This window comes from Trichomycterus rosablanca, chromosome 7 (genome assembly GCF_030014385.1).
Source record: "Trichomycterus rosablanca isolate fTriRos1 chromosome 7, fTriRos1.hap1, whole genome shotgun sequence".
Classification (NCBI taxonomy): domain Eukaryota; kingdom Metazoa; phylum Chordata; class Actinopteri; order Siluriformes; family Trichomycteridae; genus Trichomycterus; species Trichomycterus rosablanca.
The window spans coordinates 15018834-15163012 of record NC_085994.1 but is presented as its reverse complement, the minus strand read 5'-3'; the positions used below and the strand labels follow the sequence as shown (position 1 = coordinate 15163012).

The window sequence follows — 144179 nt, the reverse complement described above, 5'->3', positions numbered from 1 at the left end:
TAATGGAAAAACAATACACGCAGGTTTGCATTTAAAATAATGAAATGCTGAATTAGTGTCAGTACTGAATACAAATCATATTGAAATGCAATCCACTCGCAGATGTATTATGTTTCATTGTCCGGTGCTGTAAATGTGCCAAAAGATAACATAGCGCATTCATTGTATTTCAGTCCCAAGCAGTGCTGTATTTGTGCCACAATGAAAGTAATCACTGTCCATTCACAATTCTTTAACAATTCATGTAGGATTAAGAAATGCTGCTGGATTTATCGACATAAGATGATGTGCTTTCTGTTTCTTCAAAGTCATAAGAGCCTCTCTCAACAAATCTGACATTTCTCTAGCTATTCTGCATGATAAAACAGCTAAAGAATGGGCATCTCAGTGCAGTTGAACTTTGCTTGTACTATGTGTTTTAGTATGTGCACACTACTAACCCACACCAACACACTATATACACACACACCCACACACAACTAACACACACCCACACACTACATACACACACCTACACACTACATACACACAGGCACACCACACTAACACACACTAACACAATAAGGAGAAATCGATTGAAATACGTGTGACCACAGTGCTACTGTATCCACAATTTTTTGGCTCACATATAATACCATAGCAAATCATAAAAAATTGAAATGTTCATGGAGAAATTGTAGCATTGTAGTTTTGCCCAGGAGCAAAGAGGAAAGTACTTTTGACCGGAAAGGACACTGTTGATGAAGTTAAGGTGTAGGTTTGCTTTATTTAACTACATTCTGAGCAAATACAAGGTTGAACAAAACTTGGCATAACATTATGAGGCATAACATTATGAACACTGCAGTGCTGGTCTTTCAAAGAGGGGAAGCTTATTGTCGGCTTACATCATAAAATTTGTCAATTTATTAATACATAAATTCTGCCCTCCATTCCTTTTCAAGAAAATGGCCTGAAATGGGTTGCAGTTTGTCTTTCGACTTCACTCGCAAAATCTGCTGTGGGACTGAAGCTCCCAGTGATTAAGTGAAGGTATAGATCTCAAAATAGCTGTAAATCAAAACGGGATTCAGCCCTTTGACTGATCCTCCAATCATCTTGCAGAAGCTCAGCGTCCAGACCCGCCCACAGCTCCATTCACCGCCAGAGACGCTCAGCGTCCGGGGGCGGGACAAAATCGTGGTATTTATCCAATGACCCGCGAGTTTCGAAGCAATGAAAAAAACTTTTCCATGCAGTCCCATTGAAGTGAATAGACGCTCAGCTTCTACGGGCAAATGCATTTGTAGGCAATGAAATGTTAACACAACTGTACATATTTAACCATTTAATTTTTGACATTTTAGGGGAAGCCACTGGAGCACTGACAGGTGAAGTGAATAACACTGATTATCTCTTCATCACGACACCTGTTAGTGGGTGGGATATATTAGGCAGCAAGTGAACATTTTATCCCCAAAGTTGGAAAAATGGGCAAGCGTAAGGATTTGAGCAAGCTTGACAAGGGCTAAATTGTGATGGCTAGAAGACTGCTTGGTGTGGATTTAAACACTGGTTAAAATAAAAGTGCATATGTTTCATGAATAGCATAAAGAAAATGCAAATTATTTGATATAGCCTTAATATTTTTACATACTACATACACACACCGACACATCACTAACACACACCTACACACTACATACACACACCGGCACATCACTAACAGACATTAACACAATAAAGACTGAGAAACAGGAGAAATCTGCAAACCCAGTTAGAATTAACCAAATTACACAAACATTTAGAACGAAGTATCTGAGTTATTGGGAAACTGAAACTAAAGTCCAGAGTTAAAGGCAGTGTTATTTCACCCTAAATAACATTACATTACAGTGCAGCAGATTATCCGAGGACAGTATCTGACCCTAACTAAGAAACACCTTGATGATATATAGAGTGTGCATGACCTGGCCATGGAGACAGGGTGACACACACGGCCCTGGCTGCCTCGAGAGGAAAGACTGTGCCAGCACTGCACTCTCAGTACAGTGTAAACTGAGCTGCACTTCCTCACCCAATGCACCAAATATCATATCCCTATATGTTGTAGCCTAGTGGTTAAGGTACTGGACTAGTAATCCAAAGGTTGCTGGTTCAAGCTTCACCACTACCTTGAGCAAGGCCCTTAACCCTCAATTGCTTAGACAATATACTGTCACAGTACTGTAAGTCGCTTTGGATAAAAGCGTCTGCTAAATGCTGAAAATGTAAATGTAAATTTGGACCCAATTCTTCCCCCAATTTAACACCCTCATCCCAAACTTCAACTCCCTTTCAGAACCTGACAAACTCCCCCACCTACTGGGGAGAGAGCTGTACACTAGCTGCACTATACACACCTGCCACCAGGTGAGGGACAGTGGGTGACCATGTCTCACACACACACACACACACAAACACACACACACACACACACACACACACATCTTCTCTTCTTTTTTTTAATTCTTTTCCTAAAGCTTTGGCAATACAGATGTCCTTATTTGTCATGCCAATAAAGCTACCTTTGAATTTAATTGAAATAAACTGAATAGCAATATGTGATAGATTAGGATTGATTTTTGTCTGTACAGCCCCATTAACCACACCCCAAATTCAACACATGATTGTGATTGGACAGCATTACTTTTAATTTGGGCACAAACACTGCACTGCTTGGGACTGAAATACAATGAATGCACTGCATTTTCTTCTGACACATTGAAAGCACCTCACAGTGAAATGCAGCACAGCTGTGAATTGATTGTATTTCAAGCTGATATGTATTCAATACTAAAATGAATTTAACATTTCATTCTTTCAAATGCAAACCTACATGTATTGTTTTTCCGTTATGAGGTCGAGTGACAGTAAATCAATGCAATAGTTACTTTTGTTTTTTGCACATTGTAACACATGCACGGTAGAAAGCAATAAAGCTGCACCTTGATTTAATTTCATAGTCTATACAGAATTGTTTTTACAATTCGAACACAAATTCAACATTTTGTTTTTTAAGTGCAAATCCTTGTGTATTAGTTTTGAGTAAAGAGGTCAAGTGATGTGAAAACACTGTAATAGAGGTTTTGCTTTAAATCTGGGCACATACACTGATCAGCCATAACATTAAAACCACCTCCTTGTTTCTACACTCATTGTCCATTTTATCAGCTCCACTTACCATATTAGTAGTCTACAGTCACTGACTGTAGTCCATATGTTTCTTTGCATGTTTTGTTAGCCCCCTTTCATGCTGTTCTTCAATGGTCAGGACTCTCCCAGGACCACTACAGAGCAGGTATTATTTGGGTGGTGGATCATTCTCAGCACTGCAGTGACACTGACATGGTGGTGGTGTGTTAGTGTGTGTTGTGCTGGTATTATGAGTTGTTAAGACACAGCAGCACTGATGGAGTTTTTAAACACCTCACTGTCACTGCTGGACTGAGAATAGTCCACCAACCAACAATATCCAGCCAACAGCGCCCCGTGGGCAGCGTCCTGTGTCCACTGATGAAGGTCTAGAAGATGACCAACTCAAACAGCAGCAATAGATGAGCGATCGTCTCTGACTTTACATCTACAAGGTGGAGCAACTAGGTAGGAGTGTCTAATAGAGTGGACAGTGAGTGGACACAGTATTTAAACACAGCACCACCATGTCATTGTCACTGCAGTGCTGAGAATGATCCACCACCTAAATAATACCTGATCTGTGGTCGTCGTGTGGGGGGTCCTGACCATTGAAAAACAGGGTGAAAGCATGTTGAGAAACTGATGGACTACAGTCAGTAATTGTAGAACTACAAAGTGCTTCTATATGGTAAGTGGAGCTGATCAAATGGACAGTGAGTGTAGAAACAAGGAGGTGGTTGTATTGTTATGGCTGGTCAGTGTATTCTGCATGTTACTATGAGAAAGCAATGATATATGTATTGCATTTCACATTTCCACTGTAACGATGGCATCTCTGTTTGGCACTAATTCTTTTCCATACATTGACGCATACACATGTTCCATGTGATGACACACGATTAATTTATAATGAGTTCTCCCTTCTTTTCCTCTCCACCTCTCACGGTGCTCTGGGATTTTTTTTTTCTTTTTTGAATAATAAATATTCTGTCATTTCAGATATTTCAGCCAGCTTACTTTGTGACTATGAGAGTGTTTGTGTATGTCAGTGTGTGTACTGAATATATACATTTTCTTCTTTGCCAGACTGACTGAACTTCACTGCTAGCTGATGCTCTCAGATGAAGATAAGTGTATTTGACCAGGAGGCAGAAGAGCCCTTCACTAGCATCTGTCATAAGAGAATAATTTAGGGTCACAGCACTGCATGCCTCAGCATCTGTTTGTGTATTTACCATATATTTAGTTTAGAAAGTAGGAGAATAAAATATATTTATGGAAGGAAACAGAATCTTTTTCATTAGGTGTATAAACAGGTTAAAGAGTTTTAGCTTTGATCTACAACCCCAAATCAGAAAAAGTAGGGACAGAATGGAAATTGCAAATAAAATAAAAATGCAGTGTTCCTTACATTTACAGTACTTTGACTTTTATTTGATTGCAGACAGGATGAACCTGAGATATTTCATGTTTTATCTCCATTCCTGCATTTCAGGCCTGCAACACATTCCAAAAAAAGTTTGGATGGGGGCAATTTAGGGCTAGTAATGAGGTGAAAAAACTAAATAATGATGTGATTCCAAACAGGTGATTGTAATCATGGTTTGGTACAAAAGCAGCATCCAGGAAAGGCCGAGTCTTTGATGAGCAAAGATGATCAGAGGATCTCCAGTTTGTCAACAAATGTGTAAGAAAATAATTGAAATGTTTAAAAACAATGAACCTCAAAGAAAGATTGGAAGGGATTTACATATTTCCAAATTGCACTTAGCCACCGTGCCACCCACCTCATAACTAAGTGAATTATGACCTCTGAGTCGAGGTATAATGCTGATCAGGGTGTGGCTCTCCATGCACAAAGCTGATCGGCATATAAACTCGCCTCGTGCAGGTGAAAAGATGCAGTCGGCTACTGCACACGTGTCGGAGGGGGCGTGTGACTGTCTTACTCTCCTCAGTCGGAGCAGGGGTCAGCATAACACAATTGGGTAAAAATTGGACGCACTAAAATTGGAAGAAAAAGGGAGAAAAATGCATTAAAAAAACTGTAATTTTTTTTAGCATGGTTATACATGTTTAAATCATTAGTCAGGTGGTATGAACCCAGGAAAACCCATAAAATGTTGTAATGAAATATTATAACAAAAAGCTCACAGAAACCTCACTAAAATTAAGGACAAACACTTGTGTTTGTATATCATTCAATACTTTATTACTTTTGCATTTTGAAATAATTATTGCACAACATCATAAGGAAATTTACATTTTCATGTTCATTTACATTTTCAGCATTTAGCAGACGCCTTTATCCAAAGCGACTTACATTACAGTTACAGTCTGAGCAATTGAGGGTTAAGGGTCTTGCTTAAAGCCCAACAGCAGCAACCTGGCAGTAGTGGGGCTTGAACCAGTGACCTTCTGATTACTAGTCCATTTCCTTAACCACTAGGCTACGGCTTGCCCTATGTTTAATGTTTAATCCTGTTAAAAAAAAAAAACACAATATATGACATAAATAACTAGAGATGCATGAGTACCGATACTGGTATCGGGTATTTGCCTGATACCGCGCTCATTAACTTGTACTCGTACTCGCAAATGAGGCTCCGATACTAAACATCCGATACCGTGTGCCTACTGCACGTTGCTGCGTTATGCCTAGTTCACACTACACGATTTTTGCCCTGATTTTCGCTTGGCGACTGGTCGGCGCTAGATTTGCCGGCTCGGGAGCAACTCGGCGTTCGCCGAGTAGGTATTGGTATCGGTATCGGCAAGTATAAATAGTAAAAATACATGTACCTGTACTTGTACTCGGTTGGGAAAAAATGGTATTGATGCATCCCTATAAATAACAATTTTAGTTGCTATTGAGCTTGCGTACTTTAAAAGATTTATTTGACGTACACAAGAATTTGATTTTGAACTGCCAAATTAATTTTTGAACTCAGGCTAAAATGCTAAGTAACAGCTAAATTGCTGACTGCACCTAATTCAAAGACATTTTACCCTGCCAGGCTCTTGTCTTGGCTACTATTCATGGAAATTCATGTTTCAAGTGCAGTTTAAGTTGTGTCCACCTATTAGCATATTAACCTTTTCTTATACCATGTAATCAACATAAACCCTTCTTTCTTGAAGCACTTAGCTAAGCTAACAAATGCGATGAATACCTAATCAGGAGATAGCACCGAGAGTGTGAACTATTGATTTATATTCAACCAGCATTCGGTATAAGCAATTCAGCTGCAGGTGTGCGTTAGTGCTACAGAGTTCACGGGGATGTGTCATAACTTCAGCTCCATGCTGAGAGAAGCAGGGAGTGAGGTGTTCACATGCCAATTAATGTGCCTTAATTTATCTCAAAAAGCTTTCAGTTAGTCAAGTTTAATTTCTCTAATGTATGCTGTAACTTTTTCATTCAGTCAACTAGAATTTCTTAGATTTTTCTTTGTCAGTTTTTATTACTTTCCAGCAAAGAGCAAAACACTTTTTTTATAAAAACAAATTAGTCAATGAATAATCATAGAAGTAGCTTTTCAGGTCAGCCGAGTCAGTTCCAGCCTTAAACGCCACTCTGCACATGTAACATGCATGTGGAGGCACACAAAAGGGAAAAAAACAGGGTTTAAATAAGCAAGCTAATTAGCATCTAGGTATATGTGTAACCACTAATTAATCCTTAAATTCATCCCGCAATCTATTCTGTCCTGTTGCAGCCCTGAGCAAAATCCCACCTTACCTGTCACATATACATATAAACAGTTCAAACAGTATATATACACTGATCAGCCATGACATTAAACCGCCCCCCCCCCCCCCTTGTTTCTACACTCACTGTCCATTTTATCAGCTCCACTTACCATATAAAAGCACTTTGTAGTTCTACACTTACTGACTGTAGTCCATCTATTTCTTTACATACTGTTTTAACCTGCTTTCACCCTGTTCTTCAATGGTCAGGACCACCAGAGGACCACCACAGAGCAGGTATTATTTGGGTGGTGGATCATTCTCAGCACTGCAGTGACAATGACATGGTGGTGGTGTGTTAGTGTGTGTTGTGCTGCTATGAGTGGATCAGACACAGCAGCGCTGCTGGAGTTTTTAAATACTGTGTCCACTCACTGTCCACTCTATTAGACACTCCTACCTAGTTGGTCCACCTTGTAGATGTAAAGTCAGAGACGATCACTCATCTGTTGCTGCTGTTTGAGTTGGTCATCTTCTAGATCTTCATCAGTGATCACAGGACGATGCCAACTGGGCGCTGCTGGCTGGATAGTTTTGGTTGGTGGACTATTCTTAGTCCAGCAGTGACAGTGAGGTGTTTAAAAACTCCAGCAGCACTGCTGTGTCTAATCCACTCATACCAGCACAACACACACTATCACACCATCACCATGTCAATGTCACTGCAGTGCTGAGAATGATCCACCACCCAAATGATACCTGCTCTGTAGTGGTCCTAACCATTGAAAAACAGCATCAAAGGGGGCTAACAAAGCATGCAGAGAAACAGATGGACTACAGTCAGTAATTGTAGGACTACAAAGTTCTTCTATAATTCTCTTCTTTCCACTTTTGTCAGTTGAATAAAGATTCAAAAGATTTCCAGCATTTGTACCAACTTCATTGTATTTTACAAATAGATTTACAGTTTGAATCTGATGCCTGCAACACACTCCAAAAAGTTGGGACATAGTCAAAATGAGAGTGAAATATTTATAGCATATTGTAATGAAGTTACACTAAATAGAATAGAATAGAACCTTAATTGCCATTATACTTTTTTACAACAAAAGTGTGCCACTCTCCAAAGTAGTGATGGGAATTATGGCTTCTTGAAGGGAGCCGGATCTTTTTTTTTTTTTTTTTTTTTTTTTTACCCCTTTTTCTCCCCTTTTAGCGCATCCAATTGTTCAATTAGCATCGTGCTTCCTCTCTGTCTATGCCGAACCCTGCCCTGACGGAGGTGATTGAAGCTAACCCGTATCCCCTCCGAAACACGAGCAGCAGCCAGATGCATCTTTGCCACCCACACATTGACGAGTTTGGCGCCACCTAGCGTTGCATGCGGAGAGACACACCCTAAGGGCACCTTCTCCCATCTCTGTGTAAGCGCCTCCAATCAGCCGGCAGAGAACGCAATCGCATTCTGACATAGAGAGACCCACATCCGGTTCTTTGTCCCACCCCCCACATGAGCAACCGGCCAATCGTTGCTCATATAGCCACTCAGCTTCGAACCGGTAAAGCAAGGCTGGATTCGATACCACGCTTCTCAGAATCCAGCCCTGGTTGCAGCGCGTTTCTTTTTACCGCTGCGCCACCTGAGCGGCAGGGAGCCGGATCTTTTGGCTCTGTTTCTTTTAAAGAGCCGTTCAAAAAAATGGGTAAACTATAAGACAGCCCCGATATTATTATCAATGATGAACTGATCATGAAAATTTTGCTACCTTGCCTTAAAAAAAATTTCTCAAATTTTTTTAATCAACAATAAACAGCTCTTATTATGACTGATTAAATCTCTCTACTGATGGAAGCGGAATGGGTGGATTACAGCCAATAAGAACTGCAGAAAAATAAAAATATATATAACGGCTCCCAGAGGCGCGACTCGGTTCCTTTCGTTCATTTCAAAGAGCCGTACAATAGAATTGGATCTTTCGCGAATGACCCATCACTAGACGAGACATAACAGATTGTCCTGTAGCAGTTTAACGCTTTCAACTTTGTGACAATAATTTGAGGAAAGATGCTTCCTGCTCCAGTTTGACTGTTCCCCTGTACACAAAGTGAGGTTAGTAAAGACATGGATTAATGAAACAGGTAGAAGGGTAGGAAGGCAGTGAGAGGTGAAACACTTAATGTGGGCTTCATGACTGGTAAAGGGAGAGAGCTAGTTGATATGATTGAGAGTGGAAAGGTTGATATACTAGGTGTACAAGACACCAAGTGGATGGTGTGTAAGCATAGGAGCATTAAAGGTGGGGTCAAACTGTTCTCTCATGGTCTAGATGGCAGAAAAATGGGGTAGATGTAGTGGAGGTGAAAAGAAGAGTCTGATAAAGATGGAAATGGCTGTAAAGAACATGGGCATGAATGACCCCGGCAGGGTGGCCAGGGTCCTTTCACTGAGAAGTACATGCAGTCAGCCTGATGTTATTAATGGTTAATATTTGAATCCTCAATCATCTTCTTACAGTTCTGCTTCTGTGATTACAGTGTACATGTTGAACAGGAATGGTGACAGAATGCAGACTTGTCAAACTATCTGCCAATGTTAAACCAGTCTGTTTGTCCATCACATGAATTAGAAATGCCCATTTATACATGTACTCAGTTTGCTTCAGCTAAAATGATCTTAATTCAATTAACTCGTAATAAAACATTGGTGTTTGGGAGAAGTTGCTGAATACATTTTGATCCTTAATGACCATACATTTACAACGTGCATTTGCTTTCCTTCCTTCATATTCAGCTATACCAGCTTCGATTTCCACAAGATTTTGAAGTGTGTCTGTGGAAATTTGTGTTTGCTTCATCAAAAGAGCATTTGTAAGATAAGAAACTGATGTTGGACGAGGATGCCTGCCGTCCGATTCTGTCCAAATGTGTTTAACACAGTTGAGATCAGGGCTCTGTGTCGACCAGTAAAGTTTCCTCTTAACAAACCATGTCTTTATGGAGCTTAATTTACTTCATGCACAGGGACACAATATAACTGATTGCCTATCATATTGAAGTCATAATAATCATTGTAGATATTATTATTATTATTATTATTATTATTATTATTATTTAATATTATTTAATTATTTAAATCTTAAAATGTGTCTGTGAGAATTTGTGTCTGTTTCACCAAGAGAACATTTGTAAGATAAAACACTGACGTTGAATGAGGACACCTGCCTTGCAGTCAACATTCCAATTCAGTCCAAATGTGTTTAATACAGTTGAGATCAGGGCTCTGTGTCAGCCAATACAATTAACTCACAAGAATGCATGTCTTTATGGGGCTTAATTTACTTTATGCACAGGGACACAATCAATTGATTAGCAGAAATTGAAATAATATTAATTATTTTAGATATTATTATCATTATTGTTATTATTATTATTTATAATTATTATTATTATTGTTATTATTATTATTTATAATAATAATAATAATTATTATTATTATTATTATAAAGTTATTAAAGTTATTTTAAAGTTTTATTTTAAAAATTAATGAACAAAACTCAGTATACAGAAGAACAGAAATGTTCTTAATCTTGTGTTTATACATATTTTAATACTTATGTGATAAACACGCTCCTCAAATAAATAACTGTAGTAAATAATGAGCTGTTTGGTCTGACTGCAGTGGATGAAGGTGCTGATGCTGCAAACCCGTTTAAACGTGGCTGATTATTTGATTTCTTTATAAGAATAAATTTACTGTAATAAATTGCTGAAATAAAAGAAGCTTAAAGATAGTGTTGAGAGCATTTAAATGAAAGTAGCAGTTTTGATTCATTCTACAACGCGGATGACGTGTGAGTAAGAAACTATTGCGGTGATGACGTCACAATCGCGGCTCGTCTGAAGGTTCTATTAATGATCCGCTTTCATCTCACACTCATCAGTAGGATTTACACTCAGCACGGATGAGTTCTACACAGCAACAGGTCATGTTATTTTCACTTCTATTCAGCTTTATTAGCTTTATTTCTGAATACAAATAAGTACCAAATGAAATTATACCAAATACAAATTAAATTCTGTAGAAAAAAAGTGTTAGGCATTTTATATTTTATAAAATAGATAAAAAAACTATTTCACTGTAAGAATGATGTATCAGCAATTAATATATGAGGAAGGAAAATCTAAAACATCACTACAAATTATTTTTAAAATATTAAAACAAACATACTGTAGTAAAAAAATCATAATTTTTTCATTTAATTAAGCTGTTTCGAGATATCTATTAAAGTAACTTTTTAGTGTTTTAATGCCCAAAAACAATGAACCAGGTTTAGAAGAGCTCGACTTCCTCTCCAGAATATCCATAAAATTCAATTCAAATTAAACATGCCTTTACATCATCCTTCCATCCCATAATATTAGGGTGGTCCAATCACTTAACAAAGAGAGCACATGTTTCACCATTTGAACTGTATAATATAGTATGTATAAATAGGCCTCAGGCTTCTTAAATGTGTACTTTCAAATGTTTCAAATCTAAACTCTGCTTATATTTTTCTGTTGCAGGATTATTACGCCGCCAACATGGCTGCCTATAATGTCCAGTGGGTGGGATCCTCTTACCCGACATACCCGAAATATACATACCACTCTTCCTCATCAATGATGATGGTACCACAGCCTCTGGGCCGTGACTATTACATCCCTTATGGCCAGGTACTTTTTGCCGTATACAGTTCTAATCTAGTATACATCTAGTAGAGTATTTATCTATTGGGGTTATGTATACTGTATATGTGTGTGTGTAAGAGTGTGTGTGTGTGTACAGTAAAGTAGATATTTTGCTTTCTTTTTATTGTAGTACTGCTCACTGTACAACCCGCATGTGCAGCAATATCAGTACACAGTGGCCACAGCACTAGAGGGATCTTATTATGGAGACAGTTCTGCTTATGGATCTGTGTATGGTAAGTAGATCTTCACTGGCAGAAATTGGGTTTGGTTTCTTCATCCAGCTCTAAAGAGTGAATCTTTCCTTCACACATCTAAAACAGACAAACCTCCTGTTAACAAGATTCTTTTGTGATAAACTGTCTACATACTGTACATTTGACCATGTAGTGTATTTCTGATTTGAGACATAACATGAGGGTTTATGTGCTGATCTTCTTTGTTTTTATCTACAGGGTACTATACTCAGTACCAGCCTTCTGTGGCATCTTGTATGATGGAGCCTTTCCAGCAGCATCAGGCATCATTTGCTCAATGGCAAGCCACGTCCACTCTGCCCAAAAGAGCTCGCAAACAGGTAATACATCTCTTTTTTTTCTTACTTATGCTGTCTACTGCCAAATTTTAATGTTAATGTGACTGTAGTTAGTAATGCTAACTTGATTTTCGTACAGATTACAATCCGAGACCCAAACCAGGGAGGACGTGACGTCACGCAGGAGATCATGTCTGGATCAAGTATGGAAAATCTGCATGACAAGCTACTATAAACAGTACAATATTATTATATGTGAATATTATTCTACGGCTCATTATATTCATGCTTTATTTCTATAGACCCTGAGACCAAACCTGTCCAGGATCTCCAGTCAATCCCAGTCGCTTCTGCTCCTTCAGTGGAAAGTCAGGATGGCATCTTGGTTAGGACCTCATCCCCAGCTCCAGCTTCTTCCTCACCTGCTGCTCTGCCTGCATTGAGTAGCAGTGTGGAAGTTCCGGTGGCAGAAGAAAACAAAGGCTGCAATGATTTAAATGAAGCAGAGCCAAAGGATCCTCAATCAAATGATTTGGTCTCTGTTATTGACTCCTCCCTTAAAAAAATACCCAAAGTGGAGTCTGAATCTAAAGTCTTTCTAAAAGGTTCTCCATCTTCATTTTCAGAAATGGCCGCACTGTCTGAATTGAACGGCAGCGTTGGTGTTCCCATGGAATCTGAAAAGGAGGTGGAAACCAACAATGAACCTGTAGAAATGATTGAGATCCGTACATCTGATAACATGGAATCTGTTTCTAACTCCACCGCTAATGAACAGCTCAGTGAGAATGCTTCCTCTGCCATTGGAAAGACCGATGATGTGGTCAAACCAAATCTGGTGCCCTCAGCCCCAAACCAATCTGGTACAGAGCAGCTGCAGGGATGCGTGAGCAAGGACGACGAGGAGAAAGTCAAAGCGATCATCGACATCACTGTGGAAAGAGCCACATTAGAACCAAACTCTGCAGTGATGTATGCAAACTTTTGCTGTGAACTTAAGGAGGTGAATGAGGTCTCTGCACATCCAAACTTAATCAATTTTTTATATCTAAAACCATGCTGAATTCCATAAAGCAAATAGAGGAACTGAAGAAAGAGTCTGACTATAGTAAAGGAAAAAAATAAGTACAAGAGCTTCATGAAATGTACAATATAAGTTGTTGTTTTTTAATGTGATTCTCAGACATGAACAAATAAAGAATTATAAAACTAGAATATAAAATAATATAACTAATATCTATATGTGTGAAGTACCGGAAACTGAAAGTGCCCAACTTGGAGAAGATGCTGCTCAGTCGCTGCCAGATGGAACTAAAGAAGGAGAGACAGAATGACAGAGTTCTCACGAAGAAGCAGAAAGAGATGAATCAAGCCACAGAGGTTTCTTTTTTTAAGTGTAGTCATTAGTTGAAAGCAGAGTTAAAAGAAAAATGAACTGTGGAATTTGGGATATATCTACATATTGTAATTGAAAGAAAGAAATTCATTCATTTTTATGATATCTAATTACTAACATTCCCTGTAGAGAGTACAGCAGCGCTTGAAGAAAGATCTAGAGAAAGAGAAGATCTGCTCTTTCCAACAATCCCTCAACAACATGGAATTCACTGCAGAGCTTTTTAAACTGAAACTGCTTCCAAAGCGGTTCATAAACACCTGGATTGAACAGAAGCTTGTAGTAAACCCCAGCGAGGAGAACCTGGAATGTCTCTGCAGGCTGCTCTCCCTCACCGGCAAGGACCTGCATAGTGAAAAGGACAAGGTAGGAAGCGTATTTGTTCTCTTTGTTCACCAGTTGCTTTGTAGTAATCGAGAGAAAGTAAAAACTCTTTATTGTAGATCGTGTGTTGGTGATTCTTGTGTTGACGACGTTCATTTTTGTTTGTGTAGTACTTGATGAGCCTCTACTTCTCGGCAATCAACAAAATCATCCAGCAGAAGAAAACCTCAGCTAGGATCTGCTGCATGCTACAGGATATTGTGGATCTGAGACTGGTAACTATCATTCTCAGCTCGTCTTTAATATTTGCTGTGGGTTTATATCAGCTTTTGTGAAACTGCTGCCCCTCTTATTAATTCTCCTGGTAAAGAAGCACTGATCCCATCTCTAGTCACACCAACAACAAGCCAACACAGATCTGTGCAACTTCTTGTATTTTGAGTACTTTTGTACTTTTTAATTCCTCTTCTGTGTAAAACAGAATAACTGGGAACCCAAGAGCAACAATCAGGACACCAAAAACAACAATATGGTCCACAATGATGCCAAACAAGAAGACATGAAGGTGCCATCCAGAAAAGACATCAATCCAGAAAGAGAGACCCGAGAAGTCCAGAGACAGGACAACAGTTTGATCCTGGTGACCTTTAGAAACCAATCCGTCAATACATCCCACCAAAGCAAGAACAACAAGGTACAAACCAGTGTGAGGAATCACTTCTTATCCAGTGGCTCATGGTTTAAAACTGAGGTCATGTGACCATGAAGTTCAATTCATTTCACCATGTCTCCTGTTTTCTATTTAATTTAATTTATAGACTACTACCTGGAACCACCACCAGCTTGATGCCCCTAAAAAAGCATGCTCATGGGAGAATCGGGGCAAAGGAAGCATCAAATCAAAACTCAGTGCTGAAGCTGAAAAATGTGCTTATTCTAGGTAAGACATCTTAATTCACTTATGATTTCATTTAGTGATTTCATGGGATTTTTTATTGTTACATTAGAATCAAGCTAACAGTAGTACACTATTCCTTACTAGTTTACTAGCATACTTACGTACGCTCTAGCTTTCATTCCATTAATAGTTTCTCGTCTTTCCTCTTGCACAGAAGGAACTACAGCAGAAATGAGCACTGTACCCGAGACCAGGATCTTTTTGAGCACTGGGACAGACAGGACAGGAGATATAGAGGACCGGACATGCGTCCTCGTCACTCCGTCTAGAAACATCAGACAGATCAGGTACAACAAGGAGTTTCTACTTTCCTAATAAAATGATCTTGTCTGTACTGAGCTTTAACAATATATTTCTATATTTGTAGTGAAAACAAGCTGGAGCGTTTTAAAATAACGCCACACAGAACAGCAGCCTCCAGAATGAACAACCATCAAGAACCATGAGCAATAACAAGCAAGAAAAGTTTAAACCTTGTGCATTTTAATGTGTTTATATTGGGTTTTATTTCTCCATCTGTACATGACATTTGATTGAACGTGTTACAGCTACAGTCTTACCCGGCTCTCAGACCACATGCACTTTTGTTTATTGATTGTTCCATGCCTCCCTTGTCTCCTCCTCTACCTCTTGATTTGCTCTCACCTTCATTAAGATCACCTGTTGCTTGTTGTTTAATCAGTGTCCTGTGTATAAGTTACCCATAGGCCCATGTCCATGTAGAGGGCTGTTGGAGCAAAATAGTACAGCTTAGTGTGGTAAGGAAAAATAACCTTGTGTAGGAACCATGTGTAGCAATGCAAATACCAAAGACACACCCAGAGGTGGAAAATAACGAATTACATTTACTCGCGTTACTGTAATTGAGTAGTTTTTTTGTGTACTTGTACTTTTTAAAGTAGATTTTACAACCTGTAATTTTACTTTTACTTAAGTATGTTTTGTATTAGAAATTGTTATTCGCTACATTTTAAATAGCATCCGTTACTGAGTAAAATAAACGCTAAAAAAATCGCGTCTGTGAAACTGCTGCAGTGAATTCTGCGATGGGGAGTCGGATCTTTTGGGTCAGTTTCTTTTAAAGAGCCGTTCAAAAAAATGGCTCTTCATTCTTTTGTTCAGGCAGGGACTCCCAAAGGCACGACTCGGTTCCTTTCGTTCATTTTAAAGAGCCGTTCAATAGAATCGGATCGTTCACGAACGAGCCATCACCAGTGGTTATACAGTTTGAAAAAGTTTTATGGGATGGTCTGTACTTTAATGACACATTACACATCCCTAAATCTTTTAAATGTTGTATCAACATGTTTTTTCTATTATATTTGAATATTTGAATAAAAAACAACTATTGATTTATATCCACTTGTCACCCTCTCCTGTTAAAAAAGTAACTAAGTAACATTTACTATGAGTACATTTTAAATGAGTTACTTTTTACTTGAGTAGATTTTTAGACTAGTAACTTTACTCGTACTTAAGTAAAAATTCATTAAAGTAATAGTACTTTTACTTGAGTACAATATTTTAGTACTCTTTCCACCTCTGCACACACCTAAAAGTAGTCAAGGGTAGACAGCATAGATGTTAATCTTGAGCAACAATAAGGAAAAAAAGCAAATGTGTCTAGGTCCACGCTTCCCATAACAAGGCACGTCATCTACCAGAACAAAGAGTGAATACAAACATACATACCTACAACTGTCCACTAGCCCACAATCCAGCCATAGGCCCAGACATCCACTGCCAATGTCCACGAGGACAGAAGATGTCCACGAGTATTGCCAGCAGAAGCAATCACCCAGACAGCACATTCCCTAACAACATTAGGTCAATCCTATTCATAACTGCTAGCAAAATGAAATAAGTTGAAACAATATACTTAATTGGGACAGAGAAGCTGTACTGAAACACATACACCAATCAGCCATAACATTAAAACCACCTCCTTGTTTCTACACTCACTGTCCATTTTATCAGCTCCACTTACCATATAGAAGCACTTTGTAGTTCTACAATTACTGACTGTAGTTCATCTGTTTCTCTACATACTTTTTTAGCCTGCTTTCACTCTGTTCTTCAATGGTCAGGACCCCCAAAGGACCACTACAGAGCAAGTGTTATTTAGGTGGTGATTTATTCTCTGCACTGCAGTGACACTGACATGGTGGTGATGTGTTAGTGTGTGTTGTGCTGGTATGAGTGGATAAGACACAGCAGCACTGATGGAGTTTTTAAACACCTCGCTGTCACTGCTGGACTAAAAATAGTCCACCAACCAAAAACATTCAGCCAACAGCGCCCCATGGGCAGCGTCCTGTGACCACTGATGAAGGTCTAGAAGATGACCAACTCAAACAGCAGCAATAGTAGAGCGATCGTCTCTGACTTTACATCTACAAGGTAAACCAACTAGGTAGGAGTGTCTAATAGAGTGGACAGTGAGTGGACACGGTATTTAAAAACTCCAGCAGCGCTGCTGTGTCTGATCCACTCATACCAGCACAACACACACTAACACATAATACCTGCTCTGTGGTGGTCCTGTGGGGGTCCTGACCATTGAAAAACAGGAAGCTGGCTAAAAAGGTATGTAGAGAAACAGATGGACTACCGTCAGTAATTGTAGAACTACAAAGTGCTTCTATATGGTAAGTGGAGCTGATAAAATGGACAGTGTGTGTAGAAACAAGAAGGTGGTTTTAATGTTATGGCTGATCGATGTACATGGTTCAAAGTCTAAATCAGTGTCGCTCTCCATTTCTGACCTGTGGACTGCAACATCTTCACCTGCTGCTAGCTCTAGGCTCCATGTCTCTGGTGACTTGGGTACTGGAAGATTGTCATCACATTGCAATAGCTCATAGCTGAAGGCAGGTCAAGGATGATCAATGGAGTTTATATTTTTAGTAAAGAAACCGAAGAAATTGGTAAGACAGAAGTAACAGTCTGTCACATGATTCTCCTGTTCTTGCCATATCATCAGGACAGCAAACAGCATTGATTGGGCTTTGAGCCCAGGTATTGTCTTGATCACCAACCTTACAACCCGAAGTACAGCTCATAGGCTTTCAACATATGCTTAACAACACTGCTCGTACTTGCCACAAATGTAACAAAATGTATCACAGCTGTTGTGACACTGATGAGACTAGTGATGGGAATTATGGCTCCTTGAAGGGAGCCGGATCTTTTGGCTCTGTTCCTTTTAAAGGGCCGTTCAAAAAAATGGCTCTTCGTTCTTCGGGAGGCGCTACTGGGTAAACTATAAGACAGCCCCGATATTAATATCAATGATGAACGATCATGAAAATTTTTATTTTAAAAGGAAAGAAACTGCAGGGAAGAGACATACTGTGGTTGCATTGCATTAAGTTTCAGAAAAATCCTCTCTTGTGCAGAGATGTGCCGTGTTTGTTTCTGCTTTAAAACATACGCGCCATGAAATAATCAGATTTAACATAATTAAACAAGTTTATAGTTTATTTCTCAATTATTTGTCATTATACTATAGCTCTCTCTCTCTCTCTCTCTCTCTCTGTGTGTGTGTGTGTGTGTGTGTGTGTGTGTCTCGCCCGCTCGCAGCAATACGGAAAGTGTTTTCGGATTTGAATTTCGACAATAAACAGCTCTTATTATGACTGATTAATTCCCTCTACTGATGGAAGCGGAATGGGTGGATTACAGCCAATAAAAATTGCAAAAAAATTAAAATATATATAACGGCTGCCAGAGGCGCGACTCGGTTCCTTTCGTTCATTTCAAAGAGCCGTTCAATAGAATCGAATCGTTCGCGAACGACCCATCACTACTCCAAAGAAATAAAAGAGAAATATTATGCATTGTGATATTTACAAAAGAAGAAACAGTACACTGTGAAAATCTGTAAAGCTAAAGTAGGAATTGCAAAATAAAATAAATTATGGGCTTTTGTGCATAAAGTGACTATGCACAGGTTATGATATTACAACTTAAGCCAACAGTGTTTGGTAGCCAATCAGAAGTTTTAATTTATGTACTTGGCACTAACAAATCTTATCCCTTAGCAGCTTTTGGCTTTATCTTTACAATTGATATGGACAGTACCTCTTAGTATTCTCTCAGTGTCAGCATGGTTTCCCTTAGGGTGCATTTGTCTTTTCCTACCTACAAACTGAAATGGAGTGATACATTTTCCAGGGTGTTTTCCCACCGTAAGCCCAGTATTTCTCATAAAAGTTCAGGTTCTGGAGGTTACTTAAGTTTGAATGAAGCAAATTAACTAAAATAAGATGTTTTTATCTGAATAATTTGACCCAGCTGTAAAAAAATATCCTGTAAATATTTTTATATCTACAGCTCTCACAGTGTCTGTTTCCCCACAGCAAAACAGATTGAATAGGTGGCTTAATGGAGAAACCATGTTGTTCTACCTTGACTTCTTAGCAGTGCACTCACAGATCTCTCTCTATTTCTCTCTGTGTGTATGTCTGTGTGCTTCCAGCAAGAGAGAAAACATATCACAGAAAACATAAAGCAGTGGCACAGCTGCTAGAGGGAGTGCCGCACTGCAACATGGATCCTAGCCTCCTAACGCTTTCTGTGACATTTGCATGTGTCTCTGTGTACATTTTCTATAAGTATTCTGGTTTCCTTCCACCTTCTAAAAACATACAGAAGGTTAATTGACTACTCGTGATTTTATGTGCTTGTGTGTTGTTCTGCAATGAATTAGCACCCTGTCTAGACTGTATTCCTGCCTTGGACCCAGCGTTTTCAGTAAATTGTGCAAGCCGAGTACCGCTTGTATCCAATTCAGTTCAGGGATGGCAGTTTACATACATTTGCTATCCAATCTGATGGAGTTTGAAATGATCTGCCATGAAGAATGGGATAAACTGCCCAAATCTAGACGTGCAAAGCTTGTAGATATACTGTATATATATATACAGATGATTTGCTGCTGTAATTGCTGCCAGAAATGCTTCTGCAAAGGATTGAATAAAGGGTCAGAATATTTTTCCATTTTTAATTTTTAATTAATTAGTTAATTGGTTTCAGAAGACTCCAAAATCATGTTTTTACTTTGTCATAGTGGTTGATTATGGATTGGTGGGTATTCAAGAACAAAACTACAGCTCAGTATAATTTGCTAAAAGTTAAGGTCTGAATACTTTTTTGAATCCACTCTACAGTATATTTCTTTTAGTACATCTACAACAAATATGTGACAAATACGTATGTTGTAATATACAGCCCGGATTTAGCTTAGGATTCAGATTTGTTGCTGCTTCTATTTGCATCTATTATGTTAATAAAGATTCTAGTTTTCTAGTAGAAAGTGGGTAAAATGAAAGTGTGGTAAAAAGAAAGGAGTAATGTATACAGTTGCTCATTCTTTTTAATTAGAAACCTAAAAACATTTTAATATATAATTAGAAAATATAAAAAAACATGCAATTAGACTAAAAGTGCCCAAACCTTTTTACAGAGCTATAATAACTGTAATACAATTATTGGGAATTTTTACTATGAGCAGCCAGTTGTTAGTGGTATAGCACATACACTTTAAAATACTGTGTTGCAAAACTAGCTATTTCGTATTAAAAATGGAGGAGTTTTGCAGAGCAGAACAGTGTAGTAAATATGAAAAGCAATGGCGAAATATGTTGTTTCTTACTGTGAACTAAAGGCAAATCCATAATAAAGTAGGCTGCAGGAATATACAAAATCCATGTAGCTACTAAAATATAGAAAATCTTACAAACATTTTAAATATTAAAACTAAGCAGAAACAGAAACCAATAAATAATATAGTGCTTTTACAGGGGAGAAAATAAAATAATAATAATAATAAAAATACTGGTGTATGTCTTTTAATAAAGAAGTTCACCTTATATTGGGCCATTATACGAGGTTTCTAGGTGGAAGATGGTTGTATATAAGTTACAGGACTGAAAGTAACAGGACTACGTTTTTAACATAGAATTAGTACATACATGAAAAATAGCAGCATGGAGTTAATGCAAAAAAATTATTTTAAAAATAAACACATAACAACTAAGAAAAAAATTTAGGTAACAGGAATGAACACTGAGATTAAGCCTCTCAGTAGGAATTACAATATTATGCCGCTCAGGTGGTGCAGCGGTAAAAAGACACGCTGGAACCAGAGCTGGGATCTCAAATACATTGTATCGAGTCTCAGCTCTGCCTGCCGGCTGGGCTGAGCAGCCACATGAACAACGATTATTGTTCAGATAGGGGTGGGACATTAAAAAGCCGGATGGGGTCTCTCTGTCATAACTAATGCAATTACGACCTCTGCTGGCTGATTGATGGTGCCTGCACAGAGATGAGAAAAGAGTGCTCTCAGGGTGTGTCTCTCCGTACACAGAGCTGATCCGCATTGCACTCGTCAAAGTGTAGGTGACAAGATGCCTACAGCTGCTGCCCACGTGTCGGAGGGGGGCGTGGGTTAGCTTCATTCTCCTTAATCAGAGCAGGGATCGGCATTGTTGGAGAGGAAGCATGACGCAATCGGGCAATTGGACGCGCTAAAAGGGAGAAAAATGCATAAAAAAGTCAATGTTATCAAACATACAGGGGGAAAAGGGAGAACTCAGCTTTGGTCTTCCCATGATCTTCAGTAGATACAGATAATATAAATTTTTTGTTTAAAATGTGACGTATAATATCTCCAAATATTTCAGAAGGGTAACATGTTAGGGTAACATGAAACCTGGGGACATGACTAAAACATGTATTTTCACCACATTATTATAAATTTCTTATGGGAAATAAATGTTAAAAACACAGATATGGAGTCACCAAACAATGCAATGCAATGCAAAAATACTATATGTTTTTTATTAACGTTGTAAATTATATATCCTACATTTGCAATTTTATCAATGTGCAGGACAGTTTGCTCAATTAGAAAAATGCATTTAAAAGTTAATGTATAATATACATTTATACATATAATGTCCTGGGAATGGAAATGGCACCAATTCAGTGGAATGGCCCTGTTAAATCAGTTCATAGAAAGGTAGTTTGCTTGTAAGGAGGAACATTGTTTAGAAATTCTTTAAAGGAGTGAATTAACTGGAAAATCCCAATGAATTGTAGCACTGCACCACTGTTCCACAAATGTTTGGGGATTGGTTTGTCTTTGTCTTTAATTTTTATTAACAAATTTAATGCTTTCTCTGTATTAACCCATATACTGTATGTTTACAATGCCAAAAGCTTAGTAACTGTAAAAAGGCAAGGTATTTAAATATTGCAGGAATAAAAGGGCTATTGTTAAAAGTAGTTTGGATACATTTGCCATGCTGTTTGTCTTGTCATTGTGTTCTATTTTGTCTCCATGTTTGACTGTGTCCCCATCTCACCTCTCTCAGTGATTGTATGCTTTTATATGGTGTTTTCACACTTGCAATATTTCATAGACACAAACCTTTTTACACCAAGAAGGCAATACATGTATGTGTGAAAGCTGTCCAACTAATTGGTAGTTTTCCTCATTTGAACATTTGAGGACTATATTGTATGTGAAAGCAGTACGCTTTGGTGGATGTAATTAATGTAATTTGTTTGCTCATTGCTGTACTTCTATTTTAAAGTTTCATGACTCTGGAAACACTAAATGCCCAAGGACAAAATGTCCTACTAAATAATAGTGTGAAGAAGGCTTTCAAACACAAGCTGCTGCTCATAAACAATTATTATCTGTGCATGCAGTTGAGCAATTGAAAGTCTTCACTTCTGAGAACAGTAATTAAATAAAGAATACATTAAATAATTTAACATTAAGATCAATGAAGGGAACTGCTTTATAACCAGTGTAATTTTGTGCATTGCTGATGTCGCAGATGTGCCCATTTGAGACGAGTTTAGAAGAAATTTGGCAGTGCGGAAACACACCTGCCTCACCAAAACAAGCCCAAAAATCAGCATGAGTGTTCAAAACAAATGTTAAAATGGCCATCATTTTGTTTGTGTGCACCATTTACCCCTGGAAGAGATGGCACCAGGATGCACTTGGACGATCCACCTTGCATCATACTAAATTTTATGATGTCTCTTAATGTCTCAGCGGGTCAGGGTTGATTTGACAGCATTCTAAGCATTACTCTTTATAGTTTCTAAACAGACTTAAATGTAAGCTCTAAAATTTTGGACACCATTGGTATTAATAAAATGTGCTTTGTACATCTGGCAATAGAAGGTAAATCTAGAAGGGCTTTGTGAGACAGTCATTGTCATTGGACAATAAGTCATGGCTTGCAATAATTAATTCATTCATTCTGTATTTAACCACTGCTTTATCCTGTTCTGGGTCACAGTGGGTCCGATTAATTGGGAAACATGTAGGACAGTGTTTCAATTAGTTCCAAAAATTCCAGGTCATTAGACTTTCTTCAAACCAAACTTGTCAAACCATGTCTTAATGGACCTCACTAAAGGTATTATTTTGGGTTTACCAATGTTCCAAATCTAAAATAATATATACATTTATCTATGCTGGAGAAGTGTAAGCAGCCTGGAGTTTTAAATATGCAGATGAAAAATTAGTGAATTTTGCCAATGACTATAAAATATTGGTTTGGCTTGGTTAGTTTTTAATATGTACAGTGTATCACAAAAGTGAGTACACCCCTCACATTTCTGCAAATATTTTATTATATCTTTTCATGGGACAACACTATAGATATAAAACTTGGATATAACTTAGAGTAGTCAGTGTACAACTTGTATAGCAGTGTAGATTTACTGTCTTCTGAAAATAACTCAACACACAGCCATTAATGTCTAAATGGCTGGCAACATAAGTGAGTACACCCCACAGTGAACATGTCCAAATTGTGCCCAAAGTGTCAATATTTTAACCCTCCTGGGCATGGAATTCACCAGAGCTGCACAGGTTGCTACTGGAATCCTCTTCCACTCCTCCATGATGACATCACGGAGCTGGTGGATGTTAGACACCTTGAACTCCTCCACCTTCCACTTGAGGATGTGCCACAGGTGCTCAATTGGGTTTAGTCCATCACCTTTACCTTCAGCTTCCTCAGCAAGGCAGTTGTCATCTTGGAGGTTGTGTTTGGGGTCGTTATCCTGTTGGAAAACTGCCATGAGGCCCAGTTTTCGAAGGGAGGGGATCATGCTCTGTTTCAGAATGTCACAGTACATGTTGGAATTCATGTTTCCCTCAATGAACTGCAGCTCCCCAGTGCCAGAAACACTCATGCAGCCCAAGACCATGATGCTACCACCACCATGCTTGACTGTAGGCAAGATACAGTTGTCTTGGTACTTCTCACCAGGGCGCCGCCACACATGCTGGACACCATCTGAGCCAAACAAGTTTATCTTGGTCTCGTCAGACCACAGGGCATTCCAGTAATCCATGTTCTTGGACTGATTGTCTTCAGCAAACTGTTTGCGGGCTTTCTTGTGCGTCAGCTTCCTTCTGGGATGACGACCATGCAGACCGAGTTGATGCAGTGTGCGGCGTATGGTCTGAGCACTGACAGGCTGACCTCCCACGTCTTCAACCTCTGCAGCAATGCTGGCAGCACTCATGTGTCTATTTTTTAAAGCCAACCTCTGGATATGACGCCGAACACGTGGACTCAACTTCTTTGGTCGACCCTGGCGAAGCCTGTTCCGAGTGGAACCTGTCCTGGAAAACCGCTGTATGACCTTGGCCACCATGCTGTAGCTCAGTTTCAGGGTGTTAGCAATCTTCTTATAGCCCAGGCCCTCTTTGTGGAGAGCAACAATTCTATTTCTCACATCCTCAGAGAGTTCTTTGCCATGAGGTGCCATGTTGAATATCCAGTGGCCAGTATGAGAGAATTGTACCCAAAACACCAAATTTAACAGCCCTGCTCCCCATTTACACCTGGGACCTTGACACATGACACCAGGGAGGGACAACGACACATTTGGGCACAATTTGGCATGTTCACTGTGGGGTGTACTCACTTATGTTGAGTTATTTTTAGAAGACAGTAAATCTACACTGCTATACAAGTTGTACACTGACTACTCTAAGTTATATCCAAGCTTCATGTCTATAGTGTTGTCCCATGAAAAGATATAATGAAATATTTGCAGAAATGTGAGGGGTGTACTCACTTTTGTGATACACTGTATGTTTATAGAGGTAAGACTTAATTCCAACTTTTAAGTATAAAGGAGAATCTGTGATGTTTTGGAGCTGTTTTTTCCTTTAAATACCATTTGACCCTGGTTAGAATACAATGAATAATAGGCTACCAGAATAAAGTTCCAGAAAATCTTGACTGCTTTTGTGAATAAACTAAAACTGGTTTATGGTTGGATATTCCATATAAATTCAGACAGAAAATTGTCTGATGATCAGAAAACCAAGCTTTTGTCACAATCCCAGGCTATAAAGTTTGTTTATTAGGATTTTAACGTAATGTTTTACACTCTTTGGTTACATTCATGACAGACACACGGTAGTTACTCGTTACACAAGATTCATCACTTCTCAAGGTTATATCGAACACAGTCATGGTCAATTTTGTATCGCCAATTCACCTCACTTGCATGTCTTTGGACTGTGGGAGGAAACCGGAGCACCCGGAGTAAACCCACGCAGACACGGGGAGAACATGCAAACTCCACACAGAAAGGACCCGGACCGCCCCACCTGGGGTTCGAACCCAGGACCTTCTTGCTGTGAGGCGACAGTGCTACCCACTTAGCCACCGTGCCGCCCAGGCTATAAAGTAAGTTGAAAAGGGAAAACCACAAGACAGAACCTAGGAACCTTAACAATCTTGAGAGCTTTTAGATTCCTTGCTCTAAAATGCCAATTTTATTTACTTCAAATGAACACAAACGTTTGTTATAAATTTAGTATAACATTAATTAAATAACCACAAAGACATTTTACATGTACTTTTCACCCATCATTATCTTGGGTTCCAATAAATCAGCAGCTGGAAACATCTGAGACATCTTTTTTCTTTAGACCTCATCATGTTCTAATACAAAATACGTAAGATCCCAGAAGAATAAAATCATTTCACAAGCTATAACCTTCCTGCTTTCTAGGATATAAATAGAACAGCTTTAGCATATTTTCCTTCATGAATATGCTTTGTTTTATTCAGATATGCATCAAGCTGACACAAATCTAGGTACGTCTACATTTCCACACCCAAAATCAGATATGTAAGCTAGCTGGTTGAAAATAAATTTGCAATCCCAGTCCTCTGACCTAAACCTTATTGTAAAGACTGTAGAGTAAGCTGAAAATGGGAGGCACAAAACAGAACCTGGGAATCTAAACAAATTCCACAGCTTTTAGATTCCCTGCTCTAAAATGGCAATCTTATTATTTCAAATAGATGCAAAAGTTTGTTATAAATTTAGTATAACATCATCTTTACCATGAATGCCAATAAATCAGCAGCTGGAAACATCTGATACACCTTTTTTCTTTAGACCTCATCGTGTTCCAATACTAAAACAGATTCCAGAAGAATAAAATCATTTCACAAGCTATAACCTTCCTGCTTTCTAGGATATAAATAGAACAGCTTTAGCATATTTTCCTTCATGAATATGCTTTGTTTTATTCAGAGATGCATCAAGCTGACACAAATCTAGGTACGTCTACATTTCCACACCCAAAATCAGATATGTAAGCTAGCTGGCTAAAAATATATTTGCAATCCCAGTCCTCTGACCTAAACCTTATTGTAAAGACTGTAGAGTAAGCTGAAAAGGGGAGGCACAAAACAAAACCTGGGTATATAAACAAATTCCACTGCTTTTAGATTCCTTGCTCTGAAATGCCAATCTTATTTCCTTCAAATAAACAAAGAAGTTTGTCATAAATTTAGTATAACATCAATCAAATAACCATAAAGACATTTTACATGTCCTTTTCACCCATCTTTACCATTAGTGTCAATAAATCAGCAGCTGGAAACATCTGAGACGCCTTTTTTCTTTAGACCTCATCATGTTCCAATACAAAATACGTAGATCCCAGAAGAATAAAATCATTTCACAAGCTATAACCTTTCTGCTTTCTAGGATATAAATAGAACAGCTTTAACATATTTTCCTTCATGAATATGCTTTGTTTTATTCAGAGATGCATCAAGCTGACACAAATCTAACTACATCTACATTTCCACACCCAAAATCAGATATGTAAGCTAGATGGCCAACAATAAATTATACAAGACTGGAAATGGCCTTAGTTTTAAGGAGGACCAGACTCTAGTGTAAATGTTTTGGTTAAAATGTTCTCATGTTTATTCATATGTAAAATGGTTTCAGAAATTATTCAGAAATATGCATGTGCAAGGATTTGTGCAGTAGATTGGACAGTGTGTCCCATTTAAGCACTGACGCACTAAATGCACTAGCACTTTGTACTTGGCAAAGGGCACTGACTAAAAGCCCAGCAGGTGTATGTGTGTATCGCTGCGGAGTACAGACCTGTTCAATAGGGCACATTTGACCCAGAGGTAAAAGTGCAAGAGGCAATAATGAATTTATTTGAATGTAAAAAAGTTTATTTCTATTTTTATATTTGTTCAACCATTTGTTGGTTTGCTGGCACAGACTGACTTCACAACACTACACATTCTCCATCGGGCTGAGAGATCAATACCTTGTGTAGGCTATTCCAAACCCTTACTGTTGGCCAGATTTGGCTATCCTAGAACCAAATTTCAAGTGTGTTCTTGTTCATTGACCTGTGTGACAATGAACAGCTGCAGCCAAGACACCACCTCTTGACTAGTGCTTAGAGACTGTGCAGAGAAATCCATTTGTTCTCTTTTCCTATTCTCTATTGTAATTCTTCTGCCACTAGCAGCCCTCCCCCATCCTTTGGCTGCAGAGAGCCGCAGACTTCCACTCGTGTCCTCTGATATGTGTGCAGTTACCGGTTGCTTCTTTTCATCAACCTGTGGCAGGTTCCCCACACAGAATCATATTGCGGCGAGTACAAGGTTTAGAATAGTCTCTATGTAAATAACACCCCCACACTTGTGCTGGCATCTTAGCTAGGCCTCATGATGACATTTGGCAGCAGCAGCACAGAAAAAAACCCTCTTTTAGACACAGCCAATTATGTCTGTAGGATGCCTGGCCAGATTAGTAACCATCCTGAAAGATGAGAGCCTGAACACTTTGCTCTGCATTGAAATGTTGAGGTAACATTTTTTTTATTATCTTTTGTCATTATACCAGTAGCGAATCGTGACTTTTAAATCTCAGCCCTCTGACCAACAGGTCTGAAAAAACAACCTAATTTACTGTGTTTTAGGGCCACTGTAATTTTTTCTATTTTTTATTTTACACAAGGTTGTAATATTTTGAGAATAAACTCTAGATTTCACGAATAAAGTTATATTTTGTGAATAAAGCCATAATACTTTATAACCACAGTTTCCTACAAAGCTGTTTTAGCATTTTTATACTTACAGACTGATGCTGATGTGCCAGGTGATTAAGTTTTTTTTTTTCATTTTCGTCCTGTTTCAAAGCCTTTCAACTTTATTTTGAGTTTATTCTAAAAATATTTTGACTTTATACTTGAAATTGTACAACTTTATTCTTAAAATCAAACATGAAAAAATTAACAATGGCCCTAAAACAAGACAAACAAACAAAAATTAAGATGCTAGAGTTTTAGGTTGCATTTCTCGATGCAGTGGTAGACTGTGTTGAGTGACAATAGTTTTCTGAAATACTCCCAAGCCCACATGGCTATATTTATGACAGTAGCATGATGGTTTCTGATGCAATATCATTGAAAAGCTCAAAGGTCACTCACGGTCAACAGTGGTTTTTGGCTTTGCCCTACATGGACTGAGATCTCTCCAGATTTCCTGAATCTTTTCACAATATTATGAACAGTAGATGGAGAAATTACTTGCAATATTGCATTGAGAAATGTTCTTTTTGATCTGATAGGCAATTCTCTCTAAAGGTTTGGCAAAAAGTGGTAAGCCATGACCCATCATTGCTTGTAAAGTCCTTGTAATGTAAACTTTTCACTCTTATTTTGCGTCTGTCCCATTTTTGGAGCGTTTTGCAGGCATCAAATTCTAAATGAGTAAATACAATGCAGTTGGTCAGTGAAAACATTGGAAGTCTTTTGTATGTTTTTTTACCCCTGTATTATATATATATATTTTTTTTTTTTTTTTTTTTTTTTTTTTTGGAAAAAGCTTAATAGAATAAATAAACATATTTCAGAAAAATGTGTCTCTGTGATGGAAAAAGAACAGACACAACCCCACAAAGGTTACGTGCAGGTAGGTAGGTGCAGGTATATGTTGGAATCTAACTGTACAGCCATAAGGTTAAACTACCAAATCAAATAAAGATGACATTACCTGATAGATAATAAAAATAAATGAATCTATGCATGTCCTCTAAATGGTTATGAGAGAAAACAGGCTAGTCTGAGATGATAAGAGAGGGAAACAGGATTGCCTGTGGATATTATCATGCTCTACAGTGTGTGCTGCCACATGGTCCCTGAACTGTTTTACATGATAATGGAACATGCCAAGACATCAGTGAGCTGGAACCTGAGGGGTAAATCCTACAGACTTAAATCCTTATGTTCTGCCAATGCACAAGCAGAACAGTACTCTTCATAACGGGATGTAACTAAAGCTGATAAACTCATAACCACTACAAGACTTCCTGCAGAGTGAAACAAAGGGATTTTAATTAACAGTCACCTGTTGTTTATCTTTTGCTTCTGATACTGTGTAAAAAAATAGGTATGTGTCTATACCACTAGTCACTATGTATATCTTGTATCACTGTGTGTTCAAAGAAATGTGTAATCACAGAGCCTATTTAATCATAAATTACAATGTTTTTCTGTGTTATATAAAGTGCTAAGGAAATTACACTCTCACTCACTCACTTTCTTAACCGCTTATCCAATAAGGGTCGGTGGGGCTGTGCTGGAGCCTATCCCAGCTTTTCAATGGGCGCAAGGCACACAGTAACACCCTGGAAGGGGTGCCAGTCCATCGCAGGGCAAGCACACATACACACACACATACACACATCCATTCACCTATAGAGCAATTCAGTGTCTCCCATTAACCTGACTGCATGTTTTTGGACTGTGGGAGAAAAACCGAGCTCCCAGAGGAAACCCACGCAGACACGGGGAGAACATGCAAACTCCACACAGAAAGGACCCGAATTGCCACGCCTGTGGATCAAACCCAGGGCCTTCTTGCTGTGAGGTGACAGTGCTACCCACTGAGCCACCGTGCCGCCCTAAGGAAATTACAGATCTTGCTTAAACATATATGTGTGAAAACTGTTAGAAAGTTATGAGAGGCCGTGTAGGCCATAATTCTGAGTTGAATTCTCTCACACACACCATCATACTCTCTCACACACACCATCATACTCTCTCACACACACTATCATACTCTCTCACACACACCATCATACTCTCTCACACACTATCATACTCTCTCACACACACTATCATACTCTCTCACACACACTATCAAACTCTCTCACACACACCATCATACTCTCTCACACACACCATCATACTCTCACACACACCATCATACTCTCTCACACACTATCATACTCTCTCACACACACTATCATACTCTCTCACACACACCATCATACTCTCTCACACACCATCAAACTGTCTCACACACTATCATACTCTCTCACACACACCATCATACTCTCTCACACACTATCATACTCTCTCACACACTATCATACTCTCTCACACACACGATCATACAGTACTCTCTCACACACACCATCAAACTCTCTCACACACTATCATACTCTCTCACACACACTATCATACTCTCTCACACACACCATCATACTCTCTCACACACTATCATACTCTCTCACACACACCATCATACTCTCTCACACACACCATCATACTCTCTCACACACCATCAAGGTGTTCAAAGGAGGACAGGAAGGAGGACAGGAAGTCAGATTACCTGATTGGCTTACAGCTGTAAGAACAGAGCCTGCACATAAATTGGTCTACAAAAAACATTTAAATCTGGCAGCAGACCTTTTAACAATGACTTTACACTTTTGTTGAGCTAGCCATGATATTTCTACTTTCTACCTTTTTTTTACAAGGTCACTTTGGTTTGTGGAAATAAATGGTAATGAGGAGGACATGTTTTACTATTTTTGTCTATCACAATGAGATGCATTTAGAACATTGAAAGGAAAACTGACAGCATGGGACATACCAGCATGATTGTGGAAATATTATTTTGTGAGCTTAATGGATAAGCACTGACAACTTTTTACTTTCTTTTAATTAGCCAGCAGTTAGAAGGAGGTGACAGTCAATGAAGTTTGGGTGCACTGGAGGCACTTTATGCATGTTTTTGTTCCCTAAAAAATTCATATGAAAACTCAAGATCAGTAGAAATTAGACATAGGGATATATTTACTCCAAGAGTACCTCCAACAATCAGAACTGGTAATCCTGGTTGCCATCAGTACAATATACTACATAAACAAATTACCTTCGGTTTGTCTCTTGAAATTCGTTGCTAAAGAATAGCTGTATGCTTTGAAATCATCAGGAGGAAATTATACAGGCACAGACAGCAACTTCAAATTGGTTAACTGACGTATACAGCAATGACTGATGCGGCTTTGGCTGACATTGTTAATAAGATTCTTCAAACCACCCCAAATGCAGATGAAAGGTACGTGCTAGGAGGACTACAGTCTTGCAACATCAGAAAACAGCGCTGGCATGCGCTGCAAGTGCTTGACCCAAATGGACATGCCTTCCGTCACGGGCGTGCAACTGGCCAAAGAATTTACAATGTTCAAATTCCCAATTAGTTATGGTTATTAGAGTTATTTGTGATAGTAATTAAACTTCATAAAGTATTTCTGATAAATGAAACAATGCAGTAATGTAAAAAAAATGAGGACACCCCATATAATATTTAGATATTTATTATCAAGTTATGGACAGGTCAGGAAATCACTATTAGACTGGTTAACAAAGATCTTGTCCCAGGCAAACAAATGTTTCTTATTTATTGTTGCATGCAGAAACCAAATATTTCAGAACAGTCTCAACAGCAAATAATCTGTCACTCAGGTGGATTAAGGTATCCTTAGCCCTTGTAGTCATACAATGACTGGTGTGGTACTTCTGTGGTCAGTAGATGCTGTTGTCGTGTCAACCTCCACACCACTGTCTTCTAAATCTGTGGTGACAAACTAAAAAACAAAACAAACACACACAATGCATTTAGAAAATGTTGGGGGGGGAGGGGGGCTACAAATTACTTATTATTAATATGCAATATAAACATACTGCTTACATTATTTTTAAATAACTTACCGTAAATGTGTAATGGTCTACTGTACACTGCCTTTGATGTAAATGTATTGTGAATCATGAAGCCATTTAGTTTCTGGCCCTCGTGCAACTTTGGTGAAACCAGCTTGTTTCCACATGCCATCAAAAGTTCACTACTGAAAACACAAAAATTGAATTTAGTTTCAAAACCAGTCTATAGCAATTCACCCAATACAACAAATATTTAGAGAACAGTTACTCAAAAGAGCTTGGTCTCAATCTATAATGAATTACATAACATTTCTGTAATAAAAGAAATATAACAAACTTCAATAGTACAAGTGACTAAGTTAGAATGACCACTGAGACAGATTTTGAAATGTTAGACTGTAAGTCTGTAGCTTTCCATGTGCAGCAGCTTGTTTATGATTGTGTATATAAAATGAATCTATATTTTATTTTACTTATCAAGATAACCTACATAGGGAAGAGTCCAAAAGTTCCATGTAATTCGACTTAAAAAACCATTCTAATGTAGTGACACATTAATGTGGAGCAACTATAGCCATTAAAACGATAAAGTAAATTTATTTATTGTTCTTTAAGAAAGCTTCCAAGACAGAGTTTCTTATAAATGTGCTTTATGAGAACTCACTTACTTAGTTTGGCATTAATAAAACGTTTAAAACGTGTAATTTGCAGACGGTCCCTTACAAAGAGGAATATTCATTAAATATCCCAATCTAAACCAGATCTATCAGAAGCTAAATGAAGAGTTGAATGATATGTAGTGAACTCACCTGTCCCCTGACTCTGGAGCCTCTGCTCTCTGTGGTTGAGGCTGATGTGGAGCTCGCATCACCTGGCTGATGATTCGGATATAAAGCTTAACCGCATCTCTTCCTCCGCGGCCGCGTTTAGACTCCTGTCGGGCTGTCCACATTAAATCCACATTTCTGACATGGATGTGGCAGCGGTGGAAAAGTTTAAAATGTTGTTAACAGGCCGATGCTCCATTGATCCTCTCTCGGTCCACTATCCTCTCCTATCAGTAATAATGAGGAAGGCGGGACATGTCTGTGAAATCCCGTGTCTTCTACCAATCAGGTACTGAGAATTTAATATTACTTCCGTTTCAATCAAACTCGTTTCCGTTTCAATCAAACTCTCTCACACATACAACTATTCTTATTCACATTCACTATCATTCTGTCTTGCATTCACTATCATTCTGTTCCATAAACATGATTATTTGCATTCACATACACTATTTATTATGCTTACCAATGCTATTATTCTGTTTTACATATAATAATATTCTCTTACACATATAGTAGATTTTGTTTTACATACAGTGTTAACGTCCCTTACACAGACTACAAAACTTACATACATATACTACTATTCTCTGTTACACAGATTATCATGAAAGCACATAATGCATGTTTAAGTAGCTATAGTTGTCTGTGCAAGAGAGAATAGTGCTGAGTGTATGAGAGTATGATAGTGTGTGTGAGAGAGTATGATAGTGTGTGTGAGAGAGTATGATGGTGTGTGTGAGAGAGTATGATAGTGTGTGTGTGAGAGAGTATGATGGTGTGTGTATGAGAGTATGATAGTGTGTGTGAGAGAGTATGATAGTGTGTGTGAGAGAGTATGATGGTGTGTGTGAGAGAGTATGATAGTGTGTGTGTGAGTATGATAGTGTGTGTGAGAGAGTATGATGGTGTGTGAGAGAGTATGATAGTGTGTGTGTGAGAGAGTATGATAGTGTGTGTGTGTGAGAGAGTATGATAGTGTGTGTGAGAGAGTATGATAGTGTGTGTGAGAGAGTATGATAGTGTGTGTGAGAGAGTATGATGGTGTGTGTGTGAGAGTATGATAGTGTGTGTGAGAGAGTATGATGGTGTGTGGGAGAGTATGATAGTGTGTGTGAGAGAGTATGATAGTGTGTGTGAGAGAGTATGATAGTGTGTGTGAGAGAATTCATCTCAGAATTATGGCCTACACGGCCTCTCATAGAAAGTCATTCTAAGGCTCTACCACTTCACCAAACCAGGTGGAGACCTGCAATAGACTGTCACCCTGTCCAGACTATTCCTGCTTTGTGCCCATAGTTTCCCAGTGAAAGACCCACTGTGACCCTGACCAGGAAAAAGAAATTGATAATAATAAACAGAATATAAATAAATACTTTAAATTATGTTTTACTTCTGCTTACTTTGTGTAATATGAAATTTGCACACACAAAAACATGGCAACAAATATACAGTCCATGAAGCAATCAGAAATAATACAATTAAATTTTTAACAGTGTACATCAAACTAAAATGTATTTTTAAAACAATTAATCGTGACCAATACAGACGCTTTACCTGCAGATGGTGAATATAGTGCACCATCTTGTGGTGCAGTGGTGCAGTTAATAGCATGTCATACATGGGGATTCTAAGATTAACGAACTTTTCCCACAATTGATACCTGGTTTTGTGGTGTCGCCTTCCAAAACCAAATAAAATCTCATTTCTCCCATTTGTAACCAAATGAACCTTATTTATATTTCTTTTACATCCAGTACTTTATTGTGAATATAGGTAATGAACATAAAAACACAGATAATGTAAACTAAAACCTTAACTAACTATTAAGTTTTTTTTACTCGAGTGAAAACATTTGTCTAGTGATTAAGACAATGTGTGGCAAAAAATAGGAATATAGTATGATCAAACATTCATAATTGTCACTCAAATTTTGTCTTTAAATGTTTTTCACAATTTTCTCCCCAAACAGTATGCTAATCATATTTAGCTAATGCTAACAGTTTAAAAAGGCAACAGCCAATTTCCTTCCCTGTTGTGTTAGCTTAAAGCCACAAACCAAACACACCCACATAACATGACAGTTATTCATATTTTTATCATATTTTTATCAAAATATTTTTTAAACTATTGTTAAAACGTGTTGTAGCATTTACACTCAGACAGTGCTTTCTCAGCTAACAAAATTACGTTCTGAGAACGTTCCCCAAACATTCCACTTTGGTTGTGGGAATGTTGCATTGGAATGTTCCCTCAATGTTATTTTGTCCAGTTTTCTTGATGTTCTCAGAACGTTTTTTTAAAGTTATGAAAACGTTCATAGAACGTTACCTAAACCTCATTTGCAACCATAATTTAACGTTCTGGGAACATTGTCTTGGAATGTTCTAAGAACATTTTAAATAAGGTCCTCTGAACATTCCCGGAACGTTCCATTTTGGTTGTATGAACGTGTTATTAGAACGTTCCTTCAACGTTATTTTGTCAGTTTTTTGTCAGTTTTCTTAATATTCTCAAGACATTTAATACAAGTTAAAGAACTTACCCAAAAACATTTTTAAATGTTTTAAATGTTACTTTAACATACTTTTAACATAATTACAGATAATGTTAATCCGAGACAATGTTAATCCCTGAAGGAGATTGCAGGCAGAGAGAGAATCCGTTTAACTATGCACACACATTCATGCTTCCAACCCATTACATGTGCATTCACTTAGTAATTCTACCGTCATTATCTTATATAGTCATTAAGTATTTACTGCCACCTTCTAACCGTTAACTAACTTACAGTTATATATCACCAAATACAATCCTAATATACTACAGTCTTGAATCCCCCAACCCCCTCAGACATTACCATTAATAAAAAAAATATCTGTATCACTCTGATAACATTTGCTATAATGGTCTAATTCAAACAATTCATGTGATAATCAAGGACGGATTAAGGATAGTCTGGGCCCCTTGGCAAAGAGTTATATATAAATAATATAAAATAATTTAAATTATAAATAATATAAAATATATATAAATTCTAATGTAAATGAATAAATGGAAAATGGGGAAAAAAACAAATAAAGTTAGGTAGTAATTAAGGGCGTCTCTGCATTCTCCACCTGCAAAGTAAACAAAGAGGTTTTTTAAGTATTTCTGCATATTTATCAGTACATGTAAAATATTTTACACTGTAACCAAGTCATTCTGGGCAGCTAAAATACAAAGCTTCCTTGAAGTTATGTTGCAGTCTTTAAATTAATTTAAGTCTTCAATGTGCAAGAGGTGTATGTGGCTCTTTTTTAATGGTTGAATTACTCGTATGTGTGATTTTACAGTGAAAATCATGAAATAGCATTATTTCATGAGGTACATGGCGGTATTTAATATGCCATAAAATAATTAAACAGCCAGCTTGATTAAACAAAATTAAGAAGGGAAATCATACTAGTGTTGTTGATGTTTTAATATTTATTTAAATATTGTTTTTTTTTTTTTATATATTGTTTCTGTTTTTGTATTTTAAATAATCCAACTAATCAATTAATCAAAAACATAATCACCAGATTGATTAGGAAAATAATCATTAGTTGCAACCCTACATGTGAAGTGAAGCATTTTTGTTTTGTGCATACATGTTGGTTTAGGAATATAAACTGTTCAGACAAATATAGGATATACTGTATGTCACATTAAAAAGCTACGGGGGAAAAAACTAATTTAGTGAAAAAAAACTTTTTTTTTACTGAGAATAGTCCACCGGGTAAAAGTGTCAGTATAAGAGTTGTAGTATTTAATGTGGGTTACACTCGATGAAATACAACTTGTTAAAAACTATTGAAATTATTAATATGCTGAATATTTTAAATGCTATTGAAGTTATGAATAAAAATCTGTTTTTTATTATGTAATAAAGGGTAAAAGTGTGAGTTGTAGTATGAAATGTGGGTTACACTTGATAAAATACAACTTGTTTTGGAGCAATTTGATGCATATTTTAAAAACTATTGAAATTATTAATATGCTGAATATTTTAAATGCTATTGAAGTTATGAATAAAAATCTGTTTTTTATTATGTAATAAAGGGTAAAGGTGTCAGTATAAGAGTTGGAGTATGTAATGTGGGTTACACTTGATAAAATACAACTTGTTTTATAGCAATTTGATGCATATTTTAAAAGCTATTGAAGTTATTAATATGCTGAATACTTTAAATGCTGTTGAAGGTAATAAATAAAAATATATTTTTATTATGTAATTAAGGGTAAAAGTGTCAGTATAAGAGTTGTAGTATGTAATGTGGGTTACACTTGCTAAAATACAACTTGTTGTGAAGCAATTTGATGGATATTTTGAAAGCTATTGAACTTATTAATATGCTGAATACTTTAAATGCTATTAAAGTTATGAATAAAACATTTTTTTTATTATGTAATAAAGGGTAAAACTTGCATTACCCTGCCAAATGTTTTTTGTAGACCAATTTATGTGCAGGCTCTGTTCTTACAGCTGTAAGCCAATCAGGTAATCTGACTTCCTGTCCTCCTTCCTGTCCTCCTTTGAACACCTTGTTGGTGTGTGAGAGAGTATGATGGTGTGTGTGAGAGAGTATGATGGTGTGTGTGAGAGAGTATGATGGTGTGTGTGTGAGAGTATGATAGTGTGTGAGAGAGTATGATGGTGTGTGTGAGAGAGTATGATGGTGTGTGTGAGAGAGTATGATGGTGTGTGTGAGAGAGTATGATAGTGTGTGTGAGAGAGTATGATAGTGTGTGAGAGAGTATGAGAGTATGATAGTGTGTGTGAGAGAGTGCCTTGCGCCCATTGAAAACTTGCATTACTACCCTGTTAGTGCAATTACACTAACAGGGTAGTAACATGGTAGAGTGTTTTGTACGGGTGTGAGTGTATCATATGTGGTTGCCATGTTGTGTTATTGCAGAGCTGCTTCAGCCAAACATCATCTGGTCAACAGGGGGTCCTATTAGGCTTTCCTTTGATTTAAAAAATAGACTATAGGAGGGTGACAGTGTTCAAAGCAACAGATGGGCAACAGTCAGTAATTGTATACATACAAAGTACATCTGTATGGTAGGTATGGTCATCTATATGTAGCGTGTAAATTAATCAATGAATGTACATACAAGAATATAAATAAAGAAATAAAATCTCACACAACAAGATGTAAAAGCAGTGCACAGCACACATTACTGACTAATTCAATTACTGCTAACAGATCCACAATAACAAGTTCAAAGATGCTCCTGTGATGGAATAAAAAATCTTTCATGTCTGCATTTACAGCAAATAGTGAATTAAGTGTTTTGTTAATGTTATAACTGACTGTTATATTTCCATTGTTAATAATAAAATTGTTAATAATGCTTTCATTAGCATTGTTAAATAATTCCAGATAGTATGCAGCATGTCCAATTTGTTACTGGCATAGTGGGGTACATTCAACAACAATCAGGTAAATTGCTTACTACTTCCCAGGTTTAAAATGTGTTAAAGGAGAATTTAACTTCTGATCCTGGAACCTTTCAGAGAAATGTAGAAGTCACAACATCCATTGATGAATTGTGGCAGCATGGTATTGTTGGTATTATCATTCATTTATTCATTGTCTGTTTTACCACTGTTTTATCCTGATTAGGGTTACAACACATTATGGGACAGTGGTAGTCTAGTGAGTATGGCTTTGGGCTATCAACTAAAAGGTTAAGAGTTCGAATCTCAGCTCTGCCATGCCGCCACTGTTGGAGCCTTGAGCAAGGCCCTTAACTCCTTCCGCTCCAGGGGCGCCGTACAATGGGTGAAAAAAAAAGCTGGGATATGCGAAGAAAGAATTCCATGGTACTGTACACCTGTTTATGTATATATGACAAATCAAAGCATTCATTCATTCAGTGGGTCTGATTCATTGGGCAAAAGGTAGAAAACTACCCGGGCAGGTTGCCAGCATGGTATAAATGAGTGATAATAATATTTTTGCCAAGTAGCAAACAATACCAAATGACTAAGGAAAGGTGTAATTAAACACATTTTACTGTTACAATGGGGGATGTCATGGCTTTACATTTGAGCTTTTATTCATTATAATCACAGCAACAAATCACATACTGTATAAGTATGACGCTAAACAGACGTGCATAAATTTGGCCTTCATTACGCCACAATTCCTCTGATTCGTGAGTCTATATTATTAGGCCCTAAGTGCAAGGTTACACTGGACGTGGAAAAAAAAAACAGGTGGATTGAGTACTCTTAATTGTACCTGGGTGTGAGTAAGTGATTGAGTAAATATGTGAGTATATATTGACCTGTGATAGAATAGCCATCTCCACGGATAATTTCCTTTGTGCCTGTTGTTTCTAGATGACATTGGATCTAACACCGTGCACTGCCTGTTCATGATAAAGCTGTTAGTAAAAATAAATAAATAAATGAATCCTATTAAAAGGAAAGGTAGCCTCTCTAGAAAAGATTTTTCTTCGACCGTAGCGTGAGGCTGCCCTGTGTAAACACGAGAAAGATCAATAACTGCAATTCTCATTCTCACAGCTCTATTACATTAGAAATATGGATGATGGGGTTAATAGCTTTACCCATGAAGAAAGCAAATGATAGCATTCATATGATAATTCTGTTGTGTTTACTTTTCCTCTAGAGAACATAATGATCTGTAGGGTGTCAGTAAGATGAGTTACTTTATTTGTAACTTGTCAAGCAGGAAAAACACTCCAGCACAGCTATAAACTAATGAACAACTATTTTACATTTTACATTAACATAATATCATTAATAACAAGTACACTACATCGCCAAAACTATGGGGACATGTGATCAGGAACTTGTAAGACATCCCTTTCCAAAACCATAGACATAGACAGAGTTTGTCATTCCTTTGTGACTATAACAACCTCCACTTTTATGGAAAATGGTTATTATAATATTTGAAGGTATCTATTGGAATTCATGCCCATTCAGTCTAAAGAGCATTAGGTACAAAAAAAGGCATTGATGTACAAAAAATTCATCACAGCATTTGAGGTCAGGGCTCTTTGCAGGTCACTGGAGTTCCTTAACACTAAACTTGTCAGACAATGTTTGTTTTATTTAGTTTGTGGTGTGGTCTATTAATTGGTGACTAATTGACTACAGATGGTGACCTCTCTGCTTCTATATAAACATAGCTAATTTGACAGCACCTATATTAAAAGTACCCAAGAGATCAGGACAATGAACCTAATACAGAACATGCATAACATGCATGATGTTCTGCCGAGGCAGAACTTTACTGTGGCTAAAGAGCCATGAAGAATAATAAAGCGTGGCCAAAATAAGAGTAATTAATGAAAGGAACAAAAGGACAAAATAAAATCAGCAGCCCAAAGCAAAGAGGCGATAGACGAGACAGACAACAACATTAGTGGAGAAGGGGATATCTCACTTCACACGCTCACTCAGAAAAGAGATGTTTGCATGTTTGCATCACAGGGACATAAGTCAATGTTGTCCCCAGCCTACATAAGAAAACTCACTTGGCCATGCGCTCATTCTTCTGGAATATTTGGGAAATGTCCCTAGCAAAACATACGACCACAGTTTTCACCTCTATAGTTTCCTACTTTCTTCTGAGTTACCACAACACTAGCTACTCAGTCCACCGGTGCGTGATAACTCACTTTTTTAGAAAAGAAAGATAAAAAACAGGAAAGCTCAGTATACACCTTGCATTAATTAAAAAAGAACGGAGCAGCCACTCCATCACTGACACATCCTGCACCCCTGTAAACGTCTGTGGGGCTTTGGGTCAAAAGAGTGCAGTCACACCAGCTGTGGAGGCAGCTTGCCTGTCCAGGATCATTATTCCATGACAGCCAAAGCCTGTCACAAGTATCAATTGTCCACTCAGTCTAAAGAGCATTAGTAAGGTTATTCTGTACAAAAGATTTATCACAACATTTGAGGTCAGGGCTCTGTGCAGGTCACTGGAGTTCCTTAACACTGAACTTGTAAGACCATGTTTTTTAAGATATATTTCATTTGTGGTGTGGTCTGTTACTTGTTGGTGACTATAATTTACTACTGCTGTTGACTTCTCTGCTTTCACATAAATAGAGCTAGTTTGACTGCACCTATTAAAAGTATTTGAAAGAACAGGACACTTAACTCAATATACATACATACTTAGTATACACCTTGCAGCAATTAAAAATGAGCAGAGCAGCCACTCCACCACTGACGCATCCTACATCCTGCATGGATTTGTCTGTGGGGCTCTGGGTCAAAAGAGTGCAGTCACGCCAGCTGTGGAGGCAGCTTGCCTGTCCAGGATGGTTACTCCATGACAGCCAAAGCCTGTCACAAGCATCATGTTCCAAAAAGCTCAGGCATTTAAAAAAAGAGATACTGGCCTCACAGAGCGTACAGGTGTCACTAAGGCACAATCACCAAACAAACAGATTAACATGATTCTGTAACCTAAGCCTATTAATGATCCTACAGCAGGTGGGCCCAGTATTATTGAGATATTCTAGTACCTTACCTGGGTGGTTCTTCCTTTAAAAAAAAAACTCAAATTGGGCTTAATGAAAGCTATAATATATATGTACAAACCCCATTTCCAGAAAACTTGGGACATTTTGTAAAATGCAGTAATAACCAAAATGTGTGATTTGTTGATTTTTGTAAATATTAACAAATTTTGAAATTGATGTCTGCATGTCTGCCCACATAAAAAAGCTGAAATGGGGCAAAATACAATCTGATCTGAAACACTGAATAATAAGCAGATGAATGAGTTTCAGCTGAGGGAATCATAGCTGAATATAAAGGGAGGATTTACGGAAGGCTTTGTCTTTTCAAGCAATGATGGATCGTGGCTCACCACTTGTGCTAAAAAGAACATTTCTCTATGCTAGCGCACCAGAGTTGGGGGTTCGAATACATCAAATCGAATCTCAGCTCTGCCTTTCCGCCTGGGCTGGGCGGCAGCATGAACAACGATTGGCTGTTGTTCAGGGTTAGAGGGAAGGAAATCGGATCATAGGTCCTCATAACTGGTGCAACTGCGGCCCCTGCTGGCTGACTGATGGCGCTTGCACAGGGCTGAGGAATAATGCTGATGGGGGTGTGGCCCTCCATACACAGTGCCCGTCAAGTGTATGAACTCGACTCTTGCAGGTGAAAAATGCAGTCTGTACTGACTGTACGTGCCGGAGGGGGCGTATGTCAGTTGAGAGGCGTCCTCAGTTAGCGGTGAAGGGTCGAATCAGTATAGAGGACGCAATCAGGGTAATTGGACACGACTAGATTAGGGGTGGGGGGTGGAGGGGGCATTTCTCAGTGCAATATTGCAAATATTTCAGAACTTTCACCATCTACCATACATAATATTAGGAAACAATGCAGGGAATGTAAAGAAATCTCAGTCTGTGTAAGCCCAGACCAGATACAATTGTTTAGTGTGCTTGACCTTTGAGCCCTCAGACAGCATTGCATGAGAAACTATCATGCAACTGTGATAAATACAGCCAAATGGGCTCAGGAGTGCTTCAGAAAACCATCGTCACAAATACAGTCTACTGCTGCATCAAGAAATGCAACCTGGAATGTAACTCATTAAAACAGAAAGCCATGCATATATGAATTCTATGCACAACTGCTGCCGAATTCTCTGGGCCTAAGCTCATCTCAGATTGACTAAAAAACAATAGAAACGTTTGGTATTGATTCATCTTGGTTGTGAAAACAGCTTTAGTTATCCAAGAACTGTACATTCGGTCTTATTTCACTAGGTGGCGCCAGATTGTTAAATAGAGTGTAAATCACATTTGCCCTCCAAAAGTATGTGGATATATGACACACACACACACACACACACACACACATTTGCGGCTGTAACAGACTCCACTCCACTTTGTGAAGGCTTCCAAAGACTTTGAAGTCTGTGTGTTGCCACTGTTGCGGGGCAGGAAGGCCTGGCTTGCAGTTGATGTTTAATTCATTTCTAAAGATTTTTACCATGCCTGAGGCCACTGGAGTTGCTGCTCATAAACTCATAAAGTTTCCACAAAGTTCAAAGCATCAAATTTATATAATTCATTTTATACTCCTGTAAGCAATGTGTGTTGTTGAAACATGTTACAAATCCCACTTCCAGAAAAAGTTGGGACACTTTCTAAAAATGCAATAAAAACAAAAAACTGTAATTTGTCAATCTGCTTGAACTTTTATTTAACTGATACAAAGACAGCATTTCCCATGTTTTTTTTTTTTGATTTTGTAAATAAAAAACAATAGAACATGACACCTGAAACATACTCTGCATAAGACCAAGGTTATTCCAGCAAAACTGTTCTGGAAGGTTCCAAAATTTCACCATCTATAGTCCATAACAATATGAATGCTGAATGTGTGTGATGATCATATCCACATATGCTTGGAAGTACTTTGGAAAATCATTGTCACTTAACACAGTCCACCGCTGCATCAAGAAATGCAACCTGAAACTGTCTTATGCCAAGATGAAGCCATTTATTATTTATTTTGCAGAAAATATATCTGCCTCCCCCACAGAAAAAATAAAGTTTTTTTTTTAATTGAATTGTACAGATTATAGGTCACATTAAGGGTGAAAAAATTCTGAAAATATTCATGGTTGGTTTAATTTTTTTCCATCACAGAACCTGGTATTTTTACCGGCGTGTGCAGACTTTTTATATGCACTCAGCCATAACATTAAAACCACCTCCTTGTTTCTGCACTCACTGTCCATTTTATCAGCTCCACTTACCATATAGGAGCACTTTGTACTTCTACAATTACTGACTGTAGTCCATCTGTTTCTCTGCATGCTTTGTTACCCCCCCTTCATGCTGTTCTTCAATGGTCAGGACTCTCCCAGGACCACCACAGAGTAGGTATTATTTGGGTGGTGGATCATTCTCAGCACTGCAGTGACACTGACATGGTGGTGGTGTGTTAGTGTGTGTTGTGCTGGTATGAGTGGATGACACACAGCAGACGGAGTTTTTAAACACCTCACTGTCACTGCTGGACTGAGAATAGTCCACCAACCAAAAATATGTCCAGCCAACAGTGCCCGGTGGGCAAGGTCTAGACGATGACCAACTCAAACAGCAGCAATAGATGAGCGATCATCTCTGACTTTACATCTACGAGGTGGACCAACTAGGTAGGAGTGTCTAATAGAGTGGACAGTGAGTGGACAGTCTTTAAAAACTCCAGCAGTGCTGCTGTGTCTGATAAAATGGACAGTGAGTCTAGAAACAAGGAGGTGGTTTTAATGTTATAGCTGATCGGTGTATGTACATACGTATACAGTATTAGGATGCTGCACTGTGTCTGTAGGGAGTTTTGCATGCTCTTCCATGTTTCCCTAAAACATGTGGTTTGACTTTATCTGAAATTTCTCTATAGGTGTTAATACGTGTGTAAATGTTGAGTATGTTTCCACTGCTCCAGACAAATAGGTTCGATCCTTTTTTTCTCTCTGTGTTAAAAAAGCATGCTAAAAGTTAAACTGGTTACTAAAACTGCTTCTAGGCGGAAGAGTCAGTGTGTGATGTGTCTGATGCTCAGCATAGGACTGACCCACTGATCCGGGACGGACTCCAGACCCCCCACGACTCTGACCAGGACAAAGGGGTTACGGGAGATGTTTGAATGAATGAGGTGATGAAATTTGTTACAATATAAATAAGGTTTTAAATCAGAATGACATCAAGCCACTGCAGCACAGACAAAGAAGTATGTTCAGGCAGTCTGACATTTAGCCCCGCCCGTCCGGGCCTGAACCGTGCTGCTATTGGACAACGACTGCTAATGGCCGCTCTCCATTGGCTTGCTACTTTGTTACCCAGCACAGTGCGTTTTTCCGCAGGGAATGGTGTACCGTACAGTTCTGAACTGCACACTTCACCGACCTGGATTTATAATATTACTGGGATAAATGAGTCGCTATCGGAACGCATGAAGGTTGGTCAAATTTAACTGTTTAAACTGTAATAAATGTCTGTCCTTGTTTTTTTTTACTGGTGGGACACGAGTCAAAAAGCAAGGTTAAGGATAGACTGAACGGATGAACCTCAACCATTACTGATAATGCAGAGAGGACACATGATATTGGGATACCTGCAATGCTTTACTTACTTACTTAAAATTCATATTTTAGTTCACTTACGGTTTGAATCTAAATTATGTTTGTATAATAAGCTTATTAGACAATGTATCAGTAATGACAGACCACCGCAAACTGTATTATGTGGTGACTATTTAGGGCTTTAAAGCTTGGCGTTACATCCACTACTGTACTACTTAGTATGCCAAAATAGTACGCATTGCAATATGGAGATATACTGCTTAGTACGCTAGTGTGCTAGTTAAAGGCTACCCAGATTTGTTGAGCTTGTAGACCAGTATAGATCAGTAAATACTAGGCAGGCCGTAGCCTAGTGGTTAAGGTACTGGACTAGTAACCAGAAGGTCGCTGGTTTAAGTCACACCACTGCCAGGTTGCTGCTGATGGGCCCTTGAGCAAGGCCCTTAACCCTCAATTGCTCAGACTGTATACTGTAAGTCGCTTTGGATAAAGGCGTCTGCTAAATGCTGAAAATGTAAATGTAAATACTGTAATATTATTAGAATTTGAAATTAAAATTTAGTCAATAAATGTGAAATATTTTAAATAGCCTGCTGTTTTTATAATCTATTTTCAGGATGCAATTGTATTTAGATGTATAAGCACATAAGACAGTAATTTTTATTTATTTACTATTATTATTATTATTATTATTATTATTATTGGGTATCACAGTGGCTAAGTGGGTAGCACTGTCGCCTCACAGCGAGAAGGTCTGCGTGGGTTTCCTCCAGGTGCTCCGGTTTCCTCCCACAGTCCAAAGACATGTCGCTAGGCTAATTGGAGACACTGAATTGTCCCATAGTTACCTGGGAGCCACTGGGATGCACAGACCAGTGCATTGTAGTGCCGGTCACAAGCCCGGATAAATAGGGAGGGTTGTGTCAGGAAGGGCATCCGCCGTAAAACGGGACAAAGGCTGAGGAACAAGAAGATTATTATTAATATTATTTTTTACAAAATATACATTTATTTCCTGCATTTGATAATGATTAAATAAATAATTTAATATGATAATGACTTGCATCCATGTTTGATTTTTGTATCCCCTCCCCACCACTTCCAGAGATATAGCTCTAATAATAAGTGCATGTATTTCCAGATTGCACTGTCACTTTTTAGGCAGGATTCCAATATGCTTTTTTCTTTAATAAAAGGCTTAAAATATTTCGTACACCTTGCGAACTCAAAAATATTTAAATATTAAAGAAATATTTAAATGTACTGCATTTAGCTGAAGCTTTTATCCCAAACAACTTACAATGCAAGCAATTAGGTGTTAAGAGCCTTGCTCAGGGTAGCACTTTAATTAATGTTCATTTATTGATTTTCACTACCCGCTTCATTATGGTCAGTGTAAAGTCTGGTGCCACTTACTAACACCTAAGAAACAGTTTAGAGCTGTCAATCCGCCAATCAAATCGGACAATGAGAGAAACCCAAAGAATCCCACACAGACAAAACATGCCCAACCACAGCATCCTCTTTAAACTGGCCTTGTATATTAACTCATTGTACATACACTTGGACAGTTTAGTGGGTTAGTTATCGAAAGATTGCTGGTTCAAGCCACACCACTGGCAGGTTGCCACTGTTGGGCCCTTGAGCAAAGCCCTTAACCCTCAAAGGCTTAGACTATATACTAGAGATGGACCGATCGGGGTTTTTGGCACCGATTCCGATCTCCTTTCAGGGACATCGGCCGATAGCCGATTCCGATCGGGGGGGGGGGGGGGGGGGGGATTTACAGTAAATAAACTTAAAAAGAGCCTCACAGTAAAGATAAACCGGAGCAGCGCGCGCGTGTGTGTGTGTGTGTGTGTGTGTGTGTGTGTGTGTGTGTGTGTGTGTGTTTGTGCCTTTAGAAGACACGCTTTGTTCACAGTATCGCTATAAGTGATTCATTGATTCATGAGTTGATTCGTTTTTATGTGAAGCGTAAGTTTCTCTTCTCAGTTATCTCTCCGTGTTTACTGTTATTAATTAAATGTCGTGGTTTTAAATAAACACCAGCTACTACAGAACATTCTGTGTGACTCTCTTACATTAAAAAGCTTCATTAAACTGCTATTACCACAGATCTGTAACCGAGTCAGACTCGTTCCGTCTAAGGAGCTAAAAGTTTTCTAAAAGTTTAGCAGATGATCCTGAACTAACGAATTTGGTAATGAATAAACTTTTGCCTCGGATTGGCTCTGTAACGTCTTCTGTTCTCATCTACATCACAAGTAAGAACCGCTTACGATTTACCAAAGTGAACCAGGAGTTTATATAACGTGCTGATAGAATCGACTCAGATGTGACCGGGTTGAATTATCTTTTTAAAGTAAATATTACAATCAGCAAAATTACATCGTAAGAGCTTTCACGATGGTTTCTGTACGATTGTTGATGAATGGTGATGTGATGGTTGGTGCTTCGTAGCTCAAAGTCTGGATCAATCCACTGAGCTGTTAACTTAACATGGTCTTTATATATCACACGATCGGATCGGCTACTTTTAGGAAATATCGCCGATCGCCGATAGCATATTTTGATTAAAAATCGGCCGATACCGATTCGTAGCCGATCGATCGTCCCATCTCTACTGTATACTGTTACAGTACTGTAAGTCGCTTTGGATTAAAGCGTCTGCTAAATGGCGAACATGAAAATGTAAAATGAACTTAGCAATGAGTTTAAATGACTTTAATGAATACACATTGATACAGTGGTTCAAGCTTGAGAGTCTTCCTATCTAGGGATCACAGTTGCACAAGATCACAGTAATAAGTTTAGTGGTTTACAACAGATGTTTTACTTTTACTGTATACAAGTAAGAAATAGTGTAGACTGTTTTCCAGACCTATGTAATGCACTATTTTTAGTGACCAAATGATTCGTAATAACAGTAGGACATTGACTAATAATTAACTGTTATTATAATCATTTAAATAAAATAATTATAAATAATTTTCAAGCTTATATACTTAATTACAAACTTTAGTTATTATTAGGATTATTACATTTGACAGAACCACCCTTGCAAATTTTTTTTTATCTCATCTTATAAGGAGTGCTGATGCCATCTTGTCATGTTCTCTCAAGCGCAAGAATGTGGTGAGTCCTGTATGAGCACTTTTGCTCAGAAGTCACTGTTGTACTGTGTTGTGACAGCCATGTCAAAGTCGTTCATCATCAGCTTGACAGCATTTTTACTTCTTTTGATTCCCACAGTTTTGTGAAAGTAAGTCATTGGACGAATGTTTGTGCGTAGTAGGCTTATTTTCTGGACAGTCTGTACTCTGTACAGATCCTAAAAAGTGTCTGTGAGCATGGAATCTGATGTATCTTCTGTAACTGTGCAGTATTGTTAAGCAGGTAAAGTACTAAGAACTCCAGAAAAATAGAAGCCTAAATGTAGAATATTTCAAAATGTTGTAGCTTCATGAGGAATTTGATTTAAAAAAAAAAAGCTTTACATTTTGTATTTCATTTAGTAAACTTAAATACTAATGGTGGCTACATAAATGTTGCCTACTCAATACTACAAGTAAATTTTGTGTAAGATGAAAAATCTGAAGCATAGCATTTCAGAATAAATAGCTACAGTAATTTTGCTATATTTTAGACAAGCTATTTTAATTTGTAATTATTTTAATTAAAAAGTATGGGATGTATGGGCTGCTCAGGTGTCGCAGCGGTAAAAACACACACTAGTGCACCAGAGCTGGGATTTAGAATACATCGTATTCATGGACAGAGCGGGCACATGAACAGCGATTGGCCTGTTGTTCATATAGGGGTGGGGTATTAAGTCGGATAGGGACTCCTCGTAACTGATGCACTACGACCTCTGCTGGCTGATTGATGGCGCCTGCACAGAGGCGGGGAAAGAGTGCACTCACCTAGTGTGGGTGACAAAATGCATACGGCTGCTGGCCACGTGTCAGAGGGGGCATGGGTTAGCTTAGTTCTCCTCAAATCAGAGCGGGGGTCGGCATTAGTGAAGAGGAAGCGTGACGCAACCGGTCAATTAGACGCGCTAAAAAGTCTGGAGAAAAGGGGAGAAAATGCATTAACAAAATTAAAAAAAGAAGTATGGGATGTACTTACAGTGTATCACAAAAGTGAGTACACCCCTCACATTTCTGCAAATATTTCATTATATCTTTTCATGGGACAACACTATAGACATGAAACTTGGATATAACTTAGAGTAGTCAGTGTACAGCTTGTATAGCAGTGTAGATTTACTGTCTTCTGAAAATAACTCAACACACAGCCATTAATGTCTAAATAGCTGGCAACATAAGTGAGTACACCCCACAGTGAACATGTCCAAATTGTGCCCAAATGTGTCGTTGTCCCTCCCTGGTGTCATGTGTCAAGGTCCCAGGTGTAAATGGGGAGCAGGGCTGTTAAATTTGGTGTTTTGGGTACAATTCTCTCATACTGGCCACTGGATATTCAACATGGCACCTCATGGCAAAGAACTCTCTGAGGATGTGAGAAATAGAATTGTTGCTCTCCACAAAGATGGCCTGGGCTATAAGAAGATTGCTAACACCCTGAAACTGAGCTACAGCATGGTGGCCAAGGTCATACAGCGGTTTTCCAGGACAGGTTCCACTCGGAACAGGCTTCGCCAGGGTCGACCAAAGAAGTCGAGTCCACGTGTTCGGTGTCATATCCAGAGGTTGGCTTTAAAAAATAGACACATGAGTGCTGCCAGCATTGCTGCAGAGGTTGAAGACGTGGGAGGTCAGCCTGTCAGTGCTCAGACCATACGCCGCACACTGCATCAACTCGGTCTGCATGGTCGTCATCCCAGAAGGAAGCTGACGCACAAGAAAGCCCGCAAACAGTTTGCTGAAGACAAGCAGTCCAAGAACATGGATTACTGGAATGCCCTGTGGTCTGACGAGACCAAGATAAACTTGTTTGGCTCAGATGGTGTCCAGCATGTGTGGCGGCGCCCTGGTGAGAAGTACCAAGACAACTGTATCTTGCCTACAGTCAAGCATGGTGGTGGTAGCATCATGGTCTTGGGCTGCATGAGTGTTGCTGGCACTGGGGAGCTGCAGTTCATTGAGGGAAACATGAATTCCAACATGTACTGTGACATTCTGAAACAGAGCATGATCCCCTCCCTTCGAAAACTGGGCCTCATGGCAGTTTTCCAACAGGATAACGACCCCAAACACAACCTCCAAGATGACAACTGCTTTGCTGAGGAAGCTGAAGGTAAAGGTGATGGACTAAACCCAATTGAGCACCTGTGGCGCATCCTCAAGTGGAAGGTGGAGGAGTTCAAGGTGTCTAACATCCACCAGCTCCGTGATGTCATCAAGGAGGAGTGGAAGAGGATTCCAGTAGCAACCTGTGCAGCTCTGGTGAATTCCATGCCCAGGAGGGTTAAGGCAGTGCTGGATAATAATGGTGGTCACACAAAATATTGACACTTTGGGCACAATTTGGACATGTTCACTGTGGGGTGTACTCACATATGTTGCCAGCCATTTAGACATTAATGGCTGTGTGTTGAGTTATTTTCAGAAGACAGTAAATCTACACTGCTATACAAGTTGTACACTGACTACTCTAAGTTATATCCAAGTTTCATGTCTATAGTGTTGTCCCACGAAAAGATATAATGAAATATTTGCAGAAATGTGAGGGGTGTACTCACTTTTGTGATACACTGTATGTCATTCCATAGTTGACCAAAATTGACCAAAATACGGCTTTGATTGGAAAATCTTGTGGATTCCACTCTTTAAAAATGCCATTGGGCTTACTACTGCTTGTTGAAGTGGAGGCTGTGTAACACTTAGTTCTAGTGTAAGTCTCTAAATTCTGATGAGCACAGTTTTGGAGGTCTTTGCCATACACATGCAGCTTCACACAGAATAAAAAACACTTACTGAATGTTACTCATTATTTAAAAAGACATGCCTGCTTTGGAATCTTGTTTTGTACAGGTGATGAATGCTGGTCTTGGTTGAGTGGGTTCATTTAACACGAGTCAGATTTGGTTAATATTTAATATGTCTGCATGAGGGGGTAAATTCCTGAGATTCCTTTAAGTCTCTGTAATCCACATACCTACATGTCCTTGCTTACACCTTGCCAATTTAAGGGTCTTGTTGTCCTGTAATAATATGGTATGCTCTAATACCTGTTCTTGTGCTATTATGTTCCTCATCTACAACATAAAGATTTAGCAGTAGTGGGCTCCCATACTTTACTGCTGTGCCACTTGAGCACAATATTATTTCACACATACACCGATCAGCCATAATATTAAAACCACCTCCTTGTTTCTACACTCACTGTCCATTTTAGTAGCTCCACTCACCATATAGAAGCTTTTTGTAGTACTACAATTACTGACTGCAGTCCATCTGTTTCTCTACATACATTTTAGCCTGCTTTCACTCTGTTCATCAATGGTCAGGACCACCACAGAGCAGGTATTATTTAGGTGTTGGATGATTCTCAGCACTGCAGTGACAATGACATGGTGGTGGTGTGTTGGTATGAGTGGATCAGACACAGCAGCTCTGCTGGAGTTTTTAAATACCGTGTCAACTCACTGTCCACTCTATTAGACACTCCTACCTAGTTGGTCCACCTTGTAGATGTAAAGTCAGAGACGAGCGCTCATCTATTGCTGCTGTTTGAGTTGGTCATCTTCTAGACCTTCATCAGTAGTCACAGGACGCTGCCCATGGAGCGCTGTTGGCTGAATATTTTTGGTTGGTGAACTATTCTCAGTCCAGCAGTGACAGTGAGGTGTTTAAAAACTCCATCAGCGCTGCTGTGTCTCATATCAGCACAACACACACTAACATACCACCATCATGTCAGTGTCACTGCAGTGCTGAGAATGATCCACCACAATAAATAATCCTGGGAGAGTCATGATGACCATTGAAAAACAGCATAAAAGCATTAAGAGAAACAGATGGACTACAGTCAGTAATTGTAGAACTACAAAGTGCTTCTATATGGTAGGTGGAGCTGATAAAATGGACAGTGAGTGTAGAAACAAGGCTATGACTGTTCAGTGTATATCATATGATGCGGCAAATCCAGTAGCCCTGGAAAACTCAAGGTGCAAGGCAGGAATATCCTGGACAGGGTGCCAACCTTTTCTATTTACTACATACAATTTGTATAGCACATCATGGAAGAAAACGCTTTCAATTAATCTGCTGGCTGTGAATCATTTTTCGGAATCTCAACGGTTTTGCCCTTAGGGAGGAACTACAACTTCCTGTAGCATGTGAAGCTGTAATGAATATCATCAATTCCTTCTCAGCTTTTATGTTTTGCTAAGTTACACACATATAATATGCTGCTTACTAATCATGGGATAGTTTGGTATATACATTGTGTCTTTATTTGGTTATTAAATAACACAGATTTGGAACAGAGTGGGATATTTAGTGTGAGTGTGGGTGGGGGGCGGGGACGGTGGTATGGTAGTAATAATCTTAAGTGGTTTGTGGTTTGATCATAAAATAGAGAGCACTTCTCAGGCTGACTTTTACAGTAAGCTTCCTCAGTGATATTTTATTCACATTAACATATGGGTACAAATGACTTTACCAGAATGTCATGTGACTACTTTAGTCTCAGATTATCCAGTGGTGACACACAAGCTCACAGAATGGAACGCTTGCACAGATATAAAAGCGTCCCTGTCCTCACATGCAGCACTCAATACAGAGAACTATCACCATCTGTTAGTTGGATTTGTTGAAGCTTCAAAAATTTGGGTTTCAAGATCAATCAGATGCACACAAACTTCTGATTACCATATATGAAACCAAGCATAGGCGCTCGAGTAGAACAGCCCATTACGCTAGCCCACCACCCCTGAGTTTCGGGTTTGAATCTCAGCTGTGTTATGTATGGCTATGGATGGGGGTGGCTAAAGCCCTGCAATGAATTGGCACCCTGTCCAGGCTATTCTTGCCATGCGCCAAGTATTTTCTTTTTTTTCTTTTGTTTATGCATACTCCCTTTTAGCGCGTCCAATTGCCCGATTGTGTCATGCTTCCTCTCCACCAATGCCGATCCCCGCTCTGACTGAGGAGAACAAAGCTAACCCATGCCCCCTCCGACACGAGGGCGGCAGCCATATGCATTTTGTCACCTACACTTTGACGAGTGCAATGCAGATCAGCACTGTGTACGGAGAGACACACCCTGACAGCACTCTTTTCCAGAGTAATGTATTTGAGATCCCAGCTCTGGTGTTCAGCATGTGTTTTACCGCTGCGCCACCCGAGTGGCCGTGCGCCCTGTATTTTCAAGTGCTTGATGAAAATACAATGGAACAAAACAAGCGAAGTGTTATGCTAAGTTCACACTACACGACTTTCTAGGTGTTCAGGTCGCTACACAGTTCACACTACACGACTTTCTAGGTGTTCAGATCGCTACACAGTTCACACTACGCAATCTTTTGTAATCTTGAGTCTTTCAAGTCATTGTGGTTTTCACAGTACACTACATGATTTTGAGTCGCCGACAGGTCCAGATATTTAGCACACTAAATATGTTTCTTGAGTTGGCAAGATGCTCGGTTCGAGTCGTTGAACAGTTCACACATAGCGATCGAGAGCCGATTGAGAGCCCTGAGCGAACGCCAATTTGCCTCCGAGCTGCCGCATACACCGATCAGGCATAACATTATGACCCACCTCCTTGTTTCTACACTCACTGTTCATTTTATCAGCTCCACTTACCATATATAAGCACTTTGTAGTTCTACAATTACTGACTGTAGTCTATATGTTTCTCTACATACTTTTTTAGCCTGCTTTTACCCTGTTCTTCAATGGTCAGGACCCCCACAGGACCACCAGAGAGCAGGTATTATTTGGGTGGTGGATCATTCTCAGTACTGCAGTGACACCACCAACCAAAAATACCCAGCCAACAGCGCCCCATGGGCAGCGTCCTGTGACCACTGATGAAAAACTAGAAGATGACCAACTCAAACAGAAGCAATAGATGAGCGATCATCTCTGACTTCTCTACATCTACAAGGTGGACCAACTAGGTAGGAGTGTCTAATAGAGTGGACATGGTATTTAAAAACTCCAGCAGTGCTGCTGTGTCTGATCCACTCATACCAGCACAAAACACACAAAACTCACTGCAGTGCTGAGAATCATCCACCACCTAAATAACACCTACTCTTTGGTTTTCCAGGGTGAAAGCAGGCTAAAAAAGGTATGTAGAGAAACAGATGGACTACAGTCAGTAATTGTAGAACTACAAAGTGCTTCTATACGGTAAGTGGAGCTGATAAAATGCACAGTGAGTGTAGAAAACAGGAGGTGGTTTTAATGTTACGGCTGATCTGTGTACAGCGGCGACCTGTCGGCCAACGAAAATCAGGGCAAAAAACATGTAGTGTGAACTAGGCATTAGTTGGCTAGGCATGAACAGCACACTGCCAGTGGATCCCGGAGCAGCTAAACCACTTTTAAAGGAAATGCAATCTGATGAATCTGGATTTCTAGGACGACTGAAGAACTGTACAGAGAATTGTAAGCTTCAAACATTGTGGAAGCACAGTGGGGATTGTTCTTGCTTGTTTTAGCATGGCACCGCCCTGATACACAAAGCAAGATCTATAAAGAAATGCTTTGTCAAGTTTATTGTGGAAGTACAAAGTTTAATTCTTCCACAGAAATGGAAGTTGTTATTTACAGTAGTAAATCTTTATTGCTACCCATGGTTCTAGGTGTTATGTTCAGAGATGTAATGTTTAGCGGTAGCAGTATAATGGTGCCTCTTTTATTACCTGCTTTTGATTACTGTTTGTGGGTTGTTTTACATGCTTCATAAAGGTACTTTGGTTTTCCTTCTACCCTCACAAAACACACATATCCATTAAATTGCCAACAGGTCTGAGTAAATATATGTGCGTGTGTCACACTGTGATGGACTGGCACCCTGTCCAGGTTGTGTTCCTGCCTTGCTCCCACTGTTTCTGGGTGGTGCAGAACCCAGAATGAAGCAGTTAAAGTAATAAAAATATAAATACATGATGTTAGGTGACAACATACTGACTTAGTGTGTATTCCTGATTCAAACTATATGATTCTAAAGAATGACAGGACGATACCGACTCTGGACACTCCTTTATTGTTCCTCTGTATATGAGTCAACATGACTCCTCCTCAGTTTTTTCATGGTGTGAATAACTAGTCAGGTCCACTGAAGATAATTCAGATGTCATCGTTGTGTCAGTGTGGTTAGGTTCGCTGGGGTTGTAGTGGTGATGCAAAGCAGATTCAGAGGTCTAGACATTAAAAAAACTGTGGGGAGGTTTTTTTTTGGCTTAAAGTGCTTGTTTTAAAGGTACAAATTATGAATGTGGTTGAAATGTCATACATTCTTCGCTTAACACTGGAAAAGTCTGACAGCCTCTGAGGTTTAAGTAATTAGTAACCTGAATTAGCAGCTCAAATGTATTTACATAGTTGCACATCATAAATCTGATTATTAACTTTCCCCACATATTTACACACAATCTTAAATATTTAGGCAATTCTAACCTTTTTTAAAGAGTAACAATTAGGCAAACATTTTAAACAATTAATATTATGGACAAAAATGGCTCAAACTCCTTTAAATCATCCTAACAACAAATCATTGTGTGTCTTGAAACAAAGAAATTTAGTGGTAGCCTTGTGGGTAGAGCTTTGGGCTATCAATCGATTGCCAGTTCGAATCCAGGCTCTGCTGATCAGCCGCTGTTGGGCCCTTGAGCAAGGCCCTTAACCCTGTCTGCTCCAGGGCTGCCGTACAATGGTTGACCCTGCGCTTTGACCCCAGCTTCCAAAACAAGCTGTGATATGCGAAAAAATAATTTCATTGTACTGTACAGGTGTATATATTTGTATATATGATAAATAAAAGCATTCTATTGTGTTCTATTCTATTCTATTAAATTCACTTAAATGATGTTCTTGTATGCAATGGAATTGCATTCTGTTTTCATGTTTTACCACTGCTTTATCCTGGTCAGGATTGCCATGGGTTTGGTTTTAGCATAATCCCAGACAGAACGCCAACTCATTACAGGATCATTAACCTGGTCAAGTGTGCAGTAGGTTCGACTTAAAAACACCAAGTGCAATACAGTAACACTCCCTGTAGAGAACACCAATCCATTACAAGGCCTCAGTCCTTCCCCCTTCAGACATAGCCAATCATGTCTGTATGTAGATGCCCAACCGGCTGATAGCACCTCTGGGGATTTAAACTATGGACTCCAGCAGTATTGGGCTAGTGTTAGTAATTTACTGTTGCATCATCTATATGCTTATATATTCATATATGATGTTAGGAATATATATGAGGTGGCTTTCTGAGGAAGTGAAACTTTGAAATGTACATGACTCATTTTCAGATGGTTGCTGGTACAAACCCCACCAGTGTCATGTTGCCACTGTTGGCAAGGCCCTTATTCCACACGTTCCTGCATTGTACTAGTTTACAATAATAAGTCACTATGGATAAAAAAAAAATTCTGCTAAATGCAATAAAAGTAATTAATAATTAATATATAACATGGTCAGTGGTAGCTCAGTGGTTAAAGTTGTGGACTAGTGATCAGAAGGTTTCTGGTTCAAGCCCCATCAACAAGTAACTCTCATTTGCTTGCATTGTGCTAGTATCAAGTGAAAGTCTATTTGGATAAAAGTGTCTGATATATGCCAGAAACATAAATGTAACTAATAAGTATATATAGACAGTCACTCAGAGGAGTAAGTGGTTAACTTTAGTATGAAAGCATCCAAGAGAAATTAAAAATAAACTAAGAATGACTAAAGTTAATTATAAACTAGGTCAGTTTCCTTCTTTCGTGTCAAGACTTTCTTTGTTTATAATGTTGACATGCACGTAATTCCTCATTTTTAGACTCAGCAGCTTCATACTTAAACCTCTAAATTCGGAAAATGGTTTGTTCAGTTCTGGCGTGTTTCACTTCAGTTTTAAGATTTCACTTTTGGTGATCTTGTAGTGATGTCACATGAGGCCTCTACATCTGAGTTTGATTTTTTGGACTGACTAACCCAGACTCCTGCACTCCACATTGTTTTTCTAAACCTCAGTAGGGCATATGGGTCATTTGTAGTCATTAAATATAGTCATTTTGTGGTCATTAAATAAATCATAACTGTGGAAGTGTAGAATGCCAGAACAAATCTGATTTGCTGCATGAGTGCTCATTATTCTAATAATAACAGCTACTAAATGCAATACATGGCCAAAATTATGTAGATACCTAAACGTTTCAGCCATTTGTTTTTTTAATCCAAGAGGATCAGGCACAGAATCGATTCTCTACATAAGTACATAAGCTCATGTGACACTTCTTACATCCTAGTTAATGCCAAGTTCTCACTACACGACTTTCCAAGTCATCGGGTCGCTGTACAGTTCACACTACATGACTGGATCTCTTGTAATCGGGAGTCTTTCAAGTCGGTGTGTATTTCACACTACATGACTGATCGGCGACAGAGGGTTTTACACTACACGATCTATCACCAGCTGGAATCGCAGGCGAGCTTCTCTGGTCTCCCAAACTACGTTCTGTCACGAAAACAAATGCGAGAAGTGACGAGGGGTTTAAAATGCATGTCGACAAGTAGCGAGCGATTAAAGTTTGTGCGGTAATATGCAGCGTGAAATCAAGGAGAAAAAATAAATGAATCTGAGTGGATTTGGCAACGCGACCAGCATGGATTGTTCTGTAGTGAGTTGGAGGTTAATAAATATTTCTGCAATGCAATGTTGGTGTTATGTTTTGTAGAGAACGATAAGGTGACGTGTGTGTGTGCCGATGTATTCTGACATAAACTCTATTATTTCCGTCCCACCTTTTTACACTCCTCCCCTGCGTTTCCCCACACACCGTATCTTACGTTCTCATTGGCTGTTCGACACAGCACTCATTGCCAGTCGGGCAACTCCGATTCAGATATCTGACATGCTAGAAATCTCGCTTCGGTCGGCGAGCGCTCAGCGTTTGCACACTGTGATCCTGGGTTTGTGAGATCAGCTGTGGAAAGTTCATGAAGCTCTGGAAACCAGTTCCCGTTTGGACATTGCTTGTGAACGCTTACTTACAATTGATTGGGTGCATTTCTGCCAGACACACTTTAATTTTTTTTTTTTTTTTTTGATTATTTTAATGACTTTGATGAAAGTTATAGACTTGGCTAACAAAGTTTAATGGATGTACATGTTAAAGCACTGCTAGACCTTCTGTGTTACAGATTATTACTTGTTGAAAATATGAACTGTTAGCAATGGTTAACATTCCTTACTAAACACTACCTTCCTTACTACTATTTCACCACTGCTTCATCCTGGCTGGTCTCCTTAGAATCACTAGATGCAATGCAGCAACACACCCCAGACAGGACGCCAATCCTATTGTGCACCCAACTCCCCCCAGTCCCCCCATTAAACCTGGTTCCCTGTGGTGGTGTGTTTGTGTAATTTACTGCTGTGCCACCCGAGCACCACCCACTATTACTGTGATATTAAATTACATATAATTACATATAATCGGATAGAGGACTGAGGCTGTATCACCCACTATTATTGAAAATGATGGAGTATGATTGAAATGAAAGCTTTTGTATTATTTGACCACAATTTAAAGGCTCTTAATTGTGATGCTGTATATGTTCAGGAAATCAAAAACAAGACTTGATAAGGTATTTACTGTGCATTTGATTTTCTTTTATTGCAGGCAAGCAGGATGAATGTTGATTCTCTAAGTAAGGAGGACCTTTTAATGTTCCTCAGCATACTAGAGGCAGAGCTGGAAGCTCAGGACCATGTCATACACACATTCAGGGTAAGGATGCCAACACACACATTTACAAAGAAACACACCCAAGTAATGCTTTCGAATCTTTTACCAAAGTGCTTGCACCCACAGTCAGTATTAAACTCATATCAATTGCAAAGTGATATGAATTTATCATTCCTGTCCCTGTATAATTTATTGGGTTACACCCAGTTGCATGTTTGTCTTTAAAGTGACAGTGTGACATATATTAGTGCACGACTGATTCTATTTTCGTAACATTAAACTTAAACAAGAAGAAGCAGAGTGTCACTGTTTTGTGGTAAAATGTTGTGGCTTCCTGTGGCACACAAGCACCTGTAAAAACAGAGGCAAGATGATAAAATGCTTAGGATCAAACACACTACAGTGGCTAATGCAAACAAAGGTGTAGGTGTCAACCATGTCTGTTGCACATTGGCACCGCCTGACCGGGTGCACTACTGAGCACCAACATTTATTTTATTTTTAAATATCCTTTTAGTAGTCCTTAAGCTACTCATATTGTTGTGCCACTTTGCCAGTATTTTAAATTGGCTGCCCTAGTGTCCGTCAGCACACCTTATCAGCTTCTATAACATTAGTTCAATACAAACATCTGCCATCCTGATATTTACATGGTAATTTGCCAGGATTTTTGGACTGGTGTGGTGTGCATTTTTATTTTGTTGCTACCTGGGTCCTCACTGGTTAATTAGCAGGCTAAATTGCATGTGTGACTAGGGTATGGGTATATACATATACAAACAATACCAGGTACAAACAGGAGAAATGTGTGTAATTGTGTAATGCAGGAATTTATCAGAGCCAGGAACAATAGCAGGCAGTGCTTTTCCTGTACGGAAATTAACATCAACACTGCTTTTTTATCAGGGTGTGTGAGAGCACTGAGACAGCTGGGTGACCGGTGTTGTTATTGTCCTCTGGAGTTGCTTTATTACCTCAGTTTGGGTAGTCAGTTTCAATATTAGTACAGTGGTACATTGTAACTCAACATCCCCTAAACTCAGAATCTTTGAATTAAAAAAAAAAAGTATTTATTTAATATTAAATTAACAATGAACAGTTGCTTTGTTCAGTGCTCGGCTTGACCATGGGGTAATACGTCATCAAAGTGTGCATATAAAACGAAACTGCATTTATGTGACAGTAAATTCACTCTGAAAGCATCCACATGTATCTGTGTTTAGCTGGATTTTCCTCACTGTTTCACTTTTAAACTTGTGTTACAGCTCGGGGTTCTAAGAAATTGTAAGAATCTGCTTTTTATTTCAGTGTTTTTATATTATATTTGTGTTATTGTCAGTGTATAAGTGTCAATCAACCCTGTTATTTAAATTAGTCTAAAATATACGGGACCATGGAACACATTAACAGGTTTTCCATACATCCTTATGGGACAAAATACCTTGAAACTCAATGCCTTTTAAACTCCGCGCCTGTCCCAGAACCAATTGACGTTGAGTTTCAAGGTACCACTGTACTTTATTTGGGGGAAAAAAAAGAGAAAATAATGAATATTTGGGTAAAGAGTCTAGGTCAGTTTCTTTCATTTGACAGTAGTGCTGGACAATAATTCGATATCGATATATATCGCGATAGAAAATGTTTCAATAACGGTGATATGATTTTTAAACAAATTCGATCGATATGCATACATCAGTGCGTGATGACGTTCGCCACAGGTACGAAGCCAGTGCTCAGCGTTACCGCTCTGATTACACTCCGCTACAACACGGTGGATATTAGCGGCTAAATAAGTTCAACAGCTGTGAGTGAACGAGCATCCACAGTTAAAAAAGAAGCAGTAGAAATAGTTGATAAGAGAGGAAAAACTAGACTCTTTTTTTCTATAGTCTTCAAGCACAACACCTGATATAGCAAATTCTGCAGCAACTACGTATAAGCACTTTTGTTCGAAAATGTTTACATACAAATAATAATCAGTCCATGTTGTGGATTAAAGTTAGTTAAGACCAGAGGTGGAAAGTAACATTTACAGAGGTGGAATTACATTTACCCGCGTTACTGTAATTGAGTAGTTTTTTTTGTGTCCTTGTACTTTTTAAAGTAGATTTTACAGCCTGTAATTTTACTTTTACTTAGGTATGTTTTGTATTAGGAATTGTAATTCGCTACATTTTAAATAACATCCGTTATTGAGTAAAATAAACGCAAAATAAATCGCGTCTGGGAAACTACTGCAGTGAATTCTGCGACGGGGAGTCGAATCTTTTGTCTCGGTTCCTTTTAAAGAGCCGTATACTGTATACTGTATACATAACGACTCCCAGAAGAGTCGGTTCCTTTATTTCAGTTTAAAGAGTCATTCTACGACACATCACTAGTGGTTATACAGTTTGAAAAAGTTTTATGGCATTTGAAATGACACATTACACATCCCTAAATGTTTTAAATGTTGTATCAACATGTTTCTTCTATTATATTTGAATTAAAAACAACTATTGTGAGATTTATATCCACTCGTCCTGTTTGCATTACACAGAAGAGACCCCTCCTCTCCTGTTAATAAAGTAACGAAGTGAAGTTTACTCTGAGTACATTTTAAATGAGTTACCTTTTACTTTTTACTTGAGTAGATTTTTAGACTAGTAACTTTACTCGTACTTAAGTAAAAATACATTAAAGTAATAGTACTTTTACTTGAGTACAATATTTGTACTCTTTCCACCTCTGGTTAAGACATATGTTAATATATTATATTATATAATGTCAAAGCTTATGTTTATTTGAGAATGATGTCGTGTTTTTCTCTGTATACAAATGCTGAATACAAGTAAAAGGTAAAAGCTAATTTATTATTATTATTTCTAAAATATTATGTAGTTGTAAAGGGTGAGATTTCATAGACTTTTGCAGGGTTCAGAGGTTTGCAGGTACAGCCTTTCAATGTTGGTGTTCTTGGCAGTTTTTCTGACATTTGTATTATTCATATCGATATCGGAATTATATCGTGTCGACCGAAATTAGGAGTTATATCGTGATATAAATTTTTGCCATATCGTCCAGCCCTATTTGACAGCATACAAGGGGGTGGAATGGCTACTCTCATTTGCCCCTATGCATAAATGTAAATAAGTAGACTTATTTTAGTGGTTTTAACTCACTGGAGCTGTAGAGCCTTAAAAGTATGTTTAACGGATTGCGACTTTTCTTGTTCAGAGACATTAAAAAAAAAGAATAATAATAATACAATGTGAACGATTAAGAGACATGCACTGGCTGGTGGACAATTACTGAACTACTGGTCTTGGTTTGCTTCTTGCAGGAATTTTAAACAATTGGGCCAGACATTTGGTTTTCCAGATTTTGTCCATTAAATCCGAAATCCATTAAATGGAGGTCCAGGTTTTTTGCCAGGTTTGTGGCAAGGTTGCAAAAACCTAACCCTGTCATGCTTTACCTGTGTGGCCAAAGCCTGCTCCACCCTTTTTATCTGGCATACCCGTCCACATTACCTTGCCTATCAAAGCTTTTCTTCTTCCTTCTTTACCAGACCTACCAAAGCCTACACTTTACCGGTCTTGTTAAAGCTTCCTGTCTCACCTTACCTGTCATGCAGAAGCCTGCCCCCTTCCCCCCCAAACCTGACCAGTCTTTCCTATTTTGCCTGTCCTGCCAAAGTCAAGTCAAATATTTATAATTACGCAAAATACCTCTGTAATTATTATTTAATCATTACCACACCCCTCTGTATAATGAAGTGAGATCAGAGTCTTTCGATGGTGCTTTGAATTTTAATTACACAGAGTTCCCTTGGGACGTTGTAAGGGGTGCAGTGGGAGGGTGAAGGCGGGTTGAGGCAGTAATAATGACAGAGAAGGAGACTCAAAAATCAAAGCTGGCCTCATCAGGGGTTTAACCCTAAGGCACACCCCCTCCTGTGTTACAGCTGCCAGCTTATCAGAAAGAATGGCATGCTGGGATGCCAACAACCCTCATGAGCGCAGTTTAGTTGTTCTGAATGATGCATTTAAGGCTAAACAAAAATATGTATGGTAGAGCTCTGTATTATTGAGGGTTCATATACATAATGGTTGGTAAGTGCAGTGCTATTGTCACACACAGCGCTGTTTGTATGCGTGAAACTAGAAGGTTGCATATTTAAATAATAATAATAATAATAATAATTTGAACCTATAAATAATTTAATATATGTTCATTCATTGTATTATTTAACATATAAATCATGTCCAGTTAAGCATTTTACTAGATTTTTAGTGCATCTGATTTTTAGGAATGTGTATCCATTTGTGAGATCAGGCAGTTCAGTTCTTCTCAAAAGGTGAGGTCAAGGCTTACAGGCCTCTAGGCTCTACAGGCCTCTGGAGTTCCTCCAAACTAAACGTGTCACACCATTTCTGGACCTCACCTACTATAGTGGCACACTTATGCTAAAACAAGAATGGACCTTTCCCCAAACTGTTCCCTAAACACAAAGTTAAAAGCATATCATTGACTATTTGTAGTGTTAGTTGTTAGGAACATAGTCAGCAGTGTACTACCTTTTATATTGAGGCCAAAATATACGTCATATATGCAAAATACTAGCCAGGCTTGGATGTTTTTCTTGCCACCCTACCTCATAGCCTCAGACCTATGAAGAATATTGAAGATTGTGTACATTGTGTCACATGTAGTACACAATCAATACATGGCAGAAATTCCTGCAGCTCCTTTAGTGTTGCGGTAGGCCTCTTGGCAGCCTCTCTGACCAGTTTTTTCTGGTCTTTTCAAAGGGGCGTCCAATCCTTGGTAATGTCACTGTTGTGCCATATTTCAACCACTTGTTGAGGACCGTCTTCACTGTGCTCCATGGTATATGTAATGCCATGGACATTTTTGGTACTCTTCTCCTGACTGATACCTTTCAGTAATGCTTTGTAAGCTTTTTGTAAACCAGGGCTTTTGCTGTAAAATGCAACTAAGTAAATTCTACTAGATGAGCTGTACGTTATATGAGGTTAATCAGAGTCACTTTAATTGACGGCGTACTTTAACAGGTGTCACTGTCTGCTATTTATCAAGAGTTTTAATGTGATTGGTTCATTCTGACTTTTTAAACACTTATGCAACCACATTATTATTATTTTTTTTTTTTATTCTTTTCCACAGAACTAAAAAAATTGATAGAATTTAATTGAATTGCACAGATTTTAGGTCACATTGGAGGTGAAAATAATTATAAAATTATTTATTTTGGTCTGATTTTTTAAGTCATAAGTTATGCTTATTGTTGCTTAAGACATTTCTAAACATGCCATAAAGTTGGACAAATACATAAATATACAATACATTACACAATTACTTCATTTAATTTCACTTTTATGTTTTACCTTTGCGTTATCCTGGTAAGGGCTGTGGTGGGTCCAGTTCCCCAGTATCACTGGGCTAGAGCAGTAACACCCTTGATATAGGAATCAAATCCATTGCAAAACACTTTTACAGATTTCCACAAATTTATTGCTATGACAAAAATGCGTGCTGCAGATAAGACAAATCCACTAAAATATCATGTTTCTTTAATCTTTAATGAGAGCTATTATTAATTATGTCTTTTTAAATGGTTTAGTTAATCTATATTGTCTTTATAGCAGTACAGCTATGGAATGCTTTAATTGGTTGCCTCATATAGTGATACTGTAAAAGCATAATATAAATGTTAATCCTCCAGGCCTCCCAAGGAGGATGAAGGTCCCTGCTGAGTCTGGTTCCTCTCAAGGTTTCTTCTTATAAGTTTTTCCCTTGCCACTGTCGTGCTTGGCTTGCTCATCAGGGGTTTTTGGTCTGTTGGTCCTGGATTCTGTAAAGTTGCTTTGAGACAATGTCCATTGTAAAAAGTGCTATACAATAAATCTGACTTGACCTAAAAATAAAAAGTGTAATTACGTTTTTATGCGAGAAACTTTATACTGTAACCACTTTTCTTTACCAAAATACCACTACTACTATTAATACTACTAATAATAATTATAGTAATAATAATTATAATGTATTAGGCCAATAGATCCAAACCTATTCCAATTCTTGGAAACCTATGTGAAGTTGCCTGTTATGTAAATGTGTGCCCAGATGGTTTTTGCTAGACTATATAAAGTTTGAGACAGGTAAATCAAATGTACGTGATATTAAAACTTCTTGCCGTCACTGCTGTCAGTCCGTGTTCTGTGGAATTTTACAATATTTACATATTTACAGTACCACATTGGGTAAATAGCCCACGGGTAAGTGGAGTTGTGGAAATAATGTGCTGCTAAAATTAGTTAATTGACCAAAAAAAAGGTTGAGAACTCCTGTCCTTGGAAATTAAGATCTTAATGTGTTTGAAAACATGCGTGTAACTGCACCCAGGCTGGAAATATGGCTAGCTTTATGACTGTTTTAATGATTTATTCAGTGCTTGGTAGTAACACTGCAGAAACACTGCCCTTGTGTGTTGGGTTTATGTTCTATTGGAGCTGACGGAGTTGCCTTTAGGCCTCTAGTCACAATGTACTGCTACTGTTTCCCCTTCATGCACACAAAAAGCTTTATTAGTGCAGGCTGGCCGTGAGGGAATGAAGCTCTACCATTACTATTATTCACTGGGCTTTTCTCTGCCCTGAGGCTGCACTTCACCTTCTCTTGGTCCTATTGCCACCCAGCTTCAAGACTTTGTATGTGTGTGGGAGGGAGACAGAAAGAGAGATTGCTGCTCTTTATACTGATTTAGCACTGGTCTAGACCTTAAAGGGCATCTTTCACAGTAGACACATTCAAAAACACAAAGGCTCATGGGACATTCGGTCACTGGCGGAGCACCGCATGAGAGAGTGTTTTAGTGTGCATGTTCACTACTCTCCTGTTTCCTGTTAGGCATGGTTTCCTGCCTCCCTATGTGGCATTCTGGGAATTGTTTTGCCTTTTTTCAAGTGAGCGGAAGGGGCCAGTGTGTGTGACTTGACCTCAGTGCTACAAAGTCCCCAACTAGACCTCGTCTTTCCACCCCACACAGGCAGATTAAGGCCTGGTTTATGCTTGCTTAAAACAGGCTTTCAAAGATGGCTGGTCAGCTACACAATGCTAATCATGACCCCAACCCTAATAGTAGATCCTAGGGGCGAACCTACCTCTGCAGTGATTGGTCAGTAGCGATATGTGAACGAGTGTCTTCGACTTTTCTAACCCACTGAGACGAAATGTTTCAGACATAATGCCCTCCAACATAAAATACTATGTTAAATACAAGGGATCTTCAAAAAGATTCTGCACTTTTATATTTTATTTGGAAACGGTGAGGATGGGAGTAGTAGTAATTGGTCATGTCTGAGACCATGACAGTGTCACTGCTGTGCTGAGAATGATCCACCACCCAAATAATACCTGCTCTGTAGTGGTCCTGTGAGAGCCCTGACCATTGAAGAACAGCATGAAAGGGGGCTAACAAAGCATGCAGAGAAACAGATGGACTACAGTCAGTAACTGTAGAACTACAAAGTACTTCTATATGGTAAGTGGAGCTGATAAAATGGACAATGTGTGTAGAAACAAGGAGGTGGTTTTAATGGTTATGGCTGATCATTGTATATTACATTTCAAATAAAAAAGTACTTGATTTCCTCCACTGTGTCAGATATGAGTAGAACAATTTGATCTGAGCCACTGTTAGCAGCAGTGTGAACATAGCCTTAGAGAATGTATGGCTTTATTGATCCATTATGTCCTATAAACTCAACATCACAACTGACATCACTAGATGCTGGGCAACAAATAAAATGAGCTATTGATATCTGTATATGTGCATCAGTTGTTTGTGTGAAGCATTTGGAACAGAAAAAATGAACATTTATGTAACTTCTTATTATGATTTTGTGACAGTGACATAATGGATGGAATCATGAAGGTCAACCACAATAATCTGAGAATAAAGTGCTTTCACTTCTGCCATTAGAAACCTGAACTGGCACTAGCAATGCCCAAACAAAAGCCTGAGTATTTCCACTGTGACTCATTCATCATTTCTTTATTTATGATCATTAAGTCAGACCTGTCGCAGAATGTGGAATATTATGAGAGATTCATTATTGAAAAGATGCATGTAGGATTGAATCAAAAGGTTAGAAACTGGTTTTGGGTTCTGGTCAGACTCCTAATTGCTGGTATGCTTCCGTTCTATATTTGTAGCAGGAGAAAAGAGAAGAGAATGTAAGCCGGAGAAAAACAGAGAATGATAGCTCAGATAACGACAGGAAGACGGAAACGTTTACTGAACTCCCATGTTTGGTCACGGTTACACTGTATCATTCTTTGTGGCTCTTGGCATTGCATACCTAGAGGGCAAATGGAGCATTTTTTTTTAGCTCTAAAAGGACAGAAATGTATGAGTGTGTTGTGTGTTTGTGAGTTGTGACTGCTTAGTTTTGACTTGGTTCCAGAAACTTGCTGGAAGCCAGTCCGTCTCCTACAGCAACTGAACATCCAGTAATTGCTTGTCCACCAAGAAAACATGTACTGGCAAAAGACTGCACATATTTGTGTGTCTGGCAGAATAAATCGCACTGGAGAAGCTATATATGGACAACTTCAGAATTATTGCCACCCTTGGCAAAGATGGGTAAAAAAGGTCATGACAAAATGATGAAATCAATGTCAATTAGCTTAATCATATCACTATCAAGACAGAAATTTTAATTTAATTAAACTAGATTCATTAATTATTTATCCTTTTAATTTAGAATAGAGCAGAATGCCTTTATTTGTCATATATACACCGATCAGCCATAATATTAAAACCACCTCCTTGTTTTTACACTCACTGTTCATTTTATCAGCTCCACTTACCATATAGAATCACTTTGTAGTTCTACAATTACTGACTGTAGTCCATCTGTTTCTCTACATGCTTTGTTAGCCCCCTTTCATGCTGTTCTTCAATGGTCAGGACTCTCCCAGGACCACTACAGAGCAGGTATTATTTAGATGGTGGATCATTCTCAGCACAGCAGTGACACTGACATGGTGGTGGTGTGTTAGTGTGTGTTGTGCTAATATAAGTGGATAAGACACAGCAGTGCTGCTGGAGTTTTTAAACACCTCACTGTCGCTGCTGGACTGAGAATAGTCCCCCAACCAAAAAATATGTGCATGGGTGGAATAGGGCTTTGTTAAGGACTGCACGTGAGTCGGAGGATGCGTGAGCAGCAAAATACCCTCCTCAACTGCAAGAAATCGGGGATCCCCAGCAGCAGAAGACAAATTGACTACGCTAAATTGGGGGAAAATGGGAGAAGCGCATAATATATATATAAGTTTTTCCATGAATTTCTATAAAGAAACATATCAACCCACACTTGGACTTTTTAAAGATGGAACCTTATATTCAGCCATGATAACAGCCATAGCAGCTGACATGGCGTTAAGAAGCAAACAAACAAACTATTCACTTTGTGGAACACAGTCAAGTTCTGAGGGATGCATTTCTAGCTGACATCATTGTGAAACTAGTCGAGACTTTATTTAGCAGAATTACGAGGTCTCCTGCTGGACCTTTTCCTCCTGACCTCATTTCCCTACTGTAACACTCACACATACACAACACACTCTAGTTTATTCTAGTGATTCACTCAGGAAATTGCACAGCTAAGTTAAGCAAACATCGATGTTTAGCTCTTTAAAAATATAATAAAAAAATAAAACACAGACATTTATGACTGCTGTTTTTTCAGGATTAGTAGCCTGGCTGTAGAACTTGCTGTAAATTCCTTCCATAGTCTGAAAACCTGATAGGGTTGATGGAGTTCCCCAAGGATTACACACATGCATGCCGGATGGGTACCGGTTACAGACAGCTTATTATGATCTTTGTGTGTTTAAATCTGTGGGAAACTATTTTACTCCTTGGTTTAGTGGACGTGTCTGTACTGGCCTCTTCTTCTACCAGTTCACTCATTAGGGCATTCCACCATCACTGTTTGTTTTCTCTTTACTCCTTCTAACTGACTTTTGTAAAGCCAGGTGCAATTTACAATGGGATTTGAAGTGTGGGGAAAGTTATTAATAAACTTGACTATCAACTGTGCCAAGATTGTGAGGGCACACCTACAGCTTTTCTAAAACCAACCCTAATGTTGGAAGTGAATGCTATAGAAATAGGATTAATTTATCTTGAGGAGTTTAGATTCACTGTTGTATACTGTTGTACAATGGATATTTATTTCTAAAGTTTTTACTTATTTTTTTTTTATTATTATTATTATTTTTTTTAATTTGCAAGACTTGACTTTACACTTAACTGACATGATGTATGGTGATTTGAGCTCTAAGGTTGTGTATACATGAGGGTTCTTCAAAAAGTTTCCACCCTTTAGTTTTACTTTATTTATTAAGAATTTTGTAACCAGTGTCAGCAAAAAATGTTTTTGATTGATCGCGTAGCCACTGATGCACCGCTGCTTCCACATCATCATCACATGAAAATCTTCTTCCCCTTAAAGCTTCCTTGAGTGTCCAAAAAGGTGGAAATCAGTTGGGGCTGAATACGGACTAGAAGCTCTCTCTCAGTCTCTCAGACACGACCAATTACGACTCCTCCCACCCTCACTCTTACCAGTGAAAATATAAAAGTGCGGGAATGTTTTGAAGATCCCTCGTATATTATACCAACCAAGAAAGTAATACATTGTTACATTTTAGTCCTTTTTTGCATAGTGTTCACACTGACTAATGTAAAATTCAACCAAAATGAGTAAAAAAAAGTATTATATGATGCATGTATTACTAATTTGCAAGCCATTGGTCAGAACAATGCACCACACTGGGTTTAATGCAGTTATAAGGGTTGTGTATACCTGGTGGTTTTTTCACCAACTGGAAATACAGCAAAAGGTGGCAAAATGGAGAAAGGTGTCAAAACAGCACCAGAAATTCCTCCGCCGCACATTTACCTTAATAATAATGATAATATTAATCATAGTTTTTAATGTACTCTGTTCTCTAATGGCGTGTTTAGTGTTGCCTCTTGCAACATTATTTTACATTATTGGTTTAATTAGATGCCTTTGATTTGTTTTTACGCTCACACCTGAAATAACTCGCACCTGGTAGGTTATCTTCTTGACGTGTTTCATAGATGTAGTAATAGTTGCAGCCAAACTAGTCCTATTTATATGGGCACAGAGAAGTCACCAGCTGAGGTGTTGATTTATTTATTAATCCATAATTTAAATATTTGAATAAACTGATGACATAAACTGATCAACTCTGATTGTCAAGTAAAACTGAGTGACGAATAAAAACAATATCAGGGCTAATATCTGGCAACCCAAACTATTACATAGGTTGCAAGAAGGGCCATTTATAAGCTACTTTTTATTTAACAGCTTACCTACAGGGGTTGGACAAAATAACTGAAACACCTGGTTTTAGACCACAATAATTTATTAGTATGGTGTAGGGCCTCCTTTTGCGGCCAATACAGCGTCAATTCGTCTTGGAAATGACATATACAAGTCCTGCACAGTGGTCAGAGGGATTTTAAGCCATTCTTCTTGCAGGATAGTGGCCAGGTCACTACGTGATGCTGGTGGAGGAAAACGTTTCCTGACTCGCTTCTCCAAAACACCCCAAAGTGGCTCAATAATATTTAGATCTGGTGACTGTGCAGGCCATGGGAGATGTTCAACTTCACTTTCATGTTCATCAAACCAATCTTTCACCAGTCTTGCTGTGTGTATTGGTGCATTGTCATCCTGATACACGGCACCGCCATTGGATGCACATGGTCCTCCAGAATGGTTCGGTAGTCCTTGGCAGTGACGCGCCCATCTAGCACAAGTATTGGGCCAAGGGAATGCCATGATATGGCAGCCCAAACCATCACTGATCCACCCCCATGCTTCACTCTGGGCATGCAACAGTCTGGGTGGTACGCTTCTTTGGGGCTTCTCCACACCGTAACTCTCCCGGATGTGGGGAAAACAGTAAAGGTGGACTCATCAGAGAACAATACATGTTTCACATTGTCCACAGCCCAAGATTTGCGCTCCTTGCACCATTGAAACCGACGTTTGGCATTGGCACGAGTGACCAAAGGTTTGGCTATAGCAGCCCGGCCGTGTATATTGAACCTGTGGAGCTCCCGACGGACAGTTCTGGTGGAAACAGGAGAGTTGAGGTGCACATTTAATTCTGCCGTGATTTGGGCAGCCGTGGTTTGATGTTTTTTGGATACAATCCGGGTTAGCACCCGAACATCCCTTTCAGACAGCTTCCTCTTGCGTCCACAGTTAATCCTGTTGGATGTGGTTTGTCCTTCTTGGTGGTATGCTGACATTACCCTGGATACCGTGGCTCTTGATACATCACAAAGACTTGCTGTCTTGGTCACAGATGCGCCAGCAAGACGTGCACCAACAATTTGTCCTCTTTTGAACTCTGGTATGTCACCCATAATGTTGTGTGCATTGCAATATTTTGAGCAAAACTGTGCTCTTACCCTGCTAATTGAACCTTCACACTCTGCTCTTACTGGTGCAATGTGCAATTAATGAAGATTGGCCACCAGACTGGTCCAATTTAGCCATGAAACCTCCCACACTAAAATGACAGGTGTTTCAGTTATTTTGTCCAACCCCTGTATATTATACTTGTGGGGCTTTTATTTAATGGCTTACCTATATTATAAAACCGGCGCCCCTCGAGTGGCAGCCAGTTACAGCATCTCGTTTTCTATGTGTACTTTTTTTTTTTTTTTACTGTTTTTACTTGATTCATTATTTTTTCAACGTTTAACTAAAAGCCTATCTTATCTTAAGTTACAGAAGCAATACCTCACTCTTACTCTGGAAAAATATGTATGTGTAATATTCTGTTCTGTCAATCGCTGATATTTTTTTTTCATATGGTTTGCGCCATTTCAATTAATATACAGTGATCCACTGAGTGTTCGAGTGGAGGATGAAAATGAGTGCTTTTTAGACACGTCTACTTGCTTTTGGTCATGTATCTGAACCTGGGCTCTATAATAGCATTTTATATATTAAATAACAAAATAAATGACCCTCCCCCGTTTATGGTCCAGGAGTCTCTCTGCTTTTGGTCATGTATCTGAACCTGGGTTCTATAATAGCATTTTATATATTAAATAACAAAATAAATGACCCTCCCCCGTTTATGGTCCAGGAGTCTCTCTGTCTGCAAGCTTATCTGCACTCGCTAAAAATGTAAGGCGTCAGAAGTGGGTCAGACAGAGAAATTTTAAGCATAATTGCTTCATTCTCTGGGGTAAGGGTTTGATCATAACTTGCAGCAGTAATGTGGATTAATGTGGCTTTAGGCTCAGCGAAAGAAAATAAACAATGATCTTCAAGTGGTCAGACTGTAAATCACCACCATCTAGACAGTGACACACCCTGTAAATTCACCCTCCATCATCCACCTGAATCAACATTCTGTAAACTAATGACGTTCTATATGATAAAAATATCATGTTACAAAAGTCTGGGCAACATAATAGACAATATAATGATAATGGTCAAAACTATGTGGACACCTAACCATAAGCTTGGGACAGTAAAAGGGAGTTAGCCACTCACTTTGCATCTGTAACAGTCTTCACTCCTGTGAAAAGGTCTTGTCTTGTGTCTAGGTAATTAGAATCTGAGTACTCTGGTTTCCTTGCATTTCCCCAAAACAACACAGTAGGTGGACTTTAAAGTGAGTGAGTGAGTAAATGTGTGAGTGAATGATGCTTTGGATTGGCACCCTGTACAGGTTGTATTTATGCCTTGCACCCAGCTGTCTTTAATATAAACCTTTAATAAATATAATTAAAAAAGCAGCAGGAGGAGACCTTGTTTCTCTCTCAAACACGGCCAACTGTGTTTGGACTCCTGGCCAGGACAATGGCTTTGCTGTGATTCGAACTCGTGAATTTTGAACACTCCACAGAGGTGTGCTAGCGTGTTGAACATTTATTGTTGAGGGTGAAACATCATTATCCATCTTGTGTAGTACTTGTTACGTTACACTTATTTCTGTACGACTGCAATTTGAGCCTATTTAGTTTAGTAGAAAATTCCTGAAAGCAGGGCCATCCACTTATCCCCATTTGAACCCTGTTTGATTACCTTGGTCCACTGTCTACAAATCAAATTCAGAGATTGAAACTAGTCTTGTATTTAAAAGTAGTATTAATACAGTGGTACCTTGAAACTTGACGAAACTCGAAATCTTCAAAACTCGATGGCCTTTTTTGTACCCTTAAACCCAACGTTTACCACAAACTTGATGTGTGTTTGGTTTTACCACACTGCTCAAGCCAAGAGCTGAACAAAATGGAAGTCAAAGTGCGAATATGAGACAAATCTGCATTTGAGTGCAATAATCGTCAAAACCGTCATTTTACATTAGACTACAATATATGCAGTTTCACGGGACCATGAAACACACTAACAGGTTTCCCATACATCCTTATTAGGGATGTAACGATATACCCTAGCCACGATGCGATTGAAGATACTGGGTTCCTGATACGATTGAAGACAAATTATGACAAAGTTTCCTTTTATTATTTCTCTTTTTAAAAAATTTAATAAAATACTGTATTTGTGCACATCTTTTATTTATCTAAATAATGAATGTCCTTTTATTTCTGAGGTAGGTACAAACTATGCAATGAAATTTTTAAACAAATCCCACACTAAATAAATAAATGAATAATACAAATAAAGAATGTATCCTCACATTAATACATTTTAATGGAAAATTCAGAACCTGGCAACCCTGTAGTGACGTCAACCAGGCAAGGTGAATAGCGCCAGTGCCCTCTGCTGTTTAAAGTGAATATCGATTCATTATACATGTAAACCAATTTGAATCATTACACATGTGAATTGATTTTTAACTGTCTTGTGGTGCATTGTTACATCTTTAATCCTTATAGAAAAAGAATATCTTGAACCTCAACGCCTTTTAAACTCTTTTTACTAAATTTGAGCACATTGTTGAAAGGCTTTGATGCTTTTTTACTGGACATAATACCCACTTATGAGTAGCCTCTCCCATATCCCCTTTACTTCCATATGGGAGCCCACTCATATTATTTCCTTCCTCTGTTCAGTTTCTACTAATCGTCCTCTGTTTATTCCAGTTTAGCTTATGTAACTTCCCCCAGTGTCCAACAATACGATTGTTTCTTCAAGTTCATAGCCATAAAGGTTCAGGTCATTGGTACAGGGTACTCCACCCATACAGTACACACAGTCCAGAGATAGAGATACAGATAATGACAGAAAGGGTAAAGTTTTAACTCTCCTGCTTGCCTGTTGACATCAATCTGTGTAGAGTAAGTTGACAGCAATCTGTGTATACTGTATAAAATATAATACCAGATTACTACTACAAGTGTGACTACAATACAATACTAATTAGTACAGAAGTATGTGATCCATCATGTGTTTATCTGGTCAGAAGCATATTTTTCTTTCAACTCAAGCTTTAAGAAACACTTTTTAGTCACCCCACATTATGTCCATGATTTTTACCATGCCCCAGGCAACACACAATAAAAACAATGCATCTAAACAAAACTACTATGGCTGACTCTGCGCTCTGACCCCAGCTTCCAATTCCATTGTATTGTACAGTGTACACTATACACCTATCAGCCATAACATTAAAACCACCTCCTTGTTTCTACATGCATGTTATCAGCTCCACTTACCATATAGAAGCACTTTGTAGTTTTACAATTACTGACTGTAGTCCATCTATTTCTCTACATACTTTTTTTAACCTCCTTTTACTCTGTTCTTCAATGGTCAGGACCCCCACAGGACCACTACAGAGTAGGTATTATTTGGGTGGTGGATCATTCTGAGCACTGCAGTGACACTGACATGGTGGTGGTGTGTTAGTGTGTGTTGTGCTGGTATGAGTGTCTCAGACACAGCAGCGCTGCTGGAGTTTTTAAACATCTCACTGTCACTGCTGGACTGAGAATAGTCCACCAACCAAAAATATCCAGCCAACAACGCCCCGTGGGCAGCGTCCTGTGACCACTGATGAAGGTCTAGAAGATGACCAACTCAAACAGCAGCAATATATGAAAGATTGTCTCTGACTTTACATCTACAAGGTGGACCAACTAGGTATGAGTGTCTAATAGAGTGGACAGTGAGTCGACACGGTATTTAAAATGTTAGCAGCGCTGCTGTGTCTGATCCACTCATACCAGCACAACACACACTAACACACCACCACCATGTCAGTGTCACTGCAGTGCTAAGAATGACCCACCACCCAAATAATACCTACTCTGTAGTGGTCCTGTGGGGGTCCTGACCATTATAGAACAGAGTAAAAGGAAGTTAAAAAGCATGCAGAGAAACAGATGGACTACAGTCAGTAGTTGTAGAACTACAAAGTGCTTCTATATGATAAGTTGAGCTGATAAAATGGACAGTGAGTGTAAAAACGAGGAGGTGGTTTTAATGTTATGGCTGATCAGTGTATGTGTATATATGACAAATAAAGGCATTATATTCTATCTGTCTGATTGTGAGGGTTAAAGCTGCCTGACTTTGGCTCTTTGCAGATTTAGGACAAATTCGGGTGAATTTGAACCTCATTTGCAAGCCATACCTCGTCCAATATAATTGCCTAACCTCAAATATGCTACGTTATTTAAATGGGCGCATTCACAGAAGATTAAAGGCTGTAATAGCTAACTTTATATTAATACTCATGTTTTTCTAAATTGGATTCCTGGAAGGTTATAGTTAGGTTGTCATATGTTCAGCCAAATAGATTAGATCTGTGTATGTAACAGTGAAATGCTACCTGGTTTCTGGTTTATTCCACAACTATGGGTATGAATGTGAAAGTTTGTTATCAAACATCATGTTGACATCTTTGCTGCATGCCTTCCATGCCTTTTGTGTCATGAGCTGGTGATTTTGATCTGCCAGGTTTACTGATTATACTTCTCTGAATGACTCATCATTCCAGTTAGGTAGGTGATTTAGCTGGAGTAGGACCAGTAAAATAACAAACTATCTATAAAAACTTAAACGCCCACTGTTGTGAGGGTTGGTTATTTTTGTGTATGTGTGTGTGTGTGTGATATTTATAAGGATGATGTTGGTAAGCCTGGCATGATTAGTCAAATAAGGACAAAAGCCCGGCCTTGTAAAGCTAGTTTAAATATCACTCACACACCCTTTTTGAGTATGTTTTGTTATCTTATCACTAAAGACTATGTTCTACAAAAAAATGAAAAAAGTTTCATTTACCTTATCAAACAGACACTTTCAAACTGTCTCAAACACTGAAGACAGAAAATCTAATTCAACAGTTTATACAGCTGTGGATTTGTTTAAGAAATGTGTGTATTCACCAAGATCTAAACAACATCTAATGCTGATTGTACCTCCTTACTCTTTTGTTTACTCTTTCTAGTCTAGACTAAGCACATCTACAACAAACTCAGTGTTGCATATAGGTTTACATTTTCAGCATTAGCAGACGCTCTTATCCAGAGTAACTTACAGAAGTGCTTCCATAGTAAACATTACCTTACTCTAGTTTAAGTAGACACAGTGGTCTAGTTGAAGTAGGTCGCAGTGGTTGACAGGACCAGCTCTTAAAACAAGATTTTAGATTCTTTTTCTGTCTGTTTAGCTGAAACCGGTTGGTCCAACAGCAAGTGGATTGTTGCAATCAATTTAAAAGTCCATTAAACCTAGGGTTAAGATTAGGGTTATGATTGGACAGCATCTAGACATAACCAGAAGTATTTATTACAAACAAGAGGACAGAAATGTGTTTTTAGGCAATTTAGGGTGTATTTGCATAAAAGATGATTTGTTATCATTGGCATTAGTTATGCGACTCAAGTGTAATTCATGCCAGTTGCCAGTTTGAGTTTAAATAATTTTTTATTCCTATCATAAAAAGTTGGTAAAATGAAGTTGTCATGACAACTTTTGTAGCCCCTAAAATTATTAATGTTTTAAGACCTTGGAGTTCAATTCATAACACAAAATAGACAGTGTCTACACTTTAGTATGTGGCCTAGCACTAGCGCAAATCCTAGTGTTCATATTTTCATTATAGTGAATGCCAATTGCTTTAGCGTAGATTGTACTACATACAGTGCCTTGCAAAAGTATTCAGCCCCCTTGAACTTTTCAACCTTTTGCCACATTTCAGGCTTCAAACATAACGATATGAAATTGTAATTTTTTGTGAAGAATCAACAACAAGTGGGACACAATCGTGAAGTGGAACGAAATTTATTGGATATTTTAAACTTTTTTTAGAAATAAAAAACTGAAAAGTGGGGCGTGCAATATTATTCAGCCCCCTTGCGTTAATACTTTGTAGCGCCACCTTTTGCTGCGATTACAGCTGCAAGTCGCTTGGGGTATGTCTCTATCAGTTTTGCACATCGAGAGACAGAAATTTTTGCCCATTCTTCCTTGCAAAACAGCTCGAGCTCAGTGAGGTTGGATGGAGAGCGTTTGTGAACAGCAGTTTTCAGCTCTTTCCACAGATTCTCGATGGGATTCAGGTCTGGACTTTGACTTGGCCATTCTAACACCTGGATACGTTTATTTGTGAACCATTCCATTGTAGATTTTGCTTTATGTTTTGGATCATTGTCTTGTTGGAAGATAAATCTCCGTCCCAGTCTCAGGTCTTTTGCAGACTGCAACAGGTTTTCTTCCAGAATGGTCCTGTATTTGGCTCCATCCATCTTCCCATCAATTTTAACCATCTTCCCTGTCTCTGCTGAAGAAAAGCAGGCCCAAACCATGATGCTGCCACCACCATGTTTGACAGTGGGGATGGTGTGTTCAGGGTGATGAGCTGTGTTGCTTTTACGCCAAACATAACGTTTTGCATTGTGGCCAAAAAGTTCGATTTTGGTTTCATCTGACCAGATCACCTTCTTCCACATGTTTGGTGTGTCTCCCAGGTGACTTTTTATAGATATCTTTGAGAAATGGCTTTCTTCTTGCCACTCTTCCATAAAGGCCAGATTTGTGCAGTGTACGACTGATTGTGTCCTATGGACAGAGTCTCCCACCTCAGCTGTAGATCTCTGCAGTTCATTCAGAGTGATCATGGGCCTCTTGGCTGCATCTCTGATCAGTCTTCTCCTTGTTTGAGCTGAAAGTTTAGAGGGACGGCCGGGTCTTGGTAGATTTGCAGTGGTCTGATACTCCTTCCATTTCAATATGATCGCTTGCACAGTGCTCCTTGAGATGTTTAAAGCTTGGGAAATCTTTTTGTATCCAAATCCGGCTTTAAACTTCTCCACAACAGTATCTCGGACCTGCCTGGTGTGTTCCTTGGTCTTCATGATGCTCTCTGCGCTTTAAACAGAACTCTGAGACTGTCACAGAGCAGGTGCATTTATACGGAGACTTGATTACACACAGGTGGATTCTATTTATCACCATCAGTCATTTAGGTCAACATTGGATCATTCAGAGATCCTCACTGAACTTCTGGAGTGAGTTTGCTGCACTGAAAGTAAAGGGGCTGAATAATATTGCACGCCCCACTTTTTAGTTTTTTATTTCTAAAAAAAAGTTTATAATATCCAATAAATTTCGTTCTACTTCACGATTGTGTCCCACTTGTTGTTGATTCTTCACAAAAAATTACAATTTCATATCGTTATGTTTGAAGCCTGAAATGTGGCAAAAGGTTGAAAAGTTCAAGGGGGCTGAATACTTTTGCAAGGCACTGTACTACTACATACTCTTATGCACATAATCTCATTTGCACACTTATACATATGCCTGTTTATATGTCAAATGTAGCATTGCACCTTGCATACTTCCCCACTGGACTGATCGTATATAGCATTGCACCTTGCACACTTCCCCACTGGACTGATTGTATGTACTGTATTGTATTCAGTGTGCTCTACTTAGGAAATGATACATAATAATATAAAAAATATAATTATTTTTTATATTATTATGTATCATTTCCTAAGTAGAGCACACTGAATCTCGTTGTACTCGTATTAGTATTCATATTCATATGGTTTCAGTTGTGAGAAGTCAGCAGAAACACATCACTGTTATTGTTTTAATATTACAGCAACTAAAGAGTTAATTCTTTGTAAAATTAAGGTTACTTTACTACTGTTAATGTGATCTTGACTTTACACTTACCAACATGTTATCTAGTAAGTACATTTACATTTGCGGCGTTCAGCTGACGCCCTTTTTACAATACGAGTTTTGACTGAATACAATTTCTTAAAGGCCTTGCTTAAGGGCCCAACAGGGCCCAGTCCAATTCATTTAAATTATTCTCCAGGCCACCCAAGGAGGATGGGTCCCTGATGAGTCTGGTTCCTCTAAAGAGTTCATCCTGTAATTTTAAGGGAGTTTTTCCTTGCCACTGTTGCCCCTTGGCTTCTTCAACAGGGGTTTTTTGGTCTGTCAGTCATGGATGCTGTAACGTTGCTTTGAGACGATGTGTATTGTAAAAAGCACTGTACAAATAATTCTGACTTGACAGCAGTGGCAATTTGGCAATAGCAGGGCTTGAACTGGCAAACTTCTGATTAACCTTTGAGCTACCACTGCCATAAGTATACAGCAGTGGCGATTTCTCTAAGACTGCAAGGGAAGCTGAGCTTCCCCTAAAATGTCAAAAATTAAATGGTCAAATATGTACAGTTGTGTTAACATTTCATTGACGTTTCATTTCAATGCGTTAGAACACGTTCATCTCGAAGACAAGTTCGTTCAGAATCAGCTACTTATCACAAATCGACTGACTTGAACTTCTCATACATTCCCGTAGCTCAATGCATTTGCCCGCAGAAGCCGAGCGTCTCTTCACTTCTATGGGGCTGCATTGGAGTTTTTTTTTTTCATTGCTTCGAAACTCGTCGGTCATTGGATAAATGCCACGATTTTGTCCCGCCCCCGGACGCTGAGCGTCTCTGGGGGTGAATGGAGCTGTGGGCGGGTCTGGACGCTGAGCTTCTGCAAGATGATTGGAGGATCAGTCGAAAGGCTGAATCCCGTTTTGATTGACAGCTATCACTTAAAGCTTCAGTCCCATCGCGGATTTTGCGAGTGAAGTCTAAAGACAAACTGCATCCCATTTCAGGCCATTTTCTTTAAAAGGAACAGAGGGCAGAATTTATATATAAATAAATTGACAAATTTTATGATGTAAGCCGACAATGAGCTTCCCCTGTTTGAAAGACCAGCAGCCGCCACTGGTATACAGCACATACTAATGTTTTTGGCTGCATCTCAAACTGCATCATATGTTCTACAAATATAATTATATAAACATTGGTGTGATATTTAGAAATACTATCTGTTATGGTAGGATGCTTTTTACATCATTTCTGTGTCCTCAAGTTCTGGTTCCCAGTGAAACAGGATCTTGCACGACCCTGACCAGAATAAAATAGTTTATGAAAGTAAAAGAAACATTAATCTGAGACTACAACAAATGTTATTTATTGATTAAAAAAACATAAAGTAAACAGGAAAAGCGTCTTTGGCTGTGTCCCAATCCACACCGTTCTGTACCAAATACATAACTGTACTAAACACTGTTAGTGTTGGTAATATTTAAACTGTGTGGTTTGAATTTCAGGCTTTTCAGTGATGTAAGAAAATAAACCCTCATACACACCAGCCCACACAATAATGCGCTTACTAACGTATGCCAAATCTGTGTGTGTGTGGTGGGTGTTTTTATCCTCTTTATCTCATCTTTATGTTTCCATCTGCTGATTTATTCAGTAAAAACAGCCCATTTGACCGTCCCAAATGAGTCCAAATGCGCCCATTTGCAATGCACACACATACACACACATACACCCCAGCCCTCTCCAGCTGCTCCTTTTGTACTCCCTTCTGTGTCTGTGACCCTCGCTCCCCTTGGGAAGGTTTAACACCTGCCTGTCGAGGCCTCCAGGGAGGAACTGTGTTTGGGGGCAGGGTGGTGTGGCGTGTCTGATCGGGGTGTTTTTAGCAGGACCTAATGATGCTACGCTGCACCTGCTGATCTCACTGTGTGTCTGTTGGGCTGGGCAGGGTCTGCGTCACCAACTGGCTCGGGTTAAGCAAGTGCAGAGATCGCATGGCGGAAAGACGCTCTCGCCACACGACTTGCTCTGTCAGACTGTTGCTCCATCCTTAAAAGTCTCACTGTTGCTACTCTGGCTGTACCATTTAGCAGACGCTTTTATCCAAATGACTTTCAGTACTGTGGCAGTATATTGTCTAAGCAGTTGAGGGTTAAGGGCCTTGCTCAAGGGCCCAACAGTTTGCAACCTGGCAGTGGTGGGGCTTAAACCAGCGACAATTTGATTACTAGTCCAGTACCTTAACCGCTAGGCTACAACTGCCCACTGTACCACACTTATCAAGCTGGTGAAAGCAGAACTATATTTAGAAACCGGTTGGCAGCTTGGTTCTTATTTTTAAAACATTCACCCTCTTTTTTCTCGCCTGCTGAGTTCCTGTCTGAGGAGGTTTAGCTGCTTCATATCACAGTGGGTCTGTAAATCCAGACAGATGGTTTGTGGTCTCAGAGCACAGTGATGAGAAGCTAATAGGGATGAGACTTTAAAGGTGGTGCAGGATCCAACCGAAATCCTACTTCCAAATTAGGGCTGGGCGATATATCGAGATTTTATAAAATATCAATATATTTTCATACGCAATATAAGATAAGACAATATCGTCTATATCGATATAGATGTTGCGTTCCAATTAGATCCGACAGTTCGTCTTTCTCTTCTCCCAGTTTGTCTCTGCACATGTTCACCTGCCCTGCCTCTCTCCCTCACGGAACACAACTCGCCCCTCCCCACCGCCAATTCTTTCTGCCCTCAGAACACATTTCTGTAAGTAAAACTCCCATGATAGCATGGAGACGGTGAAGGAGCTGCTTAGTAAAAAGAATAATAATGGCTCAATTATTTGGAGATGGTTCGGATTCAAAGTGTCAGATGAGCAGCAGAATAATGTATTCTGTAGAGAATGCCGAAAACAAGTCCAGACAAAAGGTTCCAGCTTCGTGTACCTTTGGTCATTCGTTTTTCACTTCAAATCCCAAAGTTGAAAAACAAAAAAACGTCGTTATTCGTTTCAAAAACCAACATTGGAAAACGGAAATACATACAAGCGCATGCACGCGCTGACATGCACGTATTTACTTCATATATAAACAGTGTAAATCAAGCACAAGTGTTATAAACAGTAATAATAACGTAACGGTGCATCTCCTGTTGTTCTGACTCTTGTGTTTGTATATGTGATGTGCATGTATAGATATTTGCTATATCTGTAAAAAACATTATGGGGAGTGATTTCTGTACTGGATGTTGTACGTGGTCGTGTTAGTTTATACTGGATGATCGCCCGACGTCCGAGACTCATTTATTTATTCATCTTTTATTATAGTATTTCTTGTTCTTGGCCAATAAACAAACAAAAATTAATAAAATTGCATGAACTAACTCTGCAGTAAACAAGGAGCAAACAGCAATTAAACAACAAACAAAGCTGTTAAATAATAATAAAGTGCATGAAGCAGAACACTGATTAAAATGCATGAAATGTTGTAATAGTTACACAGTAACATGAACGATTAGTTCTGCCTGTATTACAGAACTGAGTTCTATACGGTAAAAAAATATTAATGTAAATGTTGTGGCGACATATACAGGGTTGGACAATGAAACTGAAACACCTGGTTTTAGACCACAATAATTTATTAGTATGGTGTAGGGCCTCCTTTTGCGGCCAATACAGCGTCAATTCGTCTTGGAAATGACATATACAAGTCCTGCACAGTGGTCAGAGGGATTTTAAGCCATTCTTCTTGCAGGATAGTGGCCAGGTCACTACGTGATGCTGGTGGAGGAAAACGTTTCCTGACTCGCTCCTCCAAAACACCCCAAAGTGGCTCAATAATATTTAGATCTGGTGACTGTGCAGGCCATGGGAGATGTTCAACTTCACTTTCATGTTCATCAAACCAATCTTTCACCAGTCTTGCTGTGTGTATTGGTGCATTGTCATCCTGATACACGGCACCGCCTTCAGGATACAATGTTTGAACCATTGGATGCACATGGTCCTCCAGAATGGTTCGGTAGTCCTTGGCAGTGACGCACCCATCTAGCACAAGTATTGGGCCAAGGGAATGCCATGATATGGCAGCCCAAACCATCACTGATCCACCCCCATGCTTCACTCTGGGCATGCAACAGTCTGGGTGGTACGCTACTTTGGGGCTTCTCCACACCGTAACTCTCCCGGATGTGGGGAAAACAGTAAAGGTGGACTCATCAGAGAACAATACATGTTTCACATTGTCCACAGCCCAAGATTTGCGCTCCTTGCACCATTGAAACCGACGTTTGGCATTGGCACGAGTGACCAAAGGTTTGGCTATAGCAGCCCGGCCGTGTATATCGACCCTGTGGAGCTCCCGACGGACAGTTCTGGTGGAAACAGGAGAGTTGAGGTGCACATTTAATTCTGCCGTGATTTGGGCAGCCGTGGTTTTATGTTTTTTGGATACAATCCGGGTTAGCACCCGAACATCCCTTTCAGACAGCTTCCTCTTGCGTCCACAGTTAATCCTGTTGGATGTGGTTTGTCCTTCTTGGTGGTATGCTGACATTACCCTGGATACCGTGGCTCTTGATACATCACAAAGACTTGCTGTCTTGGTCACAGATGCGCCAGCAAGACGTGCACCAACAATTTGTCCTCTTTTGAACTCTGGTATGTCACCCATAATGTTGTGTGCATTGCAATATTTTGAGCAAAACTGTGCTCTTACCCTGCTAATTGAACCTTCACACTCTGCTCTTACTGGTGCAATGTGCAATTAATGAAGATTGGCCACCAGACTGGTCCAATTTAGCCATGAAACCTCCCACACTAAAATGACAGGTGTTTCAGTTTCATTGTCCAACCCCTGTACATAATAATGTATAAAGTCATTTATATAGGAACGTTCGTGGGGGAACGTTGAGGGAACATTCGGGGGGGAACATTGAGGGAACGTTTGTGTGGAAATGTTTGTGAAGGAACATTGAGGGAACGTTTGTGGGGGAACGTTCGTGAAGGAACGTTGAGGAAACGTTCGGGGTGGAAAGTTGAGGGAACGTTCGTGAAGGAACGTTGAGGGAACGTTCGGGGGGGAACGTTGGGGGAACATTCGTGAATGAACGTTGAGGAAACATTGAGGGGGAACGTTGAGGGAACATTTGTGTGGAAACATTGGGGGAACGTTCGTGAAGGAACGTTGAGGAAACGTTTGTGGGGAAACATTGGGGGAACGTTCGTGGGGGAACGTTGAGGGAACGTTCGTGAAGGAACGTTGAGGGGAACGTTTGGGGGGAACATTCGTGGGCGGAACGTTGGTGGAACGTTCGTGAAGGAACGTTGTGGGAACGTTGGGGGAACATTCGTGAATGAACGTTGAGGAAACGTTGAGGGGGAACGTTGAGGGAACGTTTGTGTGGAAACGTTGGGGGAACGTTTGTGAAGGAACGTTGGGGGAACGTTCGTGAAGGAACGTTGAGGGAATGTTCGGGGGGGACGTTGGGGGAACATTCGTGAATGAACGTTGAGGAAACGTTGAGGGGGAACGTTGAGGGAACGTTCGTGTGGAAACTTTGGGGGAAACGTTCGTGAAGGAACTTTGAGGGAACGTTTGTGGGGAAACATTATGGGAACGTTCGTGAAGGAACGTTGAGGGAACGTTCGTGAAGGAACGTTGAGGGAACGTTCGGGGGGAACATTCGTGGGCGGAACATTGGTGGAACGTTCGTGAAGGAACGTTGGGCAAACGTTCGGGGAACATTCGTGAATGAACGTTGAGGAAACGTTGAGGGGGAACGTTGAGGGAACGTTCGTGTGGAAATGTTGGGGGAACGTTCGTGGGGGAACGTTCGTGGGGGAACGTTGGAGGAACGTTGCGGGGGAACGTTCAGGGGGAACGTTGAGGGAACGTTTGGGTAGATTGTTGGGAATGGTTGGGTGAATTGTTGAGGTAATGGTTGGGTGGATCGTTGAGAAAACGGTTGGGTTTTCAACAATTCACCCAACCATTCCCTTAACAATCCACCCAAATGTTCCTTCAACAATTCACCCAAACGTTCCCAACAATCTAGCCAAAAATTGTTGAGAAAACGTTTGGGTGGATTTTTGAAAAAACTTTTACATTACACGACAGGAGATACCTTAGAAACAACTTTCTTTTTCTTAGAATAGCTCTTTTTTTTTTTTTTTTTTTTTTAAGTCAAAATAGTTCTTGTGTGAAGCTTCCCCAGCATGAATTTTAATAAAAGTACCGGTAAAAAATTTGGAACATGTAGCTTTGTCTCAGAAGTGTCTTTTTATTATTACCTTATGGGATAAAAAAAAATCAAGATATATATCGTATATCGCCGTTCAGCGAAAAAATATCGAGATATTATTTTTGATCCATATCGCCCAGCCCTATTCCAAATAAAAGTAAAAGCTCTTTGCACATTCCGCACATTCTTCTCAGAGTTAAGCACCGCCACTTCTTTTGCAACGGCAAAAGCGTTTGAGCAGAGAGCTATAATTGGATAATGCCAGCGTGGCAGATTGATCTGTTTGCATGTGTGTGCGCAGTATGCAGTCACAGAAAGGAAGAGAGGGATTGGTACAGAAGGGTAGAGTGTAGTAAAAATAACATTTTAGGTACACTATATGTCCAAAAATATGTAGATACCCGTTTGAACTAGTGAATTACCCAGTGACAGGTGCATAAAATCAAGTATTTAGCCACGCGATCTTTATACAATTGATGCCAAGTGTTTAAATAGACTTGTAAAGGATTTGCATTTCTGTTACTATTTTTGTCGGTTACTAAATATTTAAAATGTATTTTTTGTCCTAGTTTATTGCACTTTTATAAAAATATACCAGGTTGTAAATATACCTACATTTATAGCATTTTAGCAGATGCTTTTATCTAAAGTGACTTACAAACGTTGCCAAGTACAAGGTAAGCAATTAAGGGTTAAGGGTCTTGCTCCGGGGCCCAGCAACCAGCAACCTTCTGGTTATAAATCCAGTGCCTAAGCTACCACTACCCACATGGCATAAAATGTTCCCCATGCCTTGTTAGTGGTTATTCATTCATTCTTGTCTGTTTTATTACTACTCCATCAGATTTAGGGTTGAAGTGGGCATGATTAATAGGGTGAAAGGTAGGAAACACCCCGGACATGTCACCATTCCCATCACAGAGCAAACACACACACACCTAGTATCTCAAATTACTCTGACTGAAAGTCTTTGGACTGTGGGAGGAATCCGGAGCTCCTGGAGGAAGTCCACACAGACACGGGGAGAACATGCAAACTCTGCACAGAAAGGACCTGGACCACTCCACCTGGGAATCGAACCCAGGACCTTCTTGCCCACCGAGCCACCATGCCACACTTTGTTAGCGATTATGACTTGATTAACTATAGTTGCTAACTTCTCTGTGCACCTACTGCAAAATACTGTACATGGAACACTGTTCTCTTATCAAGGTTGGGAAACATACGCAAACTGTTACCCTATGCTGAAAGGAAATTTGTCTGGATAATCAGATGTAACCCAAAAATCACCAATAAGAGCAACTCTGCTATGAATTACATACTACTGATATTGCTGTGAAGTTAGAGGCTGCTAATGCCTAGTTCACACTACACGATTTTTGCCCTGATTTTCGCTCGGCGACTGGTCGGCGATTGATTTTCCGGGTCGGGAGCAACTCAGCGTTTGCTCGGCGATCAAAACTCGGCTCTCAGTCGCTAAGTGTGAACTATCCAACAACTCGACCCGACCGGCTCGCCGAGCGCTCGGCGACTGGATTGAGTTTTCTAGCACGCCAGATATCTGATCTCAGACGGGCAACTGGGAATGAGTGACATGTCGAACAGCCAATGAGAACACAGGAGGGGAAATGCAGGAGAGGACGGGACAGGGGCTAAATTAATATAGTTTATGTCAGGATACACTGACACACACGTTTTTTACAGTATTTCTGATTTGATCGTCCTCTACAAAACATAATACCCACGCTGCATTGCAAAACTTACTACAGAACAAGCCATATACTGTTGCCAAATCCACTCAGATTCATTTATTTTTTCTCCTTGATATTACGCTGCACATCAGCGCACAAACCCTTTGATCTCTCGCTACTTGTTCACGTTCATTTTTTTGGACGTGGTATCATTAAACTTCTCGTCACTTCTCATGTGTGTTTTTGTAAAAAAAAAGAAAGAAAGAAAGAAAGAAAAAAAGGGAGACCAGAGAAGCTCGCCTGCGATTCCAGTTGGTGATGGATCGTGTAGTGTGAAACCCCCTATCGCCGATCAGTCGTGTAGTGTGAAATATACACCGACTGAAAGACTCCCGAGTGCAAGAGATTCAGTTGTGTAGTGTGAACTGTACAGCGACCTGACGACTTAGAAAGTCGTGTAGTGTGAACTTGGCATAAGTGCAACTCAATTTGTTTCCCTAATTTCATTTTGCAAACAAATTAAGTTTTATTTGTGTAAGGTTTTTACATTGGAGGGTTTTTCGGTAATCTGTGTGCTTGTCTGCCTGTTGAACCTATTATATTAGCAAGTTAAACTAATTTGGCTCCTGTGAGTAAAAAAAGCTAAAGACGTCTGTGTGATCCATTTTAGCTCCCCAACTTACCGTAAACCATTGTGTTACACCTTAAACAGGGGTGTCAACCTTTCTTGTTGCAATATGCAAACATGGGCCACAGACTCCTTTGTAATAAAACAAATAAAAATATATTAGACATACTTGATTACTAACAATTACACTTTTTATTTGAGTGACTAATAATCTATCTTTGACAGTGTTGTGTAAACTAAGATTTTGCCAATTTCACTCACCAGTTTAGGCCGCGCGGCACGGTGGCTCAGTGGGTAGCACTGTCGCCTCACAGCATGAAGGTCCTGAGTTTGATCTCCGGGTGGGGTGGTCCAGGTCCTTTCTGTGTGGAGTTTGCATGTTCTCCCCGTGTCTGCATGGGTTTTCTCCGGGAGCTCCGGTTTCCTCCCACAGTCCAAAGACATGCAAGTGAGGTGAATTGGAGACACAAAATTATCCATTGACAATGAACTGATGAATCTTGTGTATCGCATAACTACCGTTTCTGTCATGAATGTAACCAAAGTGTAAAACATGACATAAAAATCCTAATAAACAAACACTCACCCATTTATAATCCTAAGATTATTATAATACTTTAATTTAAATGTCGACACTTCCCCCTGAAATCTTCTGCATTTTCTATCTAGTTCTCATTCTTTGGAGCCGTCCAAAAACATTGGGAACATTAATGTAGGTGTAACGTTTATGTTTTTAGTTGGGGGAGAGAAGATGGGGAGCGTTTTAGATTTGTTTACTGTGGTAGCGACACCCACAGTTCAAGCTGTTTTTTTTTTAATACCTTGTGAGTCCTTTCAAAAATGGTAACTGGCCACAAATGGCCCGTGGGCTGTAGTTTGGACGTCCCTGCTCTAAAGTAATAAATATGACAATGTTGGGGCATGGAATCATGTTGTAAACTAAGTGAAGACGACACCGTTTGAAGTGCCAGCAGTTTCAGGGCCGAAAGAAGTCAAACAATGCATTGCTGTCATTCTTAAATCATTCCACATTTCACCTGTGCCCTGATCTTCAACCTTCTGATTTCATCTCCAGGCGCAGCAGCGGGATGCCTTTGTGCAAGAACGTTACGGGCGCTACGACCTCAGCGATCCCTTCATGGCTCTGCAGAGAGACAGCGAGGTGATGCAGGGACAAGAGCAGGCTCAAACTCAGACTCGAGGTCACAGTAGAAAAGGCCAGGTCAACCCAAGTCCACTGGCTGTGCTCAAACTGGTGATGGCCCACTGCAAGCACATGCAGGAGAAGATGATGGCACAGCTAGCAGCAGCCGAGAGCAGACACAGACGGGTAAGGTCTTGTCAAGATTATGTCTGGTCTTGTAAGTGTGTTTTAGAGACTGGTCAAGACTTATGGTAATAAGTCTGAACAAATTCAGTTATGTGCAGTTAGAGTAAAGTTTACATACACTTGAAAGCCATGTGCCATGGTAGTCCTTAAATTTAAATGATTTCAGCTACTGAAGTCCAAATTGAAATGGACTTTGTCAGAAAAGACAAAAACTTAAACGTGGTGGCGCAGCAGTCTCAACACGCATGCTGAGAGAGTCTGAATTGTTTGAGGGAGGAGAGGTCGGACGGATCTTTTCCCGCTGCAGTATTCAGTTTCCTGCATGAGTGGGGGGTGGAGGCGGTAGTCACATGGAGCTTAGTGTGGCCCCCACAACCCAACACTGGCAGGTGATAAGAAACGGCCCCAGACTGGACACGCGTTGGAGGGTGTGTGTGGTGATCCGGCTCTTCTCGATCAGATGGGGGATTGTGCAAGCAGCAGTGGATTCACAGTCTGGAATTGGAAATGCATAGATTGGAAGGATTTATGTGGCCATAGAAAACTTGAATGGAACACACAAACAAATTATAAACTACACAAGATTCACCCCAATGTCAGAAATAAACCAAACATACACTACACAGACCAAGTTATCTACGCTAGATATAGAATATGCCATTCCAGATTGACACACCAACACCTAATACTAGGAGAAGACCCCACACTTTGCAAATATACAGGTCCTTCTCAAAAAATTAGCATATTGTGATAAAGTTCATTATTTTCCATAATGTAATGATAAAAATTAAACTTTCATATATTTTAGATTCATTGCACACCAACTGAAATATTTCAGGTCTTTTATTGTTTTAATACTGATGATTTTGGCATACAGCTCATGAAAACCCAAAATCTCAAATCTCAAAAATCTCAAAAAATTAGCATATCATGAAAAGGTTCTCTAAACGAGCTATTAACCTAATCATCTGAATCAACGAATTAACTCTAAACACCTGCAAAAGATTCCTGAGGCTTTTAAAAACTCCCAGCCTGGTTCATTACTCAAAACTGCAATCATGGGTAAGACTGCCGACCTGACTGCTGTCCAGAAGGCCATCATTGACACCCTCAAGCAAGAGGGTAAGACACAGAAAGAAATTTCTGAACGAATAGGCTGTTCCCAGAGTGCTGTATCAAGGCACCTCAGTGGGAAGTCTGTGGGAAGGAAAAAGTGTGGCAGAAAACGCTGCACAACGAGAAGAGGTGACCGGACCCTGAGGAAGATTGTGGAGAAGGGCCGATTCCAGACCTTGGGGGACCTGCGGAAGCAGTGGACTGAGTCTGGAGTAGAAACATCCAGAGCCACCGTGCACAGGCGTGTGCAGGAAATGGGCTACAGGTGCCGCATTCCCCAGGTCAAGCCACTTTTGAACCAGAAACAGCAGCACTGGACTGTTGCTCAGTGTTCCAAAGTACTGTTTTCGGATGAAAGCAAATTTTGCATGTCATTCGGAAATCAAGGTGCCAGAGTCTGGAGGAAGACTGGGGAGAAGGAAATGCCAAAATGCCTGAAGTCCAGTGTCAAGTACCCACAGTCAGTGATGGTCTGGGGTGCCATGTCAGCTGCTGGTGTTGGTCCACTGTGTTTTATCAAGGGCAGGGTCAATGCAGCTAGCTATCAGGAGATTTTGGAGCACTTCATGCTTCCATCTGCTGAAAAGCTTTATGGAGATAAAGATTTCATTTTTCAGCACGACCTGGCACCTGCTCACAGTGCCAAAACCACTGGTGAATGGTTTACTGACCATGGTATTACTGTGCTCAATTGGCCTGCCAACTCTCCTGACCTGAACCCCATAGAGAATCTGTGGGATATTGTGAAGAGAAAGTTGAGAGACACAAGACCCAACACTCTGGATGAGCTTAAGGCCGCTATCGAAGCATCCTGGGCCTCCATAACACCTCAGCAGTGCCACAGGCTGATTGCCTCCATGCCACGCCGCATTGAAGCAGTCATTTCTGCAAAAGGATTCTCGACCAAGTATTGAGTGCATAACTGAACATAATTATTTGAAGGTTGACTTTTTTTGTATTAAAAACACTTTTCTTTTATTGGTCGGATGAAATATGCTAATTTTTTGAGATAGGAATTTTGGGTTTTCATGAGCTGTATGCCAAAATCATCAGTATTAAAACAATAAAAGACCTGAAATATTTTAGTTGGTGGGCAATGAATCTAAAATATATGAAAGTTTAATTTTTATCATTACATTATGGAAAATAATGAACTTTATCACAATATGCTAATTTTTTGAGAAGGACCTGTACACACACCGACCAGCCATATCATTAAAACCACCTCCTTGTTCCTACAACCATTTTCCATTTTATCGGCTTCATTTACCATATAGAAGCACTTTGTAGTTCTACAATTACTGACTGTAGTCCATCTGTTTCTCTGCATGCTTTGTTAGCCCCCTTTCATGCTGTTCTTCAATTGGTCAGGACCCCCACAGGACCATTACAGAGTAGGTATTATTTAGGTGGTGGATCATTCTCAGCACTGCAGTGACACTGACATGGTGGTGGTGTGTTAGTGTGTGTTGTGCTGGTATGAGTAGATCAGACACAGCAGTGCTGCTGGAGTTTTTAAATACTGTGTCCACTCAGTGTCCACTCTATTAGACACTCCTACCTAGTTGGTCCACCTTGTAGATGTAAAGTCAGAGACGATCGCTCATCTATTGCTGCTGTTTGAGTTGGTCATCTCCTAGACCTTCATCAGTGGTCACAGGATGCTGCCCACATTAACACACCACCACTATGTCAGTGTCACTGCAGTGCTGAGAATGACCCACCACCCAAATAATACCTGCTCTGTGGTCCTGTGGGGGTCCCGACCAATGAAGAACAGCATGAAAGAGGGCTAACAAAGCATGCAGAGAAATAGATGGACTACAGTCAGTAATTGTAGAAGAAGGAGGTGGTTTAAATGTTATGGCTGAACGGTGTATAACTATGGTGGTCTGGCAACCAGAACAGGGTAACTACTAATCAATAATGAAAATCACACTTGAAGCAAATCACCACAAAAATGTAATAAAACACACACACACACACGCACACACACATGTCAAGTCTGAAGTCTTATTGTACACAGCCTAAGTGTGACTCGGAACATGACAAGGCAAATCCATCACAGGGCTTCAGTCATGACGTAGCCAGTCATGTCTGTACAGACGCCTGGCCGGCTGAAAGCGCAGCTGATATTTAAACCCGGATCTCAGCAGTGAATGGTGGGCTAGAGTAATAGACAGCTGCACCACCCGAGTGCATATTTGGTATACTGTATGAATATTTTTTGTACAGCAGATGTTATCTTTTTTTAGAAAATCCACACTAAACGTATAAAGGACTTTCCCAATCAGCTAAGCTTACAATGGAAATGAGTAGCACTAAAAAACCCAGCTTTGTTTTGTCCTTATAAATCCCAAAAACGTCCACATTCTGGTGGACAGAGAAAAAAGCTGTTCAGAAAATAAGCCTCAAGCAAAGCAGTGTCTCCTATTCATTAAATACTACGCAAAAGCAATTATAGTCAGACTCTTTGATTTCGGGAGAGCATTTGTGCTCGTGTGATTAAGCTCTAACCCCTACGAGATGAGCCTTGTGACCTGAAAAGGAACAATGGAGCTCCTGGGGTGAAGAGAATGTGTGTTTATGAGAGAAAGAAAGAGAGAGAGAGAGGAAATCAGTGTGTATTGTCACTGTGTACTGCATTGAACAATGTTCGGTTCAGCACAATGAAGCTGTTGTCATGCTGAAGGTTGTCCTTGGGCTAGAAAAGATCCTCCCTGTTCATTTATTCTGTTCATCACTTTTCTATTCTTGTTTTCAGTTCCTTTTTGAGGTGAACAGGTTCTTTTTTTTTGAAGTGGTTTGATTGGGAAGCTCTAGTTGAAACCTGATCAGCCTGAATGGATCATCAAAGAGCTCAGCATGGCTTTCAGATGATCTCAGTCCAGAGGAAGAACATGTGTATTAGTGTGTGTGTGTGTGTGTGTGACTATGACTAGCTCAGCTTTTTTATCATAGTCTTAACCTAGATCCAACACACCTACACTATATATGGTCACCTGATCCTAAGCTTGTCGAACATCCCATTCCTGAGTCATGGGCTCATCCCACTCCTTTCGTTTGCAGCTATAACACAGTTCAATTTTCTGGGGAGGCTTTTCCCAAGAGTGTGTTATGTAGTATGTCTGTGGGAATTTGTGCCTGTTCATTCAAAATCAGTGCTTGATTCAAATCCCAAACCAAATTTTATATCTTGAATCACCATATTTGTCTGGATTGTCAGCCACTAAAAACATGTCTACAAAAGATTACAACACAGGTGACACTGTCCACAATCAAGTAAGCTTTACATTGCTATAGGCTTAGAGGTTGCCAGACAGTTACAGAATCATCTGCAGTGAAGATAAATGCTTGACCTAAGCATGCTGTTCACATAGGCAACAACAAATAGCTTTTTGGGTTGGAGCTTTTTTCTGGTCAGATAAGTTCTGTGGCCACAATGACCAGAACTATGTTTAAAGGAGAAATAGTTAAGCATTCAAAGCCAACAACATTGTGCCTACTGCCAAGTACTGTTGTGGTAGTAGTATTTTCTGAGGCTGTTCTGCTGCCATTAGAACTGGTGTGTTCTGGTGATCTGAAGATTTAGAAGCATGTTTGTGGGAATATGTGAGCGTTTAGTCAAAAGAGCATTTGTAAAGTGAGGCACTAATGCTGGATGAGAAGGCCTGGATCCCAATCAGCATTCCAATAGATCTTAAAGCAGGGCTCCTGCCTGCAAATAAAATGTGTCTTCTCAAATAGCTCACCAATGGGGATTAAATGTATTAGATTTATTGTTTAAAAATATACAAAAATAAATAGTAAAATAAACAATCACATAAATCTGCTTGCTTGCTGTATTTAAATTGGCAATTGTATTTATTCATTCCATTCCTTCATTCATTGTATGTTTAACCCCCACTTTATCCTATTCAGGTCTGGGTGGGTCCAAATCACTGGGCAAAATGTAGGAAAAATGTAGGAAACACCCCGGACAGCTCACCAGTCCATCAAAGGGCAAACACACACACACACACACACACACACACACACACTCATACCTAGGGGAACTTTAGTATCTCCAATTAACCTGACTGCAGTCTTTGGACTGTGTGAGGAACCCACACAGGCATGTGGAGAACGTGCACTCCACCCAGAAGGGACCTGGACCAGTCTACCTGGGAATCGAACCCAGGATCTTCTTATTGTGAGGCAACAGTGCTACCCACCAAACCACTGTGCCGCTCGAGTGGAGATTTACAAAGACTATAAATTACTGCTGCTTTTTTTTTTTAATAGGTAAAAAAAATATATATATAAAAAACATTCTATGTCTCTCAGTCTGACTCATTTAGCATGAGTGAAATGCAGGGCATGCATGACAATGTACTTTAACAACCTTCCACTTGAAGTATTTCATGCAGAAGTACATCATTATTAACTCTTATTTTGCACAGTATCTCTTGCAAGTGCCAGACAGAGTAAAATTACCCCAACCCAGCTCCATCTACAGCACAGAAGCCCATGCCATACTTCTGGCACTAAAATATGCGGAAGAAAAACAAAAACACAAAATTTTAATATGCACAGACTCACAATCATGCCTTAAAGCCATGGAATCATGCACATCAGACCACCCTATAGTTAACAATGTACAAAGGACAATCAACAAGCTAACAGAACTGGAGTATGACATAAAGCTATGCTGGGTACCAGGACACAGCGGAATAGAAGGAAATGAAAAAGCAGATCAATTAGCTAGAGATAAAACAAACCAAAATACGGCAAACATCAAAATCCCACCAACAGACTTAAAACCACTAATACATTCCTACATCAGGGAAAAATGGCAAGCTGAATGGAACGCTCAGACCACCAACAAACTCAGAGAAATACACCCAAACATCAATACCAAACCAAGAACTCACCAGGGACGACTCATAGACCAAACCATATACACAAGATGCAGAATTGGCCACACCAGGGTAACCCACCAATACCTGGTAAAAGGAGAAAACCCACCAACATTTGAAACCTGCCAAACACTTACAACTATAAAACCATTTTGATAGAATGCCCTAAATACACAAAGGAAAGACAATAAGTGCACATGCCTGAAACCATAAAGGAAATCCTTACACAAGACAACACAAGAACAGTATTAACATACCTCACAGCCATAAAAATGAAAATATAAAATAAACCAAAGGATAAAGACAAGATTAAAAATAGACAGATATATAATACCCAGTTCCTGCCATTAAATGACACACGTGTTTAACATGGCATAAGAATCCCAAATAAATAAATACATCTCTTGCAAGTGCCAAAAACAGGAAAAAGAATGACTGTGCAAATGTTTGAAAGTGCAATTTGTTTCAAAAGCCACCCATATGGACACAAAAACAATTATTAGATCTGGTGGAGGAGGGCAGACTTTAATTCATTCATTCACAGAAAGGCCTGAGATAAGTGACTGAAAGTTTAATGGTTTGAACGTTATTATTTAGCACACAAAAACCTTTTCCGTTTATTTTTTTGTCTGGAACCCTGCCAAAGGTTGTTTAATAGGGTGGGGGTCAGCGCTTTTTGCAGGCCACTGCAGTTCCTCCCTACCAAACTCGTCAATGCCTGTTTTTATAGACCCTAACATTGTGCATTGTGAGCCGTTGTCACAAAATTGTCTGTATAATCATGATAAAGTGTATCTAACAAGATTTAGCTTCAGTATTGTGTTCTTCTGTTGCATTGTAAATATTGCATCAAATATGCCGGTCTCAGATCTGCACTGCAGTCACGACTAAGATCAATGACCAGAGAATCACACTTAGACTTTATTATTCCTCCAGATTATTTATGACCCTTGATGATTTGTGTAGGTTATTGCAGACCTCGAGGACGAGAAACGACGCCACGCGTTAGATATGGCAGCTGGTGATGACGTCACGTACATGCTGGAGAAGGAAAGGGAACGACTGCTGCAGCAGGTAACCTAGCAGCACCACCAAAACACAAACACACACCTGTACTTTGCACAAAGCACGTCATTAACCCACCACAAGCACTAGAAACAGGAACATGAACTGAGAGCCACATACTCAGAACTGCTCTTCTGTTATTTATGACTTGCATGCTTTGTTACAGACTGGAATGTAACTCTGCAGCTTAGATTATTAATTTGGTTGGTGTGGAAAGTTCTAGAATGACTTATAACTTTGGGACATTTTTCTTTTTTGTTAGTGATAATAACTGATTAGAGCTGCACTCTTCTCCACAATTATTAGCACTCCTGAGTGTGGGTAAAAAGGGTTCTACAATCAACTTTTGGTGAATTCGCCTAATCTCACATTTAAAAAATGAGAATAATCCAACATTCTGGGTGTGTTCGAAAACCTAGTGAGCTGCCTTGCTGTCTTACTGCCTACATAGGCAGCTACCTAAGTAGAGAGGGTTCTTATGAGTCATTGACTTATAAGTCAGGTTATTCGAACGCGCTACTGACACTAACACCGTTAGCAGCATGCCATTCAAACCAATGGGATGAGGTGGCACAACACGCTAGCATGTCAACTAACATCTCCCTCTGTGTACCGAAAATGGTTACACTTGTGCACGTTTATACAAATTAAAAATTACTAATAATTTATTAACGTTTGAAAATAACTCGTTAGTTCGTTTCTCTGCACCGTCCGCCTTGTTTTTTATTTTTCTGTAAGAAAAGTTGTGCCGCAATGGATGCTGGGATTGCCTTCGCCGCTAAGGCAGCATCGGATGCTCACTTGTTCTTGAGTCAAAAACCCATTGAATTTTTAAGATACCTTAATAGTGAGCATATTAAGGCATCTAGGATTTCGAACAGCCTCCTTCTTGGGAGCGACGTAAAATGCTGTCTATGTAGAGAGCTCCCTAGGTTTTCGAACACACACTCGAACCATATGAATTTTTTTTTTTCAATTATATGGAATTTCCATTTATATTCAAATTTTATAAATGTATTTTTATATTTATTTTTTCCATTATACTTTTATATTCATAAGTTTTTTAAAGTGTCTTTTGAGCAGTAATCCATGACTGGGTAAACAAAACTAAAATCTATGTACCCAAAGTGAAGTCGCCAGCCACAGTCAAATATGAAGCCATGCCATAACGTTAAATGACATTACAGATGTTTGTACACCATGAAATCAGTTCTTTTTGACTCAGCCATTTTTGTCTGAAACTTTTTTATTTATGTATTAAATTTTAGACTTAATTTTAGTCACAGAAATCAGACATCACATGTATGTTTTAGTGAGCGCATATAAACCTTTGACTACAACTGTAATCAGGCTTTAGAATGGAAGTAAATATATCCAGAGCCACATTGTGTGAAACTATGGGCCCTCTGAACTGTGTGTGTGTGTGTGACTGTGACTGGTGGGGGTCCTGAGTCTGGCATTCCATATCTGTACTATAGGAAGCCTGCAGAGGAAAATGGCTCATTGTTCTCTCTCTCTCTCTCTCTCTCTCTCTCTCTCTCTCTCTCTCTCTCTCTCTCTCTCTCTCTCTCTCTCTGTCTCTCTGTCTCTCTCTCTCTCTCTCTCTCTCTCTCTCTCTCTCTCTCTCTCTCTCTGTGTGTGTGTGTTTTATGAGTGGAGTAAATGGTGATAAGTTCAGAGAACAGACCCTACCATATTATATAAGTGCTGTTTCTCGTGTCCCGCTATCACACAGAATTGTACCTTTACATCATACCCATCATATATTCATTATATACTACACATACTGAACAACACACACACACACACAATGCAATGTTGCAGAATCAACATTTTGTTGGTCAATACCTGTATAATGTGTCCATTCACTAAAACAAAAACTGAAATGGCATTACGCACAATCCTTAACTATTAACTTTATTCATTGTAGTCAGTGACACACTTACTTATACTCAGGGAAAACCTAGAAAAGCAAATTCACAGTCTACACAGAGGAAACTGGAGTACCAGGATTTAACCCAACTGGAAACTCCTCATGGTCAGTGACCAGATATGAAGGAAGTATTGTGTGTAGTGCTAATGCAACTACATCAGAAACTCATTCCTCATCAGTGTTGCCACTCCTTGGGATTTTTCCAAGTAATCTTGGGATCTTTAATTTGCACTCAAGCAATAAAATCTGCCTGCAATTTTATGGTCTACAGTCAAAGTGTACTACTACTAAATAATAACCTTTGGTTGTCGCTGGCCATTTCTACAGCTACTGTATATTTACTTCTTTACTTACTTACATTTTCTTGGACGTGAGAACATGATGTTGGTAATTGTGATAGATTGCAGGAATAAATCTGTGTCAATCATCATAGTGTAGCGGCAGCAGCAGTAGTCAGAAACATGTTACTGGGCTTTCGGAGTCTGATAGTAATTGTGAATCAGATTAGACAGGACACTCTCTGGGTTTAAAAGACATTAATATATATATATATATATATATATATATTTATTTATAATATTGCAGTTTGTCAATATTAATACTAATAATGATTCCACTTTGTCAGTTAATTCTGGATTTTAGTGGATAATTGTGAAAATATGTTATATAAATCTTCACAATTTTGTCGTTTTTAGTTACTTTTTTGTGGCAAGATCTTTAGAATTCTCAAAACAGAGAGTGGCAACACTGCTGGACAGGCCACCAGTTGATCACTTTGCACTACACACTCACTTAAACCAGGGAATATTTAAAGCAGCAAATCCACCATCTGCAGAGGGGAAACCCAAGTACAGTAGACCCTTGAGTTACGAAAGGCTTACCATACGAACATTTTGGGTTACGAACGATCTTTTTCAAGTTAACGTACGAACAAATTGTGAACGTGACGTCACAAACACGTTCACTCTGACCGCCTCTCTCTATATATATATACAGTGAGCGAACATTCAGATTCTATAATAAAATGGCCAAAACGAAGCAGTGTCACTGTGTATCAGACATAGGGGACAGTTAGTCCGCTGAGTAAAGTATTTACAAAATACAATAGTATTAAAATAAAGAAGGAAATAATAGAGAAATATGAGAGTTATTGTTGTTTCTGGTAGATACATTTTATAAAAAAAAGAAGGAAATGTATTATGGTGTTTGGTACAGAACACATACTGTATTGAAATGTGATGTGTGTTTATGTACAGTACTTTACATAAACACTATGTTTTTATGTCTATTCTATTATTTAGAATTTAAGGGAAAATATACTTGTATTTATAACAAAAAAAGACCATTTAAGACATTAGAAAGGTTAGGTTAGGGGGTTGTTTGGGAGGTCTGGCACGAATTAATCCTATTTACATTATTTCTTATGGGGAAAATAGGTTTAACTAATGAACATTTTGACTTAAGAACAGCCCTTCGGAACCAATTAAATTCGTAAGTCAAGGGTCTGCTGTACCAGAGTATCAGGATTCAACCCAACTGGAAACTCTTTACAGTCAGTGACCAGATATGAGAGAAGTATTGTGTGTAGTGCTAATACAAGTGCATAAGAAACTAATCCCTCATGTAAACTTGAGGCGGATTGATATGTGTTGCCTGTCTATAGTAAAATCTAGTCACAGGAATGGACAGTAAATATTCGTGAATGTTTGGTTCAGCTGGTAGCGTGGCCTATTAATTACTATTTTACTATGGACAACATAAATAAGGCTTTCTTAACCTTAATAAAACAACTTTTGCTATATTTGAAAAAATATCACTCAAAAATAGTGCCCGTACAAGCGGAGCATACGTTAGGTACTGTGTCAGTGATACTGCCGTAGTGAGAATAGTCTACCCAAATAATGTGTTTTTGTGGATAAAGGATGGCAGAAATTGTCGTTTTATACACAAAAAAAATTGTATATTTAGTATATCTGAGGTAAGATACGTACATAAACTTGTAAAAAGTATAAAAAGTGCAGTACTTGGTGAGAGTAAACGAGTGAAACTGTGCTCTGTCGCCCCCTTGTGTTAGTAAGTGGAAATCACAGCTATTCTCCACATAAACGCTGCTAAAAACAAATAGCCCGAAGAAACACTAGCATAAAACACTGGTTTTATAATTGATTATAATGGTTTTACCCAGATGCTCCTGTATTTAAGGTTTAGCCACAGCAGATCATGCTGGTGCACATACCTGACTTGGCACAGTTTTTACGCGGGATGCCCCTGAAGCAACATATGACTAAAATAATAACACGTAAGTCAGTTCTGAATGGCTGAGCCTATTAAAAGTGAACTCAGGTACACTGTGTTCCTACCTACCATTTTAACCAGAACTCTTTATCTATATAATAAAGGAATAATTTTTAAGTCTACCCGCCACTCAGCCATCGTCTCAACCAGTGTCTGGGATGGAGGATCAGCAGTACTGAGTCGACCTCCTACTCACAGACATGTCCATTTGTGTCTTTTAGTTAAGATGCCCATTTAGGTTGGTGGCACAACTGAGATTCGAACTCTTAAGGGTGGCACATCAGACCACTGCTATACCTGAGTACAAGTTCTAATATTTCGTATTGGTATTTTATATTTCTATTAATACAACTTATTTCCTTTGTATAGTTGGAGTCGGAGAGGGCACGGGCCAAGCGTCTAGAGCACGAGTGCCAGTCCCTTTCGACACAGGTTCAGGAAGACATTGCACAGCAGCAGCTCTCAGACCAAGCCAAGGACAGCCAGCTTGCCAGTGCCTGTGCCCAACAGGAGAGTGACCGCATGGTCGAGTTGCGTACGCTGCTAGAAAAGGAGCGTGGCATTGCACAAAGCCTGCAGGGGGAGCTGAACCAGGAGCGGACACGTGCCCTACAAACCGAGGCCAGAGCTGAGAGCCAGCTTGCTCAATTTGACACAGAGCGTGAGCAGATGCAGGCAAGGCTGCGCAAGGAGGAGAACCGTGGCAGAGAACTACAGGAACTGATCGAGAGCCTGAGAAAAGAGTTAGAGGAAGTAAGCAAGAGGGAAAATGAATGGAAGAAGAAAGTTGAAGTGGAGGAGGAGAGAAAGAAAGCAGAGAAAAAGCAGGGTAAATTACAGACAACATCCACGGCCTGCCAGACCGAGCCTGATCAGAAAGCTGGAAGTCTGGAGAAATTTCAGCGACTTAGGCTGAATGGGCACCAGCTGCGTAGAGAATCTGATGAAGAGAGGAGCACTGAAAACGGCGGGGTTGAGAACGGAGGAGGGCTGAGTTCACCTGTTCACCAATCTCTTTCACCTAGCAGCACTGCCAGCAACTCGCTTTCCTCCTCGCCTTGCTCCTCACCCGTCCTTGCCAAGCGCTTGGCATCTTTGGGCGCCTCCAGCCCTACATACCCATCATCCTACCAGGCTAGCGTAAACCAGCGCTTCCACGCTGCCAGGCATAAATTCCAGCAGCAGTCCGAGCAGGGTACAGGGATGCCCATGTCGCCCCGTGATCTCTCGCCCACCTCTACCTCGGTGCCACCTCTGTCCGACAACTCCAGTGCCAAGCAGATGGCCCGCAACACTGTAACTCAGGTGCTGTCACGCTTCACCACCCAACAGACTGCAGCAAAGTCTCCGTCTTCAAACAGTTCACCGTTTGGCACAGATTACCGAACTCTTGCTGCAGCTTCCTCACCCACCAGCAAAGCGCCAGGCCCTCTATCGCCTGGCGTCCGCTCGCCTATAATACCAAGAGGTGACAAGAGCCACGTGCCATCTGCAGCGCCAAAGAAGCCTGGTGGAAACGGGAATCCTGGTTCACCAGTGCCTTCCTCTTCACCCCGCTCTGCCCAGTTTCCGGAGCTTTCAGGCAGCTGTGGCATCAGCAGCACACAAGAGGGCGCTAAAGAGCTTGACCTGCTCATGTCCAAATCAAGCTAACTACCAGCTACAATAGATTTTTTTTTTTTACATTTAGAACTAGAATTAAGAAAGAATCTTTGTTCTGGAAACTGTGCCAGTGTGAATCAAGTGCGACAAAACAAAAAGAGAAAAAGACTCAAACACTCTTGTTAAACCTGCTTATTAATATCTCACTGAGCCAGGTGTATTTCAACTGGGAAATCAATTCAATACCAGAAACCCTGAACACAGCAGCCAGTCTAGAACAGTATTGAAATAAGTACACTTTTGGACTCTCTAAGGCTGGGATTATACTTGCTAAACCACTTTGATGAAAGCAGCACTTGCATACCTTTTGTGAGTCTGAAGGATTACAAACTGTATCCATTAATAATGGAATAAAAACTCTAGGGTGTGTACTGATCTAATACTATAATTAATAGTAGACTATGAGGCGTGCATTAGCAGTTAATATAATATGAATGGAAGGAATACATTTATAAGCATAAACAAGTAATGAGATATTGAGATATTAATGTTCAAATAATCTTTAAATACCTAACTTCTGGGGCGCAACGGTAAAACACACTAGCACAACAGGGCTGACATCTCAATCTCATGAGTTTGAATCTCAGCTCTGCTACCGGTAGGCTGGGCGCCTACACAGACAACGATTGGCTCGTCTGTTGGATTGGCTTGCCGGAGGCGATTCCTCATGACTGATGCTATTACGACCTCTGCTGGCTGCTCGATGGCATCTGCACACTGAGACGAGGGATAACCGTGATTGGTGTGTCTCTCAGAATGCAATGCCGAGCCCCATATGACCCACCTCATGCAGTTGAAAAGATGCAGTCGGCTACTGCACACGTGTTGAAGGGGACGTGTGATAGTCACGGTCAGGTGTGGGTCAGGTGTGGAAGTCAGAAGCAGTAGAGGAAGCGAAACGCAATCGGGTAATTGGCTACGACTACGATTTGAGGAAAACTGGGGGAAAATGAATTAATTCACTTTTTAATAATTCCAGTCCAGTCCATACCAACTTCCAGAAATGGCTCCGCCCATTTTTTTAATACAATATATATAATGTGGACTTGTTTGACTGTCATTTCAATACTAGCTTTGTCAATTTTAAGCCAGCATTCCTGGTAATCGTTCTTACCTGGCTAACTGGTTTTTAATGTTACACTAATGTTAAACTGTTATTGTGGCCAGTTTGGATTGGTTAATTATACAAATACGCATGAATTCAATATTGTCTTCTCTTTGATAATATAAGCTGCTTTTTATGGTGGGGTGTTTACAGACATGAATAACATTCCTTAATTTGTATTTCAATTCTGATCGACCAATTGAAATACTAAAGAAGACTGTAAGTGGACATTGTAAATATTAAATAAAGCTTTAAAAAGTTTTTATTTTAGGACAAAAATGTAACTGTAAACGATAAATATGTCATTTATAAATACAGTTGTTTGATCCCTTGCCTCATCTGTTGGACCAGAACTGATTAGGATATAAGAATTATAAATTGGGGTTATAAAAAGTACGTAATTTGAGTATGCCATAGTTTGTAAATATTTGTATTGTACTCACCTAAGCGCCACGTTGAAACATGACACCCATTTGACCTGTATATATAATTACAGCATGTATAATCCCAGCCTTCATCTGATACACTTCCCACATGGATTGCAGAGTGCCCACCTGTTAATCTTTAATTATCCACCATATAAAATCTAAAATCGTCAGACTGCTGTAGAGGGACGAGTCGATGGACAGTCAGAAACCAATGCTCATCATCCTGCTTCTCATCCACTACATGAGATATCATTTATGTTTGTTAAATGTTAATATATTGTATTCTGTTCTATTATGTTTTCTTTGTTTTAAGATGTTTACTGACTTTTAGATATTGATTTTTTTCACTGCTGACGTATTCTCAGGTGACCAATCAGTAGTTTGAAAATACTTATGAAACATCCAGCCCATTAACAAATGTATTAGTTATCAACGATCTAATTTTAAAATACTAGAACAAATCGCACTTTGATCCACTTTAGTTTTTATCTCCTAGAACCACTTAATCCTGATTAGAGTAGGAGTGGAGTCTGAGCTCATCTCACAACCACTGGTCACTAATCCTACATGCACTACATTTCTTGCTCAGGTAATCAGTTGGATCATCGCAGAAATAATGAAATGCTTAATTATTATGATTATGATTAACACTACTCAGACTACCAAACCCCAACATGTTTTATTAATATAAATATATTAGCTTAGAAGAAATCTGTTGTCTTGGCATCTCAAGCTCTGTAAATAGGAAAAAAGTAATTAATCAGTGGCCTGTTCACCACCATCCAACAAGTCAAGACAACATATGCGTATTCACCTGTCAGTTAAAAAAAGATTTACTTTCTACGTAGCCTACACACAGTGCATTATGGGGGCGTGGATTTGAAAGCAACATTGTTGGAAGTTGCTGCATGTGACTGGCTTTGTTCTCAATTTTAACATGTAAAAGCTTGAACACTCATCTTGGCCTTTAGGCATCTTCATGGTAAAGGTTTCAATAGACCAGCATTGGCTTCCTCTGTTGGTGGGAGGAATGGCATTCTTCTCTTCTCTGTTGTATAAAGTTTTAATGCTGCATGAGCAACAGTTTGAAAATAGGAAATTGCTGGCTTCCTGAAACTAGAGGGATGCATGTGTAGCCTTCACCCTTTCAGGCTGGTAACTTAGCTGAGTCGGACAGGACTCAGCTAGCAGTTGGGAATTATAAACTACTGGATTGGAGGAAAAAGGAACAAACATTAGTGCACCAAAGATATTTTAACTAGTGCTATGACTAATACCATAATATATATTTTATATATATTTCTATACTTCATTCAGTGACCCCTGATGCCCTGTGTATGAGAACATTATTCTGAAACGAAAAAAACTTGCAGCAATCCTTTCCTAAATAGGGACAAGTGGACTCAAAAATGCCCCCAATCCACAGTCTCTATATATTTATTTAGTTGTTTTACACCACTCACCATGAAACATGTCAGTTAAGCAAATTTTGTAATCGAAGCTCCTGCCATCACTTACTGTAGATCTTTTCCATTGCCGTCAAGATCCAAAATTTAGGACCTGCTCTGCATTTTTATACATGCCACAAAGCATGGTAGGATTTTAATTACCTAATATCACACAGTACACCTGTCTAAAAGCACTGACTTAGCAAGTTATTTATTAGTTTCTGTCTATATATACACACTATTTGGGCAAAATATGTGGATACCGGGTTGGACATCTCATATGGATTTGCGTACATCCTTCTCCTTTGTGGCTGTATGAGCCTTTCCCATAACTGGAAAGGATTCCCACAAGCTTTTGGAGTGTGCCCGTTGGGGGCCATTCAGTTAAAAAGCATTTATGAGGTCAGGCAGAGTTGTTAGCTATGAAAATTTATTATGTTCCAATTTATTCTAAAGGTGTTCAATAAAGCTATAATCAGAGCTCTTTTTATGCCACCTAACTCCCTGCATACCAAATTCTGTAAACCACACTAAAACAGAAAGAGGGCCAATTCTTAAACTGTTGCCACAAATTGGAAACGTATTATTAATTTTATACAGTATATTATACAGTATATTTAGTAACACCTGTAAGCAATGGCTGTGGCTGGAACACTAGATGTTGGAATCCATGTAAAGGGTGTCCAGATAATTTTGACCACACAGTGTACAGTTACTAATATATTGCCTGTGCATGGCGTGAGCATGCTTTTCATTTCAACGCCTGCCCTAAAAGCTTGTGGAATACATTGTGCATGCTTCCCAGCTGCACCATTGCTGCAAGCGATTGGAAGCCATATTTGTGTTTGTACAGATAAAAATCAATTGGGATGTTGCCAATAGATAATGGACAGCTTACTAAGCACACTATTACTATGGTAGTATGTGATCTCTTGAAAAGGTGAAATATATCAAGGTGAATGAGGTTTTTAGAAAGGGGAAAGATGATTAGACATATCTAGTCTCATAAAAACAAATCTTCGTTTAATCCTGTTAAGGCTTGAATGCCTGAAGTCTAAATAAATGATTCAGTAATGTCCCTTACTCCATGCACAGGATGTTTAACATAGTATACAGCCTTGGTGTGATGCATTTTGGGCCCTGTACAGGTTTCATAAAATCGCCCCTCGTTACAGTTTATAATGCCATCATCTTCCTCCTGTTCATGTCAACATAGTATCTTAGCTAATAAGATATGAAGAGGTTTGAAAATGATTAAATCTATGAATTATTGCTCTATAAAATGTTTTATACACTTGCTCACTCTGATAACCTGTTTACCTACTACTTAATTTAACCTCTCAAAGTTTAATGAAGCGAGTCTTTAACTGTATGCAAATGAAGACTTAAACACACTTCATTCTGTGGCAGATGCATGGGAAGCACTCAAAAGGAAGTGTGCAGCAATTCTGTGTCTATTTTTAACCCCGTCTTCCCTTTTCACTGACACTTCAGAGTCGCCAGCTCAGCAATACTTTACCCAGCTCATGTCTGAGCTCATGCTACTGTCACGTTCTGAGTTTTGGTAATAAACCCATTGGTGTGAGAAGCTGCTCTACACAGTAAACACTGCATTGTTGTTTTTATAATAAAACCTTCTGGTGCTCAACTGGTGTCTGTGGCATTGTTGTATATTTGCTTTTTTTTTTTTAATGAATGATTAGCCTCTTTTTGATTAGTGCTGCTGACAGCTCAGGCTAAACAGGAAAGTTCTGAACAGATTTTTAAGTGACGTTTCTATTCAGTCTGGGCTATTTCTATTGACTCTGTTTTTAACCGAGGTATTGCTAAACAAGCAAACCAGCTATGTACATTTCAAGCAATACACTGGGTTATTAGGAGACTTGCGTTTGAAGGTATTCAGCATAAAAGCTTGAGAACTTGCTCTAGAGAAGTGATTTCCAAAGTAGGTGAAACAGTTAATTTACACTAAACTACTTTGTACCTTGACCCATAACTTTGGCAAATGTTGATCAAATTTTAAAACGCTTTCCCTATTGCAGCACCAGATTACAAAGAATAATTCAGAATGATGGTTGGCTAGGTCCAGTTTCTATAGAAATTTGACATGTTGACTGATGGTTACGAAGTTCATCCTTATGGCTGAGCACCAGTTCTTAGACTTGTGCTGTGCTGTCACAGATTTACACACTTTCGTGATCAGCAAAGGTACAGAGGTCTCTTTTTTGACTTACAATGTAGAAGTGCTGCAAAATTGTTTACAAATGTCAACTTTAAAATAAATGAAAATCCAACTTTAAGCAGAAAAATGTGAAAATTTTGAATGATTTCTTTGTGGCTATACAACCAGTTATTTTGACTGCATCTAATGGAAAGTACATGCATTCTGACCCCACCCAGTGAAAACTTGACTGGATTGTTGGGTATAATGCAAAAAACTACAACAAACATATGCCATAAATTAGAAACTGCTGAAAGAAACGAGGGCATCTCGGTCCATTAAAGGTTCAGCATTGACAGTAAAATACATATTATTTTAGGTGTTATCCATGCACCATTCATGCAGGGGGCCAATAATAAAGCCAACCAGAACCAAAACAGCCCATTTAAGGCCTGTATCCTCTCTAAGAAAGCATTTGGCATTAGGTAACTGGAACTGTACTTTTTAACCAAGCAAACAGTGATTGCTACAATCTGTTCAGAACTTTTGAAATATAGGACATTATTTAGCTAACAATGGAACTTTTGGCTAGGAACATACTATAGGAAAATACAAATGACAATGCAAGGCCAACATAGTGCTTATTCTTAGGTTACTGTTGCAGTAATAAACACCAATACTCATAAAGACCATTAAAAATCATTCAGGAATCTGTCCCAAAGCCATTTTCACTTTCACTCACTGTAATGCCAAACTAGCTCTGGCACAGTAAAATGTTAAATGTTAAATTGCTCGGTCATGACAGACCGGACAAACCACTCGCACTCAACATTGTAAAATTAGACAGCCTCAACAGTGCCACTAACTGCTATTCCCAAAATGCAGCATGAATGTGTTAGGACTTGCGTCGGCAATAAGTCATTATAAAATTCTGCAGCTTGAGGCGTCAGTGTTCAGTATGTTCCTTGGCTTAGGATAGCAAACATGTAATAATTCTTCCTGGAACCAGTTTAGCCTGGAAATGTTTGATTTGTATGTGGAAACTCTTTTTAAGAAAGCTGGACATATTAAGCTAGCTTTGCCTCCAGAGCAAACCAATGAGCTGTTCCATGTGGGTGCTGTATTGATTACCAGTAAATGTCAGTTAATCCAAAAGCTAACATGCTACCTGATAACTTTGCTTTACAGTGAATTTCTCCAATGTGGATTAAAACATTGGCTAAATGTTAACACAGCACACCACATTGGACTGAACGTGCATTAGCTGACAAGGTGCTCTCAAGTTGCAGGGAAAAGAGAACTCAAACCCCAATTACCATTGGTTCCCGTTTGTGCCTGTTTCTGTTTTCAAATGTGCAGTGAAAGGGAAAAACCTTGATGAGCTTCAGACAGACAACTAAGGATATTTCAAAATATTTCAAAGCATTTCAGTCATTAGCTTGGTGCCAATTCTTTATTACCTGTATGTAGCATATACTTTTGCTAAAATCAGCATAAGAGCTGTGTTACAGGACAGAGAGAGAGAAAGAGATAGAGGTGATGTGAGTGATATAATACAGTGAGACAATGCTTCTGTGTTTAGGGTGAATTTAACAGTGGCGAAGCACCGAACAGTACCATGACATGAACATGCAACAGCAACACTGACGACGCCCCCTTCTGCTCCAGGACAGCAGAGTGCATAGAACAACTCCGATCCTCCGTTTGCATCATAAGACTTGTTTGATTCTGGACACCCCAAAAGCACACAGGATGCCTATAACAAAGGAGTGCTAGCATGTTTTTAGTACTGTTTAGTAAAATATAACATCTGTATATGTATAAATATGAAAACCTAATTGTGTCCATTTCACCTATGGACTTCTCTATCCTTTTACCCATTTTTGATTTTTTGCGAACTAATTTTGGTTAGAACGTCTTATGAGGAAAGCCGGTACTAAAACATGAATTAAGACAAAGACCAATATTCAGAAACATGCCTCCTCTCCTCACACACACAGACACACACACAGCAGAGACGAGCCAAGAGACTGAAAGGAGGTTTGTTCTGAGCGTTGGACTGCAGTCAGCAGTTACTGATCGAGACAGACAGCAGTTGGCTGCATCATACTAAAGACAATTAAACCGTATTCCAAGCATTCCAAGCCACTGCAGCTTACGATGACAACAACAAAAAAAACCCTACATAATACACTCTTCAAAGAATTTCAAACAGACGGGTCAGATGAACTCACACTAACGCAAGAATGGCAGCCGATTTACCGATAATTTAGATCCAGACTCCCTCTAAGCTCCTCTCTGACCTTCCTCCAATAGCTGAGTCTGTTAAACCAGAAATTGAATGGAATCACATCCTCTCAGTAACATTGACAAAGTTCCATATCTTATTTTCATTTGCATTTTTTTCAGGGGCGGGGGGAGGGGGTCTCCCTCAGGTTAGCGAACAGCGTGGGATTTTCTTTTTGACCGGTTCTGCATCGAGAGAGAAAGAGAGCTGGAACCAGGCACATTCTAGGCATTCTGCATCTCTTTGCCAATCTTGTAGCTGAGGATCTTGTTCCAGTCGATCTTGGTGCGGGTGACGGGAAGCTGCCTGCGCAGAGCTTTGAAGGTCGTGTCCGACATCGTCTGGTAGTTCTCACTGATGGCCGTCTAGAAATAAGACCGGTAAATATGTTAATTATCTAAGGTTTATTATTTAATAATATTTTATAGCACATTTATGTTGCTGTAAAGCATCAAACCATTTTTTTTTTACTTTAGTCTGTAATACAACTCACTTATTATTATTTATATAAAAAAAGTTGATGATTGAAACTTTGTTACATAACTTCCCCTTCAACATTTTGGTAAAGTATTTACATATTTTATAGTATTTTTTTTTTACCATGTTTATAAAGTCCACATGGTTTAATTTTTTTGATGCGCAGTTTGTTTATACATACATACATACATACATAATACTATAGTACGTAGTACATCGTAGGCTACTAGAAGAGCTAAACTTTCTACAGGGTTTATCAGAGTTACTTTACTGATGGAAGCCGTCTCTGACTGCTGCTTTTTACCCTCTTAACAATTCAAGAATTCAAAGAACCTGGCATTTTAACAGGGTTGCATAGACTTTTTTATATCATGTGTTGGTCAATGTGTGTGTGTGTGTGTGTGTGTGTGTGTGTGTGTGTTTTAAGTTGAACAGTTAAAAAAAATACCTGGTAATCATTTTCGGCATTTTCAATTATTTTTACAAATTCCTTTGCAGTCGCCTCTTCATCCTGCAGGACAGAGAAAGGGGGAAAATAACATTATCATTTGAAAGCAGTGCAAATACATATAGGTAAACAAAGTGTATGTGCTTTGACTTACAGTTACTATGATGGACTCCTCCACCTCTTTATGACTGACCAGCTGAACATTGCCATCCTCATAATAATGCACCTACCACAACACAGATGTAGGTTATTAAAATCAAATTCTAAACAATAAATGCTTTACATTTATCAAATCATGTATAAGAGGAAAACAAGTCTAAACATTTCCTATGTACAATTTTGTTTACAGTTTATTGTTGCAGAAAATTATTAATATTATACATGCTTTATGTAAAATATTAAAATATTTTCATATTTTAAATTATATTAACTTTATTATTAATTTTAACAACAAATGTATTACATTAAATTCATTAATAAATTTTTTGTCTGATTATCTTCTGATTAGAAAATTAGACAAAATATCCTATATGTAAAATGTCAGCAAATAAAAATTAAGAATAAAAATAAGAATTACAAAAAAAGATATGCAATGCTGAACCTTTAATGGAGCACATTTAATTTGCACAAGGAATTTTTTGTACCCTTCTCTTGACTGGCCCTTCTCTTTTCAACAATGAAACCATCTTGTTGCTTTGTAAGCTCTTTGTAGACCATGGCTTTTGACGTATGAAGCAACTAATTACATGTCAGGAAGATCCTACAAGATGAGCTGTACTTTACATGGGGTTAATCGGAGTCACTTTAATTAATGCCAGGTGTCACTGATTACTATTTAACATAAGTCTGGACACTTGAACACTGATACTTTGAGGTCTGACTGCAATGCACTGGTTCAGACTTAAATTAAAAATGTATGTTTACCTGCAGCCTAAATGTCTTAATTATAACTAACAAAATCAACATACTAACATAAAAACTTAAAAAGCACTTCAACAGAAAAGAGTAAAATTCTCACCTGGATTTTCAACACTCCCACTACCTGAGAGGAAGATTGGTTGATGGTGAACTTCCATTCTGACCTACAGCGCCCATTCCTGCACACACAGATTAAATAAGTCAAAATAAAACCCAGTCTTTAATATTACATTATAAATTCATTAAAAAAAAAAAAAAAAAAAGGGGGCAGTAAATAAAATGCAAATAAAAACAGCAAGCAGTGATTTGTAAACTGTCTTTATATTACAAATGGCTAAAAATGCAGAAATAAGCTAAAGAAAAAAAATTAAGAAATAAATAAAGATTTAAATAAAGAATTTACAAGTACAACTATTGGGATTCAATAACCGTAAAGAGTAGTTTAAACATGACTGGGTCCAACTATGAGTATAGTTTTCACTATATAGTACCTATACACAAAAGCTCACAAACAAAAGCAAATACACACAAAATATGTACAAACACAAGGACTAGATTTCTCACCAGAAGTTTTTAGGTTGAAACTGGTGTCCCTCAATACAGGCAATAATGGTCTTCTGACCATCCACTGTTTTCCCATATACCTGTTCAAAACAGTAAGTTGTCATTGCACTACAAGTAAAAAGCATGTTACCACATTGGATAATCACTTAAAGAAAGACTTAAGTCTAAATACTAAGGTCCCAACTGTTTGGTTGGACCTGCCAATCTTTTCAAGATTAAGTGGACAGCAGGGCATATAGTTTAACCTGTGGAAGAGATAAAACCAAGCTGCCCTGTAAGAAACTCCACCTCCCAATGTACAGAAGTTGAGGGACCTGCTGGTAAAGTCCAGGTACTTAAGACACCAGGACTTCTTTATGTCTTTTTTAATATTTTTAAAAAGTACTAGTAATGATCATCCTCAAATTAGAAACACTGATAGCACAGTGATGTACAATATGTACCAGTGAGTATGTGAGCTTATTGAACATACCATTCAATTTAGCCTAAAAAATACATTTTACAACCAAGCAACATTTCCATATTCTGTCATGCGTATACCCAGACTCATTAGACTGATTGTAACATGTTTGTGTATTTACCGTGCACACTCCAGTGGGGTAATGCTCTTTGACGTAGGCACTAAGTGCAGCATCACAGGCGTCTCTCCAAGAGTGCAGTGCAGTCTCCCCCTGGTAGGGCTGCGGGTCACTGGCTTCCTTGCGTAGGTGATCAAAACGGAACGACTTACGGCTGCGTGGGTCAAAAAAGCGTCCCTGACCCAAATCCCCATGCTCCGTGATAAGAACCTAACAAGTATGACAAAGAGAGGGAAAATGTGTAATAAACTATTTATGTACAGAAGCTTTGATCCAAAGCAAGTTACAACTGCGGCAGAGAACAATGCAAGCACTTAAGAGTCAGGGGCCTTGCTCAGGGGCCCAAGAGTGGCAACTTGATGGTTGTGGGGCTTAAATCACACTTTATTTGGCTATTTGGAACTTCAGTTAACTTGCTGCTTTGAAATCACACATAGCAAAGTGGTCACTGTAGGAACCTTTTTTTAGGTACATGATGTTCATTAGCATATAACCATATACAAATCACCCATAAAGCTATGTTTGTAATAGTGAACAATACTTTAAAATCCAGCTTTCTGTTCTTTATATTTCTGAATACTAACTGCACCTGCATATTTCTGTTTTGTAGGTTAGTTTTTTACCATTACATATTAAGAACAACAAAGCTCATAAAAAACAAGGAAGCTAGTCAATAAAATACTAACTGGGTTTGTCTGAAAACCACATTCTTTTTTTGCTTGAGAGTTTTTACCTCCCTAACCAAGGTCCCTTTTGTCCACTTTGCTAATTCATTGAAGGTTTACAGTTGTGGCAAGTTCGTGCAATAGAAAAAAAGGCCACAGTGCTCCAGGGTACAAGCAAAGCCCTGATTGCCCTGATTTATGCCTTGCCATAATGCGATTGTTAAGACTTAAAAAAAGATACTTTGACTTTATAGCTTGGTATTCTAGACATATCAAGATAAATAAAAGCAAAAAAAACAGGATGCACCTGACCACAACCGGAAGTGCCACACCAAAGGTTCCATAAAATATTTTGAATAATACAAAATCAGTTTAAGTTTTGTTTATTTTCATAAAGCTCCAACAACATATTTTCACTTTGTCATTATGGGTAATTAGGTGCAGATTAATGGGTAAAATGGAAACTATATGCATTAAAAATGGACAACATGGCCCACAAGGAAGTTCACAAAAGAAAATCCTTGTTGAAATATTTTAAATCACAGCCCTTGTCTTGATGAGTAAAGTGTCCTGTTTCTGAGGTATGAGAAAAGAAACTCTTCCTGAATCAAAGAACCGTGACCTTTGTTGAACTACTGAAACCAGTGCATCCATTTTCAACAAACATTACTAACATTACTTGCGGTTTTGCATAGTCACCTTTAGAATTTTAAACAGCAGTGAGTGTGAATCGTTAGACACTTACCGACTCATCCGAATTATCCAGTTTTACAGGAGTGAACTGATCCATGTTATACTGGGCAAAGGCACTGAGAGAGACAGGGAGACAGCATTACTCAGACATGAACACAATCTGAACAGAATTATTTTATAAACACTTTTATAAAATGTGTTTCTCTGTATTTGTGTTGAGTTATTGTGAAATCACTTACTGAGCTGCCCCCTCCCTAAGGAGGTTGTCATTGTTGAGGAGAAGCCGCACATCTACAATAAACCAACAAAAGCATGATTTTCATATCATGTAATTTGAAACAATGACATAAATGTTTTTCAACAACAAGTAAGGGAAAAGCTCAAGCTTATTATTCCAATATTTCTGCTGACACACTGATTTCTGCTTAAACCTGTACAGATTTTTTTTTTTGTTTTAAAAAAATGACTATTTCCCTTAAAGACCATGTTTTGTAATACGATTAAACGAAGAGTAACAGTATTATATTGCACTGATCAATTGATTGCCACATTAAAAACTTTTGTCATTGCGTGTAATTTGCATTTCCCTAAGATGCTGATGGGTGGGTAGTGCAAAGAACATCCATCAACATATAGTGGGGCAGCTTTCATTCCCACCACATCAAAAAAACCGGTATGGAATTAAATCAAGAATTTAGCTAGTAGAACGAATTAAACACTAAATAGTGCTCTATGTAAAGCATAGATACCACTTATTTTTACACTAGTACATATTTGCAAGATTGCATTGCATTGCTTTTTGGTATCAATTAACCCTTTAAGACTATAAAAACTGGAAACTTACCATTGAAGACTTCATTGAACTCGCCAGGTGGAGCATGGGTGACAAAGTTAGCTGCTATGCGGACCTACACAGAAAAAGACTTCATCAGAAACTAAAGAAAAGACACTCTCACAGAAATTTAGCCAATTTTCTTATAACAACAGACTAATGAGAAGAGTTTGCCAATGTTACTGAACTGTATGTCTTTTAAGGGTCTGTGGTTAATAGCTAGTGGCCATGCAAAAAAGTATTTCTCTGGGAAAGAAAGGCAGCATTGTCCTCTTACTCCTTCAACAATGCTATGCACCACTTTGAATTGTTCATTTGTAAGAACTGTCTGGCAGAGAGTTTGTAAAATGTGTCATTATCCTTTAAACACACAGCAAGAACTATAGTGTAGCGCAGGGTACAATTTTGAGGGCTGTGGTGGCACTGGTTGTAAAAACTACTAAAGTTTTTCTTGTATGTACTGTATGCACTAAATATCCCACTTTAATTGGTTAAAAGTAAAAAAGAATTACCCTATATGAAAGTGTGGAGTTAATTATTTTAACAAGGTATGAAATTATACGTTCAGTAGAACAATAATGATTAACGAAATGCCTTTTAACATTGGTCTCTAGAAATGTAAGCAAAACATCACTAACACAAATTGGAATAAAGTTATTATTAGTAATATTCATCCCCACCAAAGAAAATAAAGATTTATAAATAAATCTAAACTTTTTCTGCAAAGCTAGATTTTGCTTTAAATGAAGTCATTATCAGTTGAATAAACCAAAAAATGAACAAAGAAAATGAATGCTGTAGTATTTAAGACTAGTATGATTTTGTTAATACTGACATGTCACAACCATTTAACCCCTACATAATACTGACGATCTTAAAACCTACTGCTAGTCTGTTTGACCTAATGTTAAGTTACTACATAATAAAGCATTGGGGTCAAAAACTATCCTTTATTTGCTTTAGCAGTAATGTGTTACATAAATAACACCAAGAGATACAAGTGTCCAAGGTAAATTGCAACCATCGTGAAAACTATGAAGCTGTCACAAAAGCTGAGAGGAGATCATTTTATAGCACTAAAAGGGCAATGAGTATAAGATGATTTCCAGGACCATGAACATTTCTATAGACACCACTGAGAGTATTGGCCAAAAGTTCCAAATGTAAACCTGCCTGGCCATTGGGAGAAAGCCTATTCATATGCCTGAGCAATCTCATCAGGACATTAAAGAAAAACCCCTGTGTCACTGCAAAAGAAAAACAGGATGGCATGATGAAGGCAAATGTGTCAGTGGTAACCATAAGACCATTACGGAACAACCAAGAACTTCAAAGCCAGACTTTCCAAGAATGTCACTTTTGGCCAAAAAGCACGGGAAGGGTCGGCTAGGTTATGCCAGAGGAAATTTGGATAGGTCTAAATTCTGGGACACAGTTCTATGGATGAACCGTTTGGCCATATGGATCAGCAGTTTGTCTTGTGCAAGAAAGGCAAGGCTTAAAATCAAAATAATATCGCTAAAGTCAAGCATGGAGGTGTATCAAGGATGTGGGGAAATTTTTACGCTGCAGGAACTGGCAATCTTGACCATGTGACTGGCCTTATGTATTTACAGAAATACTGTAGTATTTTAAGAAGTAATGTTATGCCTTCTCTGGTGAAACTGAACCACTTCAGGAATATCCTATAGTGGCCTTCTTAGTCTTCTCAGAAAGCCATTAAACCTTAAAGGGGCTTAAAGCTTTTGATTCCATGTAAGGTGTTAAAACTGTCAAGACAATAGGATGTTCCAGCAAGTACTGAGGCTGAAAAATTGTGCGCATGGACTTTTGTCAAGAGAACTAGATGTTTTTCATTTAAACAGATGTTTTTCACAACATTTTCTCATATATATTAATACATAATCTTTCTGTTTACTATAGTATATTTTATTAGATTCTATTCATATTAATGTAATACCTTGTAATAAAGTGAAGGAATGGCAACTTTTTACAGGATATCACTGTCTAATAATGATTTGCCCTTTTTGATGCAATTTGTGCACTTTACCAGTTTCTGCCCCTAATGTTTTTTTTTGCTATATGCATAAACATTTTATTTTGTAATGGTGGTAATCTGACTTTAAAATCACTTAATATAATCAGAATTGCCCAAGTAGTTTCAATCATTTACAAACCCCCCTCTAAGGTTTTCATGTACCAGGTCTGGTCTAAAACAATACACAGGTTAGCAAACAACCCCTGAAGTCATTTATAATTATTGTGCATGTTTCATGGCAAAAAACAGAACTGACAAAATCAGTCACTATCGATGTGACACAATGCCTTGTGCCTGACCAAGGCAGACAGTAAAATGTAGGAAGCAATAACTTGTAGCACGTGTAATAAAACAGTCTGATAAATCTAATACTATGACAAATTGTCATGCCCTTTTAATATTTGTTTAGTGAGGTGGGAACCTATGGCATGATTGTGTGGCAATAACCATTTCTTAGAAATAGCTGATAGGTAAAGAAAACAAAACTAATAAATCTGAGAGCATTACACTTTCAGGATTTAGGTTACCATCATGTCTAGATTTACTCTGCACTGGTTACAGACAAATGGCTGAACAGATTTCAAGCCTATTATGATAAGAGTATTCAGAGGGAGTAGCAGTAACAGGTTCTACTAGGTTACGAATTTAATGCTAAAAGAGACAAGTAAAAGAAATGTACAAAACAGGTAGCCAACCTTAGGGTTTTAACAAGAGAGGACTAAATGTTCTGACTGAGCAAATCCCACTAACAACCCAAAAACAATTAACCTAAATTGTTACTAAAATAAATTGCTAATTGTGTTAACTGTTTTAAACCTGTCATTTCTACAATACACAAGATATATTTATAATCACAATATTCTGTTTTCTAATGTGCAAATAGATCACTACAAAAATAGACAATATTCACAAATAATTTTAAAGAATGAATTTGTAATTAAAGTTACAAATAAAAAAAAAATCGAGACCTGTGACAAATGCCAATGATTTTTTAAGTTAATCATGCATGAGACCACTAGTCAAATGGAATATGAATGCAGGTGAAAATCTTCATGGTGGACCTGTGTGTAACTTTTTCCTTAATATTCGACAAAAATAACTAAATATTTTGCATTAAGGGACAAGTCTTTTAATAACACTAATGTGGTCAGAAATGGCCTTATCATGTAGGACACAGTAAGCTTGTCAGTTAACCCTCTACTAATGGCAGATAGAAAGTACGGAATTTGACATTCCTAGTGGTATGTTAATTAGACTGCACCTGCAAAGACAAAATTAATTATCAATAACTTCACCACCCTAATATACAAAATAGCCTTTTCAAACACTTATTGTATTTGGTTTAAGGGTTGTATAGGGTTGAAGATCAAATCACTGGATACTTATCTGTGTAATATATTAAAAACATTAGATACAAATTTATATTTAATTAGGTGAATGGGTTATTAAGTGCAAACTAAACTAGTTAATAATTTAAACAATCTGCCTACCTAAGTAGATAGTAAAGTGCCAAAATAACTTTAGTAAAATCCCAGGGTGTACATCACAAAAATCGCAAGTTGTTAATTGTATGCTTTGTTTAATAACTGCTGGTTGGGTTATTAATGGTAAAAGTGTCTTGGCAAATCTATAATAAAATGTATCACAAAAACATATCACACTAAATAATGGGGACACAACATAATGAAGAGTAAAAGATTAAGGGTGTCCAAATCATATTTCTTACATTTCCAATACCAAAGCTCTGGCTGTCTGCCAGTACCAATTCAATATTGACATTCTCTGGAGTCCATTTTATAGATTAGGAAATCCTGTTTTTATCAAATATGCAGTTTTTAGCTGCCTGGACCTACTTACATTCCATTTAAACATTTAAGAAACTGGGGAGCAAACCAACATAACAACAACATGGATTTTATAGAGCCCTAATCATCACACTAACCAGTTAGCACCAACTTCTACAAAATGTCAAAGGCATAATTATAGTCAGATAATGAGTTCTTTTTTTTTTTATGTGGATGATTTGTGGCATGTCAGTTCTCACCACAAGCATTTACAGTGACAACGTGTAACATCCTACACAAATCCAACAATGCATTTTGACCAGTGTCTGCCCAAATACAGATACTGAGTATTAAATCAGAGCATTCCTGAAAACCACACTGATGAACTCAGTGACAATGAGGCTTGGGATTGCAACAATGTTCTGCAGGGCTGTTTACATATAGGCTTTTATATTAGGGTTGTGAAATGTAATGATTGTGATTTGGCCAATTTAAGTCATCTTTACAAACCACCAAGGTTGTAGTACAAAAATACATGTTTATGAGCGGATTGTATCTATCAGGAAACAGGTTACCTTGGCATGTCAGCACTATCTGTTTTCACCTTCAGTCATAGACTGATTCCTCCCAAATGCAGAACTGAACGCTACAGGAAATCTTTACTTACAACTGCAATCAGACCTACTCTAAATACCTACTCTTTGTATGCTATGCATGCACCATAAGACCAATGTTTACATACCTAATAAATACCTACATTTTGTATGCTATGCATGCACATAAGTGTTTACATGTATATAGAATCATACTGTAAATTTAATGCTTGTTTTTATGCTGTTAGTAAATGTTGTATGTTGTATGTATGCAAGAAGTTGTTGTCTGATGTGAGCTGCTGTAACAAAGAAATTTCCTGCAAAGGATCAATAAAGTATCTATCTATCTATCTATCTATCTAATGCATCGTGTTAACTATTACATGAAAACCAAACAAGCCGCACGAACTCTACGTGTATAAACTGTCAGCTGACATTACTTGGGTTTTAACTTGAAAACCGTGTAACCGTGCAAACTAATACATTCCTAATACATTCCTAATACATTCCTAATACTAACTGGCTGAGTGTGTTCTATATTAAAGTTACACACTGGTTCCTGAGTGAAATTAAACACGAATGTAAGAGGAGCGAGAACTATTTATGGTAGCTAGCGGCTTGACGCTACTTCCTGCACAGTTAGTCATTTTGACAAGCTAACGCCCGAGCTTAGAATTCAACTTTTATTTAATATTGTTCAATATTATTTATTATATTAAAAGGTGCATTCGGCTATTTACACAGACTGAAAACTGTGTAATATTAAATGCACAAATAAAGAAAGCTCGGTAAGTGCTTGGGTGAAATAAGCCAGTATGTTTACTACAGACTGGGCTTTCCCGAAACGGATCGCTCTGCAGCTTCCTGTCTGTGTAGCTAACAGCTAATCGTATGCTAATCGGCTAAGCGCGCTTTTATTCGGCTTTATATGCGAAGCGAATTGCCAGACTTAGCAGATATTGATTCAGCAACTTTGGTAAATGTAGTATTCAAATGTGTATGTCATTATAACTTTATTAAACGAAAGAAATAGCGTTTACCTTCTCCTCGTCGGAGAGCGGTTCCTCAAAGTCGCTCATCTTAGCTCCAGCAGACCAGCCTCGAATCGCAATGCATCATGGGCAGCAGCCTGTCACGTCCATTACCATAATAGGTCAGAAGAATCTGATTGGTCCATCAACAAGAGAGCAAGTTAGTAAGGAGAGAAAGGCTCGAGTGAAACCGGAATATAACTGATTACTTTTTATTGTTTAGTAATAAAACTCGGTGTGTTGCAGTACATGGCTATCAAAATATTGTAATAAATATCTATTGGCTTTTTTTTATGAAGTCTATATGCAGTTTTATATTACTTTTAGTCTTCATTAGTTTGTTACTGTTGTGTGGCATGGAGTCAACAGGAAAAATATCTAATGAATTAGTAAATATTTAATATATTCGAAATAAATCAGCATTTTTAAGTGTTTAATATTAAACATTACACAAAAAAGGCAGTGGTAACTTAATGGTGAAGGTGCAGGACTAATAGTCAGAAGATGGCACCAATGTGCTACTGTTGGGGCCTTCTGCAAGGCCCTAAACCAGGGGTCCTCAAACTTTTTAACCGAAGGGCCAGATTACTGTTCTTCAGTGTTTGGGGGGGCCGGACCGCGGGTGAAATAGTAAACACACCCAAAAAAGCTATTTACTATGTATACTGGATGTCTGTGCTTTGTATAATTGTAGTTCATAATGATAATGCAGAAATTTTATTTATTTTAATAATTTCCATTATCCTACCTCATACAGTGTTTCCTTAAAAAATCAGTGTGAACTGTGAGCCTGCTTTTGCCTGACGACAGTAAGCGTCAGGTTCCATATTTGTTACTGCCAGTCATAATAAATGTTGATCAGTGAGTCTGGATCTGGTTGGAGATTTAAGGTGTTTCAACTTCGAAAAAGTCTGCACACAGAAGTAGATGCTCCCGAAAATTGTAGTTACTTTGAGTGCATGTTTTATTGAGATCGGGGAGCAATGGAAAGAGAAGCATAAAAATTAAACAATGTGCTTGAGTTTTGATTTTGGATGCATAAATGCGTTGATCTCCGGGAGCAGGTCGTTAAAACATTTCAAAACTCGCCCCGACTCAGCCAGCGGATCTCAGTAAAGCACATCTTCAGCTCAGACAAGAACTCCTGAAACTGCCTGTAGTTAAGAGCATTAGCTTTAATGAAATTAACACAGGACACGAGGATGTTCATAACGAAATCCCACTTAACTGCTTTGCAACACAGTTCAGTGGCTGCGGTCACTCATCTCTCTATTGATGCGCCAATCACTCCCCTCATGCTTGGAGCGCCACCCGTTGGATCGCTGCCATATAATCTACTGAGACTCCGGGTGGCCAATTTTTTGTTTCCTCTGTTATTTTTTCCCCCGTTATAATACTGAGTTCGAAGATGAACAGTGGCCAGACAACATGTATTGCTGCTGTGGTTAAAGGGGCCGGTCAAATTAAAGCATTGGGCCGTATACGGCCCGCGGGCCGTAGTTTGATGACCCCTGCCCTAAACTCTTAGTTGATTGGATTGTACTGTTATAGACCGATCAGGCATAACATTAAAAACACCTCATTGTTTCTACACTCACTGTCCATTTTAGCTCCACTTACCATATAGAAGCACTTTGTAGTTCTACAATTACTGACTGTAGTCCACCTGTTACTCTGCATGCTTTGTTAGCCCCCTTTCATGCTGTTCTTCAATGGTCAGGACCCCCACAGGACCACCACAAAGTAGGTATTATCTGGGTGGTGGATCATTCTCAGCACTACACTGACATGGTGGTGGTGTGTTAGTGTGTGTTGTGCTGGTATGAGTGGATAAGACACGGCAGCGCTGATGGAATTTTTAAACACCTCACTGTCCCTGCTGGACTGAGAAAAGTCCACAAACCAAAAACATGCAGCTAACAGCTGTCCTGTGACCACTGATGAAGGTCTAGAAGATGACCAACTCAAACAGCAGCAATAGATGAGCGATCGTCTCTGACTTTACATCTACAAGGTGGACCAACTAGGTAGGAGTGTCTAATAGAGTGGACAGTGAGTGGACACGGTATATAAAAACTCCAGCAGCGCTGCTGTGTCTGATCCACTCATACCAGCACAATACACACTAACACACCACCACCATGTCATTGTCGCTGCAGTGCTGAGAATGATCCACCACCTAAATAATACCTACTCTGTGGGGGTCCTGACCATTGAAGAACAGAGTGAACGCAGGCTAGAAAGATATGCAGAGAAACAGATGGTCTACAGTCAGTTATTGTAACTACAAAGTGCTTCTATCTGGTAAGTGGAGCTGATAAAATGGACAGTGAGTGTAGAAACAAGGAGGTGGTTTTAATGTTATGCCTGATCAGTGTAAATGCTTAGGCTAAAAATATGTGACAAAACTTATACTGAATATACAGGGGTTGGACAAAATAACTGAAACACCTGTCATTTTAGTGTGGGAGGTTTCATGGCTAAATTGGACCAGTCTGGTGGCCAATCTTCATTAATTGCACATTGCACCAGTAAGAGCAGAGTGTGAAGGTTCAATTAGCAGGGTAAGAGCACAGTTTTGCTCAAAATATTGCAATGCACACAACATTATGGGTGACATACCAGAGTTCAAAAGAGGACAAATTGTTGGTGCACGTCTTGCTGGCGCATCTGTGACCAAGACAGCAAGTCTTTGTGATGTATCAAGAGCCACGGTATCCAGGGTAATGTCAGCATACCACCAAGAAGGACAAACCACATCCAACAGGATTAACTGTGGACGCAAGAGGAAGCTGTCTGAAAGGGATGTTTGGGTGCTAACCCGGATTGTATCCAAAAAAAATAAAACCACGGCTGCCCAAATCACGGCAGAATTAAATGTGCACCTCAACTCTCCTGTTTCCACCAGAACTGTCCGTCGGGAGCTCCACAGGGTCAATATACACGGCCGGGCTGCTATAGCCAAACCTTTGGTCACTCGTGCCAATGCCAAACGTCGGTTTCAATGGTGCAAGGAGCGCAAATCTTGGGCTGTGGACAATGTGAAACATGTATTGTTCTCTGATGAGTCCACCTTTACTGTTTTCCCCACATCCGGGAGAGTTACGGTGTGGAGAAGCCCCAAAGAAGCGTACCACCCAGACTGTTGCATGCCCAGAGTGAAGCATGGGGGTGGATCAGTGATGGTTTGGGCTGCCATATCATGGCATTCCCTTGGCCCAATACTTGTGCTAGATGGGCGTGTCACTGCCAAGGACTACCGAACCATTCTGGAGGACCATGTGCATCCAATGGCGGTGCCGTGTATCAGGATGACAATGCACCAATACACACAGCAAGACTGGTGAAAGATTGGTTTGATGAACATGAAAGTGAAGTTGAACATCTCCCATGGCCTGCACAGTCACCAGATCTAAATATTATTGAGCCACTTTGGGGTGTTTTGGAGAAGCGAGTCAGGAAACGTTTTCCTCCACCAGCATCACGTAGTGACGTGGCCACTATCCTGCAAGAAGAATGGCTTAAAATCCCTCTGACCACTGTGCAGGACTTGTATATGTCATTTCCAAGACGAATTGACGCTGTATTGGCCGCAAAAGGAGGCCCTACACCATACTAATAAATTATTGTGGTCTAAAACCAGGTGTTTCAGTTATTTTGACCAACTCTGTATGTACAACAGGCTTTGAAACTAAATTGTAACTTGTATCTCTAAATGTGTATCCTATTATGCAAATGTCTAAAGTATTTTGTAATTGCAACATTCAATTCGCAAAGACACTGATTGCTGCTGTAAATCAGTATTCGCAAAAGCATAGAATCACATTTTGAAACTGTTACAGTCTGTAAGCCTGCTCAGATAGAAATGTCTTAGTTTTAATTTATAGTGTCTAATGTTGGGCTCTTCTAATGTTCTCTGTCAACTGGTTCCATTTAAGAGTGGCTTGGTAGCTTCTCCATGTTTAATCTTCAACGTAGGATGGACTATTTAATTATTAGGATTTTAACGTCATTACACACTTTGGTTACATTCATGACAGAAATGGTAGTTACTTGTTACACAAGATTAATCAGTTTACAAGTCGTGGACAATTTAGTATCTACAGTTTATCTCACTTGCATGTCTTTGGACTGTGGGAGGAAACCGGAGCTCCAGGAGGAAACCCACGCAGACACGGGGAGAACATGCAAACGCCACACAGAAAGGACCCGGACCGCCCCACCTGGAGATCGAACCCAGGACCTTCTTGTTGTGAGGTGATAGTGCTACCCACTGAGGCACCGTGCCACCTAGGATGGACTAAATGAGTAGTTTTTTTGTGATCTGAGAATTCTACTTGGTTTAAATATCTGTAGCATATCTGATAAATATGCTGGTCCTACACCATTAAAATGTTTATAGACCAGTTACTGTATTCTGTATCATAGTGGTATCCAATGAAATGATTAAAGAACGGGGATTCTTTTGGTCCTAGTGAGAACTCTGGGAGCTGCATTTTGAATCACCCGAGGCTGTTTAATTGTCTTTTTTGGGAGTTTAGTTAGAAGACCATTACAGTAGTTAATCCTGCTGAGTTTTTCCAGGTCTGGTTTAGTCAGATCTTATTGATGCTCTTAAAATGATAAAATGCTGATTTAGCAACTGTTGATAATTACTACTAAAACTGACTTCTGAGTCCATTAGTATGCCAAGGTTACGATCCAGTTCATTTGATTTGTAGGCTCTCAATCCAGATATGCAGCTAATATATGCTTCTAATAGCTGTTCCCAATTAACTGCAGAAAGTTTTGTCCCATCCAGTTTGTGATGGGCTTAAGACATGTAGAAAGTGAGTCAAGGGGACCAAGGCCATTCAGGAACCATCTGCATAGCTGTGGCAGGACAGCCCATATTTTTGTTCAGTGAGGTCTCTCTGTGTGGTATCAGAAGTCAGAATTGGATTACCCATACAAAGTACAAAACAGAGGGTTTGCAGTAATACACTCCGAACAGGATGCCAATCCACTGCGGGGCCTCAGCCACCCCCTAGACATAGCCAACCTTGCCTTATGTAGATGCCCTACATAACATCGCTGGGCATTCATATTTTTGACTGAGCATACAGTATTTCACCCTGAAACAAAAATGTGTTATTTCGATAACCCAATATTTGCAGACTACTATTTAACAGACTGTTTTGCTATGACACAAGGCCATACTTAAAAAAACCTCCTTTCTTAACACATAGCACACATAAACAATGCAGCACCCCCCCAAAAAGAATGGAAATATAAAACCAATTAAATGGAAAGTAGAATCACATTTACATAAAATATAGGCATGAATCTCTCTGTATCAGGCTGCACATGGCACAGAGGAGATCTGTTCAAATACTTTCCTACATAATAAGTAGTCTGCTACATTAGATCAATGGTAAGGCTACTATTTCCAGCACACTGTGTAGGATTTCGTGTGCGGATTGAGACACAGCTTTAAGGGAAGCAAAGTTATTTTGCTCTGTGTGCAGCCCAGTAAAGCAATTGTTGTATAATATACCAAAATATTTCATGTTGAGTTATTGGAGGCGTATTGTAAAACACTTTTATTTTTACTTTATTTTTAAAGACGTTTTAAGAGCGTTTACTCGGATACTGTGCTTACTCGGACCTTCACACTGCACGCCTGAACATGCGCAGTGTTAAACAGCCAGTGTATATTATCCCCATACATCTCTTAAACATCTCTTATTTAACCTATTTAATTGGAATTACATTTTCTTTATCTTTGGCACGTATTTCTATTATGTATTGAATAAATATGTGTTAAGAACACATAAGAATACGTATTATTTAAACAGTAGATTGGCCAATAAAGAGTTTTCGCTCTTAAATAACCCAAATGTTGCCAGATTTTGGATTGAATCCACAATCCAGATGCGTAGACAAAAGAAAAAGCACCAGGATCCAAAAGCTGTTGTTACACAAAGTGTAATGCTGATACACCATAAACATTTTGCACTGACTGAATGTAACCTTTATTTTTGGAAGCTTTACAGTGGAACGTCGAAATGCAGGTAGGACATGAGGTTACTGATAACACTGCTGCTGTGCAGTGAGGATTCAATTATTCAACAACAGCACCTACGAGAAAGTTCATAGTTTTGTTGGTAACGCTGCTGCCATGCAGTTATTGCTTGTTTGAGTGATTTATTTTAGCCCCCCTGTGTGTGTGTGTTTGAATTGCATTGCTTAACAATTTTAGATTGCTCTGACAGGCATTTCCCCACTCACCACATCTACCCAATGCGCCTGTCCACACAGGGAAATCTAGCAACCTTGTAGATGTAAACTGCATGGACATGCATTGATTAATAAACAAACTTCCATTTCAGTTTTTGGTTAAATGCTTCTGTTTAATTCTATTTATACTGTCTGCATGTAATTTAAATCACAAACCTCATAAATTTGTTAGTTGTTCAGTCCTGCCAGCAGAGGTCATCCAAGTCATGCTTAAAGGTTTATGTCTATTACACACTACAGTAGATTCCCCAAACGATGAATTGAATGCTGTTTAAGGCACAAAATAAATGTAAAAAAGATATATAACATAAATGAGAAAAATAAATTAGGGTTTGAAAAAAAAAAACATAGATTAATTGAATAGTTGAACAGAAGGTTAATGATTCAATAGGTAGTACTTTGGAGGGGAAAAACAAGAAATAATTCCAGTAAAAAAGAAAAAATCCAATAAACAAACAAAAAAAAATATATATATAAAAAAGAAAAAAGACCAAATATGTGGAGTAAATTTAAAAGAAAGAGGACAACAAAATAGAGGAAAATGTAGAAGAGAAAATAAAAATTAATACAACAAAAATGAAATGTGAAAAAATAATACAACTAAAAAGATATGTAAACAGAACAGATTTGACAGGTAAGAGAGCAGAAAATGAATAAAAGATGAGAAAAGAATACAATAAATATAAAGAATATAACAGAATACAAAAGATAAAAGAGAAGAAAGAAAAAAACATTAGATCAATAAGTAAGAAAAGAGAGAAGAAAAGTAAAAAAAAAACCAGAAGAAAAAATAGAAGAATAAAGACAAAAGAGAAATGAAATAAAAGAGACAAGAAATAAAAAAAAGAAATGAGCAGAGAATTAAGAAACAATAAAAAGATCAGTGCAAATATAAGAGAGAAAATGTTAAGAGAATGAATAATAATGGAAGAGAAGACAAGAAATGCAGTGACAACAACAGAGTGAAGAAAATTCACAAGAAAAGAAATTGAAAGTGCAGAGAAAAAAGTAAGAAGAACTAAAAAGAAGGAAAAGTAAACTAAAAAGAAGAAAATAAAAACAATAAATAGAAAAGGATGTAGAAACAGGATAAAATAGAAGAACTAAATTTTAAAGTGGAAGGAAGGAAGGAAGGAAGGAAGGAAGGACAAAATTTAAGAGTAAAACATTTTCAAAAGAATCATAAAAAAAAAACCCAATAAAATATAAAAAATGAGCTTTCAAAGGAAAACGTATGAAATGATACGAAATAGAAATAAGTGAAAACAAGAGAGAGAATTAAATTATGGAAAAAATAATGGACAAGTGCTTAACACAAGATTTCAGTATGTGCTCTCAGACTAATGATACTGTATGGAAGATAAGAGAGAAGCCAGCAGTCATTGTTACATCAGATACACAGTAAAAAGCTAGTAACAAATTTCACTGCAATTTTTATTATTACAAAAGGACATGTTCTGCTGCTAAATGCTGTAAATGTAAAATGTCAAATGATACAGCCTAGTTGTATCGTTTGGGGATGAAAGGGCAGTTGTAACCTAGTGGTTAAGGTACTGGACTAGTAATCAAAAATGTCGCTGGTTCAAACCCCACTACTGCCAGGTTGCCACTGTTGCGCACTTGAGCAAGGTCCCTAACCCTCAATTGCTTAGACAGTATAATGTCACAGTACTGTGAGTTGCTTCGTATAAAAGCGTCTGCTAAATGCTGAAAATGTAAATGTAAAATGATAAATGTGTAATTTTGAAGTGTATATATGTACTGGAAGGATATTGAATGGAAACAAAAGTGGTTACATACTTGTCTTGCCCCATTGTAATTGTTATATCACATTGTGTGTAACAAATCTTAAATGGTAAATGTGTAAATATGTGAATCCTGGCATGTATGATGCAGAGCTGGGAAATTACCAGTGCAGTAAACCTGGTAGTTACTTGGGTTTTGTGTGTGAAATTCATTTTTGTAACCTATTATTGCTACATATAATAGAAAAATATAATTGAAATCTACACTCCGAATTGTTTAGACAATTAGACTATTATGTCTTAATTTATTGACTTTCAAATCAAATTGATTTAAAAATGCAAAGAGAAATATTTTAGACAGATGGGGATGAAAGTAGGACATCTTGATACTAAGAGTTTTGGTTGGGAATTAATCCTTACCTCCAGTTTAATGCCCTGGAACTAATCTTCTGGAAAAGAGATAGACAGTGAGAGATGTGAGAGAACAGAGAACACCTCTTCCTCCTTTGTTCTTTCTCCTGGATCTGTGTTCATTCATTCTCCGTTGACTGCCAGCAGCAACTCAAGAAGCCCATGTGCTCTTCAAAAACTAACCTGTTAAAGTATCTGTGTGTGTAATGTGAGTATTGGAGGCTAAAAGAATTTTCACATATTGCTTAACCCACGGACTGGTGGTCCAAAAGACGTCAGAACGTGATGTATGGGGAGAAGGTGATATCTTTAGGGAGTTGAAAAACAGATGAAAAAAGAAGGGTGATTTGGGAAGAAAGAGAATCACATGGATACTGAGCTGCATTAATGTTATAGCTCTATAGGGCAACGCCATCATTTAAGATATATGGACACAATCCAGACTGAAATAAGACTCCAAAGTGACATCAGACAGACTCCAAAACTTGTTTGTTGCAATGCATCATTATATTATATCATCAAACACATTATTGCACAATAATAGTTTCCAGACTATTGGAAATTCATCAATTGGTGAATGTATTTATTCACCAATCAGATTTGTACTTTCAATTGTCATTTAATTTATAAGAACATTTAATTTAATTTAATATAATTTTATGAACATTTTAATCCAAAGTTGTTTAACATCTAACACCGATTTTACTTCACTATTTGTTCATTTTTTTGTTATTTTGTTATTTTGTTATTTGTTCATACCAGAACAATGCATAATTGTTTTGTGCAAAATTTGTTTTTGTCATATCACAAAGTATTATAATCTGGCCTTTGGCATCTGAACAAATCATTTTGAGAATGTTTTTATGCACAGATTTGCCATCTGGAGTGCTAACTTCTGGCTAAGGAACCAAGTACACAGCTTGTGCTGTTTGGGATAAAATAGGAGTTCGACTGGTGAATAAAGCAACAGTGCACTATTGGAGCCTATGGCTTCTGGTGAGGACTAGTTTGGCCCAAGTTGTTACTAGAGATGCATGAGTACCGATACTGGTATCGGGTATTTGCCCGATACCGCGCTCATTAACTTGTACTCGTACTCGCAAACGAGGCTCCGATACTAAACATCCGATACCGTGTGCATAGTGCACGTTGCTGCGTTATGCCTGGTTCACACTACACGATTTTTGCCCTGATTTTCGCTCGGCGACTGGTCGGCGCTAGATTTGCCGGCTCGGGAGCAACTCGCCGTTCGCTCGGCGATCAAAACTCGGCTCTCGATCGCTAATTGTGAAGTATCCAACAACTTGATCCGACCGGCTCACCGAGTGCTCGAGTTTTCTAGCACGTCAGATATCTGATCTCAGATGTGCGACTGGGAATGAGTGACATGTCGAACAGCCAATAAGAACGCAGGATACGGTGTGAGGGGAAACGCAGGAGAGGAGTGTAAACAGGTGGGACAGGGGGATAACACACGTTTTACAGTATTTCTGACCTGATCGTTCTCTACAAAACATAACAACAAAACACCAACATTGCAAAAATATTTATTAACCTCCAACTCACTACAGAACAATCCATGCTATTCGTGTTGCCAAATCCACTCAGATTCATTTATTTTTCCTCCTTGATTTCATCACGTCAGCGCACAAACACTTTGATCACTCGCTACTTGTTGACTTGCATTTTTGGACGTGGTATCATTAAACTTCTCATCACTTCTCACGTGTGTTTTTGTTTTTAAAAAAAACGGTATTCTAAATAGGTATTGGTATCGGTATTAGTATCGGCAAGTACAAAACTACATGTACTTGTACTTGGGAAAAAATGGTATCAATGCATCCCTAGTTGTTACCATAGAGTGGCAAACCCTTTAAAATAACCTCAGACTGTCTTAACATTAGCTTGAGCCTTACATACATTAGCATACACAAATGCTTATATTGGGTGTGTTCGAAAACCTAGGGAGCTGCCTTGATGTCTTACTGCCTACATAGGCAGCTGCCTCAGTAGAGAGGATTCTAATAAGTCAATGACTTATAAGGCAGGTTATTCAATTGCGCTACTTAGACAGCGATTCCATCGGGTTTCGCTTACTAAGCTAACACAGTTAGCATCTTGCCATTCAAACCAATGGGAAGGGGTGGCACAGCGCGCTAGCATGTGAACTAACATCTCCCTTCGTGTACCGCATTGCAAGTTTATACAAAATAAAAATCAATAATAATTTATTTATGTTTAAAAATAACTCCATTCGTTTATCCGCACCATCAGCCATGTTATTTTTATTTTTCTGTGAGAGAAGAGCTGCCGCACTGAATGCTGGGATTGTCTTGATCACTAAGGACGCTTCTGATGCTCACTCGTTCTTGAGTCGAAATAACATTGACATTTTAAGATACCTAACTAGATAGCTTATTAAGGCATCTAGGATTTCGAACAGCCTCATTCTCGGGAGCGCGTGTAGGATGACGTAAAATGCTGTCTATGTAGAGAGCGCCCTAGCTTTTTGAACACACCCATTGTATGCATGAGACAGAGGTTTTTGGTTTTCCCATGATAGGTATTTTAGTCTTTATTCAAATCTAGCTTTTCAGTACACTTATTAAAAGTTCCATAGACACCAATGTAATGTTCCATTTTTGTATTTTACAGCACAAAATGTGATGGATCCAAATCCAGAACTGTCTCTGCTGTACTGAATGTGCTGTTGTGTAAAGGTATCCATGAAAGTAGGAGGAGTTTGCTCACGGTGAGGCTGTAATAGCATTTTCCTAAATACAAAAGGACAGTTTTTAGTTTGCCCTGCTGTAGTTGTTGTGGTCTTATTTTTTTCTGTAGCCCCATTTAAGTATTTAATTCTTTCTGGCTCCGCCCATACAGGTATGCTCGGCGCTTGACTAAGTAGGGAAACCACATTTAGCATAGGTACCCTACCACAGGATATTCTGCAATGGGAAAGAAGCTCATTAGCATCTTAATTTAAAACTGGTAGTCCAGACTACCAGTGCACAGACAATTTGCACAGTTATACTATAAATATGGCCAATAGTGCACCATGTGAGATTAAATAAAATAACCACACCTTTTTGTACATCAATCTGCACATTTTTTATATTTGCACTGTAGTTCACTTTATAATTTATATTTTACAGCTGTTACTTACAATGTATACCAGCCTTACGATGTAACCGAAATAACACCTCCATATGTACCCTCAGGTCCTGTTGTAGTGTGTTGTCTGAGTGTTGTTGTTGTTATTATACAGATACTTTGTATAATGTGAATCTCTGTAGTGTGTACTATTACTTTTGAATTTTGATTTTTGTAACTTGCTATTAAGCTTTAATTTCCTTTGGGATTAATAAAGTATCTATCTATCTATCTATCTATCTATCTATCTATCTATCTATCTATCTATCTATCTATCTATCTATCTATCTATCTATCTATCTATCTATCTATCTATCTATCTAATACATAAGATGAACTTATAAACCTACAGAACTATTAGAAAATTGAGCTTTTGAATATTTTATTGCATTTGCATTAATAAAAGATAAAGAATGGAAGGGAGGGTAGGGTATCCTGACTTGGTCCTGATTAAAGCAAAATTTTTAGCGGAGTTAAACTTTAAGTATGATTTGTTGAAGCATCAGCCAGCAGTAGGATATCACCATAAAATCATGTTTGAATGATTTTTTTTCTTAATCCTGGTTCTGTAGCTTGGTGTTCCATATGAAAAAGTCACATTTAAATATTAGTTTGTCTTTTAAAGTATGATGCACATGAACACGTGTATTGTATCGGTGTTTGATTATTTAAGGTATGTCTGAGCATGAAGAAAGTGAGCACTGTGTGTAGTATGTGTGTCTTTGCTAAGGTGAGGTCTATTCCCATGACCTTGCCAGTGGTAACTTTAGCTTGCTTTGATCTGAGCAAGATGGCTAGTCGGTCCCCCCTTACACAGCCAATGCTGTTGATGGGATGTGACAGTTTGAGGCCTCTCTCTTTGAAGTCGTCCGAAATATTAGGGTATTATCCTCTCCAAAGGCCTACCACACACAATCATACCCACACACATACACACAGATGTACACCTAGAATACCACATAGACTATATGGTCAAAAGTTTGTGGACACTCTATGAATTACTATTGATCTAACCATTGCTAACAGGTATATAAATAATACATCAAGCAAATATCAAATATCATATTATTAATATCAAATAAATCATATGCTTGCAACTTTGGGCCAGTTTGGTCATGTCCTGTTCCAGGATGACTGCCTCCTTCTGTACAAAGCACGGTCCATAATGATATGGTTTCGAGTTTGGTTTGAAGGAGCTTCAGTGGCCTACAGTGGTACCCTGAAGCTCAATGTCAATTGGTTCTGGGAGTGGAGTTGAGTTTCAATGTATTTTTTCCCATAGGGATGTATGGGAAACCTGTTAATGTGTTCCATGCAATTATTTTGGGCTAATGTAAAAAAATGGGGTTGATTTTGACACTTATACACTGACAATAACACAAATCTAATATAAAAAACACTGAAATACATTGCAAAACAGTTAAAAATCAATATAAAAATGCACTTCACCTTTACTTCATTGTTTACTTCTTTGTATTCCTTAGCAAGTTCAGTAAGTGTGCATTCACATGAACGCATTTCCTATGGACAAAGCTTAAAGTGACTTATTGTACTACATTAACAAGTGAGGAATTTCATTAGTGTAGAGAACTTATGAGCAGTAATAATTAAGAGAAGTTTGGTGTTCCTATGTCGTTCTTTTAATACAGTACATTAAATCACATTAAGTTTTTTTTTTTTAAATTAGAATCAGCTCGGAAAAGTTTAAAAGTGAAACAGGAGTAAAATACAGTTAAACATGGATGTATGTGGACGCTTTTAGAGTAAATCTGACAGTTATTCCACACAAATGCAGATTCGTCTCATATTCGCACTTTAATGGCGTTTTACCGTACCGCTCAAGCCAAGAGCTGAACAAAACGACAGTCACACACATGTTGAGTTTAAGGGAAACGTTGAGTTTAAGGGAAACGTTGAGTTTAAGGGAAACGTTGAGTTTAAGGGTACAAATTTCTCGATGAAGTTGAGTTTCAAAGATTTCAAGCTTAGGGGACGTTGAGTTACAAGGTACCACTGTATTTGGAATGATTAGAATGCTGATTGCAAACAAGGTCTTCTTTTCCATCATCACTGTGTGACCTCACAAATGTATTTTCACTGAATGGGCATGAATTCCAACAGACTCACTGTGGAGGCTGTTATAACCCCAAAATCAGAGCCAACTTGTAATAATTACCTATGGTTTTGGAATGGGATCCTCAACAGCTCATAGTCATGTGTACATGCATTTTTGGCTAAAATTGTATATTGTCACTATAGTGTAGTATTGAAGCTGCATTATTATATTAAAGAAGCTGTCACAACCCTGAGTTGAATCTTTTTGGAGGTAGGGAGGGCTGAGGGGGGTCAGGGCTGGTTGAGCGGAGGCTGCAGGGGGGACAAAAGGTCAGCTTTGTTTGATGGTAAATGTATCACAACACCCTGTAGCGTTTGTTTTCACTGATGGTGTTTAGGGTAACAGGGCAGGGGAAGCAAGCGCTATCTGTCTTGCATGCGTGTGCATGCGTGCGAGTGTGTGCGAGAGTGTGTATGTGGGGTGCACTAGAGCCTGAAAGGGTTATTTTAAGTAGACTCCTGGGGATAAAAAACCTCTCATTGGTTTAATGTGACATGTCAGTGACATCCACTCCACATGAAGGAAGTGCCAAGATAAAGTCAATCTCTCATCTCTCTCTCTCTGCCTCAAGGTTGGTCTCTTAAATGAACCAGACTTTAATAGCAGGGTCAAGGTTAAATTCCATCAGAGACTTATAGTTAATGACCCTCTGAAGACCTCTGATAGTCCAAACCATTCACATTACTTCTGTCTAATGCTAAAGCTACACATGTTAAAAAATACTTCATCTTTTTGTACTAGTAACCTTATTTATATCTGTTTAATGTATGCAAGTTTGGTATGGAGAAAATTCACAAGCCTGCTCAAAGTCATAACCTCAACCTAATTTGGGATAAATTTGAGTGTTGACTGTGAGGACTCCTCATTATACAAAAAATCTGGGACAGTAGAAAAAATTGCAATTTAATTTAAGTTTTATATGTATACACACACACACACACACACACACACACACATATATATGCTCTTTACATACACCGATCAGCCATAACATTAAAACCACCTCCTTGTTTCTACACTCACTGTCCATTTTATCAGCTCCACTTACCATATAGAAGCACTTTGTAGTTCTACAATTACTGACTGTAGTTCATCTGTTTCTCTGCATGCTTTGTTAGCCCCCTTTCATGCTGTTCTTCAATGGTCAGGACTCTCCCAAGACCCAAGATATTATTTGCGTGGTGGGTCATTCTCAGCACAGCAGTGACACTGACATGGTGGTGGTCTGTCAGTGTGTGTTGTGCTGGTATGACTGAAGCGCTGCTGGAGTTTTTAAATACTGTGTCCACTCTATTAGACACTTCTACCTAGTTGGTCCACCTTGTAGATATAAAGTCAGAGACGATCGCTCATCTATTGCTGCTGTCTGAGTTGGTCATCTTCTAGACCTTCATCAGTGGTCACAGGACGCTGCCCACGGGGCGCTGTTGGCTGGATATTTTTGGTTGGTGGACTATTCTCAGTCCAGAAGTGATAGTGAGGTGTTTAAAAACTCCATCAGCACTGCTGTGTCTTATCCACTCATACCAGCACAACACACACTAACACACTTACCACCTAAATAATACCTCCTCTGTGCTGGTCCTGTGGGGGTCCTGACCATTGAAGGGGGCTAACAAAGCCTGCAGAGAAACAGATGGACTACAGTCAGTAATTGTAGAACTACAAAGTGCTTCTATATGGTAAGTGGAGCTGATAACATGGACAGTGAGTGTAGAAACAAGGAGGTGAGCCACTCAGGTGGCGCAGCGGTAAAACACACGCTCTTCACCAGAGCTGAGATTCCGGATACATGAGCTGTGTCCGGAATCGCATACTTCCATACTCAATAGTATGCGAAATGAGTACGAGAAAGCGGTTAGTATTTCCGAATACATAGTATAAATAAAGAGGTACGCGAGAAGTACCCGGATGACCTACTTATTGGGCAGCCATGTTTGAGTATGCAAGCGATGCACACTTGCGGTTCGCTAATGTATCCCATAATGCAAATGGAGCTGCGTAGGCGTTCAAAGCGGAATAAAAAACAAGAAAGATAGCAGAAAACGGAGTCCTCTGTTCACAAGTGTAAGTAAGATAAATAAAATAAAAATTTTTAAAGACGAATGAATAACAAAAAGACAATAAATATCCAAAATTTTGGCGAGTGGGGTTTGTAATGAGTCTGTAACTATGGTGATTTTACGTCATCACGTCCTTACGTCATCACTTGACGTTGGCAAGATGCCGCATGTAGTACGTAGCGGTGTTGTGTGCATACTGCATACTTCTGTACTGAAAGTATGTACTTTTTTACCGGCCGAGTAGTGCATACTTCCTCCAATCTAGTACGTACTCTGTAAGTATGCGATTCCGGACGCAGCTATGGTATCGAAACTCAGCTCTGCCTTGCCGGCTGAAGGCTGGGCGGCTGCATGAGCAACGATTGGCCGGTGTTTCAGATGAGGGGCGGGACTTAGCCGGATGGGGACTCTCTCTCAGACTAGTGTGATTACGCCCTCTGCTGGCTGGTTGGTGGCGCCTGCATGGAGATGGGAAGGAGTGCGGTGGAAGGGTGTGATCCTCCGTACGCAGTGCTTCGCCACGCTACACTCGTCAAGTGTAGGTGATAAGACGGTCGATTGCTGTGCACGTGTCAGAGGAGGCGTGGAGCAGCTTCGTCAGCCCCAATCAGGAGCAGGGACCAGCATTGGTGAGAGGATGACTGACGGGTAGAAATTGGATGCGCTAAAAAGGGAGAAAAAGGGGTAAAAAAGAAAAAAAGAAAGTATATATTCCCACCTCATTCCATATATTTTATCGTTATTTATTTAAAACTACAGTTTAAGAATGCATCATATGGCCAAGTCTAAATTAAATTCCAAACCCATTGCTATTAATATGGAGTTGCATAAATACACAGTAATGTGATGCAAGAACACTTAAAAGATTCTTTTAAAGCATATATTAATCGTGGGAGTGTTGAAAATCTCCAGATACATGGGCAAAGAGTTGCGAAACCGAATGGAAGGTATGGATTTTTAAACAGATAGAGTATAGTGCATTTATCTGGATATAGTGTAGTATAATGATTGTGTTAGGACACTTAATCTGATCCTAGCATATAGCGTACACTTCTTGTGTTTAATATTTTGCCTCATAGTCAATTCTTTTATTAATTGTCAGTTTACCACCGGCTTATCCTAGTCAAGATTGCAGTGGGCCTGATTTTTGGTCGAAAGGAAGGAAACACCCCGGACAGGTCGGCGGTCCATCACAGGGCAAACACACACTTAGACTTACACTGCATGCATGTCCGGTGGCTCACAGCAAGAAGGTCCTGGGTTCGATCCCCAGGTGGGGCGGTCCGGGTCCTTTGTGGAGTTTGCATGGTCTCCCCGTGTCTGCGTGGGTTTACTCCGGGTGCTCCGGTTTCCTCCCACAGTCCAAAGACATGCAAGAGAGGTAAATTGGAGATACTAAATTGTCCAAGACTGTGTTCGATATAAACTTGTGAACTGATGAACCTTGTGTAACGAGTAACTACCATTCCTGTCATTAATGTAACCAAAAATGTAAAACATGACGTTAAAATCCTATAAAAAAAAAAAAGACACACTGCATGTCTTTGGACTTGTGGGAGAAAACCCACATGGACACAGGTAAAACATGCAAACTCCACACAGAAAGGAGAATCGAACCCAGACGCTTCTTATCGTGAGGCGACAGCACTACCCACTGCTCCACCATGCCGCCCATTACTTCATAGTTGCTTTGATTCATTTTTTAAGCCTATTGTTGATTTTTTTAAATAAGAAATGCTGAAAATGTTAAAAAGTAAGACTGTAGAAAGAAGGATTAAAATATTACTAGTCTACTAATCACATTTGGAGATAGCATTTTGTGTGCTTTTTTTGCACCTGTTAGCAACAGATTTAATCCATGCAAACCCATTAATTAAAAAGAAGCCTTAATTATTTAGTGTAAATACAATAAATACCATTTAAAAAAAAAGAACCTTTATTGTCTTTATACTTGCATACAACGTGAAACTTTACAAAAGAGATTATAAATCTTGATATAGATATATTTTAAAAATATGTATTTACATTACATTTGAATATTTACAAAGTTAACCAGTAAAGTAGGAATAGCAAAATAAATAAAATAAATTATAGGTATGTGTGTGTAAAGTAAAGTAACTTTGTGGAGATTATGATATTTACATGGGTGGAAACAGTACACTCTGAGAAAAGTCTGTAAAGCAACAGTTTGAATTGCAAGAAAGATTACGTGTGTGTGTGTGTGTGTGTGTGTGTGTGTGTGTGTGTGTGTGTGTGTGTGTGTGTAAAAAGCGAATGTGTGCAGATTTCTCAGGTGCTTCTGAGGTGCTTTTTTTTGGATCTCAGCCTCCAATTCTATAGTGATCTGAAGCTCACTCGATTGTAGACAGTATGAACTGCATTCTAGCATACTTATTCTGGATAAAATCTTATCCTGATCTGATCAATCAAAATGGATTGTTTTTAAAGCAAGTGTTTAATAAAAATAGAAATAATAATAATAAAAAAACATACACACACATACTGTATATACACACAACACAATTACTTATTATTAATCAGGCAGCCACCTGGTGTGAAGATTGAAAGATTTGGCAGGTGAAAAGAAACAAATGTGAAGATGTAGAGCATAGAATGTGTGTCTGTGAAGAAGAGAAAGAGATTTTAAATGTGTTGCCCTATTGTGTTAAGCAGGCCAAATTTTTTCTACATGGGCACTGTTTCCAATTAGCACTGTAGTAGTCTGTAACTACAGTAAACTGCATTCTAGCAGATTCTAATGACTTATTTTGGTGTCGTTTTCTGGATAGCATTTGATCCTAAACTGATGAAAACAAATTAAAACATCAATTTTAAGAAATTGCTTTCAGCATAAGATGACAGTTTATGTTATCTTTCCATCATTGGCAAAAAGATCATTGCCCAACATGCTTTGGAATGGATCAGGCAGATTAAACCTTTTTACACTGATCAGCCATAACATTAAAACCACCTCCTTGTTTCTACACTCACTGTCCATTTTATCGGCTTCACTTACCATATAGGAGCACTTTGTAGTTCTACAATTACTGACTGTAGTCCATCTGTTTCTCTGCATGCTTTGTTAGCCCCCTTTCATGCTGTTCTTCAATGGTCAGGACCTCCACAGGACCACTACAGAGTAGGTATTATTTAGGTGGTGGATCATTCTCAGCACTGCAGTGACACTGACATGGTGGTGGTGTGTTTGTGTGTTGTGCTGGTATGAGTGGACAAGACACAGCAATGCTGATGGAGTTTTTAAACACCTCACTGTCACTGCTGGACTGAGAATAGTCCACCAACCAAAAATATCCAGCCAACAGCGCCCGTGGGCAGCGTCCTGTGACCACTGATGAAGGTCTAGAAGATGACCAATTCAAACAGCACCAATAGATGAGCGATCGTCTCTGACTTTACATCTACAAGGTGGACCAACTAGGTAGGAGTGTCTAATAGAGTGGACAGTGAGTGGACACGGCATTTTAAAACTCCAGCAGTGCTGCTGTCTGATCCACTCATACCAGCACAACACACACTAACACACCACCACCATGTCAGTGTCACTACAGTGCTGAGAATCATCCACCACCTAAATAATACCTGCTCTGTGGTGATCCTGTGGGGGTCCTGACCATTGAAGAACAGGGTGAAAGCAGGCAAAAAAGGTATGTAGAGAAACAGATGGACTACAGTCAGTAATTGTAGAGCTACAAAGTGCTCCTATATGGTAAGTTGAGCTGATAAAATAGGTGTAGAAACAAGGAGGTGGTTTTAATGTTATGGTTGATTGGAAAATGTGGTATCCACTTTGGGGAGTGCACTTTATAGACTGGATGGCAGGGGTTAGGGTTATCAGCAAACCTGGATTGTGATTTGATACTGTCGATTTCTGAATCACTATCTCCTGTCTCCTCTGTAACATCACACTATTGCACCAGTTTGACATACTGTTTAGTACAGCTGTATGTGGTTTTGAACAAATCCCAAATGCTGGATGTTGTCTGGCGTCCGCTGTTATTGATGGATGGATGACATGGGGGCATTTTTGAAATACTTACAAGACATGTAAAAATGCTTGTAAAAAACGTTCAGTAAGAAAACAGAAATTGTCACTCTACTCGGGCCCTCATGCCACATGTCTTTTTTTTCTGACAGTTTGGTCAGAAACATGCACACCAGTAGTACTCTGGACGGCTCTGGCAGTGTTTCTCTGCATACTTTTTTTAGTCTGCTTTCACCCTGTTCCTTAATGGTCAGGACCCCCACAGGACCACCACAGAGCAGGTATTATTTGGGTGGTGGATCATTCTCAGCACTGCAGTGACACTGACATGGTGGTGGTGTGTTTGGTGGTGGTTGGTGCCCTTCTACAGCTCTGTCCAGCTCTCTTCATGTAATAGCCCGTACACTGGTTTCTCCTTCATGCTCTTGAAACTGAGCTGGAAGAAAGCAAACCTTCTTGTGACAGCACATATTGATGTGCCGTCCAGGAGTAGCTGGACTACCTAGCTACCAGTAGTGACAAAGTGCTACAAGTAAAGCATGGGTCAATGCTAGGCAGTAAGCAACGGGATGTTGGCTTCCAGTTTGTTCAGTTTTTGGTTGATTTGGTTACTAGAGTACTAAAATATTGTACTCAAGTAAAAGTACTATTACTTTAATGATTTTTTACTTAAGTACAAGTAAAAATAACTAGTCTAAAAATTTACTGAAGTAAAAAGTAACTCATTTAAAATGTACTTAGAGGAACACCCTTTGTTTACGTGAGCAGGGGGGGGGGTGATGTCGGGTGTCTACCTGAGAGAGGGGGGGTTGTTGGGTAGGCGGTTACGGTTGCACTTATAAAAAAATATAACGGGTCTTACACCATCATAGGAACATGATCAAAATCAAAAACAAACCAGCAGAATCTCACAATCACATTTATGCTGTCCGTTTTACTTCACAATATTATATAATGCTTTGCTATTATTGCAAAATGAAAACGTACCATAAACAGCAGAACCGCGACCGAGATCAATCACACATCAGCAGCAGAAAATCATAACCACTTATCTGCTGACCTGATCTATATCCATGTGTTGTCCCATTAGGAATATAATCCACTTTATATAAGACCATCTTGTATGTTTCCAGAATATATAAATCCATACCCAACTGTTTTATCCACTTAACTAATAAAAATTATTGTAGATAATTTATTCTCTCAGCTTTCCAGGTAAAAAGCTAAAATTGGTAATTCGTTCACCAACAACCAATGAAGAAAGAGATTGAAATTCCACCCAGAATGTGAAATCTGGAGCTCTGATTGGTTTATACATCTGAATCTCTTCACCAAATGAACTGATTCATGGAGTTGTTTATGCCGGATCAAACAGCCTAACAGTTTAGCCACCACTGCTCTACATGTTTGCGCAGGTTTGATGTCGAGTTTTTAATTGTTTTCTTTTTTTTCTTTTTTTACTCAGTAACGGAAGTTATTTAAAATGTAGAGAATTACAATTCTTAATACAAAACATACTTAAGTAAAAGTAAAATTACTGGTTTTAAAATGTACTTTAAAAAGTACAAGTACACAAAAAACTACTCAATTACAGTAACGCGAGTAAATGTAATTCGTTACTTTCCACCTCTGATGCATGGTCAGCATGTTTCTCTCTCTTGTACCTGGACAAAAACAAATGGACAACATGTAAAACCTCTCGTAGTCAAGAAAGGTTTCAGGAGTCCATATTGCAGTTTGGCACCCACTTCACTAGCTCTGTCTTGCTTCAGATGCGCCATAAAATTAAGAAACCACTTCAGAATTATCAGTTTCTTTGGTTTTATTTAAGTGTGTTTAAGTAAAAATTAAAATTTTTGTTTTATTCTACAAACAACTGACAACAATTCCAGAAAAATTATTTGCAGAAATGATTCACTGACTAAAAAAGGTGCAGACTCCAATTCAATTTCTCATTTTTTATTCTAGACGTTTCCACTAGGGTTCAGCTCTAGAGATTGGGCTGGCCATGACAGGTTTGGTCAAAAACATGCACACCAGTACTACTCTGGAGGGTTCTGGCAGTGCTCCTTCAGTTTCTCCTCACACAAAGGAGTCGATATCAGTCCTGCTGCTGGGTTAATGCCCTTCTACGGCTCTGTCCAGCGCTCTTCATGTAATAGTCCGTGCACTGGTTTCTCTTTCATGCTCTTGAAACTAAGCTGGCAGAAAGCAAACCTTCTTGCAATGGCACATATCGATGTGCCATCCTGGAGTAGCTGGACTGCTTGTGCAGCCTTAATGGGGTACCATCATGCTACCAGTAGTAACAAAGACACTAGCAAAATGCAAAATTGCAAAATTAGATTAGAATCAACCTGATTCAGGCGCCCATTCCCTTCTTGGTGGTTGTCTTGCTGTCACCTCTTCAGTGCACCTGCTGTCCCTTTCATTTGCAAGTTTAACTCACTTGGTGTTATACTGTATACTGTGATACTTATTTATTTATTAGGATTTTAACGTCATGTTTTACACACTTTGGTAACATTAATGACAGAATAGGTAGTTACTCATTACACAACATTCACCAGTTCAGGTTTAATGTCAAACACAGTCATGGACAATTTTGTAGCTCCAGTTCACCTCACTTGCACGTCTTTGGACTGTGGGAGGAAACCGGAGCTCCCAACAAAAACCCATGCAGACATGGGAAGAACATGCAAACTCCACACAGAAAGGACACGGACCACTCCATCTGGGGGTCGAACCCAGGACTTCTAAGAGATCATTAAAACCCCATGACACCAATGAAATGCCATTCGACTGTAATGGTAAACAGGAGTATCAGTATAGTTGTGAGACATTGTTAGAATGTTGGCACTGTTTATATTGCTGCTGTACTCACGGTGTTAACACGGTTAGTATATTAGCACTATAAAGATTTACAGGTTAAGGGAGATCTGTGTACTGTCACTAACCACAACCCCCTAAAACCAGCCGAGAGGAGAAAGAAGGGTGAGATAGGAAATGAATATGCAGTAAGAGGAGAAAATGGAAATCCGATTGTCTCCATATGTTTAATCATGCTGTACATTTACCACACTCAAACCAACTCGACTCAGAACATGAAAGGAGAGGGGGGTGAAGGAGGGCATACGGGGGGCCAGAAGTCGCAAGTCCTCAAACCAACCACAGGAACTCTATATGCTTCCTCCGTTTTTTCAACTAGCTTTACTTCATCTACATTAAAGACCATGTGTGTGCATGTGTGTGGCCTTATGACCTGCTCCATGGTCTGCCAGCATCTAAAAAGCTAAATCTGTTTTCCATTCAGGAAGAAACATGTGCATGGCAAAGTCTCTCTATCATGAAGGGCTCAGTCGGCTGATGGGAGGTGCTGACGTACCGTGCCATGATGTCGTGATGAGGTGTGAACGAATTCAAACACGTGTTTACAAACAGCAGTGGGTCGGTGACAGGGCGACTTGAAAGTTGTTTAAGTTTGGCGTTCCGATCGCCCCTCGGACGCCGAGCTGGGTCAAGAGAGTGCAGCGCTGTTTGGAGTAGAGAGATAAGTAGAGCAAAACATTCTGTGCTGCACGAGCTGAGGGAACTCACACAATCGTACACATGTACAGAAGCCACAGAGTGACGGCCAAGTGAGGCCAAAGGCAAGCCTGGACACTTCAAAAGATGGACATAAAATCCCGTCATTATGTTTTAAGATGTGTAAAGTGCTGAAGTAAAGAATGGGTCAGTGCTAGGCAGTAAGCAACGGGATGTTGGCTTCCAGTTTGTTTAGTTTTTGGTTGATCTAACCTTCTCACACAGGCATGGTCAGCATGTTTCTCTCTCTTGTACCTGGACAAAAACAAATGGACAACATGTAAAACTTCTCGTAATCAAGAAAGGTTACAGGGATCCATAATGCAGTCCGGCACCCACTTCACTAGCTCTGTCTTGCTTTAGATGCGCCATAAAATTAGGAAACCACTTTAAAATTATCAGCTTCTGCCGCTCAGGTGGCACAGCGGTAAAAACACACGCTGCAACCAGAGCTGGATCTCGAATACATCGCATCAAATCTCATGTAGTGGCTACATGAACAACGATTGGCCGGTTGTTCCGATGGGCGGGAGTAAGCCGGATATGGGTCCCTCTCTGTCAGAATGGTGCAATTACGACCTCTGCTGGCTGATTAGAGGCGCCTACACAGAGATGAGGAAAGAGTGCTCTTAGGGTGTGTCTCTCCGTACACAACGCTAGGTGGCACAACACTCGTCAATGTGTGGGTGATAAGATGCATACGGCTTGCTGCCCACGTGTCGGAGGGGGCGTGGGTTAGCTTCGATCTCCTCGGTCAGAGCAGGGAGTGGCA

General features: G+C 39.1%; 3 protein-coding genes and 1 long non-coding RNA gene across 4 annotated transcripts; 2 read left to right on the top strand and 2 right to left on the bottom strand.

The window, feature by feature from the left end:
• Nucleotides 1–12305: 12305 nt before the first annotated feature.
• LOC134318001 (eukaryotic translation initiation factor 4 gamma 1-like) lies at nt 12306–18459 on the top strand. The gene is made up of 9 exons (XM_062998745.1): nt 12306–12318; nt 12418–13118; nt 13367–13495; nt 13641–13877; nt 14006–14110; nt 14317–14529; nt 14654–14775; nt 14948–15080; nt 18376–18459. The coding sequence occupies exons 1-8, from the start codon at nt 12306–12308 to the stop codon at nt 15060–15062; spliced, it is 1635 nt and encodes a 544-aa protein (XP_062854815.1). The 3' UTR covers nt 15063–15080; nt 18376–18459.
• A 13402-nt stretch (nt 18460–31861) lies between these two features.
• Nucleotides 31862–32358, bottom strand: LOC134317709 (uncharacterized). The gene is made up of 2 exons (XR_010013263.1): nt 32186–32358; nt 31862–32061 (listed from the first exon to the last, which is right to left on the bottom strand). It is a non-coding gene; the product is annotated as an uncharacterized LOC134317709 (long non-coding RNA).
• Nucleotides 32359–44903: 12545 nt separating this feature from the next.
• cttnbp2nlb (CTTNBP2 N-terminal like b) lies at nt 44904–101995 on the top strand. Its single transcript, XM_062998430.1, has 5 exons — nt 44904–44965; nt 58909–59016; nt 88779–89033; nt 96014–96121; nt 100710–101995. The coding sequence occupies exons 1-5, from the start codon at nt 44960–44962 to the stop codon at nt 101991–101993; spliced, it is 1761 nt and encodes a 586-aa protein (XP_062854500.1). The 5' UTR covers nt 44904–44959; the 3' UTR covers nt 101994–101995.
• Nucleotides 101996–108583: 6588 nt separating this feature from the next.
• On the bottom strand, nt 108584–120128 carry capza1b (capping actin protein of muscle Z-line subunit alpha 1b). The gene is made up of 10 exons (XM_062999043.1): nt 120062–120128; nt 114619–114682; nt 114014–114065; nt 113827–113890; nt 112420–112626; nt 111839–111918; nt 111375–111453; nt 110511–110582; nt 110357–110419; nt 108584–109796 (listed from the first exon to the last, which is right to left on the bottom strand). The coding sequence occupies exons 1-10, from the start codon at nt 120098–120100 to the stop codon at nt 109656–109658; spliced, it is 861 nt and encodes a 286-aa protein (XP_062855113.1). The 5' UTR covers nt 120101–120128; the 3' UTR covers nt 108584–109655.
• Nucleotides 120129–144179: the final 24051 nt, after the last annotated feature.

Excerpts from the sequence above, each read along its gene's own strand:
- LOC134318001 (XM_062998745.1), top strand. Across the intron at positions 13,878-14,005 it reads TGCATAGTGAAAAGGACAAG|TACTTGATGAGCCTCTACTT; the intron begins GTAGGAAGCGTA and ends TTGTTTGTGTAG. Across the intron at positions 14,530-14,653 it reads ACCAAAGCAAGAACAACAAG|ACTACTACCTGGAACCACCA; the intron begins GTACAAACCAGT and ends TTTAATTTATAG.
- cttnbp2nlb (XM_062998430.1), top strand. Across the intron at positions 89,034-96,013 it reads CCGAGAGCAGACACAGACGG|GTTATTGCAGACCTCGAGGA; the intron begins GTAAGGTCTTGT and ends TGATTTGTGTAG. Across the intron at positions 96,122-100,709 it reads GGGAACGACTGCTGCAGCAG|TTGGAGTCGGAGAGGGCACG; the intron begins GTAACCTAGCAG and ends TCCTTTGTATAG.
- capza1b (XM_062999043.1), bottom strand. The coding sequence starts at position 120,100 with ATGAGCGACTTTGAGGAACCGCTCTCCGACGAGGAGAAG. Across the intron at positions 111,919-112,419 it reads ACCCCACTGGAGTGTGCACG|GTATATGGGAAAACAGTGGA; the intron begins GTAAATACACAA and ends TGTTTTGAACAG. Across the intron at positions 110,420-110,510 it reads AGGAGTCCATCATAGTAACT|GATGAAGAGGCGACTGCAAA; the intron begins GTAAGTCAAAGC and ends TCTGTCCTGCAG.